This window comes from Rhinichthys klamathensis, unplaced genomic scaffold (assembly GCF_029890125.1).
Source record: "Rhinichthys klamathensis goyatoka isolate OS25496 unplaced genomic scaffold, OSU_Roscu_1.1 h1tg000001l_1, whole genome shotgun sequence".
NCBI classification, from domain to species: domain Eukaryota; kingdom Metazoa; phylum Chordata; class Actinopteri; order Cypriniformes; family Leuciscidae; genus Rhinichthys; species Rhinichthys klamathensis.
This window is the reverse complement of record NW_026606555.1, coordinates 5,614,676-5,758,854: the sequence shown is the minus strand read 5'-3', so window position 1 is coordinate 5,758,854 and position 144,179 is coordinate 5,614,676. Positions and strand designations below refer to the sequence as shown.

The 144,179-nt window shown below is 38.5% G+C and overlaps 3 protein-coding genes and 1 pseudogene across 3 annotated transcripts; 1 reads left to right on the top strand and 3 right to left on the bottom strand.

Annotated features, from left to right (window-relative positions):
* Positions 1-26,363: 26,363 nt before the first annotated feature.
* traf3ip2a (TRAF3 interacting protein 2a) lies at positions 26,364-48,862 on the bottom strand. Its single transcript, XM_056256566.1, has 10 exons — positions 48,701-48,862; positions 48,365-48,416; positions 43,921-44,469; positions 37,666-37,771; positions 35,565-35,731; positions 35,401-35,489; positions 35,222-35,290; positions 34,604-34,708; positions 26,996-27,070; positions 26,364-26,872 (listed from the first exon to the last, which is right to left on the bottom strand). The coding sequence occupies exons 2-10, from the start codon at positions 48,378-48,380 to the stop codon at positions 26,726-26,728; spliced, it is 1,323 nt and encodes a 440-aa protein (XP_056112541.1). The 5' UTR covers positions 48,381-48,416; positions 48,701-48,862; the 3' UTR covers positions 26,364-26,725.
* A 14,615-nt stretch (positions 48,863-63,477) lies between these two features.
* Positions 63,478-134,010, top strand: rev3l (REV3 like, DNA directed polymerase zeta catalytic subunit). The gene is made up of 32 exons (XM_056253119.1): positions 63,478-64,018; positions 85,261-85,450; positions 87,587-87,661; positions 90,788-90,948; positions 96,518-96,641; positions 96,730-96,824; positions 101,077-101,181; positions 101,278-101,362; positions 101,573-101,697; positions 107,131-107,259; positions 107,736-107,961; positions 108,208-108,350; positions 108,449-112,310; positions 112,427-113,280; positions 116,064-116,152; positions 116,281-116,406; positions 116,590-116,782; positions 117,992-118,103; positions 119,836-119,951; positions 121,116-121,234; positions 121,328-121,446; positions 123,045-123,186; positions 124,077-124,321; positions 124,448-124,556; positions 125,135-125,341; positions 125,937-126,046; positions 127,013-127,127; positions 127,241-127,378; positions 129,230-129,420; positions 131,502-131,748; positions 132,217-132,435; positions 133,527-134,010. Exons 1-32 carry the CDS (start codon positions 63,880-63,882, stop codon positions 133,665-133,667), a joined length of 9,051 nt encoding a protein of 3,016 aa, XP_056109094.1. The 5' UTR covers positions 63,478-63,879; the 3' UTR covers positions 133,668-134,010.
* Positions 134,011-134,046: 36 nt separating this feature from the next.
* Positions 134,047-139,293, bottom strand: mfsd4b (major facilitator superfamily domain containing 4B). Its single transcript, XM_056253017.1, has 4 exons — positions 138,814-139,293; positions 138,068-138,236; positions 137,342-137,458; positions 134,047-136,612 (listed from the first exon to the last, which is right to left on the bottom strand). Exons 1-4 carry the CDS (start codon positions 139,087-139,089, stop codon positions 135,327-135,329), a joined length of 1,848 nt encoding a protein of 615 aa, XP_056108992.1. The 5' UTR covers positions 139,090-139,293; the 3' UTR covers positions 134,047-135,326.
* A 3,795-nt stretch (positions 139,294-143,088) lies between these two features.
* LOC130089202 (uncharacterized) overlaps positions 143,089-144,179 on the bottom strand; it is a 4,038-nt pseudogene continuing 2,947 nt past the window's right edge.

Genomic DNA, 144,179 nt, shown 5'->3' with positions numbered 1-144,179 from the left:
GAGCCCACGGTTTGTCACACCCTGGACGGAAAGCTTCACAGAAACTGGTCTCTTCAAAGTTTGTGTGGCATGGATTGAAGAAGGACATCCGAAACTGGGTCTCGGCTTGTGTAGCATGTCAGCGAGCTAAAGTACAAAGACACATCAAGGCACCACTGGAAATTTTCGAGGTACCAGAGCGACGTTTTGACCACGTCAACGTCGACCTGGTGGGACCACTGCCACCATCCCGGGGGTTTACTCATCTTCTGACAATGGTGGATCGAACCAGCAGGTGGCCGGAGGTGGTACCTTTGACCTCAACGACAACAGCGGATGTAGCACGGGCCTTCATTGACACTTGGGTTGCACGTTTCGGCACACCATCAGACATCTCTTCAGACCGCGGCCCCCAATTTACATCTGATTTGTGGACAGAGGTGGCTCGGATTCTGGGAGTGCAGCTGCACCGTACTACAGCATTCCATCCACAGGCAAATGGCCTCTGCGAACGCTTTCATCGCTCTCTGAAAGCTGCGCTAAGGGCCAGTTTGACAGATGACAGATGGACAGAGCGGCTACCCTGGGTTCTGCTGGGCCTGCGAACGGCTCCCAAGGAGGATCTACAAACTTCTTCAGCAGAATTGGTATACGGTCAGTGTCTGCGGGTCCCGGGAGATTTCATTCTAGACAGCACAAAGCCCTGGAGTCCATCTTCTGAACGCACTGCCCTCTTAGACAGGATCAAGGCTTTCAAACCTCTACCTACATCTCAACATGGACTGGCTGTGGCTTGGGTTCCCAAAGACCTTTCTGAGGCTAAGTTTGTATTCATTCGTCATGATGCTCATCGGAATTCTCTGCGACCCCCCTACGATGGACCGTTTCGGGTTCTGGACGCTGGAGCCAAAACCTTTCTAGTCGATATTGGAGGACGCCCAGAGCGCGTGACTGTTGATCGACTCAAAGCAGCTCATGGGGAGCCAGGTCAACCGATGGTTCCGGCGCAGGCTCCAAGGAGGGGTCGTCCAGCCACCAACAAGGAAGCAGCCTCCAAAGCGGAATCTCAGACTGCGCGAGAGGTTCAAGATGCTGCCGATTCGCGGCATTTCACGCGTTCAGGGAGACAAATTCGAGCTCCTAGCAAGCTGCTGTTGCCGGTGTTGGTGAATTCTGGGGGACCTGTGTAGAGGCAGATACAAGCTCACACATCATGGATCTGCTGACATAATTCACTCATCACCGACACACATGTATATTGGACATGTCCCCTTTAAGAAGACGTTCATGAGAGTTTGGGGGTGGTTTAATGCGCGTTTTCTCTGACGCATGAGTTCATTAAAAAACACAACTGTTGTTGTTCTGACACCGCAATCCTGCCTCCGTGTATTTTTGATAGCACAAAAGCTACAATATCATCTTACTTTATAGGATTTCAGGAAACGCAATTCTCTGGCCAGAAGAATTGGTTTTCCCGCCCTATAAACACATACTCTTTAAGGTATATTTAATTTTAGTAAGCTTGTAGCATATGATCTTTGGCACTTAAGGGACTTGAAACTGAGCAAAGAGACAGTACATCAATCAAATGAATATATATTTAATTTAATGACTACTTATGTATTTACTACGGTTACACGGGATATATATGTATTTACAAACACATAGACATCAATGAACAATACAATAAGACATCAATGAACGAGAAATGCGTAAAGTTTGGACAATGGATAACTTACACGCGTGAGCGAGTAAGAGAGAGAGAGGGGGAGGGGGAGAGAGAACATTGGCAGAATTTTGGCAGAAAGACATTCACCTCTCCGATTACAACACGAAACATCATCTTAAAGCTTCTTAGAAGCTCTATAAAGAGATTATACTTGCACAAGTTATGTTATGGTCTCTCTGTGTCGAGGCATTCCTGTACGGCCCTGTCTGGCCGCGTGAGCTGAGTCCTTTGTGTGTGAGGAAGCGTCACGTGGCTGCTTGGCGCGCGTGTTGAACGGAGGTTCAAAGTCTTTGGGGTAACATTTCCAAAGGGAAATAGTTCGGCTAAGTTCGTTTCACTTCGTGGAAGTGAACTGAGTCGACTACGGAAAACAAAACTTTGACTAACAAAAAATAAATAAAGATCTCTACGGGGAAATCACGCGGAGTTAACGTTACATCTTTGCATGGCTGGTGAAGAAGCGCGTGCGTCGCTCGGTCCGGCGCGTCACGCGGTCACGTGCACGTGTTTCTCCTTCAGAGCGAGCGCGCGCTCGTTTAAAGGTCCCTTGTAGATGGACTTGCTGGAGAGATATGTCACGGGGTTTTCTTTTCAATCGTCGATTGGAATTAAACACAGAGACTTATCTAAAACTGAAAAACATAAACTAAACTAGAAACAAATAAAAGAAAGGCGAAGAGCTCGCCCGGAGGCGAGACGTTACATTATGACACGAGGACAGGAAGGGAAGAGAGCGAGCGGAGGGGGGAAGCGTCATTTATCACTTTTGGAGAAATCCAGCCTCTTCCTGTTGGCTTGGCCAATTAGAGGGTTGGAAGTTTACAGGCGGAACTTTGGGTTTTATTTCTCTTTGTCTTGTCAGACTGCTTGTCTAATTAAATTATGACCTGTGTTAGGAATGGTCATTTCTACTGCAGAGATGTGTTATGCACATAATCATACCTTTTACGGTGTGTTCATACATATATCTGGCTGAGTCAAGTCCAGGGCATTTTTACGATATCAAACACAACTGTTATAGGTAAACATTTACATTAAAATACATCTAGGGTATTTATAATTCACTTTTAAGTTACGGAAAAATGATAGTCATTACAATGTGACATGGGCAAATGGACACACATAAAAACACATCGAATATATCGGGTTAAATGCCTTTTAAAGAAAAGAAGTTTCTTTCTCTTTGGAATCACATTCAAGTCAGCCATAAAAATGTCTCGTAACTGGATACCACGCTCTGTCCTGAGCGTGGTCTTCACTGGTGGGGGAATGCGTGTGTGTGTAAATTTACATTCCAGGCTTTTTGGGTATTTAACAGGATGTATTTAGTTATTCAGATTCACCCTCGCCCAGTCCTTACAGTCCCCCTTTTTGTCTGATGAAGTCCCTGTGTGGACTTAATCGGACAACAATCATCACAATGGACGGATGACAGGTGAATCATGATGATCGGGTAGCAGGTGCTCTCAGGGTGAGGCTGAGGGCTCAGCTTGATTAAGGTTCAGCGCGGCCTCTGGCGTGGTACTCTCTTCCTGAGGGTCCCGTGGGCTTGGCTGTAGATGTTCGCACCTCGTTGAGCCTCCTGTGCAGGATGCCTGTCGAGCGTCAGGGTGTGGTTGATAGAGGTACCCAGCGTAGGGTCGGCCGCAGTCCAGGATTGGACAGCAGGTGAGGCAGTTAAAGCGGGCAGTTGAGACAAAGCTTGGAGGGCTGTGTCGATAGGATAAATGTCAATTCGCTGGGACCCCCCCCCTTTCGCAAACCACAACTCCCGTTCTGGAGTTAGGGTGAAAGTGTGGTTCCTGGAGAAGGATGGGATTTCCAGTTTTAATTTGTACTCTTTGCATGGAAGATGGTACCATGCCAGGTCGTCAAGGTGAAGGATGGCACTTTTCGGTGTTTGGATTCACAGGCTCTAGTGGAGCGAGGTGACACAGGTGTCAGTGTCATTCTGGTCGTAAGTGGGTGCAGCTGTGCGCACAGGAGTCTTAGCGAGCCGCCTGTCACTTACACTCTCTGCTTGGGTCTTGATGCCTTGAGTGCGCGGCTTGGCTTCGGCAGGGCAGCGGGTGTCGCTGATCTGCAGCCCGCAGATTCCGTCAGTGTTGTCTCTGAGGAAAGGTTTGTTAGGGCAGAGATAGTGAATTTCTTTGGTCAATGTGCACACGTACGGGTTCGGAGCTTAGGACGGCTTTGTGTTGCTGTCGTTGCAGTCAACCCCGTCCGGCGTGTGGATCTTGATGTGAATGTTACTTTTCAAAATCTGACCTTGACAATGTTCTTGAGCCGGTAGATTCGGCTTGACTCTATGATGGGCAAGTTCAGGAGAAAGCCCCCCCCTTCTCTGCTTGTAGTCGACGCAGAGTGGGATGGCACTACCCAGAGAGTAGGCAAGGTGTATTTGTAAAGAGTCAGTTGGCGTGGTGATGGCGGACGCCAGCACGGTTTTCACGAGGCTTAAGGGTATCAGGTGCGGTGGAATTCTACCCATTAAGGCTGTCGATGGAGGAGTTCACCCCCTGCAGCAGGTTTGTCATCAGGGCTGTTACCAGCTGAGTTTGAGCAAAGTCATTCTGGAAGACAGTAAGCAGCTGTTTCCTGGAGTGAGTGTTGGAGTGCATGGGGTTCAACGCTGTGAGTGTTGAAAGTTACCACAGTTCCCTTCAGTGTCTTGTCGATGGTCTGCAGGGATGCACTCTGTTGTGAGTGCTCTTTTATCTGTGGAATCTCAGTCTGAATTTTGGCTACATGCCGTCCCACGTTGGTGAGGTTTGCTGCATTCATGCTGGACATACAAGTGTTAAACAGAGTTCTGACGGCAGTGCGGCGGTGGTTGTGGCCACCTGGCTCCGCTAGCGTGACAGTCATTTTCTCAAGTTGCTTGAGCATGTGTTCAACCTCGGCCTCAGCGTGAGTGCGGGAGTCCTTTGTCCATCGGCACCTACCCAGCTGTATTGTGTTGTTACACTGGGGTAGTATGTTCTGTAGGCGTTGTGAGGATCAGGTGGCACATTCACTTTCTGAGTGCGGGTCCGGCAGAAAAGGAGTCCTGGTGCCAGACCTGGTGAGATGTCCGATTGCGGTTGCCCTCTGGTTGGCTGGAGGTACAGCAGCATCCTGGTAAAAGTAAAAGGGAGAGAGAAAGAGAGAAAGGGAGGAAAAATTTCAGCGAGTCTCGTCCTTGGTTGGCTAGGACAGTCTTTTCGCTATGAGAACGCCGTTATGCCACTTGCTTCGGTGTCTTGCAAGTGTCTCTGGTGCTGCGGCGTGCAGCACGATGCATCATGGGCCTAGGGCATACATTGGCATTACCCCCCTTTTGCACTGTGGCATCACAAGCTGTGGCGCGGTGATGGCCTCAGGTGCAGAACGCTGAATGTTGTTTAGTGCACGCAGCATGTGCTTGTTGACGTAGGTTGTCTGGGGCACCGGTTGTCGGTGTGTGCAGACGGCGTCCGTGGGTGGTTGGAGGGGTATGAGAGGTGGTTTCTCATAATGTCCATTGGGTTGTTATAGACTTTGGTAAGCTGGAAGGTTAAGGTCAGGTTAAGGTCAGGTTAAACAGAGGCTCTGTGACATTTTGTCACACTTGTGGGGAGAGACTAATGCATGAGTCATGACCCTAAAAGTTCAGAACCACGGTTTAACGGGTTCACTAGGTATGTAGCATAAAGCTAGGTGTTTCATGTGTGGCTAGCTAGTGAAGTGTGTCTTGTATCCTTATCTTAGCTGTGGATGTTAGGAGGCCAAGACTTTATGTGGTTCCGAGAGTATGTCCTGAAAAGGGCATAGTCATGGTTCACTACGGCTTGACGAAGTGAATGATAGGGGGAAAAAGGACAGCTTTCCTATTCAAATTATGCTTATTATCAATCCTCTGGACTATAGTTGTGCCCTAGTAAATTGTTGAAATTACTTGTGTTGCAGGGTCACAAAAATGAGTGCACTGGATGAAACTAAGCCTAAATAACAAAAACGGGTGTCCCTGTTTCCTTTCTGGGCCCTATGGGAAATGGAACCACATTTGAACAAGAGAGGAAATTAAATTAAATCATATAGATGACCGAATAGCCAAGGGAATAGCTGAGTGCTATTATTATCAAAGTCAAAGAAATTAAAGAATTAACGAAGAGCAAAAAAAAATTAAAATTAAAAGCGAAAAGAAATAAAGTGATCAAAACAACGGGAATGATCTTAAGGCGAGAATAATCAAGTGACTAAACTTTGGATTTGCCTGGGTCAACCCTTCATAGTGGGTTACGGCGATTGCGTGTTCCAGACCACACCGTGTGTGTCCCATCAAAGGGTTAGTCACCTGCCGATTAAAATCCCTATTGCTATATGAATTCTTCTCTAGCTACACAGTTTACATGTAGTTAAACTTAAGTTTAATTAACAGGTCATCTGCGAAGTTATCCTCCGACGGTTAGTAAGGACTATGCGTGAACTAGGGAAGGTAAACTTTAGCTAAGAGGAATTGCAAACACGGAAAGTGAATAATTAGAAACCCTAACTGGTGTTAAGGAAAGTATTCTAGAATACTTTGCATTGTGTGAACACAAGCGGTGATTAAGGGTTCAAGTAAATGATGCTAACTGCTAACTGTAGAAATTATTATTTAGCTTAGCGTAAGCTGGATGGACGCTAGGTTAGGTTAGCTTAGCTTCCTAGGCTGGTTTGTTTACAAAGTGACATCACAAGTTAGCACTTCCTGTGACAGGTTGTTGTCATGGGAACCAGAGCATGTCAGACGATTCAACAGTCCCTGAAAAATGTCTGTACATTTTACATGAATTATGCATGTTTAAACGGGTTAACGGGCACTTATATTTTAAGACCTTCCAGAACTTGGTGTTACATTAAGTAAAATGCAGATGTGTTTTGGCATTTGCTAATTCTACTCGTGGAACTGTTCTCTTTATTTTACGCAACTTAATCTATTTGTTTACAGAGTAAGGAAATAGATTTGCTGGAAGTCAAAGCTTGCCCTTGTGAAAAAAAAGTGCACTTTAGTGTACTTTTATAAAGTGTACTTATTACACAAATAATATACTTTAAAGGTATACACTTAAGTGTGAATTAAATGCAATTTTTTGGCCACACTGAATGCACATTAAGTGTAATTGATTTCAAATATATCACATATTAAGTTCAAATAAAATACAATAAGTTGTCATTAAGAGTGATTTTTTGGTACCACTTAAGTGGGACTTTAATACAACTTTATATTTACTTTCATAATTGCTTCTAGTCCATTTAAAATGTTTTTAAAGTGCACTACACAATGCACTGACAAGCAATTAATGTAAACTAAAATGTACTTTAATGTCAGTTAACAATACACTTAAATGTGAATTAAGTGTAATGTTTTCGACACACTTATTGCATATTATATGTAATTGATTTCAAATGTATCACAGATTAAGCTCAAATTAAATGCTATTAGTTGATATTAAGAGTGATTTTTTGGAACAAATTAAGTGGGATTTTAATACATTTGTATATGAACTTTGAAATATGGTAAAAGTGTACTTCCAAATATACTGACAAGCAATTAATGTGAACTAAAATATACTTTAATGTAATATACATGTACACTATTATATAATTAAATACATTTGTAATAAAAAAAAAATAGTTGCAAATATTTTCAAATTTGGACAAAAAAAAGTCTTAACCTAGCTACAATCAACACAAATTCAATTTAAAACCCTCTACATTTACTGACAAAACAATCTCTAAAATAAATACATAAAACCTTTCTGTTGGTGCACAAGAAAAAACCCAAGAAAACACTATACATAAATAGTTACAACACTTTAAAGGGATAGTTCACTTTGACACATATGACACATTCTGTCATTATATACTCACCCTCAAGTTGTTTCAAACCTGTATGAATTTTTCTTCTGCTGAACACAACGAAGATATTTTGAAGAATGTCAGTAACCAAATAGTTAACTGGTCCCATTGACTTCCATGGTATTATGTTTCCTACTATTGAAGTCAATGGGACCAGTTAACTGTTTGGTTACTGACATTCTTCAAAATATCTTCCTTTGTGTTCAGCAGAAGAAAGAAAGGTAACACTTTATAATAACTGCACACTATTAATCATTAGTTAAGCATGAGTTAACAGTTAATTCATCATTTATAAAGCATTAATATACATTAATAAGAAGTTTATAAATACAGCTATAAATGCTTTTTCTTGATTTATAAGCATATCTATAATGTGTTTAATAATTATATTTTCATACTTTGTTAATGATCAATTAATAATTTCTAAATTAAGTATGGCATTTTTTACAAACCAGTTATTTAAGAGTTGTCAGTGATTCATAAGATCACTTAAGTGTAAGTTGAGGGTGAGTATATGATGACAGAATTATCATTTTAAAGTGAACTATCCCTTTAACTCTAATTTAGAAAGAGTCTGGAGGGCAATGATGCTTATATGCACAATCATGTTCTCCCTCATACAAAGGTACCTAAACCTAAACCTATCATCACAGAAAACATTTTTGTGTTTTTACATTTTCAGAAAACATCATTCTGTATGATTTATAAGATTGTTTCCATGTAATTTACTGGTATTACTATACTTTTGGGGTAATTTGGTCCCCATAACCCAGGGATCACCAGTACAAACATCATTTTAGAAGCAAACACACAGTACATCAAACACACAACCCATGAATTAATACAAACAAAATGTGATGTGACGTTCTACTGCAAAATGTGAACACTAAGATTCAAACGGGTAATGCTTTACAAAAGGTATTATTAGTTAACTCCTTCAGTTAACATGAACTAAGAATGAATAATACTTTAAACATTTATTAGTCTTAGTTAATGTTAATTTAAACATTTAATAATGCATTATTATATTCAAAAGTTGTGTATTAAAATTATAATGCACTGTGAACTCGCATGAACAATGACAATAAATTGTATTAACTAACTTTAACAAACTATATTTTAATTAACTAATATTAACAAAGATTCATAAATACTGTAAAAATATGCACATTTTTAGATCATGTTGGCTAATACATAAACTAATATTAACAAATGAGACCTAATTAAAGTGTTACCGAACCTTGTTAATTTTAGCTCTTAAACCTTTTCAAGTTTGTCTAAAAACAAAAAAACAAAAACTGAAGAAATCTAAAGGCACAAAAACAAGAAAACCAAAATCATTTGTCACCAAATGTTTTGAAGTAGTTGGAAAGTGCTGTTTATGTCAATGTCCCGGTGCTCTCCAAAGTAAATGTGAATGGATTTGTTCCAAAGAGGCAGGAAAGTCAGAAAAAATACCTTGAGGGAAAAAAAAGTGAAGGAAAACATTTGTTTATAAAACATATCCAGTCCATTATTATATTTGGCTCAAATGAATGACAGTGATAGATATTTTCCCGTTAAAGTTTATATACACCTTGCAGTATTTTAGTCTTTATTTTAGCAATAAGAGGGAACACAAAAATGTATATGTTGTCTTTTTATTTAGTACTACCCTGATGAAGCAGTTTATTCTGCAAGGTGTACGTAAACTTTTGACTGCTAACTGTTGATGAATGTGTGATGTGATGAATTACCTCATCAGGGTCACACCGTAGTAGAAAGCTGGGCAAGGTTCCTCCATTTCCCACAAACAACATGATTGCACTGACCACGCCATCTTCACTGACACTGGGCTTAAAGTCATTAAAAATAGAGAACATTTATTTTGCTACTTTAAAAGGAATTAAACATAACTTTATCAATTACACAAATATAGGTTAATGACCCATGCAAACCCAAGACCCATGCAAATTGAGAAAGGTAATCTTGAATTTTAAGCTTGCATCTTACTATCTTCATGAAGGATGTTCCTGTATTTACCACGGTTGACACAGTAATGCAGCAGCCTTCTTCATTTGGTTTATTACCTGTAAAATATATGATGATTATAGGGGCATATGTAAATGCACAGGTGGGAATGTATTACTTGCAAATGGAAAAGATTCAAAGCATTAAAAGCTATAGGGATAGTTAGGGACTTGATAGCAGTGTTTTAGCTTGATAGAGGTGTGCTGGCTGGGCAAAAATTCATAATAAATCTTGTAACATCACCTCATCAATACAGGTCTGTGATTCCACACCGCTTGCCCTGTATCTCCAATAACAAATATGAACTGATCCTGCAAAATGAACGTTTAATCCAGATAAGCACAAAAATATTACATATTCCAAAACAAATAGTAACTGAACAACTCACTCTTCAAATGCAAAACGAAATTAAATACATTAACGTTACAAGCATTATTTCTAGAGGTGGGTGATATATTAAATAGGCTATGTATGGTGGTTAAGATTGATTAATATATTATGTCTTCGAGAGTTACAATATTGGATCAGCATTCAGCATGCAAATTTAACTTAAATTTAGGCTTGTTTGAGATGAGCAAAATCTGCGCAGAACCGATCACCGGTGATCAGCGCGAGATGCATGCCGGTAAGAAATGTGTCCGAGTGCGGTCCGCCTTGCTCTGATGTCATGCTGACGTGTGTCAAAAAACTCTCGCGACCACAAGGCGCACGTGTCGGATTCTGCAGTCGCGCGCAGTTGCTCTCCACCGACTGCGCTGATCAAAAGCATGATGGGAAACGACTTGCTGACGACACAGCTTAATGCTCATTGGTTTAAACAACCGTGATGTATATTGTTCTCTTTTAAAATGTTTGCTTTTAAAACTCTGATATCATGTTTTATGTGTATAAATTATGTGTGGATATCCCCAAACTCTCTGACAGTGCGATCTATGTGATGTAAAAAAAAATAATTTTAAATAAAAACACCTATCTGTTTTAAAGAAAAAATGATTCATAAACATGTAAGCCTATTTAAAATGGAATTAAATAAGTAGGCTACTTTGGGTGTCTTGTTCATTATATTTATTTTCATATAAAAGCAACAAAACTTAAATTACATCCAGTTTATTAGCAACACCGTGCACGAGCGTGAATCCCGCGATATCCCCCTTTGATCTCACAGGTGTCAGATCCACTGCGAGAAGAGCGATCTGTCCGGCTTGCCTGCGCTTTTTTCACTCCTCCTCTCACTGCAGCCGCCTACTCTCGACTACATTTCAGGCGAGGCAAGGCGCATCTCAAACAAGCCTACTTACTTGACTGATTATTTGCAGTATAACATCTCATCTGCAAACAGCCAAACGTGGCGCTCCTTTTGTTCTCTTCTTGTTTGGGAAGCTTCAGTTTCCTCATGCACCGCCATTACAGACACATAACAGCGCATTTTTCAAACTCTAGTGAAGTAGTGCGTCATCATGACGTAGTATTTCTGGCGCATGCGCATTAAACACCATGTTCGTATCGAGTATATTTTTATTTCAGCTTTTCTGTTTAAGTTGAATTTGTTCTAACTCATTGTGTTGTTAGACTCTGTACGTTCACAAAACTTTACTCTTTCACCTAACTAAAAGTCAATATTTTTGTTCAATATTAATGCACACAGTATATATTATAGACTAAACACATTTAAAATACATGAACAAATTATTTTTGGACAACACACTTGAGTTGAAATTAAAGTGAATTACTTTCCATGTTTTCCATTAAAATTATTATTTTATTTAGTATATTAGTCAATACATCAAAATAAATTTCATTTAATAACTTGTAACTTTAATAAATTTAAAACACTATAAAATCATAATTATTTAAAATTTATGTTTAAGTAAAACTTAAGTAGACACAATTAAAAAGTGATTGTTTTAAAACATGCACTTAAGTGTGTTTAGAAATATTGTGATGAAAGTGTAAGTTAAGCTTAATTAGATATTATTACACAGTGCATTTGTAAAAAGTGCACTTAAGTGTGAATATGATCATGAAAGTGTACTTTCTTTAAGTAAAACTTAATTAGTAACCCTTCATTGTCATGGAAACTAATGTTTAGCAGTGTCATTTCAACCAGCATGTCGCAAATGTTTGTTTTTAAAAGAGTCGTGCATAGTCTTTTGGCAGGTGAGGCTTACACGTCTATTCGAGATTTTCTTTAAATCAGTAAAGTTCTAATTTTTCCTATTGCAGAGTCTTGTGTCTCTTTGAGCACACATTTTCGTCTATTCTTAAAAGTTCTCTGTCCTTATGCTGATCAGGGACCCTTTTAGAAGAGTCTTGCACTGTGTTTGTGCAGTGTCTTCTGGTTTTGCAGTTCAAAGTCAGTGGGGTTTTAGGAATTCTTTGTGAGGAGGCCTTCTGCATTAGGTCACGCATCGTTGAGTGGGCATTGCGTGGTCTTTGGCGAGCTGGAAGGTGCAGGGTCGCGAACTTGAACCTTGACTTGGTGCTGAGGCTGTGTATTCCTGGATGGCTGCTGGAGTTCCTGGGAACTCTGTGACCTTGGAGTCTGGCTTTGGTGACCTGTGTGACTGGAGGGGCGGGGTTCTTGAACTTGGGCCCAGACGGTCAGGTGTTTGAAGTCTAATCAAAGCTCAGAGCATTCTAGCAGGTCTTTGCCCATCAGAAAGGGGTACATGTCCATTTGTGAGATGTGCACCGGGTGGGTAGGCCTCAACAGACCAATTGTCAGGTAAGTGGGAGCTCTCTGTTCGAGCCGGAGGTCGTTCTGGCTGTACGACTGCACATTCAGCTCACATAGTTGGGGTATAAGGGTTCGATCTTTGCCCTTAGCTTTAGCACTGAGTCTTTCAAAGAGTTGAGCTGACATTAGAGTGAGGTCTGAGCCGGTGTCTGCCAGGGTTTCAAGGCTCACCTCATTGTCTAGAGTGATGGGTAGGTAGAGTTTCCGGGCCCACCCCCTTTTGATCAGGTCTTTTGGGGTTTCGGACCCAGCTGTGCTGTCTCGCTCAGGCTGTGCAGCTGTCAGCTGTGGTGGCTGTGTGCTGCTGTAGGTATTACGCTCAGACATAGGATGTAAGGCTCGTACCTCTTGAATTTTTTGAAAGTCTTTTGTGAAGAAGCTTTTCAGCGACTTCAGGGTCTCGGCTGTCTCAGACGTGGCGGCACTGTTTTTATCTGGTGTGTGCTCAGACTTGTGCTTATCAGTGGCATGTCGAGAGGGGTTCCGCTCTGGGCTGTCTGGGCTTGATGGTCTGGTCGCTGGGGCTCGGCTCTTTCTGGGCCATTGGTCGGTTTCCCCTGTGGCTCCACCTTTTGGCTGGTCAGGTGGTTGTTGCAGGTCCCGGAATCTGTCAAAGCGCTCGCTCTGGTGTCTTGGATGAGCACCATCGCAGTAGTGCTGCCCTCTGTTGGCCTGGAACGGTCTTGACTCTCTGTACACAGGGCTATGGTGTTGTGGGGTGCCCTCTAGAGGCAGATCTGAGTATTGTTCAGAGACAGAGTAGATTGTGGGGTTATTCAAAGTCTTTTAGGACATAGTCTTTTGCTTGGTGTAAGCTTCTTTTAGCTTGTTAAGTCTTTTGGGAGCCATGCCGTGGTTAGTGGCAGGCCTCTCCTGGAAAGGCTTTTGAGTCTCTTTAAGTTCAGTCTCTGCTCTTTGCAAGGGGCTTCACTTTTGTCGGAGTTTCTCGTCGAGTTCCTCTCTGGTTCTTTTCTCTGACTGCTCTCTTCGGTCTATTGTGCAGATGAAGATCAGACAGGGCAGTTTGAAGTCTTTCCACTTCCTTCTTGTAGCTAGGGGTCGTTGTCATCCTCGGCTTGCATCCTTAGTGTTGCAACTTCGTGCTCCAGGGCGATGCGGCTCCTTTCGTGGAGACGTTCTTGTGTGATGAGCTGGCAAGTGAGGTTGATGTGTCTGACCGGTCTTTGTCGTGGGAGCTTTGGCTTGGTTTGTGCGCCGTCAGCTTGTCCACGTCTGCGATGCTCTTGGCTCGAGGCTCTGAGTCACTAGCGTCCTCGGGCAGGAAGTTAGCCGTCATGGCCGTCGGCCATGTGTCGAGGTTGTCCCAGCGGGTTGTGGGACTGTAGGACCGGAACATACTGGCTTCACTGTGGGCGAGAGGAACACAACACACGCAGAGAGACCAATGCAATTTCGTTCTACGTTTAACGAGCTATAATACGGGCTATGCCGTGTATGAAAATTTTGGTTAACTGATGCAGACAGTTAAATCATTCGGTGGGACAATTTAGGTAGGTCAGCATGGGCCTGAATAAAATTTAACAGGGCGGTAGCTTAGGGGTCACCTGTTGATGCTAACGGCTTGGTTTGTCAAACTATTATTCAGCGTTTCTTGTTGTCTCAGATAGGTTCTATCTTCTAGGTGAACTGAAAGGAACAGAGCACAACAGAAAAGAGCAATGGCAAGATAGCAAAGTTTGAAGTAACATGCAACCATCAAAGATGGAAAGGTCTGTAATGAAATGGCGTCAATAGTACACAGGAAGTGTTACAAGGGAAGAGGAGGCCTAAGCCTGCGGTTTGTGGCTCGGAGAGGAGAAGGGAGCCAAACGCTTCAATGACCGGGGGAATTCATAGATTTTGTGGCCAATACTAAGTGGATGGGTTCAATACCTTTTTCTAGTTTGCCTGGGGTGAAATGAGGTCATTCGGGTTGGAGTCAGCATCGTGGTTGGTCTTTCTGTCGTCCCCAAACACTTGACAGCAGTGTCCCGGGCCCCTCCGTATATCTGTACCGATGTGCGCCCTCTCACGCAACCGGCAGTGCCAAATTGGTGGTGTTGTGTTGCGGGCCGCACCAACGGAGAGACACGGGAAAGTCCGAGACCCGTGCTCAGTCAGCGCTGGTGACGCAGGTCAGGTGAACCAGCATGCTGGACTCCAAGCAGAGATGACTGTCAAATCACCACAGCTCTTTAGTGGATTCTACTTATAAATACAGAACAGTGTGAACAAGTGGCTTAACAGTGACTGACAGCTTTCTTGTTTAAACTGAATTGAGTAATTATGTATGTAGAAAATAGAAGCAAAGGTTTTACTAAATAATGGTAAAAAGGGAATTATGAAAATGATGTTAATTATCAAAATAACTTAACAAAAAAAAGAAATTTTTTTTTTCAGTAGTGGGGTGTTTGGGCCACTTCCTCTTAGTGGTCCACCTGTCTGACAGAGAACTTGGTTTAAATTGCATTCCAACTGGTTTAAATACAATTCAAATCGAGCGTATGCGTAGATGTTAAGTAATTTCTAGAATAGTTGTCATAACATATCAAATCAAATTTATTAAAAATAATTTGAAAAAGGAAATATAGAAATAAAGCCATAAAACCATTCCCGACAGGAACGGAGACTTAATTCAAATTAATCTTGAAATTTGTTTGTTTCAAACCAAATTTGAATAAGTGTAGGAAATTGAAGGTTGGCATTATATTTGATGATGATCACGACTATGGTGAGGTATCGATGATAATAACCAAAATAAAGCCAGCTGGGAGAAAGCCACTTCGGAACAGAATGATGTTAGGAACTAAGTGATGAGCTGACTTAGAGGGGGAGTGGCCACAAAGGGGGCGCTAGAAACTGCTAATACTTACTTTTAAATTTTAAGTTCAAATGTGGTTGGAACCAAATTCAAAATAAGTGTACACAGTCAGGAGTGAAATCATGTTATTAAAACTGGAACTTGCACATGCATTGAAAGTTAGAAACACAATTTCAGGAATTCACTGGAACAATCTGAAATGGTGCTGAGAGAAAATTATTTAGGAAAGGATGACCTTGTTACCATTGTCCACACGATGGCGACACTTCGTTCATGGAGGGTAAAGTCAGGACGTGGAGGCAGTCTGATACTGGAAAGCTCAAGGGCGCGCCCTAGCGTTTGGCAGTAGCATTGCAACCCGCCTGCTTTCACATGTGACTGTCTCAGAGGACGTGCAAAGAATTACACGCCTCAATTGCTGCATAAATCACAAATAGTGCGGAATTTAAATCTCGACGGATTTCTTTCCGGTTCTATATTTCACAAAACGGCGTGGCAGGATTTTTCCTACACACACACATAGGGACAACAGGAATTACACGTCTGTCGTTCGGGTCCAAATACATTTATCAAATAGCATTTTATGATTAAAATGTTTTTAGGTTTTGGATTTTTCGATGCTATATTTCACACAACGGCGTGGCAGGATTTATTTTTCTCTACACACACGCATAGGGACAACAGGAATTACACGTCTGTCGTTCGGATCCAAATACATTTATCAAATAGCATTTTATGATTAAAATGTTTTTAGGTTTTGGAATTTTCGATGCTATATTTCACACAACGGCGTGGCAGGATTTTTTTCTCTACACACACACATAGGGACAACAGGAATTACACGTCTGTCGTTCGGATCCAAATACATTTATCAAATAGCATTTTATGATTAAAATGTTTTAGGTTTTGGATTTTTCGGTGCTATATTTCTCACGGGTTCACGAGGCAGGATTATTTCGCTGCATTTACGTGTAACTATACCAACAGGAATTTACGTCTGTGGTTTAACTCCCAATGCATTTATCATTTAGCACTTTAATGATTGAAATGTTCTGGTTTAACATTTGGTTAGCTACATCAAAGTTGAAACCAGGAGTTTTCGTTAGTCTAATGACTATAATATCAGGCCTTTTAGGTTGAATACAGGAGCATCGCTGTATTCAGATCCTCTCTCGCTCTGCTCAAAAGATTCTCGTTTTGAAAACAGGCTGATCAAAAGAAAATATATTAACATGTAAACGTCTTTACAGAGGTAATATCTCTTTTGTTACGAACTACAGTTTACATTCAATACTTTAACCGTGAATATCAGTATTACGAACTGCAATTCATTTTAGCAATTACAACGACTAAAACGTTTAGGCGAATTTAGCAGTTTGTAATGTGCTCCGCTGACATGGACAGTCAGCCGGTGAGTTCGCATTGCGTTCACTCACCCGAGGCGCGCGTACAATATAAAAATCACAATATAGACATAGATTGAAAACTGATTTTTGCTCAAAAACAAGTTTAAAGTGTGCCTAGCATTTTCTCCACCAATTTGTAAAGACTTAAGGGCGGATCTAATCCGTGGGGAATTTGCATATCATAATTAATAATTGGTAATTAATAATTATTCATGCATGTTTGGATTAGATCAGTCTTACATGTTAATAAATCTCCCGATAAGGGAGGATCTGTCATTTTACCTGCATGCATGCATGTGAATCCCTGAAATTAACCACAAGTTAATTGCAATTAATTACACGGACCACGTTTCACAAACAGGTAAAATGAATTAGCTCAATTGTCAGGATAATATATGTGGGATCCACAATATCATATTACTTTATAGGATTTCAGGAAACGCAATTCTCTGGCCAGAAGAATTGGTTTTCCCGCCCTATAAACACATACTCTTTAAGGTATATTTAATTTTAGTAAGCTTGTAGCATAAGATCTTTGGCACTTAAGGGACTTGAAACTGAGCAAAGAGACAGTACATCAATCAAATAAATATTTATTTAATTTAATAGAGGCAAGACTACTTATGTATTTACTACGGTTACACGGGATATATATGTATTTACAAACACATAGACATCAATGAACATTTCCAAGTATCCCTGGTTTTCCTGGTTCCCTGTTTTCTCTCTGTGTGCTTTTCTGTTTAATAAAGTTACTGCGAATGGATCCGCACGATTTTGCCTCTTCGTTACAACATGGACATGTTTTCAATTTCATGTCATTTTCAATTTTCTCTGCACAGTCCAACATCGGTGGCCAAAAGAAATCAAAGTGGCTTGACACTTTTTCCACTATTGTTCCACCAATAAGTGCCTGTGCCGTTGTACTTTGAAGATCAGGAGCAAATTAATGCAATCCGTGTATATAGCGAGAATAGCGTGTTTCTCGAGGGAAAAGTTTTCGACTCAAGAATGCCACTGGCCTGCGATCTCCATCCACTTCCTGCAGTAACACCGCCCCCAGTCCGACTCCAGAGGCATTCGTCTGCAGGATGAATGGTTTCTGGAAATCTGGGCTAAGCAGAACAGAGTCTCCACATACTGCTTCTTGTAAGTCCCGGAAAGCTCGCTCACCCTGCTCCGTCCAGACCACCTTGTTGGGCGCTGTGGATCTAGTGAGATCTGTAAGCACAGAGGCCCTGGCCGAAAAGTTAGGTATAAACCTGCGATACCATCCTGCACAGCTTTGGAGGTCGAAGTCAAAGATGGCCAAGTAAGTCTAAGGGGTGAGGGTGGTCATGGCCAAGGTAAAGTGGGTTTTGTTAGAAAACAAGGGGATAAAACCAACAAGCAGGAAGTTAGATGTTACTCTTGTGGGGAGGTAGGACATACAAAGCCCTGTTGTCCATCCATTCTGCTTTCTGTTATGTTCCCCGCCCCTACCTGCCCCAAACTTCAGCCCATGAGTCTGGACAGACACGCCCCACAGACATATTGACGCCGGTACTTGTGAATGGTCAGTCGGCTAAGGCCTTAGTGGATACGGGTAGCACTCAGACATTAGTGCATGACAGCTTGGTTTCTGAAGATGAATACATTACCCAAGAATCCATTAAAGTTTGCTGTGTGCATGGAGAAGTTAGGGAGTATCCGATTGCAGAGATTTACCTAACAGTGTAGGGGCAGACTTTTTTGTTGCAGGTGGCCGTTGCGTCCCAGTTACCGCATGAAGTAGTACTAGGGCAAGATCTTCATTCTTTGTGATTTGGTGCCCAAAGTTCAGCTTTGTTATGCGGTAACTCGAGCCCAGAGTGCTATAGCGACTTCAAGGAGATGCCTTTTGCTGGTGTTGACTTTGAGGTAGCCGTGGAGAAAAGACGTACATCTAAAAAGGAAAGGCGGAAACGGAAGTTTTAGGGTAGTGTGAAAGAGCAGGTTGAGGAGCTACCTTTGCCAGAATGCCCTCTTGATATGACAATCCCTGAGGACATAGCTGAAGTACAGAGAAATGATCCTACTTTGCAAGACTGGTTCCAGAAGGTGTCTGTAGTAGAGGGTGTTGGAAAAAAGGTTGGATCGTGTTTGGTGGATGAAGAGTATATTGTGAAAAAAGTTATACTCTATCAGGTGAAAGGGGAGGTTGAAGCATTGGTAGTTCCGGAATCAATGCTTCAGACGGTTATGTCTTTGGGGCACTCTGTTCCGTGGTCAGGACACTTAGGCAAGCAGAAGACGTTAGCAAGGGTTTCAAGTCGGTTCAGTTGGCCCAAAATATATACGGATATAACAGAGTTTATTCGTACTTATACAGAGTGTCAAATGACATCAGGAAGGAGAGTTGCACCTGCACATTTGTTACCATTGCCGGTTATTGACACACCCTTTAGTCGTCTGGGAATGGATATAGTGGGGCCCCTGGAAAGAAGTAAGAATGGAAATCGTTATATTCTAGTAATCTGTGATTATTCCACCAAATACCCAGAAGCTTTTCCCCTTAGAAACATCAAAGCTAGACAAGTAGCGAACTGTCTTGTGCAGCTGTTTTCCAGAGTGGGGATTCCTTGCGAAATCTTAACAGATCAGGGTACTAATTTTATGTCCTTGCTGTTGAAACAGGTGTATCAACTGTTGGGAATAAGGGCCATTAAGACCACACCATACCACCCCCAGACTGATGGCTTAGTTGAACGGTTCAACCAAACCCTCAAAAGCATGCTGCGCAAGTTTGTTTCCAAGTCAGGGTCGGACTGGGACCAATGGTTACCTTATCTGTTGTTTGCTTACAGAGAGGTGCCACAAGCGTCCACGGGTTTCTCCCCATTTGAACTGTTATACGGCCGGCAGGTGAGAGGACCGTTGGACCTGCTCAAAGAGCAGTGGGAGGGACCCAAGGATGGTATGTGCAGTGTGGTCCAGTACGTGGTCCAAATGAGGGAGCGTCTGGAAGAAATGACATCATTGGCCCAGGAGAACATAAGAAGAGCTCAGCAAACCCAGAAAGTTTGGTATGATAAGAGGGCAAGGGAGAGATCGTTTGAGCCTGGCCAAAAAGTGCTGCTGCTGCTACCCACCAGTGAGAACAAGTTGCTAGCTAAGTGGCATGGACCCTACGAGGTTTTGCGGAAAACGGGTAGAGTCACCTACGAGATCTCAATGCCAGAGCGGGGTAAGAAAAAGCAAAACTTCCATATTAATTTGTTGAAAGAATTCCACCACAGGCAGGAGACCGGGGCTGTGCAACTTTTCGTTCGTGTGGTTGGGGAGGAAGAGGAACCAACAGAGCAGTACTTTCCAACCAGCTCCACCCAACAAGCTGTGGATATAGCCCATCTAGAGCAACCTCAAAGAGACTAGGTAAAGCAGCTGGTGGATCCCAGGCTGTTTCAGGAGAAGCCTGGGTGTACTAACCTGGTACTACATGATGTCATCATTAAGGAGGCAACTCCCGCCCGTCAGAAGAGTTATCGGATCCCTGAACGCCTGGTGACAGTCCTTAAGGATGAACTAGATATTATGCTCTCCATGGGTGTGATTGAACCATCCCTTAGTGAGTGGTGTAGCCCCATTGTTCTAGTCCCCAAAAAGGATGGAACCCTTAGATTTTGCATTGACTTCAGACAGTTGAACAGCCTGTCCAAGGTAGACCCTTATCCAATGCCAAGAATTGATGAGTTGGTGGAAAGACTGGGCAGAGCCAAATACCTATCCACTGTGGACTTATGCAAGGGGTACTGGCAGGTCCCTTTAACTGCCAGAGCCAAGGAACTGACAGCTTTTAAAACCCCATTTGGGTTATTCCATTTCAGGGTTATGCCATTTAGCCTGCAGGGGGCGCCAGTGACTTTCCAATGTTTAATGGACCAGATCCTGCAAGGTACCAGGGAGTTTGCTGCAGCATATCTGGATGATGTGGTCATCTTCAGTGAAACCTGGGAAGAACACTGTCAACATCTGCGGCAAGTCCTGGGGAGGATTAAGGCAGCCGGGCTTACCATTAACCCTAAGAAGTGTATAATAGCCAAGAGAGAGATCAGCTACTTGGGATTTGTGATTGGAGGAGGAGTCATTCGGCCGCAGCAGGAGAAGATAGAGGCTATCCAAAGGTACCAACCCCCCACAACTAAGAAACAGGTGAGATCTTTCCTGGGCTTGTTGGGATGGTATCGCAGGTTTATACCTAACTTTTCGGCCAGGGCCTCTGTGCTTACAGATCTCACTAGATCCACAGCGCCCAACAAGGTGGTCTGGACGGAGCAGGGTGAGCGAGCTTTCCGGGACTTACGAGAAGCAGTATGTGGAGACTCTGTTCTGCTTAGCCCAGATTTCCAGAAACCATTCATCCTGCAGACGGATGCCTCTGGAGTCGGACTGGGGGCGGTGTTACTGCAGGAAGTGGATGGAGATCGCAGGCCAGTGGCATTCTTGAGTCGAAAACTTTTCCCTCGAGAAACACGCTATTCGACAGTGGAACAGGAGTGCTTGGCCATTAAATGGGCCACGGATTCACTTCGATACTACCTGTTGGGGAGACCCTTTGTGTTAGAAACCGACCATCGAGCTCTGCAATGGTTGGAGCGCATGAAAGACTCTAATGCCCGGATTACGAGATGGTCTCTTTCTCTCCAGCCCTACCAGTTCACTGTGAAATACTGTCCGGGAGCTAGGAACAAGGTGGCTGACTTTTTGTCTCGAATCCCAGAGGAGGTAAATGCTAAAGTGGGTTCTTCGACCCTGGTTCTTGGAGGGGCAGAGCTTTGACACTTGGGACGACAGGGGTCGTCTGCAGAAGGAGGGAGAAGTGTCACAGAGCTACCCTCAGTTCTTTGTGACCCCTTGTTAGCCCTTCCACAAAACACATGAACACATACTTGGTTTTTATTTACCTTAGTGTACCAGCGACATGAGAGATGGATTAACCACACAAATATATCTACAACTAACCCAGAGGACATTTAAAGTTTGCTACAGACTGTTGATTGTCACCTGGATCAGCATACATGGTGGTGGCCATCTTGATTTGGGTAAAAGACTGGAATGAACTTTCCTCATGCTTTTTTTTACCTGTGCTGTGTTGCATCATGGGAAGTGGGAGATACCAAGTATGGTGGGAAAGGAAGGGGAATTGCTTGATGTTAATGTGTACTTCCTCTAATTATTGCTGAAGTTTACTTATTGAAGTTTGTACTGTTATTTAAATTTGTGTGGTGAAGGAAATGGAGTTACTCGATCACATAATATTTTTACTTGATATTTATTACATGTTCATGGTCTTTATTACTTCCCCATGTGATTATTGGTGAGAAATGGTTGTACCCAGGGGTATAAATTCTCACATAATGAAGTGATCAGGAGAGCTAAGACTGGTGGTAGTGAATGCTGTATCAACTGAGTACTCTGATTGAAATATTAGACCTGATGCAAGGTTATTGTTTTTGGTATATTGAAGTTTTTTTTCTTTTTTTTTTTCTTTTGTTAATTTTTCATGCTGTGGCACCTGTGAGCACCTTGCACTTTACTGGCTTGGGAGAACGTAAATAAATATAAAAATGGCATTCAACGTCCTCCATGTGTTATTTTGAAGAACTCTGGATGTCTCTGTGACAGTACTGTATGTCTAATGGGCTAAATTTGGTTAATATCTAAATGTAACTTTATATAAATTTACAACAACATATTTCACTCAGTCTCCTGTATATAAAAACCTACGGTGAATTGGCCTTTAACTGCAGTAGGTCATATTTGGTCATACTTGTCATAACAGTTGATCCAACTATGTGTAATTTTAATTTTTCAATTCACAAAAACAAAGTCTTCTGTAGGCTGAGTGAAGAGAGCGAAGCCCAACTGAATATCTACAGATATTTTAATCCGTGCAGATCTACACTGTAACCTTTATATTTAATTGTCAAAATTGTATATTCCCCTACTGGACGCATCAGGAACAACAGGGGCGTAAAACTGCCAGGGGCGTATATCTACCGGCTCCAGGTCTGCAGCCTCCCCATATAGGTTGATCTGAATATCTTTGGATTGTCACCATTGTTAAGATTCATATGCTGATCCTTGATGTCTGTGTGAGTCGACATTTTCCTGTCAAAACATTTTCTGCATAATGACTTCATAAAATTTTTCGGAGTATCACAGCATAGGACTTTCTACAGTAGTATTGGCATGTGAAATTAACAACTAATATTAAACAATTCAAATCAGAGATTAGACTGGTATCAGTGAATCAGGCCACTAAATGATGACCAACACCTGATCAGGGTTTCTCTTGAATGTTCTGCCATAGCAAACGTGTGTCAGAGACACACAGCTACTGAAGCTAGAGAAAAAATTATGTTAAAGCTACAGTCCGTAGCTTTTTCCTCTTTGTCGCCATCTCTGTTCGAAATCTGTAACTGCAGTGATTCGCGGAATTATCAACTTTACGTGAGTTGTACATTGGCATGAAACAGCGCAGATGAACACATTGTTTTGAGGAGAGTGCGCGTCTGTCAATCACCGCTCCGGTGTGGATACTGTGACTGGCATTCAGAATCACAGATTCTACATTTTGGAAGTATGACCAGCATAAGAATTTTCACATGAAAATGTCATCTGAACAAGTAAGTAACAAGTAAGAAAGCCGTCTCTGCATGCGTTTTGAACCCCTTCAAGTCACGGAGTTCACGCCACCTTTCAAAAGCCCTGCCGATGTTTATTCTTGTTTTCGCGAGGGCACGGTTGCAGTCTCTTTTTTTCTCTACCCACTCAGAAGTCCAAATTCTTTTTGGTTTTACAACTGTTGAATCTACAGTTGTCACTGGTGATTGTCGATTCCTTTCTAGATCCGCCATAATTTTAATTATTGTGCTGTGAGAAAAGGCTAAAAATGTCCACCTCCAACATGATCACACGCAATATAGCCTGCTTGCCGGGGCTCCTTCTTCATGTGTATAGATGTGACGTAATGACGTAATGACGCAAAGACATGCTCGATTTTCCCGCGGAAACCCACCAGTACCACTGGAATTAAAAGCATTATTACAAGCTAACCGTTTTGAATCGAGAAAAGGTAAGCAGATATTTTTGAACACTGGATGATTATGTTTTTTATGATTATTATTATTTTGGATATTTTTAACTCAAAAAAGTTACGGACTGCAGCTTTAAAGAGTCAAGGGTCCAGAGACCAACTAAATCAGAACACTGATCACCATAATGGTGACATTAACCAATATTTTTTTCAATAAAACATCAACATATAAACATTGATGTTATGCTGAATGTTGCTTCATTTAAGAGGCTGTAACTGTAATTGCTGATGCAGTGACTATAGTTGCATTAATTTGTGCATGTAGTTAACTGCAAGAGATTTGCATTTTACAGTGAATCTGTTTGTTAGTAATAATTTAGGAAATACCTGTAAAAATAGTGTTTATTTGTAAAAAGTTTATTTAAAATTTAAGTAAAAGTTTTTTGCACTTTATTTAAATTAGGATATTTTACGGTATTTTTTGGTAGCTGTAGCTGACAGTCATTGATGTGTCTCTTAGTGTAGTTGGGGAAATTATTAAAAAATGACATTAAAATACACGGTAAAAAACAACAACTGTGAAATGCATGGCAGCACATGGTGCCCAACAATTATTGAAATAACGGAAGCATCTGCCAGAAGCATCTGCCAAACAAAAACAAAAATTAAGGTAAAATATTATATATTTTTTTTAACAATGTTTTACAAGATAGAAAAAATAGAAAAGAACCACCGCTCATCCGTCAAAAAAAGTCTTGTAGAGAGGTGCTGCTACATTAAATCATCATGGAAAATTGTAAAAATACAGCAGCCGCCCACTCAAACACTGTGCAAGATAAATTTATTAGCAAGCTTTCGGTCTTGCGACCTTATGCCTGAAGCCTTATGCGACCTTGTGCGGCTGCTGTATTTTTACAATTTTCCTTAACAATGTTTTACAAAAAAACAGTTACTTTACAAGAATTTCCTGGATTAATTTTGTGAAACACTCTGTAAAACTATGTACCTATCACTGCATCAGAAACTAAAAAGTTAATGCCTTTAAATAAAGCAACATGCAGCAATATCATCAGTGTTTCTTAGTCTTTTCCTAGACTGAAGCACAGGCTCTACTCTTCAGCACAATGTAATCTCAAACAAAAATGGTGCTAAATAGCACTTAAAGTGGGTCATTGGTTTGTAATCCTAGGGGAACCACTTTAAGTGCTATATATAGCACCTATCTTTAAAGGTGTCATACAGCATCTTTGTCAAATGGTGCTATGTAGAACCATAAGAGTCTCGTGTGGGCCCTGGAATATTTCCTTATAGGGGCGCCTTGGGGGCAAAAAGGTGTGTAGGCAGGTCAGTTATACAGCACACCGGTTTAAAATTTGTAATTAAGAGATGGTGGAAACCGTGTCTATCTTTCATTTCCAATGTGTATATCATAATGTATTCTCTTGAAAATTATTTATTGTCAAATGTGTGTTGAATGTAAACTCTCAGGAATTACACCATTCAATGTGAATTTATCTGAGAATATTCTTAAATTAAGAAATCTATTTAGTGATTGGTCCATGCCTATGTCATCATCCAAAATCCTGTTTGTGGCACAGCAAAGTGTTGTGAATCATCACTAAGATTGACACAAGATTTTGTCCTACACTTCACTTAAATTACGACTGAGATGCTTGATAACTAACTTTTAAGCGCAGCTTTGAGAATTACTCACAAAAACACTGCTAAGAATTGACTAAAGAGTAAAAAAATTCTTGCCTCAGAGGCTTGATAAATACAGGCACTGTTTCTCTTTCCTTCAGTGATTCTGCTTGTTAACAGCAGGTGTTCATCACTAATGCTTAATCATCCCTTAATTATCTCATTAACTTTAACACTGATAATGTAGCTTTAATGACTATTTACCAAATAAGGTTAGTGGAAAACAGACCAATTAGAACACAATTATGAGGTTTAAATAGGTCAAATATTTTCCTGCTGAAAAAGAACAGCCTGAAAAAACAACAATCTTAAGCCCCGTTCACACCCCCAGTCACTGTCACTGTATGTCGCTAGTCTCTGTACTGTGAAGATGCTTGTGGGCGTTCCTATTGCTGTCGCTCTAATGTTATTAGTTGACTCCACGTCTGGCCATATCTTAAAAAAATGCAATCACAAATGATACATATTTCTGGTAAAACTAAGATATAATTCTAATTTGATTCTAATTGTAATTAAAGTAGCATTCTGTTGTTGGAGAGTGTGTGATATAAACTACAGCAGTGCTCAGTGCATTAAATCATTAACCAACAAATTAAATCATACACAGCAAAATCCCCAGAGTTAAATGAACTCTGCTCAGAGTACATATGGTCACACTCTACAGAGTGTTAAAGTAAATTTGAATAAAGATGTTCTGTCCAAATCGTCTAAAAAAAAAAAACGGGCAAGTTTAATAGTCACCAGACATCACAGATTGGCATGTTTTAATTCAATTAGTAGATGCTTTAATCCAAACAATGTTTTACAAATGAGAATTCAATGATCTCGCTTATGCAGCTACTTGACATAAAAGTAAATAATAAAACACAATTCAGTTACGCTGTCTGTTGTGTCCAGTATAGACAGCCTTGCGTCCGGTGTAGACACTATGATTTTAAAGACAAGAAAATATGACAAGGTATTCTCAAGGTATTCAAGGTAATCTCACCAACAGATTACCAGTACCACAGTCTTATGTGTGCCAAACAAGACAAACAAGAGCCACTTACAAGCAAAACAAGCCACTTATAAGAGACTTCACATCACAAACACAAAGAGAAGCCCATTGAAGTTGATTAGTTGTAGTAGTACTGTATTAATTACAATGTTTCAAAGAAATCCTATAGGATTTTTGCACGTAAGGTCATGTCTGAGAGTGTTTTAATGCACGTGTTTATGAAAAAGTTTAGAAACCACTGTAATCCAGTAAAATTACACTGCGGTAATAAGAATTACTATTACTATAGAATTACTTTTTTTTTTGTTTGGTCTTTTTTGTAATTTGACAATGTCCTTAATTCTCATGAAAATGATGGTCCTAAAATAGGCTTTCCTATTTTTTCTTTTGATTTTGAGGTGAAACATGCTGTAATGAGATAAACTCTTATAGGGGTTTGATAGTGAGCGTCAGCTCTTTGCCCAGCGGAGGGACAATGTATTTCTCTTCTCTGAGTAAACGCAGTAACAGGTCTTTAGCATCTTCAGGCCACCGGTACAGACGAGTGCTCTGCAGCCACAGTGGAACATGACTCTGCAGAGAAAGCAACAGATTGTAAACTTACGGCTATCTTCATATATATAAATATATATTTCCTTTCAAATATGTATTTCGTCTCATGCCCTTAGCACATACATTTTGTTTTTGGAGACTTACTTGATTAGCATTGGGAAACAGCACTGGTACCAATCTGAAGTTCAAACATCTCTGCAGAATAAATTCATTCTGGATCTGAAAAAACGGAAACAATCAAAAACATGCACAGCTAACCCAGAGGGGAAGTGAATTTATTAGATACCAAAACTATAAGAGTATAAAACATCTTACATATACTGTATGCGTCCAAAACGCAGCCGCTAGAGTGCTTACTAGAACCGGGTAGTATGACCATATTAGCCCGGTTCTGTCAACACTGCATTGGCTCCCTATTAAACATCGTATACATTTTAAAATATTGCTGATTACTTACAAAGCACTAAATGGTTTAGCTCCTCAGTACTTGAGCGAGCTCTTAACGCATTATAGTCCTTCACGATCTCAAAATTCTGGCCAGTTGATAATACCTAGAATATCAAAATCAACTGCTGGCGGTAGATCCTTTTCCTATTTAGCACCAAAACTCTGGAACAGTCTCCCTAACATTGTCCGGGAAGCAGACACTCTGTCAGTTTAAATCCAGACTAAAAACACATCTCTTTGACCTAGCTTATACAGGAATTAATCAATCAAAACTAACTTTAGCTGGACAATAACTTTATTCTAGAGCTGCTGATTTACTCATCTTCAAGTCGTTCCAAGACTGTATGGCATTGGAATATAGCTGTGATCCACACTCAAAATTCAAAATCACTTTAAAAATAGTCACTTTATTTAATTTATTTTTAATACAACAGACGTTTAGGCTTGCAGGCCTTCTTTAGTGTGTTGAATGCTCTAATCCTTTCAACCACTATTTAAACTATTAATTAATTACATTGACGTCATCAAAACTGACCAGTGTTAAAAATCACTCAATTAAATGTGTTCAATTATCCATATATTATGATCTTGTTTAACACATCCACCAACAAACCTCATGAATCACAAGACATAAATTTACACCAAGCACAATAACAGAGGATCCCACAATCAAAAAAAATAACCAATTGGACAAATTACCAATCCTTATGCATTATGTCATGATTCTGCCATCTAGTCCTTGTCTTTCTTTAAGTCTTGGGGCAGGATCATGACAGACTCATGTTTTGTGTACAAGCACATGGCCTTTTGTCTGGGCCATGTGCTTGTGTTGTCTCCTTACGTAACCCCGCCCCCTTGTTATCCTCGTCTTGTCATTATTGTCTAGTCAGCTTCACCTGTTCTTGTCATTAGTGTCTCCCTATATCATCCCCTTGTGTTTGCTGTCCTGTGTTGGTTCATTGTAATTCTTACCTGCGTGTTACCTTACTTTGTTAAGCCTTGTGAGTATCCTGTCAAGAGTATTGTCTAGAGAGAGTTCTGATTCTATATTCGCTGTTTGTTTATCGTCTAAATAAAATATCGTCTGTATCGCGCATACACGTTGCTTCTCTCATCTAAGCAGCAGTTTTCATTTTTGCAAATCATACATTATTACGATAGATAGATAGATAGATAGATAGATAGACAATTTATTATAAAAGCATACATGTAGCTTACACATTTACCCAAATTATCATACGCCTGTTTAACAGAAGTTAATTTGGGTGGGTTTCTTCATCCCCAATGTCACTTCTCTGTGTTTTACGGCCCTGACGAGAACGTTGCTCTCCTCGGCTGTGAACCGCTCCTGGCGCGCGCCTGGCAAATCCGCCGTTATAATAGGAATCCGCTTTAGAACAAGCGCACCTGCTCTTAAAGGGAATGTGAGATGACGCTCTCATTGGTTTATTTCACGTTACGCCCAAACCACACCTATGAATAATGAAGCTACTTCAGACCAACCCCTTTTAGATTTGCGCCAGGCGCAAGAGGCATTTATCCCGCCGGGAAAATAGCAACAGCGCCGGGATCCGCCCACAAAGTTACTTGCGCTTTGACACTTGCGTTTCAGATCGTTAAAATAGGGCCCATAGTCTAGTTCTGTCACTCCTCACCCTGTCCATGTTTTGCCCCCTCGTGGGTTTTGTTTTACCTGTTTTTTTTTGTCCATTAATAAACTGTGTCAAGCATCCTGTCTGCGCTTGGGTTCATCCGCAAGATCATAACACATTAACCCTCTGGGGTCTGAGGTGTTTTCGGGGTCCTTGAGATGTTTTGGTATGCTCTGACATTTCTGCTTTTTTCAGTTGCTTATAAACATATTAATGGCACAGGTGAAATTACACTCTATATAGCACACACAGGGCTACCATAATATGTGAGCAACATGTATGTACATGTTTGTATTTTTGAGAGAATATTGTTTATGCGTGGTTATTGAAAAAACTAAAAACTAAAGTTTCTAATATAAGGCCACAAATAACATACTAAATATTTGTCCACAAGACTTTTGACTAGTGGATGTTGTCGCCTAGAGTTTTTGCTTCAAATTGATCTGAAAATCATTCTGCCTAATCATTCACATAAAACAATAGATTGTTTTAAATTGTGAAAAACATTTTTTTGTTTGCAAAGGCAATATGCGGATGGGCGGAACGGCCCAACCCCCTCATGAATAATTAGGCAGTTCTCACCTGAGCAGACTGCATACTAATGAGCCTTTCATTCAGGGGTGTCACACAAGAAAGAATGCAAGGACAATATATATATATAAATAAATAAATATTTATACACACACACACACACACACACACATATATATATATATATATACAAACAAACAAACAATCAAAATATAAATGAAAGCCAAAAGCACATTTTTAGTCACACCTTTTAGCCATCCACATACCATTTTTAGCCATCCACCGCGGTAAAAATAAACCAGTCGCATTTCAAAGTCGTTCGCGAAACGACCGCCAGGTGGCGCAAAGGGACATTTAGCAAAACGTAAGTGGGGCTAATGTCTATTAACAGTAGCCTAAGGATGAAATACTACAAGTTATGGTAATTTCCAAATAAGCCTACAACAAACATTTATAGCCTACTCCGTAATTGTTGGTCATACAGATAAGATATAATCTTTTAAAACTTTAAAAGGCTAAAGTATAGGCCTACACTCACAGGCTAAAGACAAAAAGTTTTCTCGCTCATGTGAGAAACAGACGTTTGGTTATTTTTCAGTGAGAAAATTCATAACCGAGCGGTAGAACTTACGGTTCATCATCAAGATGACACGGGTTCAAATCCCGCACAAACATGGTCTGCTGTAAATTTTATATTTATTTAGATTTGTCTAGCTCTAAAACTCTGTTACACCATACAGTTTTTTTTGCTTATATTTATAAAATACAAATATCATGCATTTCCATTTTACACTAAGGAACAGAACGGCCAACGGTATCCAACAGAACGACTTTGCATCTGTATAATAATAGGCTACCAATCGTAATTTCAAAAGCAGTTCTGTAAAAAAATTAATTATATATAGCCTATATATATATATATATTTTTTTTTTCAGGGCTGCCAACTCTCACGCATTGAGCGTGAGAGTACTCACGCAATTGACCCGAATCTCACGCTCTCACGCCACACCCCCGATTTCTCACGCTGAAGTGTCAACCCGGTCGGTCAAATTCCTAAAAGATATAGTTTATCTATAGATCTACCTGTTGAGCCACTCGTGATCGACTAGTTATACCGCAAATTAGTTAAAATATCCCGTAATCTATCTAGAGCGAGCGTGCATGCGAGACAGATATTGTGCTCCAAACCATGCGCGCGCATGGCAGAGATGTCTGTTCCCTACAACCTAGAGTTTTTAAAAACATGGTTTTAAGTAAAGTGTGATTTGCCAGGGGGACTGGGATTTCCTTCTGGTCTAAACATTCCTGCTTCTGCTGAATTATTTTAATCCCCCCCCCCGTAATTTTTTGGTCATACAGATAAGAGTATAGTAGCTTACATCATTCAAAACTGTAAACTTGTATATAGGCTAACGACAAAAACAGTATATCTGTCGTCTCTGTCTCCGGGAACTGCGCGTCACAAAAATGAACCGAAAGCCACTTCAGCTCAGTCACGATAAGAAATCGGCTATGTCTAAAGCCTTTAAATGTCTAAATATTTAGGCTAATAAATGTTATCTGATTGTGTAGGCTAATCCAAACGAGAGGTACAGAGGATCTACTCAAACATGTAATGTAAGCGCTTCCCAATGAGAAAATGACAAGACAAGGGTGAAAATCTCGCTCTAATTAAATGTAGGCTAAATCACCCTGAATTAAAATGTAAAAACAGATCAAATAATGTATTTGTCGAAATGTTGCGATATTGTTTCATTTAAGTTCATAATTATTCTATAAATGTTATTGAATTTAGCAGCATTACCACGAAGCACCGTGTTTCGATATTTATTTGAATAATACAAAATAAAATAAAAACTTAATTCACAAATTGCATGCCTGGTTGTAAGCATCCAAAGATCCCAGACTTTAATATTAAGTTGAATATTTTGTTCATGACAACAAATTAACATGCGTTTTTTCAGATTATATTTAGTTTTGCTTGGAAAAAGCAGGCCCAAACCAGTTTTATTTCATCAATTATTGAAATAATGAAATATTTAGTAATTAACTTTCTTATGACAGAAATATCACTAGGCTACATGTAACTTAAATCATTTAATTCCTTCATTATCAACACTGTCTAGAATAGTGATTTAAGTGTGAATTGCGACTTCTCTTTGTGTTAAGTCAGCCTCAGACTCCGATAGCCTGTGGGGGGTTGGAGGGACAGTTGCTGGACAAAGGTGTTAATGTTCCTCTTTCATATGGAGAGTGTCGGATAGCCAGCCTGATGAGCAGGCAAAATTATTGTAAGGATAAATCTGTGTCCAAATGTACGCCCCATATCTTATTAAATTATAAATATTGTAGTTTATTTATTGTAGCCTATTTAAAGTTTTTTTCACACAAAATTTCAATTGAAGTTATTGTAAGGTGAATTCAACAAGGCATGCTGTGTCTTTGAAGCAACAATTAAAGGCTAAATAATTTTTTCGTGATTTGTAGGCGTTGGCTGACACGTAGCGACATATACTGTATTATCAGCTGTATGATGTGTTTTTACCCTGAAATGTTTAATTTCGAGAGATACCCAGCGCGCGCAGCGAGGGAGACTAAATAAACTTGTTAAAAAGAGATCCAGCGCGAGAGAGGCAAAGAGAAACGCATGTTTTTAATTTAATTATGTTTCTTTGGACAATTTTCGTTTTGTACTGTTTTAATTGTTTAATTTAGCTGTAATTTCTTTGGCAATACAAATTTAAAATGTCGCAAGAATAAGATTAGCCTAGTGTTTCTTATTTTGCATCGCAAAAGAAATAAACTCTAAACCCGATGCAACCCTGTTTTAAATTAAAAAATTTAAACCTTGAAATGTTCGAACTTGGTTTCAAACTTAAGTAATTTTAGTGTTCTTTTATATTACACAATAATTTAGCAGACTAAAGACGAGCTTCTTCATTTTCATTTTCTGATGCAATCGGCTGACAATCTTCCTTCATCAGTTTTTGTCGTTTGTGCAGCGGCTGCGGTTCTACAGGAATGTAGCAAATTTATGTTGTAATGATAATCAAACAAAACTCTTGACTTTAAATAAGTAAACAGATATAAACAGTCACCTATTTAAGCATCAAGGTGGGAAAATATAAACGCTGTGGGACAACATCGGTTAACAACATGTAGGCCTATGCTACATTGAGATTCGATCTCGGGTCTATTGAAGCTCCTCGAAGCTCGTGTTGTTGCGTTGATCATTGAGCTACCGTCTGTAGGCTACGCTGTTAAAGTTGTAAAGCCTCATTGATGTAGCCTAAATGTTTTTATTGCAATGTTTTATGTTGAAATGTTTTCATTATTTATTCAATTACATTTCAGTAGCCTAATTTCAGTATTGTGATTATGAATTATTTTAACTACGTTTCACTTGTTGAATACATCTGCTACCAGCTTTCAATCGCTCTGAATCAGCCGCGGTGCGGCAGCAGATTACGCATTAGAGAGAATAAACCGGAATAAACGAACACTTTTCAGAGTCTATGATTGTAGCGCCTCTTAGCGGTAAACGGCAGCAAATACACCACACATTTTACCGCCGCGGTGGAACGGCTGATGTGGGCATTGTCATGGCTTGCCTCGACATTTGCGTTTGAATAGCGCGCGTCCTCCGTGGGCGTGTCAGATTAACGCGTAATGAAGTATAATGAGCTGGGAAAAAAAATACTGACAGCACTCTCTTTTCATACAGATTGCATAAACTGAGAATATTTGTTTTTTTATTTAAATTACTTCATTTAAAAGAAGAAAATTCAAGCTTCATAAAGAAAAATCTCTCGTGCCTGTGTGACAAGTAATCGCGGAGTTACAGTTAATCTTAGGACGCGTTTCAGAATGGACTTCACTGACAGAGAGAACGCAGAACTCGCATCATGTTTGTTTTTCTTTATTTGGTGAAAAGCACAACACTTTGTTTTTATTGTGAGTATCCACAAAAAAAATAGAAACTTAACAGGATCTAATGATGTATAACACTTAAATGTAAGATCAAAATCAACCGAGTATTTTGAGTCTCTTTTGCACTGATAAGAAAAAAAGCGAGCAGATCACGCCGGCGTGATTGCCGACCCCAGAGAGTTAATCCAGGTAACCACATCAAATTCAAAGCAGTGAAAGATCTAATGACTGAAGTCATCAGAAATACATCGGCATTAATCAACACTGATCTTCACACTAAGAATATTAATTTATAGGCTATATGACATTTGTAAAAATCATGTAGTAATCTATCTTTACATCAGAAAACAGAAAAATCTAATATTATGCAATTAGGAGCCAGTGATTTTAATTTATAAATCCAAAATGCTCTCGTTTCAATAATTCTTATTTATATCACCTTTACGTGATATGTCCCATATCGTTGAAATGTCTAACTGATCCTCCAAAGCAGCTTTCACTGGCCAAAGATCACCCAAGAGGCCGTCTGACTGACATGTAAAGCAACCAATCACGGTTCGTTTTGTTCAGCATCAAGTTTAGGTGCGTGAAAATGTAAAGTTGATGTCTCTACAGACTGGCATGTAAAACTCTTGGACAGTGCTCAACAATAGCTATACAATTTAGTAACTTTCAATAGAGCTGATTCTGTGCGGTCTTTAGTCCTGAATCCTGATTGAAAAGTATCCATATTTTTATTTTCTTTTAAAAAAATGTAACCAGTTGAATATGAACCACCTTCTACAAAATTTTATTTCTAAACTGTAAATTAAAATAGGTATAAAATTATTAAAGTCCTGAATGTCCTGACACATTTAAAAAGGGTGTGATTAAACCCCACTGGAAAAATGCCTTGTGATAAACTACTATTTATAATAAATTAGATAAGACAAATAGTGTCCACAGCCTCTTTAAAGTGCCACAACATCACAGGTAGAAGTTTTAGAAGTAATATGACATATTTATATACTCATATACTCTAACAAGTGCGCTAGAGATATCTCAAAGTATTTAAAACAATGCAAAGTAGTTATAACTACAACATTACCTGATAGTTAAATGCTAGATCTTACAAGATCGACCTTATATAAGAAGCTTTCACACAGGTCTATATAGAAGGTTTTGAAAAGACAGCTGTCAACCAACTCTCACCTGAGTGTGTATGTATTTGGTGTGTAGTCCATGCTGATCAGATCCATCTCCTTCAACATCCATCTTATACTTTGGACTGATCACTACAACGATTAGCACTGACTTCTGCATAAAAAAATAAATAAAAAAAATTCTGATTCCAGCAGAAAGCAGTGAATATAAAAAAACTGGCAAATTTTGCCTGAAATTGCTCATTATTAATTCCTTGTTTATAGAATGCGTACTGTGATCATTTTCATAACAGCACTCCTGCACAGGTGATATTGCTCAATTTAACTATAGCCCAAGATTGATTACAATACTACATTCAGTGTTGTTCAAGAAATCAATTTCAAACTTTGTTTTTTTCTTGTTAAACTTAAAGGCGCAGTACCAGGGTTAGAGAGTATTAAAACTTTTCATTCGTAAAATGATGTTTAAACAAAAAGAGAAAAGTTTTAATAGTATCAAAAGTCACAGTATTTACACTTTTTGGAAGAAACAATCTATGAATGCTTACAGTATTTACATGTATTTATATATTAAGCTGTTTTTCTTTTTATATTAAACACATCACTTTTCAAAAACACTTCAGCTCCTTTCCTGCCACTGTAATAATAATAATACATAAATTCTTACATTTTTCAAAAAACTGTCCATCCATTTGTTGATGTCCAATTCTCTAACTCTGTCTTCAAATATATCAATCTAAAAAAAAGAAAATGTTATTAGTTATTTATTATATCTATTCACATGTGACAAACAATAAATGTTTAAATAATAGACACTGTAAATAAGCAAAAAGTAGGCAATCTTACAGCCGGTCTGAATCCTTGATTATTCAAAAAACTCACGAAGGGGATCAACTCTGCTGCAGTGTCCACAGAGTATGTTATGAAAACATCTCCTGAAAATCATAAAAGTTATATAGGTTGTCAGAGTTCAAGGTGATCTGAAAATCTGTCTTTGAAGCATGACTCACTGCAGTCATCGGGAAGACTGATGCGCTTCAGTGTTTGAAGCTGGCCGACAGCAGCTGGTTGGGACGGCTGGACAGACACTTCTGACATGAGCTCTCTCACAGGAGCTGTGCTCTGATGAGATGTGACCTGAGGAGGCCTCACAACAGCCGCTTGTCTGAAGATGGGCCTCCAAAGGGAAGCAAAACATTGAGATATGTACAGGGCAAGTCAGTTCAGTGTGTCATAACTTAAATTAAACGTGATGATTATTTCAAACTTTATATTATTCCTTTTGAGTTTATAAAACGGACACATTTTAACTAACCAGAATTGTATTACTGCTTTGAGTTAAATAAACCTGTCCCTGTAAATTTATATTAACTTAAAACATTTTTGGTTTATTTTTGTGATGATGACGATCACAGGTGATGACGATCACATTTTTGTGATGATGACGACCTCAAATGCTGTATTTGGGACATTTGAGGAAGCAGTCCATATTAACCTACAGCTGGCATCCTGTAGTGCTTGACCAGTTACCCAGTGAAGCCAAGCATGGTCAGTACCTGAATGGGTGACCTTCTGGGAAAGTTAAACTCAAGTTTTAAATTAGTACAACTTTATATTCACAAACACGATGATTGCACTTAAAATATTGACTCATACAATAATAAAAAAAAAAAAAGAAGGTTTTTGGGGCAGGGCTTTAGCTTCCTCAATTAAATGGACAATGATATTTTTTATTTTACTGCCTTATTGCTATGTTATTGCAATACTCTGGTTGTCTCTGAGTTATAGCATGTATACTTAGAAAGCATTTGTAACTGCTGGGTTGTTTCAACTCATATTTGGGTCAAATATAGACAAAACCATTACAAATTTAAAAAACCCAACCATTGATTTAAACTTTTATTTGACCCAAACTTGGGTTGAGACAACCCAGCATTTTTTAGAGTGTGTAAAAACTTTGTAGCAGACTTAATTGCACTCGAACCACCATGACGGTGACAGTCGGTCACAAAGTTGTGCAATTAACATGCGTATGTACAAAATCAAAATATGAAATTCTACTAACTTAATATTGGAGTTTATAAAAAGAAAAGAAAAAAAGATTAAACTGATTACCTCCTTTAAAAAAAGGTATTTTTCGAACTAATTACGCCTGTTTCACAATAAGTAAAAGCAGACGGAGGCAGCACAGAAGCTGAACCACGGCTTGTGTACTGCAAATACAGCCGAGTATTGACCAATGTGCCTCTTCTTACAGTGTTTACGCTGGACAGCATACTCGGTTGCGATGCCACCTACTGTCCCACACATATGCATAACATGCTGTATATATGTAGTTTACATGAGAAAAGTAATCATAAAGTTAAGATATCCCGTAATCATTTAAATAACCTCCTTTGAAGTTTGGGCAAAAACTCCTGGCAATAATGTGTTTTATGTTTTTTTTTTTTTCACAGCACTGAATGTCATGGTTACTGTGAAACACGGAACACCTCACTTATATGATTTTATTGTGTTAATTCAGGTGTATTTTGACCAAAAACAATGCACTGTGGCACTGAAGCGATGCCGTAATATATTAGCCTCAATATGTATAGTGGCAATGCTGCTTCTGCTCTGTTCCTGCCGTGCGCCTCTTTGTGTAGTGTGAATGAATCCTCTAATTTGTTAACATGTGTTCATCTCCAGTATGAAACAGGCCTTGTTTACCCTCAACAGTCAAGTTACATTATATTGCGCTTTATATAATACAGACTGTTTCAAAGCAGCTTCACAGTAATAAACAGGAAAATAATAGTTTTAATGTTGCAAAATTAAATTTTTTATATATATATTAATTATATTATTATATTAATTGTCTTTTTAAACACCAACTGAGCAAGCTAAAGACAACAGTGGCATCGATGTATCCAATCCATCTGTCTGACTTCTCAACTCCAAAAGTTGTTTTTGCATCAAGCTTTTTGAAGTTAAAAAAGCAAGGCAAATTAGTTTTGGCAAGATATGACTACTTTAATTTTTGTTATTTAAAACTAGAATTGATTGTTAGTTGGTACATTATTGTAAAAAAAAAAAAAAAAAAAAAAAAAAAAAAAAGATTTATGAAGTTACCTGTTCTGAGCATAATATCTTGCATGCTCAGGTAGGGGCTGATGCAGCGGATAGTTGGGACGTGGATCATTTGCAGGCTGCTTATGCCAGTGATGGGCATACTCACCTATAAAGACGAGACACAGAATTAAATTTCTATACAGTTAAGTTATGGGTACATGATCTGCAGAGGCTACTCATTCAGGCCCACCTGGAATCTTTGTGCACAGAGCTCTGCAGATTTCCACAGAATTGGAACACCAGTCATTCTAAAAGTTCTACACCTCCCCTGCCCCATTTAGTCTTTGTTAAATATTTTGGCTAACCGAACAAAAGAATACAGGCTTTCAAAATAGTCTCTCTGTGGTGATCCACCAAAATGAAAAATCTTGATGAATCACAAACACTTTTTCTTCTAAATTAAAATAATAATAATAATAAAATAATATATATATACACATATGATGAAGGCCAGAGGGCCGATACGCGTTGGTGTTTTTTAATGGTTTAGCCCTCGCTTTAATAATAATAAAGGCTTTTTTACTTTTGTAACCCACTGAGTGCCTGGACTTGGATTTTTCTTCCGAACTTTACGAACATTCAACCCTTCCAAGAGCACCAGAGGATACAAGGGATACCCGCAGCGCTCCAGCTTCCTTTTGTTCAAAAGAATACAGGCTTTCAAAATAGTCTCTCTGTGGTGATCCACCAAAATGAAAAATCTTGATGAATCACAAACACTTTTTCTTCTAAATTAAAATAATAATAATAATAAAATAATATATATACACATATATTATATATAGTATATATATATATATATATATATATATATATATGTTCTACTGGACATTTTTCTTTATTTCACTCTTCATTGTTAGCCAACTATGGTTTCAGTATTTGCTAAATATTTGGCTCATCAGCCAAGCTAAATCTAAAATATAAAAGGTATTCGGGTATTAAAATATGAAAATACTTTGTAGGGGCCATAAGGTTGAGTCTTTTATCAGTAAACTTGTAATTATGAATATGAAATATTCAGTGAAGCAAAAAAAAAAAAAAAAAAAAAATCCCATAAAAGTGAGAGAAAGTGAGAGCACTGAAATTTTCATTGATAAATTTCTCCATCTCTTCCCACAATACAAGTCAATATAGAACATGATTACACCAAGTACTACATGTTCCTGGATCAACATCTTTGTTGATACTGGAACAACATTCCAATCAACCAATCAGATTCAAGGGACAAGTTCATAGTGTTATGTCAAGTTTAGGCTTATATAGGTATGATTATGTTGATCCAGGAACATGTGTTACTTGGCAAAACCACGGTGACTGTATCAATTTAAAAAATAATGTAAATTTATTTGCTGGATAAAATCTGTGTATGTTTAAAGGACATTTGGTAACAATTTCTATGAAGTCCATGTTTATAATGAATTATAGCTCCATTTATACTTATTTATTAGTAATTATTACTTGTCAGGAAAACAGACTCAGCAGAAACGGTAAGTAATGCAATAGATGCAGTGAGATGGGAATGCAGATGATCATAAAACAACAACCAGAGTGAGGATGAATATATTAGTCCAAATGGATGATGAGTTGCACCACACACACCTTAGATCGCTGATGAATGGAAGGATGATATTGTTCTCTTATCTTAAAGGTGTAATCAGGAGGAACCGGAGAATAACAGAGCCAGGAGATGGAGATCGCAGGAGTGGAAGATAAAAGGTAGACATGGAGGTAAGTATCCACAGATAAATAGCACAGGCGTCTTATGACATAGACCAGACAATGGAGGTGTGTGTGGTGCAGGCTTTTATGCAGCGTTGTGAATGAGATGATTGATTACAAACCAGGTGGGAGATGAAGTGAAGGTGGAGCTTGGCGATTCTGTGACATTACTATTCTATAAATATATTTATAAAGACTCATTAAGACTTATACTGCATTATAAGGAAAATGTATAGTTACATTTATAATATTTTTACTTATAAGTCATACATTTGCTTTTTCAATGTGCATGCTGATAATCCATTATACACTGATTTGTAAATATTAATTAGTCAGTCGTATGGTTCCATGAATTTATTTATGAAGATACAACCTGCAATGCTATAATGTTTTAATGTTATAGTTACATTGACTTTTTTAGTAATTCAGATTTATTTCTGCCAAATTAGTGAATATATTGTTATTAATAGCTGTTTTGTGTTCTTATAAATACTTTTAATTTAATAAAAATGTAATTGTGTGATAATACAGTTACTAAGCTCAATAAATGCATAACTGATGGCTTTCAGTAATAGTAGTAGTGAAAACATTGGATGCAATTTTCCTAAAGCAAATGTTAAGAAATCATGAAGATGTGCTCATTATACATTTTAAGTTTCTGCTTTGCAATATATTTTAAAACTGCTATAAGCAATATGGCTGAGGAGATTTTAACAAATCAAAATTACCATTCATGACCTCTAATGCAAACATTATTTGCCCTCAAAGACATAATTGATAACTTTGGTACAGCAAAAAGTGTATTTTATATTTGATCATTTATAAATCAGTGTATAATGCATTATGAACATCAGAACATGCACATTGCAAAAGCAAATGCATGAATTATAAGTAATAACAAATAACATAAATGTAACTATAAATGTTCTTATAATGCAGTATTAGTCTTAATATGTCTTAATAAATATATTTATAGAATAGCAATACTTAATATAAATGGGGCTATAATTCATTATAAGCCTGGACTTCATAGAAAGTGTTATCAGAGATTTCTTTTACCTTATTTCTAATATAAAACCTCTGGAATAATAACTTAAAGGTATTCAAAACAAACCCCTTCAAAATAAAAGTTTGGTTTAACTTGAAGAAATTGTCAGAAACATATTACTATTGCACAGTAATGTACTTCTCAAAGAGATGATAATAATAATAATTATATTTTTTCCTCCATGAATTAATTTTAACAGTAGCCTAAACCTTTTATCCAGCACTGGTTGTTATGTTATGCCATAAAAGGAATTGTTCAAATTTAATTTTAATACATTTTAGAAGACTTTAACCTAATTGTTAAAGTTTTATGTTTTTATTTGATAAATCCAGAAAAAACAACAACAACAACAACAACAGACAACAGAATTTCTGGAAAAAGAAATCATAGGGGCCCATAGGCGTAATTCTATGGGGGGACAGGGGGACACGTCCCCCCCAATATTCAACGAAGGGCAATTTGTCCCCCCCAATATTTGATCATATTTGGGGCGCGTTTCCATTACAGATTTGCGCAAAACTTTTGCGATATTTTCTAAATGTCGATAAAAAACTATTGCGAAATGACGGCGTTCCATTAACCGATGTTATGCGACTAAAACGTCTTTTTTTCCTCTCGCAATAAGTCATTCCAAAAATCATGGCAACGGACGTTGGTAGGTTTATAGCCTATTTCACAGCCACCGCATAGACATTATTATTATTATTGGAAGGAGACGTGGCGTGTTATCCAAGCGTTAATGGCAGGGAAAGACACGGAGTTCCTGGGTGTTTCTCCCTAATTTCTGCTCCGATGTCTTGATTTTGGCATTTCTTTGAGGTTTAGACACTGATCAATATAGAATGACTTTATTAATGTCATATAGATCAGTGGGCTTAGAGTCCAGTAGACTATTCCTGTAATTATTGTTTCTTTTATGAATTCAATAAAGAACTCTGTCTCGTATTATGTCCAAACGGTCAGTGTACTTGCATTCATGTTTCTTATTTAACCCGTAATTGCAAAACGAAAAATGAACGGTTGTTGTATTTTTAAAACTCAAAGGTGAACACCAACATTTTAGTTTGACCTGTAGGCCTACACCAAATGCTGCACAAAAAAATAAATTATATATATATATATATATATATATGAGAGAGAGAGAGAGAGAGAGAGAGAGAGAGAGAGAGAGAGAGAGAGAGAGAGAGAGAGAGAGAGAGAGAGACGAATTTTCAGATATTTGTTTATGACTTTTTGCCCCTTTATTAAACATTTAAAATATTCACAAATTAATATGGAGGAAAAAAAAAATGTAGATTTTACTGGTTTTCTAAGGCCAAATTAGAACCTGGAAATTATATTTTTCCCGCAGTGCTGAATGAGAAGAGCCATGACCACAGCCTACAGAAAGGGGATGTATAGGTGAGTTAGGCTATAATAAATGTGTCTGAAAAAATAACGAGGCATTTTAATTGTTTATTATTAAACTATTGTTTTCCTAAATCAGTGTCGGCTAAAAACATATCTCCATCTCCGGATGCACCTTTAGAGAGAAATGCACCTTTCATACGGATTACATAATCAGAAGGTATTAGCTTTCGATTCAAATTTGTTCCTTTTAAAGTGGACATTTAAAGCTTCAGTCTACAAAGGCTATATAGCCTATCAGTTCTCGCGCTTCAGTTCACGGAGATCATGAAAGCGGGCCTGATTGTTTTATTTTATTTTACAAAAGCACATCGTTTTCTTGTTATTGTGAGATTACGCAAATAAAAGTAGTTGCGAATAATGTATTATTATATTCTGTATGACCAGAAATGATAGAGTATTTTAAGTTGTTTCGACTGTTGATAGGAAAATGCAAGTGTTCGCGCCCGCGCCACCGTGCCATCCAGTGCGCGCTCCACACCCAGTCCGCACACACACTTGGATATGCGTCAAAATCTTGTGTTTATTTGTGATAATCTTAGCCCTATTATTGTCCAAACTGTATTATGAATGAAATGTGACGAATTGCTTTGTTCCTTTTTTGGATAAAAGCGTCTTCTACATATAATAAATGTTATAATAATGATGATAATTATTATTATTATTTGCGGACACGGACCCAAAACACACCGCGTATTCTAAGTCAGGTGACTGTAAATGCGCAAAACCCGTTCGCAAAACCAGTTTTGCGAAATATTCCTTTTTCAAATTGCCTGAAAAACCTCCTCATGCGAGCGTAAAAACTTTATTGGGATAAACGGGAGTTTTTGCGAAATGGAGTGTTTCCATTGTGCGCATTTTCATTACGCAATTTCAATTTGCGCAATTTGAAGGGTAATGGAAACGCGGCTTGTATGATTGTGCGGGCAGGGCCGAAAATTCTTCTCAGCTCCGAAAATATAAAATCCCGGCCGGTCCATTTCCCAAATCCATTCGACTTGCCTTACACTATACTTTTAGCAAAACCTATTTCTCCTGAAATCCATGTCATGTTTTCCTATCCCTTTAGTAGCTTGTGCATCGTCAGTGAGTTAGGAAAAACCAAACAGAAGAAGAGTTAGGAGGAGCGCGGAAATTGACAGACATTTGGCACATAGGCTATCTATGAATGGTAAATATCCTGTTATCCTGTAACAGTAATTTAATCAAAATGTTTATAGTCACTATATGTTTATAGAAGACTATAAAAGAGAGAGATCACTGACCGCTTTGTTGTCAATTCAGGCCTGTAATTGATGCCGATGCTGTAATCATTGTGAGTAGGCTATACGTTGGTTTGACGATCAGATGTAATAAAATTCCTTGTTGTGTTATACAATTACAAACATTCGGACTCTGACTTTTATTTTATTTTGATTAAAAAAATGTGTGCATGCGCCAACACAAAAAGTTCCACAGCTGTCCCCCCCAATGTGTGATTGACAATTTCGCCCTTGTAGGGGCCTATTATTTTAAACATTTTAATAAATTATTGAGTTTTTAAAGTTGTTTGAATTCAATTCACGAGGCATGCCTTTTGATTAGTTTAATTAAACCATTAAAAAACAATCTAGACAAAAAATAAGGGGAAATAATTTAGGGGGCAAAACATATTTCATAAGGCATGTCTTTAGAATACATTTTATTTAACCATTAAAACGGAATTTGGGCGATGGATGATATCTGATGAAAACAAGATGCTTATGATCTTCAAACAGACGTGTGTTAAAGGGGTCATGACATACCCTTTTTATTTAAATATGTTCCTTTAAGTTCACTTATAAAGTTAGTCAAGTTTATTAATCTTTGCAAAACATAAATATTCCCCACCCCACCTCATGGCTAGATGCAAATGTCTACCACAGTGTGGAAGAATCACGTGGGGAAAGTATAAAATAAGTTATTTTAGCAGCTTGGTTTCTCTTGCTCTTTTGGAATGAGGAGGAATTTTAGAGGTCTGAAACCTACAGTATTTTTTATAGCAAAATGACCACTTGTATGTCAAAAGATTAAAGAAAATTTGATTCATCATACCCCTTAAATCATACAAATAACAGACATACCATAAAATCCTGTCTGTTTTGGTGGAGAATATCTGCAGAAATTCTCCCCCAGGTCAGAGCGAAGAGAACTAGGCTTTTCGAGACTCTCCTCATCCTCGCTCACAGGGTTTCGGGCGTGTGAATATAGGACAGGGGAATTGCAGCGGTTTTGAATGTTGATGCCTGAGAAATCTTCACTCAGATCTTCTATGTGGTCTCTACAGTCTCTCTGAAGGTGTCTTCCCGAACTTTGAGGCAAGTAGAGACTGGGCAGGCCTGCAGGACTCGCTGTGCGTTGTGAATCACTTATGGAGAGTTTGGTGAAGGGACTAACCCTTAAGACTTTAGGAGTAAGCCCACAGTAACCATCTAGGTAATCCAGCCTGCTTACATTGCAGACACACATCTCAGGGCCGAATCTCCCACGTTTGCCTGCCTCATTAGAGTTGTGTGACTGGCACTGCTGGCAAGTTGGCCAGGCCAGATTGAGGGAAGACGAGGTCATAGACTCATCCGTCTCTACAGGCATACTAAGATGTGGACAGTGATCTGTGAAAACAAAACAAGAAAAAAAAAGAGAGGTTTATGTATGTTGCATGAATGGAGTAAGCAATAATGTTCTCTATACCTCTGGTTGATTCAGACAAATAAGTTTTAGAGGCATTGACTTGTTTAATTATTTTAATTAATAAGGACTGTTATCAACTGGTGGCTATGTGAATTTTGCTTTCCAAAGTTTAAGTTTGGTGAAATTCATATCACATGAAAATGTGTGACCAATATAGATTGATACGTCAAGTCACCTCTATTTATATAGTGCTATAAAAACAAACATTCACTAAAAATATACATATAAGAGATCATATAATAATGACATTCCATTATTTAAACATATCTGAAGAGATCCCGTTCAGGCAATTCATAAAAAAGCACTGGTTTACTTCCAATTTAGTATTAAATGTTTCTACTCTTCGTGATGAAGAGTAGAAACATTTAATACTAAATTGGAAGTAAACCAGTGCTTTTTTATGAATTGCCTGAACGGGATCTCTTCAGATATGTTTAAATAATGGAATGTCATTAATGGTAACCCCAAAAACTCAGACATACCAGAAAACCTCTTAAATTCCAAAATAATAGAGCATTAAACACTAACAATTCTCCCCCTATATTAATATTGAGCAAAACACATCAAATAACACTATACATTTCTATAAACTTGTGTCAATAAATGTTAACATTTGCTCTCCTTTAACAGTCAGAAAACAAAGCATGCTGGGAACTAAAAATCTGCTGTAACTCATTCAGTGTGTGTATATATATAAGTGCACTTACATTCACCTTTATATGGGAACATCTATGTGCAATATATGTACACAATAAAGGAAAAAACCTGATGAATATAACATGTATTGCTATTTTTGTCTCCATTTATGAATATTTTATATGTATTAATATATAGCCATACATGGTCAATGCATATATTGCAGTATATTGAAAAATATAAGCACTGGTCTCCCATATGGAAATGTATTATGTAATATATTGCATAATATTTTGCAGTATATCCCATATATTTTTGTTCCGTAAGGGTAGTTATGGGGATGGCCAATTCTTTGGGCAAGTCTTGAAGAAAATTGAACCCCACCATCGCAAACTCTGTTTTTTGGGGTCAAGAAGGAGGATTGGTTTTTAGCGGTGTTCATCGCTATGGTAATTTATGCTACATGGCTAATCTGCTCTGGAGAAGCTTTCATTCTATTTCTTTATTTCTGAACCTATTTCTTTTGATTCACCTTATGCATTGATTTGGTCAGATATTTTCTTTCAGCTGCCTTCTCAAAGCAGCGTTTATTCCAACCTTTTAAACGCTTTAAATTGCAATTTTCAAAATGATCTCTAAATCTCTTTAGAAGAGAAGTGAATTGTGCCGTCTCTCTTGTGAGAAGTGAATCAAACAATGCTCTCTATGTTCCACGTTTGGTTTGCTGCACGTGTCACACTTTCAGGTGCACACTCTTCAGAGTTAATCGCAAACTCTGGATCAAACCTGAGGTGACAGAGAACGTTTATATCAAGCTTTGTGAGACCACTGAACCTGATCTAAACCAGGGTGGATTTATCTGGATTTGTCAATACTCTGAAACTCAAGAGTTTGTTCAGCTAGCTTCGTGCAACAGGCCACTGATCCACATCACATTGATACTCTGGGCCAAAACAATACTGTCAAACTAATTCAATCCAAACAAATTATAGCACAAATGAAACACAATTACATCACATACTGGGAAGCTCAAACACAACAACAAAGTAAATTGTAATGTTATCTGGCCCTAAAAAGACTATGGCAGATCTGCTATCAGTACACAGTGACAGATAAAACCCTGAGAGCCACCTTGAACTTTCTGGCAGGATGAACAAAATATGCAACAATTCAGGAAAAGTTCTACCACTAAAATAAACACACAATCTATATATGAAAACATTAGCAGTATTTTATCAAAACTATAGGGGGCTCCAACATCCCAAAAATACACAAAACAGCATATTGCTTCAAGCAAAATTGCCTAATGTACTTATTTTACAGATATGGATGACATATGTTCTTGTTTATTCATCATACATATTATTCATGTTTAATAAATTAAAATTGTATCATCTTCCCCTTAACTGTATTGTGATCATTTAGAAATAGAAATGCATAAAAACAAACCTATAGATTATTTAATAAAATTGAGGTAACAATTTGCACTCAATTTGTTTGGGCAGATTTCACCCCATGTGTTGAATAAACAACCTAATCTAACTGTAACCGCTATAACTCACTGAAATAAAGGTTACTGAAATAACCTTTAATAAATAAGGTTAAATTGCAATTATTTAGGCCTATGGGTAGTGAGTAATATAAAACCTTAATTGTCATCTCCTCTCCCCCCGTACATGTAATAACTCCTCGGGTCAGAATGACCTGAAATCCTAAAATTATACTTTTTTTTTTTTTTTTGGTCCAGAAAGCTTTTACCCTTTTATTTTGATAATATGTTTCTATTTTTTAAATAATCTTTTTTTGGAGATATATATTTGGATATATATATTTCTTTTTTTTTCTTTACCTCTAAATTACAAGATTTGATCAGTATTTTTTAAATAAATAAGCACATTCTTTACATTGTTTCACTTAAAAGCAAAACAAATCTCTATTCCATGCATAACCCTCTTAAAACAGCTGAAAATATCTCACATTGGGTGTTATTGATGACCTCTTGTGGAAAGAAAATAATATAATATGATATTTCATGACTTTTGCCACTAGAAGGACATTAATGCTCTAAAAGTGTATTGTCATTTGCACAGGTATGTTACAGTACAGGTATTCTGCATTGTAAATGTGTTCAAATCGAACCACTTCATATGTGTGCAATCTGCATTGTGACTGATTGATTTTTATTTGAAAACATTTTCATCAAACACCAAAACCAAAACATTGCTCCTGATATATGAACTCTCCAAGGTGTGTGTGGATTGGGAAGGAGTTGTTACTGTTTTTATTACAACCACAAAAACTCAAGTGCAACAAAGGTCCTAAGGTCTTATGATGACCACTCTGATGAACACTCCAACGCTTCTTTATGTTTAGAGGGGGTATATTCACTTATGCTGTGTACTGTATCCCTAAATAAGTCTTATTGCCTATAAGCATGATTTACAGTGTATTAACAAACGACTTGTATTTTTTAAATTTCTTGCACAATAAAGAATAAGCAATTGCGAATGATCGAATAAGCATTGATCCAATGTGCTTGATTTGTTTAGTGTGCTCCTGTGCTTTTAGTGTTGCGGTAATTGATATTTGAAGGGAGGAATCTTATTATATATGGCCTTATGGGTCTTAAGTCACTAAATGTCACTGACGATTAGCGACAGTCCTGTTTGGTACTGTTATACATTCCATCCAGTGTAAAATATAGCATAAATATATTCAAAATCAGTTGAAAAAAACTACAGTAGGTATAGGTCTGATTTCACCCCAAATCTTAAATGTTTTTCATAAAGAAAATTAAGCCTACTAGCTAAAGTTTTTTTTTTTTGGCACTGCTTTTACACAAGGATCAAGATTCAAGAATATTTTGCCACAAAATTCTCAACAAATAATAAATAAATAAACATTGTGTTTCAATGTTTTATTTTGAATGTTTAACATTTGTTTGTAGCTCCGATTATGCTCAGTTTTGTTTCACAGAATTTGTAAAACAAACAAATTTTCCTGTAGGTTTTCTTTTATCGGAAATATTTTATTGTTATTTTGGGGTGAAATATGACCCGTACATGTTCTGGAAGGCTTGGTGATGTCATGTGATACAGTGTAATACAGGCTTGGTGACAATGACGTGATACAGTATGCTGCTGCAATGAATAGTGTAAAAGCTTTTCAAAACAGATTTACCTTGAAAGGATTCCATTGCTTTTCCCGTATTCTTGAATTCAGACTGTGATTTCTGATGGGGTAAATAACACAACCACACAACACCGTTCAGAAAATTAGAGATGAATCATTTTTAAGTGAAAAAGTAGCCTACAACTTAGCCTAGTTCGTGAGGGCTCCTGTGAGTCCAGAGTGGAAAACTCTGACCTCTCTTTATGAAACAATACCAATCGAGAAAGCACATACAATACTCTAAAGTTCAATGCAACTTTTTATTTTAAATAGATCAAAAGTTTTATGATCAAATATATGCACGAATAGACTCGTTTAATGATTACAGGTTTGTCGGTTTCTTACCTGTTCAGAGCCTATACGTGTCTCTTCCTGGAGAGCGTCACACCTGCTTTCGGTTCGTTCAGGAAACGTGCACCTATATGCAAATTAGGGGAATTCTACATTCTCTTTATGCAAATATTGCGCAGCGAAAAGTCTGAGCCATCCAATCAAGTTAGAGAACAACGGGACGATCTGAAATCCAACGCTCAACTAGGCAGGGTTTCACATTTCACCAGAGAAATATATTTCAATACATTGCAATATATTATGAGCCAACAACTCATAAAATATTGAATGGTTAATGGTCAAATGGAGAGAGAGAGTGAGAGAGAAATATATTTTTTTTAGGTTGTAACATATGACAGCTTAAAATGTTATATGATCTAATTAAGAAAATACACAAGACAAACTAATAGTCTGTCAATACCTATATTTATATATATTTCATATAAAAATTGTCTTTTTAATAATTAAAAATTAGCCTACTAACTTTTGAGTTTGACGAACAAAAACAAGATGACGAAACACTATGACGAAAAACGCATAACTGCACACAGCTCGCAAGAAGAGATGACAAAGACGAGCCAGAACTATTTCTTGAAATAATAATTTCTGAACATTGACTCATCAACATTGAACATCAATTCTTTATTTTATTTACATCTTTCTCGTGGTTTCTCAATAAAATTCTCAAAAGTAATAAACGTGAATTATTGTTGCTTATGCTTACGTCATTTAACAGCATTTTAATAGCGGACAGTAGCCTAGGGCCTAGGCTAACGCAGTGTTACTAGCCTACATGCCCCACCTGTGCAACTGGGATTTAAATCTGGCTAGTGTTCTGCTTGTTAGAAGCATTAAAGAGGTATCTAAACTGCTAAATAACAGATTGAATAAACTATTTTTAAATAAATGTTCAGCGATATCTTTCAAAGATTTTGAATTTTGGCTCAAGTTTTTTCTCTAGGCCTATATAGCCTAGTGTTGATATGTCTAGTAAATACACATCATGTCTGCATGGGTGGAAATGTTTTAACCTTCATTCTTCCCTCGGGTCATTTTGAAATCTAAAAAAAGAATTGTTCACCGCAATGGTCCAAGACCTAGGACTTTTGTCTCACTTGAACCACGAATACTTTTTTCCACAAGAGGTCGACAGAGACACCCAAATGTTAGAGACTTTGAGATGATTTGAGCTGGTTGTTGCATGTAAGCTATTGGAGTTATTTTGAATTTAATTTGTAAGAGTGTGAATGTCACAAGTAGGCGGTGGGCCGGTGTGGTGAATAATCGGGTTACTCGGTGTGAATAGTCCGGGCGTAGGACCCCATTAGTATGCCAGTAGTATGCCTGATCTGAATCTGTTCTCGCGATAACTTGTAGCTAACGTGAGCTGTTTTAGTGTTATTATGTGGTAGCTTTATGTATAATGCTAACTCCCGTTGCTATATGCAAGGTAAGATTAAATTAAATTGCATATTGTATATGTAAATTGTGTATATTCTATATCTAATATTTAAAATCTCAAGTTGCGTCAATAGCAGAGGAGAAACACCGCGAAATTTAAAAATACTACTGTTATTGTGTATGAAATGTAGTTTTAAGAGTTTTTCAGTCGACAATGAAGTTGTTTTCAATCTCAAATATGTTGTTTGTTTATACAGATAGCGCCTATTTAAAATTATGATCTGACGTTTTCGGAGATCTAAGGGATCAGCGCTGAAGTACACCGCCTGGACCAGCCCACCTCGGCTAGTCCAACCATTCCTTCTTTCCTAGGAGACTCTTGAAGATAAAAACATATTGCAGCATCAAGCAATATCTAATTAATCATATCACAGTTCAATTTTCCAAGTTTTGATTTTAGATTGGGAGAAAAATCTGATTAATCATCTGTCCACTGTAGTGGACCTCATGCATCAATGCCATGGCTATATTTCAGCTACAGTTCATACTTATACTGTGAATATTGTTTTTGAAAATACTTAATCTGCAGTGACATTTATGTAAGTATTATATTATGTAAATAAATGTATTTGTATTATTAGAATGTAACGTTGGAACAGAGAACATTACTCACTGCTCCTAACTAAAGAACTTTTGTAGCTTTAAAAAGGATTCATTTATATCTAATTTATACATTATGCAGTGCAGAGTGTTGTACGCTTTATTCAATTTCTTTTTATTTCCCATATTTATCAAGACATCAGTAGCCTTATTAGTATCAGTGATACTGGCCTTCAAAAAATATGTCATTAAACAAGTAGTTAAAATATATTGTCTCTATATAAAATAAATATATTTAGTTATTTTATGTTTTTCTACATTAATCTGGAGATTAAATGTGAAGTGATTAAATGATAAAATATAGTAAAAATGTATAGAGACTTGGGTAACACTTAATAATAATGTTCAGTTATAGGCCATTAATAAGTGGTTAGTTAATGATGAACTAATCATTTACAAAACATGCATAAATGATTAACAAGTGATATACTAACATTTTATGTATGTTTTTTGCAATTTCCATTACACGTGATTAGTAAATGATTACCTAACAAAAAGCTGCAAAAGGGCCAAATTTCATCCCAAAATTTCACGAGTATGCGAGTCTCTATTTGCCCCAATGGAATAAATGCTTTGTGGGATCTCCATATCTCAGCTCTGGAAGGCATAGACATGCATTCATGTCTCGGCACCTTCTAACAGAATACAAGATTTCGAGAATATCCAAGAAACTTTTTTTTTAGACCCAAAATATCTATAACGTACGTACACCTTATAGTTTTTTTGGGTAGAAAAATAAAGTTTCTTGGATATTCTCGAAACCGTGGATTCAAACCTCCTATTTGTACTTCTTATATTATTCAACAAAATTTTTATTGATATCTACTATTTCTTTTAGATTCTTGACACAAGGATTGCACAGCTCTGTAAAGCACATGGTGGAACTGGTTTACAGGTGCACACGTTCGTTCTCTGGTGGCGATCCTTCACTATCAAGAAACATGTGGATGACAGTCACATTTCTTGTCTGAAGGTAAATTAAAATCTATCAAATACATTTCAGGGGCAGGGGACACATTTACTTACTTATTTACTTAAAAATATTTTAAAGGACCTTGATGAGAATGAGACGGTCCTTATTCCAAGAATTGTTGGTGGACAGAGCCCCAAAAAGGGAAACCACTTCATTTTGTGGGTATGTATGGATAAAAAAACAATTACATTTTTGCTCAACAGTTGTTACTCTGGTTACAGCGGTTTCTGTTTATGTTGTAAAGGTCTTGGATGGTTTGCTGAATCGTATTCGCGTTTACAACCCCACTGGCAACTACAAGTCAATTTCTGCGATGGACCTGGCTATACTATGGTATTATGTGCTTTGTAAATGTCAAAATTGTTATCTTTATTTAGTGAAGCAGTGTGTCACATCATCGTACCACCCTCAGTCAAATGGGCAGGATGAGAGGACTAATCAGACTATAAAGAGGTCATTGTCAAAGTACTGCAATGACATGCAGAATGACTGGGACGAAAAACTTGAGGATGTGGTGCATGCCATCAACACCTCAAAGCAGGTGATTGGAACTGCTTAAAAAAGAAATGATTATATGCAATTGATTATTTAAATGTAATTTGTTGAAACACTTTTTTTTAGGGCTCTACAAAGTATACACCATACTTTTTGATGTTTCATCGGCACCCAAAAACGCCAGAGGTTCTAAACACAAAGGTAGTATCTGAGACAGATTGCTTTGTACCTGAGGATCCGGAGGTTGTAATGCCCACACGGATAGTAGAGGTGACAGCAGTACAGACAAAGGTAATTGTCTGTAGTATGAACTATAATTAAGTAATAACTCACATTATTTAAGGTATTCTATTAACTCTGTTTATTATACAATATTTTAATAAGGCACGGGATTACATCGAAAAAGCACAGGGGAAGCAAAAGGCGGAGTACGAGTCCCGGAAAAGAAAAAATGTGAAATCATTTCACATCCACGAAGGAGAGGAGGTACTCAAAGCAAACAAAAGAAAAGAGGGGCGCAAAGGTGGATGTTTAGAGGGGAACTGGACCGGCCCTTTTCTAGTCGAAGACATTACCGGAAAAGGGGTTGCTACACTTGCAGACAAATCAGGCAACATTCTCCGCCAGAAAACCAATGTGTCCCAACTCAAACCATTCCTGCGGCGTAACATTAACCTGAATGGTGAGAAAGGCAGTGCATTACAATAGATGGTCCACTTTTTGAAGTAGATGTTTATGGCAAATTTAAAATATTACATATACAACCTTTTCAGTGAATATTCATGATGACCATGATTCTTACTGCCTGAAGACAGACATGGCAGGAGGTGATGCATCACGCACAGGTATGCTTTATTTGATTTGCTTTAAAAAAAGTACAATAAGTAACTAATTTTTGACTGATCCAAATGTGTTTACAGAAATTGAAAAAAAAAGTCAGTTTTCAGTGGATCGCTTTCACATCTTGGAGCTAGAAGAGGTAAGATGTCAAATAAATGGAAGTCTGTTATATATTATATAATATTATATATATAAGACAATTACAAAGTATTTTTTTTCTAGGAAATGTATATGAGAATTTTGAGTGAGGAAAGCGACAGAAAGCGGCCACTCTTTCAGTTTCCGAGATGCCAGGCCACAGTTGAAGATTTCGAGACACTGTGTCCACAGGAAAAAAGTTTCCCATGGCTGAATGACGACGTTAGAATTTTAATTTGATAACATTTTTGAGACATATTTGTAATAGCTCTGATTAGTCCTGGTTTCCAGAAAACGTTCAAACAAAAAGCTGCAAAAGGGCCAAATTTCATCCCAAAATTTCAGTCTCTATTTGCCCCAATGGAATAAATGTTGTGGGATCTCCATATCTCAGCTCTGGAAGGCTCTAGAGCCTCCAATCATGCATTCATGTCTATGTCTCGGCACCCTCTAACAGAATACAAGATTTCGAGAATATCCAAGAAACTTTTTTTTTAGACCCAAAATATCTATAAGGGATACACGTACACCTTATAGTTTTTTTGGGTCGAAAAATTAAGTTTCTTGGATATTCTCGAAACCGTGGATTCTGTTAGAGGGTGCTGAGACATAGACATGAATGCATGATTGGAGAAATTTTGGGACTCAGGCGAGCCCTCCATATCCGTCCAATGGCAGCTTATTTGTATGGTCGTTTGTACACGAACCTCCTATAATGTACTTCTTATATTATTCAACGAAATTTTTATTGATATCTACTATTTCTTTTAGATTCTTGACACAAGGATTGCACAGCTCTGTAAAGCACATGGTGGAACTGCTTTACAGGTGCACACGTTCGTTCTCTGGTGGCGATCCTTCACTATCAAGAAACATGTGGATGACAGTCACATTTCTTGTCTGAAGGTAAATGAAAATCTATCAAATAAATTTCAGGGGCAGGGGACACATTTACTTACTTATGTATTTAGAATTGTGAAAGGCTCACTGAAACCTACGTGGAACAAATGGTGGCAAACGAAGACTGGGAAAATGTCACAACCAAAGAGCTTTCATCCAGCCTTGTCAGCACATGTTGAGGAACTTCTAGGACACATTGACAACATTGTGTTTAAGCAAAAGAAGGAAAAAAAGCTTGAACATATCGACCTTGTAATGTGTGAACTGATTCCTGAGGTACGCAATTTAAGGTATCATTTTGGTACAAATATATACTATATAGTATATATTTTAATTAAGAAATTTAATCTTCTGTTGTTCAGATCAGCCTTATAATACTGAGACGAATGGAAGGTTTCAGTCAATTTTGGGCTGAGATATCTTATCTTGTGGAGTGTGTCATTAAAATGGCCTTGTAATGTCACAACATCCTAACAGTGAGTGATGTTACACAGCACAACAGACTTTGCGTGTACAAATGCACGTGTTGCAGCATGTGTGTGTGTTTTGCAGAGTTCCCTCAAGCCAGTCCATCCATGACACCCAGGTTCAACGAGCCAACTACGTTCTGCTGCGTTGCACCTTTGGGCTTGCATAGCCAAGTAAAAACAGTGAGTGATGTTCCATAGCACAACAGACTGTGCATATGTACAGTTGCACATGACGTGTTGCAGCATGTGTGTGTGTTTTTGCAGGTCACGACCCAATCATGCCAAGGGGAAATGACGACAAGGTTCAGCGAGCTCACTACGCCTGCTGCGTTGTGCCTTCCAGTGTGCCCATCCAAGTAAAAACACTGAGTGATGTTCCATAGCACTAAAGACTTTGCATATGTACAGTTGCACATGACGTGTTGCAGCATGTGTGTGTGTTTTTGCAGAGTTCCCTCAAGCCAGTCCATCCATGACACCCAGGTTCAACGAGCCAACTACATTCTGCTGCGTTGCACCTTTGGGCTTGCATAGCCAAGTAAAAACAGTGAGTGATGTTCCATAGCACAACAGACTGTGCATATGTACAGTTGCACATGACGTGTTGCAGCATGTGTGTGTGTTTTGCAGGTCACGACCCAATCATGCCAAGGGGAAATGACGACAAGGTTCAGCGAGCTCACTACGCCTGCTGCGTTGTGCCTTCCAGTGTGCCCATCTAAGTAAAAACAGTGAGTGATGTTCCATAGCACTAAAGACTGTGCAAATGTACAGTTGCACATGACGTGTTGCAGCATGTGTGTGTGTTTTGCAGGTCACGACCCAATCATGCCAAGGGGAAATGACGACAAGGTTCAGCGAGCTCACTACGCCTGCTGCGTTGTGCCTTCCAGTGTGCCCATCCAAGTAAAAACAGTGAGTGATGTTCCATAGCACTAAAGACTGTGCATATGTACAGTTGCACATGACGTGTTGCAGCATGTGTGTGTGTTTTTGCAGAGTTCCCTCAAGCCAGTCCATGACACCTCCTCGCCTACCAGGTCACGACCCCACCACTAAATTGATGGACTGCATCATGTAGGCCTTAGGATGGTTCCACAAAGAATTGACTGCATATACAACATGAATATACTTCAAACTAAAGATTTGACTTTTCATACAGCAAAAGACACTGCATCTATTTGTGTCTCATTAGTTCTCAAACTTTAACCTTACAGTTCATTAAATATTTAAACACAGCTAACTCGACATTAATTGTTTTTAAATCTTCACAATGTATAGCCAGAGAACTATCACAAAAGTATTTAGGAAAGTAAAGACATACAAAAGTATTTCTGTTTAAAGCTGCTTTGTATTGTTGTGTATTTTTAAAAGCTCTATAAATGTCCTAAAACGATGTGCATTTTGCTTGTAGTTTTGTGTTAATAAAAATGTAATATATTACATCTCATAATTCAGTTGAATTCATTATGTATTGTGAAATTTAATTAAATTTTTATACAAGTTTTGGTTCACTAATTTTATTACATTAAATGTTATTGTATTGTATGATGTTCTGTATTAAGATTAAATTATGCCATACATCATAATGCATTAGTACACAAATGACATGCTTGTAATAAAAAAAACATATTATACCCTATTGCTTAATAACAAATAACTTTGTCACAAAACACACTTAAAATTGGTATTTCTTTAAAATAAAAGATTATTATATAAATTAAGGGGTTTGATTACATTAAGATTTGTGATTCCATAATGTTATTATACTGTCTTTAGTCAAGGCTTGACAACCAATTAAATATTTATACCCACAAAACATAGCTAACATTCTGTAATTATTTTAAATGTCTAAACTGTTAATAAGAAAATAGTAATACACACAAATAAATATTATGTTATGGCTCTTTTAAAAAATAAACATATTGTGTAACATATTGTGCCGATTATTGCGATAAAAAATAATGACATAATTATAATTGCACTACTAACTGCTGTGAATACGGTAAGGCAGTATCAGTGCAGTGGTATAAGCTCAGGTAAAGCTCATAGCACGATCATCGGATAACGTTAGCTGTATGCTATGCTACTATCTAAGCTAACTAAAAAACACACTAACAACGAGAAATGTTTAATTTCACAATCTATAGCTTCGGTTAAATACTAGTATATGAAACGTATAATTTAAAATACATTAAATACATTAATGACTCGTTATACCGTAGTACAAACGTCTTCTATAATAAAGTGATTTTGTATGATTTGTAACCAGGCACCAAAGCGATTACCTATAAAACGTGCTTTGAACCAATCGGATTGCTTGGGTCCTACGCCCGGACTATTCACACCGAGTGACCGGATTATTCACCACACCGGACCTCGAAATTACGAATTTAATACTTACCTCACAGCTGTGTAAGTCTTTTTTTGCTGAGGTCATGTAATAAAATCGTATAAGTACTACAGACATTGTTTCCAACTTTGTTGTATGCACATTTGACGCAAAATGTCCTTACAAACTCTAACCTTTTTAAACCGGCAAATAAGCAGGAGTACTAATCATAACGTTAGAAAACCTCCCGTTTCCTTGACAACCAATGTAAACAATGAACCATATGAACACAGATTCTAGAGTGGAGGCAAAGTGATCTTTGTCAGTGACCAGGAAGCTGCGTTCTTGAAATTACAATTTTGCTTTAATCATAAAAAATTTAATTTTAGTGTGTTGTAGTTCAGTAATACTGAGGTAAAAATGAGGTGTTTTATCCATTTAGCCTCAAATGTAAAAAGCCATGTAACCCCCTTTTCCCAGACAAGTTGGGCAAAGTTTGTTCAATGTACACATTTATGGGTGAACCTGCAAACTCAAAAAGCCGTATTGGCATTTAACTTAAATTCCGAAGACGTCCAAGATGTGCTGGCTAATGTTGGATTTCACAGAGAATGTTACATGCTCTTCTTATGTGTTCTTTGTTGGTGAAGAGCATGTAACATTCTTTGTGAAATCCAACATTAGCCGGCACATCTTGGACCGAAGAAAGAAAAGGCAGCTAACAACAGTGAAGGTTTGTATCAAATGTATAATGTCATTGCATCTCATGCATCATGTCAAATAGAGCAAGTAGTGCTTCATTGTCTCAGAAACACAGCATTACAGCAAAGGGGAGCAGTTATTCATTAACATTGCAGACAGCATGTATACTGTATTATAGTAGGGATGGGCATTTAAAGCAAAAATATTCAAAGATCGCTGGATATAGGCCTAGGCTATTATTCGAAAATCGCACCCGTGTGACGCTTAAATATACGTTAAAAAACTTAAACATACGTTTAATTTATATACGTTTAACCCCTTACTAGTCTGCCCCAATTTTGGCAAGTGATGCATACATGACATACCCAAAATAAAAAGGTTGCTGCTCAGAAGTCATTCTGAATAGACACATAACCAACATATATTTAGAAAGCCAACCCTTGAGAGTTTACATTTCAAGACTCAAAATTAACCAGACTGTTATTAATATTGAGATATATAAGCTCAAACATAGAAACAAAAACAACAAATATTAAGAATATATTTATTAAATGTATAAAAATATTATGTGAATTTAGGATTGCAACTTATAACCACAACTAAAACATGGGGATTTTTTAAAGACAATCATCCCGCACATCCTATTCAATATTCTATAATAAAATCATCGAATATTCGAAAATCGTGACTCATCCCTAATTAATAAAGTATTTCAGTGCAAGTGGATAACATGACAAGTAGCAAAAGGCAGTGCAATATGTGTGTAAGTGGGGTCAAATGTTGATAGCAAATTTAAAAATAAAACAAATAAACCAATGTAGCAGCATCATACTATAAACTACCAGTGTATTTGTGCAAGAGTCAATCAGCTGCCCTTAGGTTATTGGAGGGTGGAGGTGGAAGGAAGAGGCTCTCTATGATTCCCCTATAGAAAGATAAGAGGATGCATTTTTGGGAGATGAGCCTTCCTCAACTGTGGGAGGAAGTGCAGAGCATTTTGGACTTTCTTGGCCAGGTTCTGTTGGTGGTGTCGATAGATCAAGATGGGTCATCTGTGATGTGGATACTAGCAACTCCATGATCTTGACCTGCTCCATCATGGTGCTGTTGATGTGATGGTTGTCAACGTCACCTCTGTAGTCATTTGGGTGTGGAGAGATATGATGTTGTCCTGTCCGTGTCTGTGTGTTAGATAAACAACTGAATTATTCAGATAAATAAACAAAACATTTTAAATCACATTTTTCATCTTGACATTTGTATTAAGATGCTAACCATCTTAAACGAGCTTGACAAGACTACTGCAGTTCTGACCACAAATGATTTTGTTCAATAGCTCAAAAACAGCCATCTTTAACTAAAATATTTTTAAATCCTTTCTTTGTTTTGCTTTGCACTCTTTTTAGCTGATAATTAGTCTAGCTTACTTGTAGCCCAGGTAGCTTGCTGTAAACCAACCTGGACATACCTGTCAAATTATTTCCTGCTGTCTTCCCGTTTAAATATTTTCCAGTAATTAACCCCTTTTGAATACTCTTTGCTTAGTTCATTGTGTATGTACCGAATGATTATTTTGGATTAGCCTAAGCAACATACCCTTGGACCTAGCTTTACTGCTCCACTACCAACATTCTTTCGTGGCTACTGTTCTCATCAACAACAACGCATATTCACGACGAAGTATAGCTTGCAGTCTTAAATACAACTTATATGCAAAGCATTAAGATATAGGGGTGTATAATCATTGTAAAACAAATCTTACCTTGACGTTGTCTTGCCGAGACACACCGGTCTCTCCAGTTTGGATTGTAGATTTGACTTCAGACTGACGCGAGTCACGCGACGCCGGTTCAACGAATAACGTGATTGGCCAAATCAATTCAACAAGGTAACAACACAAGCGTTGATTGGATCTCAGTCCGGCCAACGTTTGTAATCAGCTAGCGAAATTAAATCAATTTTTATACTTTAATGTGCAACAATTGGCGTTGGAAACAATCGGTAATCTTTTTGTGAATTATTCATACAGACAAATTAAAAAAATGAGCCACACAGCTGCTGGGTAACTATCAAATCAAAAACTAAACGAGATAGACGGACTTGGCCCACTGCCTAAAGGTGACAAATCTAGCGGAACTAATTTCCGCTAGGAGTGTGTTTCCCCCCGGGACGATTTCACCGGCACACCGTGCTGGTTTGCTGTTGTCAGTTGCCATGACAGCGGCAGCTGATTAGCTAAGCGGGACCAGGTGCGGGTGTTTGGTGTGGGGATCTGTGATTGGGAAACACGGCCCAGAGAGGCAGTTAAAAGGAAAAGGAAAAGGCATTCGAGTGTGGTACTCCCCCGGGAGAGATCGATTTCTTTGGCAGTGGCCTGGGTTTGCGGGGATCTTTGGAGCGGCTGTGAGGATCTGACTGGAAAGGGGTGCAACGGTGATTGAGGGAGTGCAAGTTGGGATGTGAAGTGAGTGAATTGTGGAGATTGAGTCAAGATTGGAGAATACCATCACTCGAGGGAGAAAGATAAGTAATGAAACACCGGATCCGTGTGAATGCATGTCTTGCACTGAATTGGATAAGGAATTGTGAAGTGTATTGACCAAATATAATTACCACTAAGAGTGTGAACTGATTCATCTTTGAAAACCCTGATATCTTCTTCTGAGTGTGAAAGAGTGTTGAAGACGCTGTGTTCCATGCGGTGCGAAATCTTCTGCATCTCATCAGCTTCTGAGTGTTGAATCAGCGCAACAGTGGAGGGATTGAACATTGGGTGAGTGCTGGCCTTATTGCACTAAGATTTGAGAGTGGATTGCGGTGCCTGAATTGAAGTCTCACACAGTATTGGACTTGACGTGAAGTTGCAGTGTGTGGATGTACATGTTTATTTAACCGCCAGTGTTCTCCAGTTCACATTCTCGCCAGTGTTTGCGGAACGAAGCCCTCAGGTTGGATGTGTAGGTTCCACTTCGGCCACCAGGTCCTGTGATATGGGAGAGGAGTGTGATTGTCCTGTTTAACTTGTCCTGTCTATTTAAATAGAACGTTCCTCTGCCACCGCCTTCTTGTGTGCTGCCTGTTCAGAGGAGACACACACCCCAGCAGCAGCGCTGCTTGTCCCGAACCACCCGCTCCAGCCGTAAGTCCTCACTTCACCGAAATAGAATTGAACCTGCACACTTGTCTCTGTCTTGGATTATACAGGTACCCTTGTCTCTGGCTGGAGCCGTCAAGGGCGGAAAGGCAATCGGGGGACCTCACACCTGCTGCTCAGTGACGCCACGGGGGAGAGCACCCTACACTGAGGAGACTTGCCTACCCGACTAGCTACTTGATCGGCAGCGAGTCCCCCTTCTGGACTCCATCCCGTGTGCCGATCATCTGCCGAATAGCTGACGCTTGGAAGAAACTTACCTGCTACCCACCTGTCCTGTGGAGAGAGTCCGCCTGTATTACGCCGAAAAGAGCCTCCTTACCACGTTACTTACCTGCACGCCAGACGGGCGTTCGGCTCCCTCCTCCTCTGTGGCTGCCAGTAACCCGGGCCCCCGCAGTGAACCCCTCGGCCTCCCTCCTCCCTGGAAAGAGAGATGAAGCCCGTATTAAGACTTTTAATTCTTGCTTTTATTCAAATAAAGATTGTTACTTTTAGAAATTCTTCTTGTCTGTCTGGTCTCTGGTACGCTCCTTGAGGTGGTCCTGGGTTTGAGGGGTGGGCGCAGTCTGGCTTGGCCCCCCTGACCTGTGACATGAACAATGTGGTTAAATTCTATTATTTATCAATAAAATATAGTAATTTAAAGGTAAAAAAAAAAATCTCCCAAATTACATGAAGAAATATTATAAAAATGATATAATCTTCGCCTGGCCCCCCTTTTGTAGATTAATATATTTCCAAGCCCCCTACCAACATGCACCCACATGAAGACAGTCTCAGACATGATCTTGCTTGCAAAATCCTATATGATTTATTTGAAACGTAAATACAGTACACTGTAAACCCTAATGTTGTCTTTACTTAAACAATCAAGTGTACTTGACTAAACATTACTTTAAATTTAGCATTTTGGCCATGTCACTCAAATAAGTTCAAAACTTATTTACCTTCAAAATACAAGAACTTAAGATTTCAAGTGATTAAAATCATGATTAACCCTTACAAAAGGTCATTTTCACAAATGTTGTTTTCTTGACTGTGAAATGAATACATTCATACATGCTTTCTTCAAGTGCAAGGTGTCATTCTTATTTTACCAGAAAACAAATGGCTTTCATTATATTACAATTATTGATCGTAATGAAAATAAACTGATTTTTTTTTAAACCTGATACTTTAAACTTGATAAATAAACTTGAATACTTATATACAAGTGTTTTTGTAATACACAGCAAAATCCCCAGTGTTAAATTTACACTGCTCAGTGTTTATGAGTCCACACTCAAGAGTGTTATATAAGTAACATTGAAGTAGTGTTAAAGTTAATGAGATAATTAAGTGATTAATTGAGTGATGATTGAGCATCATTTGTACAAGTTCCGAAAGTTAACAATGCACCCAGTTTTTTTTTTTTTGCTCGATGGTTTCCCCTCGGATCAGTTTAGTAAATCCCACTTATTCGTATTACATATATTTTTAATCGCAGGTAGGAAGATAACCACTGGGAACTGGGTAAAGGTGCATGAACCTGACAGAATGGACACAAAGACTGAAACAGATACTGTATATTTGAGAAAATCAGACTTTTTTCGACAGAAGTGGGCACTTATTGAAACATATTTGCTTGAATGAAAAAACTGTAATTTATATTAATGTTTGAACCATGTAGATATAATGTACTGGTATGTGGTGTATTTACTAAAGTGCTGTCAGGGATTTGTTTATTTATTTTAACCTTGTATATATATTTTTTTCTTCATTGTTTTTTATTTACTTTTCATTATTAATATTGTATGTAAATGTTATGTAACAGTGGTTTGTTTAAAAAAAAGTTCAATAATTAGTTATATAAATATAGACATATATTGAAACAATATTTCCATTTTGGGGTAAACTATCCCATTTATAGTCTGTTTTTGATCTGATTAACCATGCTTTCCCTAAACAAAACAGGCCATACATTTTAATAAAATAACATATATTATAAAGCCACTTTAATGGCATTAGATTTTTTTATTTGTTATTTACATTTGATAAACTACACTTTCAACAAAACATTCGCAGGTCTGTAAATGGTGTTTTAATGCATGTTTTGCTGTGGTTTCGGATGAGTTTGCGCTGCAGTTACACCGTTTTGACCAGCAGGCGTCACCAGCGCGTCGCGTTTCGAGCGCTTCATTACAGTGAATCATTTCGAAAAGCTTTTTTCTCTCATTACCACTGTTAGTATCACTTAATCCTCTTTAAACTTTCGCCTAACACACGACCGTCCGCTGACTGCAGCCGAGCACCCTACGCGTTTATTGTCGACGCACTCGCCATTGTACTGTTTTCCGAAAAGACAAGGGCAGATTAGAGAAAAAAATCACCTAACGTTACACCAAAAGTAGTAACAGTAAGTATGCTTCTCAAATCGCATCAGCATAACGTTACCTGAGTAACGTTAGGTAATTAAACGTTACTCGTTTAATAACGATTAAACGATCGTCTGGTGTGATCCGTCGTTTATTTTATAGCTCATGTCGTCGGTGTCTGTTCGACTATTTTACGAATACATTTATATTTATATTTAATCTGAGGCTTTTAACGAATTGTAACATCTCTGTTACTTCCGCTTAACACGAGCCAATCAGCGCGCTTATCTTCTTTGTAAGCCAATCAGAAGGCGCTTTGTCTTTGGTTCTGACCAATTAGGGCAGAGCCAGCGTGGAGCTTCCTTTCTCAGCAGCAGCAGAAGTGAAGTGAGCTGAACTGGCTGACCCAGCTGCTGGCTGCAAGGAATGCTGCAGTGCACTATATGTGGATATGGGCTGGATGGGAATGATTAGGGTTGCCCAACAGTGTCGTGATCGTATTACAGAGGAGGGGGAGTGAACATTAGGTTTTCTTTTCAATCGGAATACATGTTGTATTTGAAGAGTTTGGGTAACGTTTGGAATTAAAGCTGTGATCTTTGGGAATCATTTGCATCATATGATTACCGAATGTTTGTGCTCCATATTTCTGCAAATCACGCTCTGCTCAAAGCCGCCTGTTTCACGCAGCTGGAACAACTAGGCTCGGCTGCTGCCTTTATCTTTATTTGTCAATAGCACCTCATGTTCGGGTCGGTTCTGCAGGGCAACCATGTTTTCATTGAGGATCGTCACGGCGGATTATTACATGAGCAGCCCGATCCGAGAGCTGGACGCCTGTTACTCTGAGTTCAGAGAGAGTGATGTCAAGAAAGTGCCCGTGGTGCGGATCTTTGGGGCAACACCAGCAGGTATGCATGCATACATTTGTGTGTTCATGTTGCGTGAAAACATCTCATAACTTTTGCAAACGTTATCGCACGAGTTTATGCAGTTTCTGTGCCTGTGGTCTTTGTGCATTAAATAAGTGGGGAAGGAACATATTTCTTGGTGTTCTGGAGGTTTTGCGCCATGTTGTCAACATGGTCTGACCGCCGCCATGTGGACGTGTTTACTCCGGCCGTATATCTTAAACCTAAACGCTATCTGTTGACTATCCCTATGCTATATTTGGTTACAAATCATATCTAAAGATAGCAATAAATCTGTGATGTCTGATTTCATAATCACGTGAGACTGTCTTCGCTGTGTGATTTAAGGTTGCAGGGAGAAAGACAGACGGGGTCATTGTTCTGGGGTGGTGATATTAGTGTTTCTACAACATGCATGCACATTTCTTTTCTCAATACCGAGAGTTACTCATGTTGTAACGCTATGTTTCTTAAAGTCACCATAAAATCAAAATGTTCAATTCTTATTTTTTTGAAGGAATTATGCAGTGTTTATTTATAAGTGAGTATCATCAATGCATTATCCGTGGACATCTTTAAAAAAAAAAGAAAGATTTATTTTAAATTAATTTGCCCTCGTAATCTTAATTTAAATTACTTTCTCTTGCAACGACTTTTCCGATGATGTGTTCACCGACTCGAGGGCGGGTCAACCTGTCACTCACATGATATTGCAGAACCAATCAATTCCCGATGGACAAAATAAAGTCCCGCGACCCCTCCCTACATGTTTTTTTTCTTGATCAAGAAGCCCCTTAAAGCCATTATTTTCACGTGACGTCACACCAGCCATTTAACAGGTTTGTGTTAAGTATAATGTAGTAAGACAAGACAGTGATATTAAAAGACCAAATTCAGTATCTCCTAATGATGCATACTATACAGGCAAGGAGATGAACCCAGAATCTAAACATAACGTACAGTTTTTCATTAAAGGGATGATGATGAGGACCCTATGATTTACTCACCCTATGATTTAGCCTACTCACCCTCAAGCCATCCTAGGTGTAAATTCTTCTTTCAGACGAATACAATCAAAGTTATATATAAAAAATGTCCTGGCTAATCCAGGCTTTATAATGGCAGTGAATGGGAGCCCAAAATTTGAAGCCCAAAAAAGTGCATTCATCCATTATAAAAGTATTCCACAAGACTCCCGGGGGGTTATAAAGGCCTTCTGAAGCGAAGCAATGCGTTTGTGTAAGAAAATAAATAAATCCATATGGATTGACATTAAAACTATATTTCACGATGTATGATGTAGAAGTAACGTAAGCTTAAACGCCTCTCACGGTTTAAACAAATAGGGCTGTGCAACAAACTCCTCTACTCTTATATTGAAATCCTCTGACATTTCTATTTAAAATTTCTTGTTTTAGACTTCTAATTCGCTACCGGTGTGTTTTTTCTTCTCTATCCTCTGCGCTTCCACGTTCGTCATGCGTCGGGTCAGGGGTTTACTCTTTCGCTGTGTACAACTGTCTGCCGGAAGCTAGTTATTATAGCTAATAAAGTTTTAAATATTTCTTACATAAACCCATCGCTTTGCTTCAGAAGGCCTTTATTAACCCCCTGGAGCAGTATGGATTATTTTTTATGATGGATGGATGCATTTTTTGGGCTTCAAAATCTCGCCAAAACCCCCCCATTCTCACACCATTCTTATGAGTGCTTATGTCCTTTCGATTTCTTACAGGTTGAGTTGTTGTTGCCCATAACACGCTAGCATTTTGCTTAGGGCTGGGCGATATATCGCACGATATTGTTATGCGCATCTCGTCAGTAAAGCCGGTTCCTTGATTAGTAGTAAATCGCCTTCACCTGCTTTCAGATGGAGCGGCATTTACTACAAAGAGCCGTAGTTAACTGACAAGCTGAGCCATATCGCGGACATATCGCCAGCGATAATTGATGCGATATGGCTCAGCTTGTCAGTTAACTACGGCTCTTTGTACACAGCAAAAACTCCAGTGTTAAATAAACACTCCTGGGAGTGTATATGAGTCCACACTCAAGATTGTTAAAGTTAATGAGATAATTACGTGATTAATTGAGTGATGATTGAGCATTATTGAAGACACCTAAAGCAGAATCACTGAAGGAGAAAATCTAAAATTGTAAGCCACCGTTATGGCGATCATTGTTTGCTTTAGTTGGGCTCTTGACCTTTAGATTAATAACTTTAGATTTTGTTTGGCTGTTGTATCTGAGTTGTAACTGCCAGATCAACAAAGAAAAAAAATGATCTAATTATGTCAGTTATATTATGACAATCATCATTTGATCTTTATGTTTGTGATTCATGCTGTTGATTACAGCATAACTGTGATTCTGCATAAATATCCAGCATTTTAGATATAATGTAAAGGATTTCTTAAGAGTTGTTTAAAAAAAAATCTTTCTTTTAGGCACACACAGACGTCAAGATTCAGTCAATGCATCTCAACAATGGTGACGAGCAGAATATTCAATTAGGAAAAGTAAATTACATAGACAATTCAGATCATAATTTATTCATACCGCAATGCATGATGGGAGCCATTAATGAGTTGTGATTGGTGGCAGCCACTGCAACATTCATTATTAGTGTCACCATTGTTGAGATTCACAGGCTGATTATTGATGTCTGTGTTTTATAAATAAATTCATTTGAAACTATTTTTAATCAGAACAATGTTTATTAAATATTTTGGTTTATAAGAAAAATACTGATAATAATATGCTGTAGAATCACAAAGCTGTTACTAATGATTTAAACCAAACTATCTCAATAAGTTTCATTTTTCAGATCACAGCATGATTACGCCTAAACATAACCAACACTATCAGATCACACTTTTCTGTGTTCATTTGACTGTTATAAATCAATAACAGCAGACAAACAAAATTTAAAGATGAAAGTATCAGAGTCCAACTAAAGCAAACACTGATCGCCATAACGGTGGCTTACAATTTGTGATTTTCTCCTTCAGTGATTCTGCTTGTTATCATCAGGTGTCTTCAATAATGCTCAATCATCACTAAATTAATCACTTAATTATCTCATTAACTTTAACACTCTTGAGTGTTAATTTAACACTCATATCTGCATCATATCTTCCATCTGAAAGCAGGTGAAGGTGATTTACTACTAATCAAGGAACCGGCTTTACTGAAGAGATGCGCATAACATATCGTGCGATATATCGCCCAGCCCTAATTTTGCTAATGGACGCTGATTGGTCAGTGAAGGACTGATTACGACCAGAGACACCGCTTGATGGCATCGTGGCATATACTATATGGTACAACTACAATGCAGTGCAAATAGTAAATATAAGATACAGTGAGTAATAGTAAATAGTTTAGTCAATAAAATAAACAAACAGTATACAGCAAATAAAATAGTAATGAAAAGGCTATATAAAAATATAGGCTATATAAAATAAAATGACACAACCCTGTCTATTTTTGTTAAATTTCAGTTTTATTGATCAGTAAGAGACATTATAACAGTATAAGTAGCTTAAAAGGTATAATAAGTTATACAAGACAATAAATAAACCATTCAGACACAGCAGGATACAACGTTAAAATAGCCAAAATATAAAGTTATGAAACTTCACTTTGCCCTCAGCCAAAACGATTTGCCAGGGAACAAATTATACGATTAATGATACCAAAGATCGCCCGTTAGATATACACAAGACGAATTATATCTCATGTTTAACCACTACTAGAGACATCAGAGCCGGCGGCGAACGTCACAAGCACTAGCCGAGGAAAGGCTGTTCCAGGCGGGGTGCAGAGCGCTGAGACCCGGTGAAAGACTGGTTCTCACAACTCCGAAAACGTCAGATCAAACTTTTAAATAGGCGCTATCTTTATAAATAAACCACAGATTTGAGCTTTAAACAACTACATTGTCGACTGAAAAACTATTAAAACTACATTTCGTGACACAATAACAGTAGTATTTTTAAATTTCGCGGCTTCTCTCGTCTGTCTATGCGCGAAAGCACCAGTGAATGAAGGATTGCCGTAAAGCAGGTTTCTGGTCGTACGATGTGTATGACGTCATTGACATTTTAAAAGACTTTTTAAAGCAAATAAGTGACTCTAAAAAATCTAACACCCAGTAATGAGTAATTTTGTTGCATCTTCTTTCGAATACAACATTCAAATTACTAGACAAAAAATTATATCCTGAGAAAAGTGGATTTTTAGGGGTATTGCTCCATAGACCTCCATTCATTCTGCACTCCGCCTGTGAGCGCCCTCATATGGACCTAGAGTGGAACTGCAACCAGTTCAGAACCCGGAAGTTTAATGTGAGTGGGAGTTCTCCCAATATTAGACATTCTCTGATAGCACTCACGCAGAGATGGCTCGCACTCACGGCCGGATCCCCTCCCCCTGTACACCGGTACCTGTTCAGTAGGATGGAAGCTGTAAGGAGTTGAAATAAGGTGTGGCCCCTTTAAGAGCTGCGCGCGCCCTGTTTAACTGTCGGCAGTCTGTATTGTATGTGCGCCTCAAACACCACATGTATACGGCGCCGGGTTATTTCTGTTTGATGCTTATTTTATCAGATCTTTTTTGCCATAAAGCAATTCGTTACATCGCAAGACCTGATATCACGCGACACTTCCTGATGCTGCGGCCGGCGGGTCGCCGGCTCAAAGTTGCAAGTGTGTTTTTTCCGCTCACATGCGATAGGGGGGTGCGAAACGACCACCAGTCAACCTGAAAAGAGTAATATAACCATTCCAATGACTCCGAAGCTGTTCGGTTGAGGTAAAAAAACCTGCATAGTTCACCTTTAAAGGGATACTCCACTTTTTTTGGAAATAGGCTTATTTTACAACTCCCCCAGAGTTAAACTGTTGAGTTTTACCGTTTTTGAATCCATTCAGCCGATCTCCGGTTCTGGTGGTACCACTTTTAGCATAGCTTAGCATAGATCATTGAAGTGGACAAGACCATTAGCATTTCTCAAAAAAAAATGACCAAAGAGTTTTGATATTTTTCCTATTTAAAACTTGACTCTTCTGTAGTTACATCGTGCACTAAGACCAACGGAAAATGCAAAGTTGTGATTTTCTAGGCTGATATGGCTAGGAACTATACTCTCATTCCTGCGTAGTAATCAAGAAACTTTACTGCCGTACCATGAGTGCAGCAGGCGTAATGATATGACGCAGCGCCTGAAAATAGTCCCCAGCTCGGTAACTTCCAACGTGACCGGGACTAAGTGCCTGCGCCTGCTGCACTCATGGTACGGCAGTAAAGTTTCTTGATTACTACGCAGGAATGAGAGTATAGTTCCTAGCCATATCAGCCTAGAAAATCGCAACTTTACATGTTCCGTCGGTCTTAGTGCACGATGTAACTACAGAAGAGTCAAGTTTTAAATAGGAAAAATATCGAAACTCTTTGGTCATTTTTTTTTTAGAAATGCTAATGGTCTTGTCCACTTCAATGATGTATGCTAAGCTATGCTAAAAGTGGTACCGCCAGAACCGGAGATCGGCTGAATGGATTCAAAAACGGTAAAACTCAACAGTTTACCTCTGGGGGAGTTGTAAAATAAGCCTATTTCCAAAAAAAGTGGAGTATCCCTTTAAATTGAGTGCAGGCCTTTAAAATAATTTTTTGAAGTGAGAAAAGCGCCATCCAGTGGCGTTAAAAAATATAAATGTGTGTAGTGTCGTGTAACCGCCTGTAGGCTATACTATAGCTCCCTATATAAATACATAGAGGCATTTTGATTCCCATTGTTTTTTTAAGACATGATTTCTCCGTTTTATTCGTTTTTTTTATTTAGATAGATATTTAGACATTCTAAAAGACTACTTTTTTGATATTTTTAGATATTTTTGTTAGATAAGTATAAGGTTTTGCAATATTATCACAATCAAACAATGACATTTGGTTAGAAAGGGAACACAATGCAAGCATTTTTGTTACTCAGTATTTGATAATTAAAAAATCTAATAAAATAAGGGATGGATAGGGATGATTCAAAACATTTTATACAGACATTTTGCAACTAATTGGTATTTTTTGCAACTAATTGGTATAAACTTCAGAAGGGAACAGCAATTATGATCTAACAGCAAAAACATGAGGGAGAAAACACATAAAAAAGAGGAATAAAAATGTAATAATAATAAATATTATTTTAACTATATACATGGGTCTACAAACTAATTATTTTATGTATTGTTGCATGCAACAGATATCAGGAACACCTATTAGGCTAAAATAAGAGCAAACACAAGAATTATTTGTGTGTGTGTGCGGCGCGCGTGTGTGCATTTGATCGAGAGTCTCTTTAGTATTTTCTTCATTTATTGATTTTATTTTGCATTTTCTCAAAATTTGCTGTTGCAGTCTTACCAGTTCATTTCTCTCTGTGTGTGTTTGTGTGTGTGGGGGGGTGGGTGTCTTATTTGTACTGTTGAAATTTTAGTGTCACTCCTTCATTGCTGTGCACTTTTCTTTCTGCACAGTGGCTGATTTGTAGTTTGTACCACCAAAAGTTTCTCTGAGTTTTCGTATTTTTTCATATTTCCCATTCATTTCCTATGACGGTCATTTTTGACCGCGAAGGAGCCAAGTGCGACTATTTTTTTTTACAACCCTTTAACATATCCGAATCATGTTTTTTTGTTCACATAGCTAATGCAACAAAAGTCACCAAGTGTCATCCCATTCCGATAAAGCAAAAAAATTCAATAATTCAAAACGTAAAAGTTTTCGGTCTATTTTCTTTGGTCTGTCCTTGGTATAATACAAGTAGAATGCTCTTTTATGAAGTTATTTCACTTTAAAGGAGCACGCCACCGTTTTTTGAAATAGGGGTTATTCAACGTCTCCCCTACATTTAGATAGGTGGGCAGATGCATTTTTGTACCAGTGAATGCATTGTCTTAGTTTGGTAGCGCCGCCGCTAGCTTAGCTTAGCTTAGCTTAGCATAATGAATGGAATCTTTTGTTGCCGGATAGCATGTCGTGAGTAAAAGTGATCCAAAAAAACAACCTAATTACTACTTGTGGCCTGCGTATTCACAACGAGTACAAATAGCAATGCAGATTAAGGCCTTGTCCACACGGACACGGGTATTTTTATAACCGGAGTTTTTCCTCCTGCGATTTAAAAAAAATCCCGTCCACATGAAAACGCAAAAACACGCTATCAATGGCTGTCAAGAGCATGCCACACCAGCAGGCGGCGATATAACCCTAACTGTAAAGCCACGTTGGCCAATCAGAAGCCAGAAGTCTGCGCAGTGCTGCATGAAGTCGAACAAGCCTAAAAACTATTGAGAAAATGTTTGGACTTGCCTTAACATGTCCTCCTTCAGTATTAGTCTGTGACTGTGACGACTAGGGGTCGACCGATATATGATTTTCAGGGCCGATGCCGATACCGATTATTCTAATTCTAATCTGAAAAATGAAGCCTACCCGGAAGTGCGAAAAACTGCAATACATCGAAAATCCGCTAGAGGGAGGTCCCAAAAGGGAGCAAATATCCATAGACCCCATGTTAAAATGTCCATTTTCACAGCATAAATTCATGTTTTTACAGGTTGGTCCCATGGACTTTTATTGTATTTTTCTATAGGTTCCGAGTGCTTGACAACTGTGGGGGTGGGGTGGGGTGGGGTGGGGGGGGGGGGGGTGAATTTTTTTCGAACTCGTTAGTTTAGATCGTATTTAGATATAAAATGTATGACCGAGTGGAATTCCTGAAATTTGACGTCTCGGCCATGATCTGACACAACACATCACACCACCTCTGTATCCTTTCTGAACATTTGTATTGAAATATCGTACATAACATGGGTTGCTCTGCTATAAACTGCACTAACCGACACTGTAGGACTAGGAGTACTTCGCTCCTTTTTTTCCGGTAAGTGACATTCCACTACTATTTAGCATCAATGTTTGTGGGCAGTGGCACTGCAACAGTTAGCATTAAATCGCCTCAGATAAGTTAGCGTCTGAGGTACTTTACCTATGGTTATAACTGACGTTTGAAACACTGTAAATGCGTCTGCCAAATAAATAAATGTAACATAAGAATAGACTGATGGCTAGTTGGTCGCACGTCAGAGGTGCCCGCGCCATTGGATGTGCAGTTGCCGCAGCACAGCCTATGAGCGAGCTATGCAGCTGCAAATGCGTTTTACAGGCTTCAGTAAATCGAGGAAAAGGAGTTTCAACATAAGAATGATACTGGCTGTAAAAAGTGGCCTAGTCTGCCAGTCGATCTTGTAACGTTACAGATAGCTGAGGCTGCTTGGCTGAAGAGGCGCGTCCACTGGCCGGCTCAGTCTCAAAGCCCGCCCTTTTACCCATATAGGGATTGGCCAGAAGGTGGGCGGGGTTAGGATTTCCCAAGATTTTCAAAAGATGGCGCCACCCATACCCCCCATAAATGGCCTCAAAACCGTTCTTCAGAAAGTCTATGGGTGACGTCACAGACGCTTTGTCCATATTTTTTACAGTCTATGATCAGGGCCTTAATTGAGTGTCTGTCAGTTCACGTTCAAAGGAATCTCCTGGATTCATTTCTAGGGGGCAAATGTAACTTTGCTTTCCATTTACTACTTAAAGCACACTTCAAGTACTTCAATACAATAGCAAAACCTTCAAAAATGATTTAAGACAAGTGAACAGTCAGTAAAAAGTAAGAACAAACACATCATTTACAAGCATAGATAAATACAATATAACAAAATTAAAAATAAAGTAAGGTCTAACAGTAGTATTCAGGTAAAGAAATGTACCGGTAATTAAATTAAAAATAACACTAGTGTTCACTGTATGAATTAAATATAGCTGTGTTTTGTTGTTTGATTAACATTGAGATAAACAGCAGCAGGTAGCCTATTTATAAGCACGGATCCGATTTCTTTCTCAACTGTTTACTTTCACTTAAGACATAAACAACTGTTTATGAGAATACTTGCCAAGACTGGTATTTTGATATCATTTTGTGTATATGTTCATTCAAGCGCAAGGAGACACAAAAGAGGAATACATTCGTTTTTTGCGCAATATCTGAAACGTTCCTCTATTGTGTGCGTGGGAACGGGTGTGTGTGGCCATAGATAACAGCACGCAACTACCGAATTGAGTTCTCTCTGGGCTCTTCTTGCGCTGGAATAAATCAAAATCACTTGAATGTGTAAATTGGCAAGACAAAACATATGCAAATTATAAACTTTCACACTGTTCAAATTTAGCAATTCATCCGAGTCGCATGGGGGTGGTAATTGTTACTGTACTAAATAATTACTAAATAAACTGCAAAATGTTGAATTTGTCATGCACAGATTGCTCCTGACAGGGAGCGCTGCACGAGCTTGCGGCGTCAGCTTTGGGACACCATTTGCATAGCCAGGGTTCAAAGCGCCACATGCGAGTTAAAATCAGTTTTAAAATGGTGTTACTCTCCAGTAGCTTGGTAACGTTTTATGAATTTTGTTAATGCATGGTTGTGAGAATTGATATGGCATAAAATCGCTGTTGTAATTAATTTATAGCCTATTGTCTGACGCTCTGCACGTTTCAGGAGCTTTTATTCAGTGGAGCATTCGTTCAGTTTCAGTAAATTTTAGGGCTGGATATCGATACAGAATGTCGATTCAATGAATTCAGTTATTACATTTTCACCAGCCTCACCACAAAAAAGAAATAAATTAATAAAAAGTTTGTTTTTGACCCATGTATCCTTGTATTTTAATAAATAAGGTTGACACAAATTTTAGATACCAGCGAAATTGAACAATTCTCGAATACAATTTCGAATTTCGATACCACAGCTAAAACTACTAGCTAGGCCTAACTAATTTAAGTTTCAAAGATTATTGAAGACGAGTAAATGGTCATTAATATATATTTTTTTAAATTAAAGGCAATAGCACAAATAAATAAATACAATAGAACAAAGATACAAATGAAATAATCCATGCTTTTCAGGTAGATCTAACAGTAGTTTTCATGTACAGAAGTTGAATAAAGTAGCCAAATCAAATGTAAAACAACACTGCATATAATCTTCACTGTACAAATTAAAGGTTAATCTTTATTAAATTTACAAAAAAGTTATTCATTGAAGAGCAGTGAGTGATTTCTTTGTCTTTTGTAGTTTGATTAACATTAAAAACAGGCAGCAGAATGAATATTAGGCTGCTGTCACTTTAGCCCCTTTCACACAGAGATTCCGGAAAATACACGGATAAAGTGACCCGGGATTTGAACCGGGTTCGTTTGATTTTGCTTCAATCACACTGCCAGTGATTTGCCGGAATCAGAGAGCGCGTTCACACAACCCGTGTATGTTTCGGAAAGACGCGGGACGTTGGATGTGACGGGTCTCTACTTCAGTCCAGTTTGCAGACATTTTTTCGTTCTTTCTTGTATCGATGACGAACACAAACTTTAACCGCAGCACCTGAGACGCGCCGTGGTGAGGAGCAGAGAGTTCGTTCAGAGTTTGGGTACGGTACGTCTCAGGTGCTGCGGTTATCACTCCGCCCAAGTAGCAGTGCTTTGCCTTCAGAGAATATAGTTCCCAGTATTTATACGGTTAAAATATGTCTATGTCTCATGTGACTTTGTTTTTTGTACACTCTGTGACTATACAAAGCACAACATGTAAATAGGAAAATGTTTGCGTTATTTTGTCACTTATTTGGATTAGTATGCTAGCTGCAACCATTTACATCCAGTCTTTGTGCTAAGCTAGGCTAGCGGTGGGTGCGTCAAACAGACTTACAGCACGCACGGAGATGAAAAAGGTATGTACGGACTTATCTAACTCTGGGGGATATGGTGAATAGGCTAAAGTCCCAAAAAGTCGGAGTGTTCCTTTAAGCCATAACCGGCTGTGTTTACCTGGATACTAACCAAGGCAGACATTTTGAGATAAATCCGAGTGAATTTGTCCGTTTAAGCACAAGGAGAATGTGAAAGAGAATTTATTTTATGATTTGTACGCTTTTTTGCGCACACAAAACTTCTCACACAACGTGCCCAAGTTCTCTTCTTGTGCATGAATGCTTAAATTGGCAAGGTTCAAAACGCGTGCAAATGCTGAATTTTCGTGATCATGCAGGACTGGCCCGATCGGGACAGTGACTGTTCCTTCAACTGTAACTTTAAGGCGCTCCTGCATTCGCCATGTTAAGCACTGAATGAATGACCGTGGCTGCATCCGAAATCGCATACTTCTCTACTATATAGGCCTAGTAGGTGAAAAACAGTATGTGGCAAAAGTCTGAATTCACAGTACTCACAAAAGAGCAAAAATTACCCGGATGACCTACTTCCGGCGAGATTCTCAAGTGTGCCCCAACTCACCATTGTTTGGCTGAGAGAGCGTTCGCTTTCTCCCTATGCATTTGTGAGAGAAAAAGAGGGAGAAAGTGGGTCTTGCGTACTACGTAGAATTGATATGCCATATGTAAACTATATTATTTCTTGTTTCTTTTGAGTTTGTTTGGAACTATTCTGCCTTTAAGTCTAAGCTGAATCTGAGAGAGCCACTGCTCGAGAGGACAGAGCTTTAGGTGAGAGACTGCTTCACTGAGCCACACACACACACACACACACACACACACACGACTGGATCCAGAGGGTAGCACATACTCACTCAGACGCATCCCAGCAATGTGTGAGCAACTGTAGTTGCTAGGCAACCAGCCCCGTTCATAGCACTGTTCTAACATAGTGTAAGCAAGTGATTCTTCCATCCCTTGGTGTGACTGCAGTGAAAAATGGAGGAAGACAGAGGCATGTTAAAATAGCGAAAGAGATCCAGAAAAAGCTTATGAAAACATGATTTATACAATCATTGGGCAACTCACATTCCCTGTGTGTGAATCGGCGCTAATGTTGAGGCTTGAATGCCTCTGTTTCCAACCCCTAGAATGTGGAATGAACTTTTACCTTCTGATCAGACCCATTGTAGACCCATTATAGATTCCTTTGACGCTGCAGTCTCTCCTGAATAGTGTTTAAACAACACCCTAGAACTTATGTCCAAGTCCTTGAATAGAATACAAGCAATCTCCATGAAACATGGAAAAACTAAAATTTATTGAAATACAATTTGGGCATTAAAACTAGGAAGCTCAACAAAAGGAGCACAAATTCTCTTTTCTTGTGAAAACCTCCCTCTAATTCTTCAATTCAAATATCTTGTCCTATACGTGGGCACAAACTAGGAACAATGACTCAACAATTTGTTTTCTTTATTTTGAAGACAAAAGATTGCCCAAATTCATCAGAGTTGTAAATATTTTGAAGAACCAAGACAATTATTGTGTCCATGTTGAACAACTTTCTTCGCAATTTCTGCTTCCAAATCCTTCCTTTCCTTCTGCTTATCTTTCAACCAAACGGTTGATTTCAACCACAGTGCGTTTGGTTTGCTAATGAGCTGTGCCATTTGACTTCCGGACTCGCTTTCTGCCGCTTCAGCACAGAAGTCAGCATCCTTTTCCAGAGATGCACAAACATAGCCTATATATTTTTCAGTTGCTGAATGTTTTCCTCAGCTGCCTTCCTCTTTTGACTGCAGTTCATTGGCTTTTCTCTTGCTCTCCTCATCCAGGTGGAGTCTGTATCTTGATCTTGCTGATTTAGCTGCATTCAGTAACTCTTTTGATTTAAAGGCACATAATCACAGATCAGCCTCTGCGCAACCTCTGTATCTTCCTGCATGTTGCATGTTTCTCTGCTTACAGAAAACCCCCTTTCAACCATTGCCTGTCCATGAGACAAAAGGAGGCGCTTTTGCATGCTGATCCGTGGTGCCTGGTCCATGCGATTCACGGATCAACCGCGATCTGTTACACCCCTATTGCATTCTGTTCAATGAATGTTGAGCAATCTACTCTAATCTAAAAATGATGCCTTCTCTTCAATTTAAAAAGAAATGCAAGAAGCATTTATCAATCCCTCCCACAATTTAATGCCGTGACCATATAAATTTAAGACTTTCCACCTTGCCTTCTCTTATTCTGTCATTTGGGAAAGACAATTGCTGCTGCCACCCCGTTTAAAGGAGTGTTGTTTAAAGGAGTGTTGTTTAAAGGAGTGTTGTTTAAAGGAGTGTTGTTTAAAGGAGTGTTGTTTAAAGGAGTGTTGTTTAAAGGAGTGTTGTTTAAAGGAGTGTTGTTTAAAGGAGTGTTGTTTAAAGGAGTGTTGTTTAAAGGAGTGTTGTTTAAAGGAGTGTTGTTTAAAGGAGTGTTGTTTAAAGGAGTGTTGTTTAAAGGAGTGTTTTGCTTAGTGATGGAGATTGCATGTGCAGTGGAGAAATTTGAGAAAATCACTTGTGTGTGAATGTTAAGAAGTGAATGGATTTACACTGGTATGTCAGTTCTACTGAAATTTGCAGTTCAGTTACAACAAAATGCATATTTGTACTGGGGATTTTTAATTTGATTATTTTATATACAATTGTTGATATTTGTGTTTTGAAAATATTTTTGATTGATTGTTTTGACTCCTATCCAATTTTCTACATTTTTTTTTTTTTAAATTCGGGCTTGTTAAATACATTTCGGGCTACCAAAATCTGAAGAGTGCCTGCCTGAAGGGCCACCAGGGATTTTGAAATTTTGTCCTTTGAAATTGTTTGTCCTTTGTGTAGGATTGCCCTCGACTAAAGATTTTTCTAGTCGACTAGTAGTCGTTTTTAAGCGATTAGTAGGTGTCCCCGACTAAGGATTTTCATAGTCGAATCAGAATCGTCAAGTCCTGTCTATAGTCGACTAATAGTCGAATCATGTGTGTGGTGTTGGGCAGGGGGCGGGGCTTTAACATTTTAAAGCCACGATGTACAGAACATCACAAAAAGATATAGAAGAAAATGTATAAAAACATTTTGGATCAATAAAACAAAGAAATAATATAAATAACTGCAGAAAGGCCACACTGCAGATAGAATTTGCATTTCACATGCAAATCAATTAAATCGGCTGAATTGCCTGTACAAGCACGCTCTAAGCCTACAGCGCAACATCGATGCACTGAAAAATAATCAACAATTAAGAACATAATATACATTTATAATAAATAAAAATACAAAACGAAATAAGTCAGAATCAAGTCACAAGATGCAGAACAAATGTGTGCAAAATGCCTAAAGTGCAGGGGAACAAAAAACACAAGTCACAAATAGTTAAATTAGATCACCCTAAGTTAATAAAATATGAACTAACTATTAATAAAATATTTTATTAATTAATAAAATAAAAATAAAGAAATTATTAAAATAACGAAAATATGGCCAGGATTGTCAACTTTGTCTTTTTAACTGCAGAAACAACAATAAAAGCTAAACTGGAGCGGCAGTCTTTTTAGCTAAACATGTTCACAGCATCCAAAAATCAAATTAGAACCGGCTGAAATGTTTTGAAATCACTTGTACCCATACCTGATCGAGAAAAAAATCCAGTCTTTCACTCAGTCTGTGTCCATTTGAGTCTTTTCAAATTGTGTGCGCGCGAAAAAATACATTCTAAAACGCTTAACTTGAAAAACGTTTAACGGCTTAAAGCTGCAGTCCGTAGCTTTTTTTGGGTTAAAAATTATCTAAAATACATTTTTGAAAAAATACATAACCAGCCAGTGATCAAAACTATCTGCTTGCCGTAGCTCGATTCAAAACGGTAAGCTTGTAATAATGTTTTTAACTCCAGTGGTACTGGTGGATTTCCGCGGGAGATTCGAGCATGTCTTTGCGTCATTACGTCACATCTGTACACATAAAGAAGGAGTCTCGGCTAGTAGGCTATATTGCGTGTGAGGATGTTGGAGGTGGAGATTTATAGCCTTTTCTCACAGCGCTTGATATAATTAAACGTATCAATTTGATGGCGGATCCAGAAAGGTTCAAACGACAATCACCAGTGACACCTAGAGATTCACCCGCTGTAAAATGCAAAAGACTTCGTTTGGACTTCGGAGTGAAAAAAAGAGACTGCAACCGGACCCATGCGAAAACAAGGATACATATCGGAAGGTCGAAATGTAGTCACGCAATGCTGATGTTGAACATTAACAAGTCGAGAACAAAGTATAATTTAATTTATTATATAAACAAAGTTGATAATTCCACGAATAAATGCATAGCTTGCGTTTATTGTCGATGAGACTCGCACACCAGTGCAGAACGCGGAGAGAAACCAGCACACGTCACTGACTCCTACGCAAGCATATTGATCAATGAGTTTGAAACGCGACTCAATACACGGTTTACATTCATTTCTCATAATTTCGTATGCATAACAGGTGACAATTCAAATGCTTAAAACACAACCCATATTTCATAGATGCTGCTCTTAGATACTGATTAATCACAAGTCATCAATTTGTAATTATTCTTAAATCAAACAAAAGGGGCTCATGTAAACACAGCTAGTGAGCCACGCATCTCACCCCATGCAGTGGAGGACAGAAGCATCATCATGCCCATTCAAACAGCACCTGTCGTGCCCATGGTCGTGGTGATATTTCCCCCTATAAATTGATTTTATATCTACCCAAACCTTATTAAATAGGTAGGCTATACATCATCATATATGTCAAGTTCTTAATATTAATCGATAAACTACTCAGTTATAATTATAATAAGGCACTATGGCTGTTATCAGTAAAATAAAATGAACAAAAGTCATTAAGTCATTTAACAGTATCACGTGGTGTTCCCCCCCATTTTTAACATTAATCTCATAACGACGTTTATGCAATTGTAATTGCAGTGTAGAAGCATTCTCCTCTGTATTAAGATTTTGACTTTATATACATAAATGAATGTGGAAATAAATAAATAAAAGTGGAAATAAATAAATGAATAAATGTATAAAAAAAATAATAAAAAAAATGTGTGAAAAATACAATTATACATAAATAAGGAAATAAAAGTATAAATACTCATTTATTTGTACTTTTTTACATTTCTTTGTATATTTATTTATGTATTTATTTATGTATATTTGCTTTTTTACATTTCTTCGTATATTTATTTATGTATTTATTTATTTCTAATTAAGTCAGCTTTGGCATTCCATAGGCAAAAGTGCGATCATGGTTTTCCTGATGCTAAATCCAGCCTTGGAGAATCCACTGTCGGGCCAAAAGCGAGCGTGCTAGTGCGTGCCAGGGCCAGTCGCGTTTCCACTGTCACTTCCGGGGCTTGATCGGGCCTCGTTGGGACTTCCTCGGGGCCAACTGTTTATTGGTCCGCCGAATACCTTGGTCCAAAGCGGGCCAACTCGGGCTTGAGGAGTGGTTACGAACAGGGGCAGAGTTGATCTGAGTCTGGAGACAGCGGCGCTGGATGACTTCATATACCAGCTTACATCAGCATTAAAGACAATTTAATTCATTTTTAGCTCAAAACTCACTTTCATGTTTGAATACCTTCTGTTTGTGATCCGATGTGGATTCTGATTACCGTATAAGGCAGACATATTTACATGCAATGCAAAAGACTATGCGCGCTAACCATTACCATAGTATGCTAAATATGACCGCTTGAAGAAATCAGACAAATCATATAGGCTATCACCATCATGTTTTTTTTTCATTTTATCTGTCACTATTCGTCTCGTCTCTTTATACCGGACTGTATAACTCTGGTTTTCCGGGAGCTTCCTCTGTTTCTCTGACTGAATATATAACTGTATTGGGACTGTGCTGAAGCTCCTCAGGTTATATTTTTGGTGGAAAACTGTAGAAATGATATGTCTTTCTAAATGACGACGGAAACGTGGCGTGGTTTTGGGCTCAGTGCTAGAGGTCCGAGGCACGGCCCATTTAAAGCCCTGGCTCGCACTGGCCCGACAGTGGAAACGCGGCTATTGTGCCATGAATGAACAAGTCATATAGTCCACAAATCACCAACATTCACTGAGATACAGGTGAACATAATAGGTAACCGTAGAAACAAATGACATAATCAGAAACCAAGGAAATGGAAACTAAACTGAGCTGAGAAACAGGAACTAATGACACCAGAACAGAATGTCAAAACAAGACAACATAAGTGAACATGACCATTACAAATATGAAGTGTTGTATTTTTACATTTATTCAACTTGTAGTATTTCTTACTACATAAACCTACTGAAAAACATAGTTTATAATATAATTTGTATTTTTGTTCTAAAAAAATAAAATAACAAAAATAACTGTATTGTGATATCATCGTGAAATAAGATTTTGGTCATATTGCCCATTCATAGTAACGAACATTAAATTTGTGCTGCAAATTATTTCATTAGTTAAATTATTTACTGCAGTGCTTTGCTAAATTTTAGATATTAAAACTTTGTTTAATGATTGTTTTTCATGATTTTTAATCAGACGTTTGTTTTTATGAAGAACTTGTTGCATTGAAAGAACAATAATAATAAACTTTATTTTAAAAAGTGTTGTACACAAAATAAGCAATGGATAGCTCAAGAAATAAAAGTAACATCAACCAACAAATGCTAGTTTAAAAAAATGTCTTAAAGGTAGGGTATGGGATTTGCAAAATGACCGGCAGATTTTGAAAATACACAACTCAAAAGGTCCTACCTTCCTTCCTCCTACGCTGGCCCTGACTCCACCCAACATGGACGCGCAATCATGCATCTGCAAAACTCAGATGCGCGAGATTGCACTCACTCTCTCTCTCTCTGTACCGGGGCGTCTTGCACTTACTGTGACTGGGTCACGAGCTTTGAGTATGCGCACGAAGGGGACACGCGCGAGGGGGATGGGGGGTATGGTACGACCGTTTGATTGACGCACTTACAGTCTAGGTGGTCTTGGAAATGATTGGCTGGAGTTTTTCGAGTCCTGCCCGTTCCACAGATGATTAAATTGATTAATTTTCATTTCAGTGCTTCTAACTCAGTGGCTGTAAGTGGGTTAGGAATAGGATTTCAAGTGATTTTGAAAAAAATGGTCAAAAAAGAAAATCACATACCCCACCTTTTAAGTCTACCTTTAAAAATGTCATAGTTCTGAGCTTCCCTAAGGTCAATAGGCAGAGAATTCCACAGGGCAGGAGCATATGAAGAGAAAGCCCTGTCACCCATAGACCGTAAGTGTGTATGAGGAACAACCAACAAGTTGGATTGTGAAGATCGCAATCTACGATTTGGGGTATAGGAATGTAAAAATTCAGATAAATAATGTGGAGCCCAAGCCTTACAATGTTTTATACGGTTCCTTTATCCGAGGTTCTTTGCTTTGAGTCTCGAAGACAGAGCCATAAATAGTCAAAGCAAAGACCGAGAACCATGATGATGGTAACCAATGAGCATGACTTCAGTTTTACCACTGTTCAGACACAAGAAATGTTTACTTGTTCATGTTTTCATTTCAGAAATAAAGCCGGAGAGAAAACCAACACCAGGGTGTTCACCAGATTTTGAGTGTATATAAATATGCGTATCATCAGCATAAAAGTGATAATGGAGGCCAAGCAATTCCAACAAGTGACCAAGTGGTGACAGATAAATATTAAATAGCAGAAAGCCCTAGACTGAGCCCTGGGGAACACCAGTGAGAACGGAGCTAATCTCAGACTTGAAACCACCCAAACAAATGAACTGAGAACGGTCCGTGAAATGGGATTTAATCTACTTCAAAGCTGTCACCCCGCCACACCTAAAACTTGTTCAAAAGCTGCTCTTAAATCAAGAAGGATGAGAATGGAAATTGCACGAGTCAGAAGCCATCAAGAAATCCATTGGTGACTTTGACCAAAGCTGAAAGAAGTATTAGATATAAAGTTAACTTGATGTGCTAGTCTGAATGTTAGTGGAAGAGCAGGGCATGTTACAGCGTGCTAAAACAGAGGCAACTAAGCAAAGTATTTACAACATTCTAATTAGGGCTGCAACTAACGGTTATTTTGATAATCGATTAGTTGGCCGATTATTTCTTAGGAAATTGAGCTTTTTATCCGATGAATCAATTTTATTTTATTGACAAAACATACTATTCCACATCCTCCCAATGCTGTCCTTCAAACAAACGTGCCAACAGAGTGCTATGAAAACATGTATCTATATCTATCTTATATGGAAAAGAGCTATGTGGAAAAGAGCTATAAAGTAAAAGGACAGTTTAAATCCCTAAATTAAACATGAATATAATAATAAAGAAAAAGAAAAATACAAACTCAGTGTTAACAGATAAGTGGAATGTTCTCCAGGAACACACACATTCACTATGGACACGGTTACTGTGTCCAAAGTGAATGTGTGTGTTCATGCAGAACATTCCAAGAAAATTTCTTTATCCTAAGAGGCACACTTATCTGTTAAAGCCCCTGACAGGGAAGTCGCATTCAACATTGCGCTAACACATTAGCTTGAAACTTAAAATAAATAATTCTCATGTTTTGGGCAGTTTGGATCATTGCGCCTATCAGCTCACTCATGCATTTTGTTCATAGAAATGCGTTATTCAGTGCTGTGATTTGACGCGACTGGCTGTATTTTTCCGTGCACCGTGGGTTTAATAAAGATAATGACATTCGTTGTTGATTTTTATTATCGATTTAATCGATTAGTTGTTGCAGCCCAAATTCTAATTCAATAGCGTTCTTATTATCATCTTATGTATATGACAGATCTTACACTTAAATGTATTTTCATTATTAAAGTAATCATTACAGACATCACTGTGTGTTGTCAAAGCCACTTTAGGACTGGATGCTGTCCAGACTGGATAACTAAAATGACACTAACCAATTATATCTCCATGTAACGCCCAAAATGGAACCATAACCAATCATAAAAAAAAAAAAACTGCACGTAAGTCTGCACGATTAATCCCAATTTACAGGAAATCGCACTTAAACCGATTTGGCTCAAAATCGAAAAGGCTGCAATTTTTTTTTTGCGCAGCTTGTCATTGATACGGCTCTGTAAACGCTGCTCCATCTGAAAGCACTGTGAGTTTGTCACTTATAACGTGCATTTGAAAAAGCAACATGCGTCAAGCATCTTTCCAAACATGAGAAGCATTTATGAACCTCTTTGTCCAGTAAAAGACAACATTTAATAACATGCTTTTACTCCAAACTCACTTCATAACGACAGTTGAGATCATCCTTCTGTGAGAGGATGTGGCTTCTTACACAGAATAAGGCAGTTGTGTGTTTATTAGTCATGTTTAATCAATCAAAGCGTTTCGATCTTCTGTTTATTCAGCCACAGTGATAGTATGATGCCTGATAGGAATTTCCTGGAATGATGTGCTTTATCGTACTTCTGCGGCGGGGCATATTTGGCATGTCTGCGTGAGACGCCCTCTGGTGTTCAGATGGAGCAGCGTTTTCTACCGATCAGCCGTGCACTGACAAGCTGCACATACAACAATCGCAGCCTTTGCCAAATCGCATGCTTTTTCATTGCGATTAATTGTGCAGCCCTATTTTAAAGTCATATGATTATCGTTTTCACAATTGATCTTTGCGGTCCCTTTTCTCTTGAGTACTGCTGATTGACCGGCCCCTGCACACTGCTCCCTATTCCCTGAGCACGGGATATGTAGAAGTTCCCTTTACCAGTACTTGCCAACAGTATGTTTTAATTCAAATCAAATCATTTTCATAATGTGCATTAGGGGTGTGCAATATATATTGCCTACAATAATATCGTAATTGTTTTTTTTAATGATGTGGAATCTGACATTATGTCCCTCACTTTGCAAAAACCAAACAAAACATGTGCATAATGACAAAAAATGTCAAAAACAATACCTTATATGGTTGTATTGTTCTTGTATGCAAATTGCTTTACTTGTTGGTTTTAATGTTTTGGTAAAACTACCGATACTTCTGTGGTCGATACTGAGATTTTAAAAACTTAGCGATAACAGACTTTCTGTACCGGTAGTTCATTGTGCCTAACAACACTCCATAACTGTATTGTCACTGCAATGCTTGGCCTCGTGTGGCTTATTGCTTTCAAATTCATTGTACAATGCAGGATATTTATCAAACAATGATGATACAGACTCAAGTCTATTGTAGTGTCGTGCTGTTGAACAGACTGCAGAAGTAGAATTTACATTATTTGAGAAGAGAAGTGCACAAAATCTCTCAAGCACCTTGATTTCAAGAACTTTTTTCATTTTTTCACTCGTATAAGATGATGCTGATGCTTTTTCTTTTTCTCTTTTGTTTCTAGGCCAGAAGACATGTCTTCATCTCCATGGCTTGTTCCCATACATCTACGTGCCGTATGACGGATTTGGACAGGAAGCAGATCGGTACCTTCGACAGGTGGCCTACAGTATTGACAGAGCCCTGAATGTCAGCATGGGAAACCCCTCGTCTAATGTGCAGCACATCTTTAAAGTGGTTCTGGTGTCTGGCATGTACGTGTAAAAGGCACGCAAGTGCACACTAGGGTTTGCTTGGATGGCTACTAGGAGTTGGTGATATGGAAAAAATATCATATCACAATTTTTTTCATGCTATGTCACGGACCATGATCTTATCACGATTCTTTTTCATGTTGGTTTATAAGACAATTTTGCAAGTTTTTTTTGTGTGCAAGTTTTGCTTTTGCTATTTGATTAACATTAAGGACACAGACAGCAGCAGGTATTAGATGGGTATTAGGACCTAATGCACGGATCCAGTACTGACACGCTTCGGAATCCGATTTTCTCTTAACCCTTTACATTCACAAAAAAAAAAAAAACGATTCGGTTTACATAAATACTTGCCAAGACAGACATTTTGACACACATTTGTGTGTGTTTGACCCTTTAAGCTTGCACTAGATGTCCAAAGTATACTTTGGCTTTATTAACAACATTAACAACAGGCAAAATACATTTACAAAGTCTGTTTTCAAATGGAGAACATAAAACGACAGGGGAGTCTATCAACTCCCCATAAATGTAAGTATTCGTTATTTCGTTTTAAACTACAGTTTGTAGTTGTTTGATGGGGTAAAGAGTGAAGCGAATGGAACACGCAGGAATATTCGCTTCAATCCGCACACATTACACATCCATTCGCTGGAATACGCAAACATTGTCAGGAATAGAAACTGTTTTTATCTATGCATTTACACAGAACTTCTCTCGTGGAGATAATTAATTTTCACAAAGCTGTAGTTATTTAGATGTTTATTAGCGAAAAAAAGGTTATATAGATGTTAATATAATTTAGGAAGTTTTAAATAAGTGGATCGTGTTAAAGCTGCATACGGTGGCCATGCCCCACTAGTCCTTTGCTTTGGACAAGCTTCATGTGCTTGTTGTCTCCTAATTAGGAACCTAAATAGATAAATATCAAGTATGCTTTTTAAAACAAATAACTTAGAAGCAGGAAACTGTATATTCATGCAGTGTGCACATGTCAAAAGATTAATTCCACATAAATGCGCACATCAACTCAATAATTTTATCAATTGAAGAAATCAATTGTGAAGCTCTGTAATTGGATTAGTTTAGTAAATCTAATGCAGTTAGATTTAGTACAAATGCAATTACAATGATTAATTTAAGGAGCATTAAAAGCTAAAAATAACCATAATATATTGCATGCAGTCGTGCTCTTAAGTGCTTTTTGAAGGCAAAACACTCTGGGTTAACCTTTTCACTTCTGTGTAATTAAAAAAATATTTGGCCATTATACAAATACTGTACTTACTATACAAAACGAATCTCATGCAACAACACTGGGGCACTATTTGTGGACAGGAATTGTTTCTTCTTCTGTCACCATAGAACATACAGTAATATTATAGAAGAAGAGCAACCTGAAGTCATATGATCCATGGCTAGTTAAAAACGTTGATTGGTGCCAGAAATAATAAACCAGTTGTGCAATCACTAGGTGAAAGTAGTGTTGTCTCGATATTGAAATGTCTAACTTCAATATGACACCTTGAAAAATATAGATATTCGATACCATTTTCAATACCATGGGGAAAACTGCCATAAATATATTTTTTATTATCTCATAATTTTTTTTGATGATTAGAGTAATTGTTGCAATAGCTTACACACAGCAGAGGGGGGTGTTATTTGAAACTTTGAATTAAATTGGCAAAAAAAAAGACAAGTAAACAGCCTAATAAAATAAGATCAAATAAACAAATTTCAAACAATAGCACAAATAAATACAATAGAATAAAGAGACAAATGAAATGAACATGGGTTTAAGTTTTTCAGGTGAGTCTAACAGTAGTATTACATTTTACAGAAATTAAATAAAGTAATTCAATGTAAAATAACACTCATCATTGTAAAATTAAATGCAGATTAATGCTTACAATTAAAGTTATTACATGAACATGACAGCAGCAGGTATATTAGGCTGCTGTTACTTTAAGAGCTTATGCACAGATCCAGTATACTGTTACTCAATAACACTCAATAACACTTGTTTTCTTTCTCAACTATTTACATTCTAAATATGGCTGTATTTACTTGAATATTCATTGTTTACCTATTGAAACATCTGGACAACGATCTGACCGTCTTATCTCTCCACAGGCCTTTCTATGGATACCATATGAAGGAAAAAACCTTTATGAAGATTTACCTATACAACCCACAGATGGTCAAAAGGTGAGTCCTAGTATGTGTGTGGGTGTGTAAAAGGATATCAAAAAGTACTGACACTTCTGTACCAAGTTAGAAAAAAAGTGCAGCAGTATCATTAATGTCGGGTACAACTCAATTCTGATTGACAAGCATTTGCTTTTAAATTCACTTGAGTGAATGTGGAACATTGATTCATCTGTTTCTGGGGGATTTCCGTTGAAAATAAAATAAATCCACGGCTCTCTTGTCTCCTCTGAGGCTGGGACTCTAAATGGTGTTCAGTGCTCGTCTGTGCAGCAACGACAGAACAGTTTGCATGCTTTGCTCGAACATTTGCCATGGCGTTAGGACTGGTTACACTGTTGTCGCTTGCGAAAACCAAATGGCGGCGCCGTGGGTGGAAACGTGCAGATTAAGGGGCGGTAATATTACAATAACATTTCCTTCCTACGTCAGAAGGGGAGCAAAATCTGATCGGCTTATTTTTTGACATGCTTGCGGGAGAAAGGCTTACCAAACAAAGTTACTCGGTTGTCACTTTTCACATGTTCTGGGTTGTTAATGCACCAGGGACCCAATTATAGCACTTAAAAGCGGAAAAAGTCAGATTTTCATAATATGTCACCTTTTTAATATAACTCCGATTCGTCTGAGAGAAGAAAGTCATATACACCTAGGATGGCTTGAGGGTGTGTACATTTTCATTTTAAAGTGACCTACTCCTTCCACAGGTGCATATACAATAGTTGTTTATGGTTCATTGAACATGCATGAAAGACTGATTGTTTAATAAAAATCTCTAGAACGTAGTTTACTAAATTATCTTTCTATGAGTAGAATTTCTATGAAATAGCACCTACAGGGAAGTGACAGAAATTAACTTTCCCATTAAGGACAACTGCATAATACTTTTAATAATGAAATTAAAACTGCCAATAATGAGTCATAGAAGCATTCATTCAACTGATTTGTTCAAAACGTCTGATTCATTCTGGAGCAAAACAAGTGACTGGGTCACTGAATTCCTGAACCGATTCGTTCAAAACCCTGGATTCGTTTAGAAACACCACTGTGTGTTTTTCTCACCTTGGAAACACGCATCTCTTTTGCTGTGGCTTGTTGTCATATTTTTTTATTTTTTTTTATAAAAACAACTGGCCATTTTTGTTAATTTGATCTTATTTTATTATCTGTTTGCTTGTCTTGATTTGTAACTTTTGCTGTGGCTTGTTTGAGATAAATAACAATGTATACAATGTAACAAAATATATAACAATGGCCATTTTTGCCACCAAATCTTAAATTTTGGGTGCATTTTATTAATTTGGGCATTTTCCCCCAACCCCCTGAGAATGTCTGACCCTGCTTCAAGAGAAGCCTCTCTAATTAATAAAATGAACGTGAAAATTAATTTTAATAATGGAATAATATAGACTTTTTTTAGAAATCACAATTTCGAAGTGCATAAGCTTTCATGCATTAATATTAGGCTACTATAGCAACATTTTAGTTGAGAACAGTCTAGTCTCAGCCTCAGACGTCACGCCCACGAGTGTTGGCTGAGCGTCTGATGCCTATGGCACACAAAATTGGAAACACTTCAGGAATTCTACAGGATTTCCAGGAGATTTGTGTGTTGCGTTCTTTAACGGTCCAGCTGGAAACTGGTCCATCAGCTTCATCTCATCCTCATGGACTGCACCAGATTTACTATTTCTTGCTGTGAGCAGTCTGAAGGTTTAGCTACGCAAGACTAAGTCTGTTTCGCAGTCACATTTTGACTTGCACATTTGACACATTAACCTATGAACTTCCCGCGCCATGAAGTAGCTCTACAGAGTAGGCTAAAGGTTTTTTTCCATGTTTTAGAGGGCTAGATAATAAGTCGTAGTTAGTTGAGTTCACTAAATTGTTATAGTTTGTCACCGGTTGCACTTCAGGGTGTTCTAATCATAAAAGGGTGTTCTTATCATAAAATTATGCATCTGTTAAAAGGGTCACAACGTGCGTTGCGTGTTAGTGAAGCTGTCACAATGATTGTGTGTTTTGCAGTAAAGCAGATACAACCAATTACTTTTGGTGATGGTGGTATCCTGCTAACTTGTGTGTATTTTTGGTAAAGCCACTGAAATTATGTATCCAAGATGCATTTATATCTGGTGGTCTAAAACGTTTTTATTTATTTTTATGAATAGATGAGTTAAAATTTCAAATACATGTTGGCCTAGGCAATTTTCCTTTTAATTTTATGTAGTAATATATATTATTCAATGCAGCCATGGAAGCCAGCGAACAAACTGGGTCAGAGATCGTAGATTCTACACGACCTAAAAAGCCTCCGCACCCTGCTAAAAATCTCTATGAACGGGAGCATATTAAAACTCATATCAACTCATCATAAATCAATAAATCAACTCATTAAATTATTGTGTAAGTATCTTCGCATTCCATTGTCAATTGCACTCGTTCCTGTTGCGTGTCCTCAATCTGGCAACCAGCGTGAGCGTCGAGTCTGAGCAGGCGGGGGAAACAACTCTCTCCAATATTTTGAATTTGGACTGCAGTGCCTATTTCAACCGCTAGCTGTAAGTCTCACATACTGCACCTTTAATTGAGAAAAGCTTTGTTATATGGCATTGTTTTCAAGTAATTAATATTGTTTAAAAATTAAATAGCAATGGTTTTGCTGTTCTGTTTTTGTGCTGTACTGAAATGGATATCGAGATTCATTTTACAAGAATTTTTCTTGTATTGGCATCTACTACTGAAAATTCGGTACCAAAGTAACCTTTAGTGATGTGGTGTGTTCTAGTATACTATGTAGGGGTGTGTGGGCTGGTAAACCCTACGTTATGGGGACAAAATGGCCCCACAAAGATGGCAAGTTCTAAAATCCTGGTCCTTGTGGGGACATTTTTTGGTCCCATAAGGAAAACAACTTATGAATCATAGTTTTTTTTTTTAAATGTGAAAAAAAGAAATCTGTGATTGGTAGGTTTAGGGTTAGTGGATAGAATATAGAGTTTTTACTGTATAAAAATCATAGTCTCTGAAAAGTCCTCAAAGAACATGGAAAGCCTGTGTGTGTGTGTTTGGTGTGTATATCATGTGTTTGGTGTTACTGATTGAATGCATGTTTTCTCTTTGTAGGGTGAGTGAACTCCTGCAGGGTGGAGCTGTAATGAATAAGAGTTTTCAGCCCCATGAAGCTCATATTCCCTTCCTGCTCCAGCTCTTTATCGATTACAACCTCTACGGCATGAACATGATCAGTCTTGCTGCTGTTAAGTTTCGAAAAAGCAGTGCAACAGGTAAAGCATACAGACATTCATACACACAAGAAGTAGTCTTGCTTTGCCAGACTTTTGATTATCAAAAGTCTGATTCACATTGCCCACAGTGCCGCCCGCTTAGAAAGAGATTATTTGACCAACATGAAAAACAGCAGGATGGTCAACTAGTCCAAAATCCAACTATAGTTTATTAGTTGAAGAGTTTGATTTAATGAGTTTATATAGAGTTTTTCCTTCTGTCTTTTTAGCTTTAATGTTTTTAGCAGTGATACTTTGCAGTGATGACTTGAAAGTGCCCTGGAGAGTTTATACATTTGTCACATTGAACGCTCTAGCTGCAGTGTTTGAGAACACACTTCGGCATTGCTGTGTTAAGTCTAGTGGATGTCTACTGAGAAAGTCCTCTTGATTTTTAGTATAACCCTTCCTGCCCTGGTCTCCTTCAGGACAAAGTTTGCTCTTTTTCTGCATAGTGCTGCTTTCCTTTCTTTCAGCATTGGGGCATAAATAATAGTGATGCTCAAGAACACTTTCTTCCCCAGTCTTGGTTTTTGCATAGATAGCTGGGTTTGCAGAATGAATGGTCCTCGTGGACTTCTAGGCACCGTTTACAAGCCTTCTTGTCTGCTAGCTTTAGTGATTGGAACTGTCTGCAGAAGTAGAGCTTCCTTTTTTGCTTAACGTCACCAGAGACTACACACTGATTGATCGTTGCTTGATTAAGTAGACTTTGTTCTTGCCCATCTTGGCTCGGTTCTTAACTCCTTTCAGTTTGGTTCCTCATCCCTTAATGGTACAAGCTGCTCGTAAATGCTCTCCTGCTCTTTGAGGAATTCAAAAAGTTTGTCAAACCGGTTGTCTGGTGTGACAGAGCTCTGCTGGTCAGAGATGTGGACAAGCCATTCTTTCTTGAAAGACTCAGGAAGTTTTCCTTCAATTGACTTCAACACTAGTGGATTTTTAATTGTGCCAGTATCACTCACTCAGTCACTCCGTCTCTAAGGCCCCGTCCACACTACTGCGTTTTCGTTTAAAAACGGAGACCTTTAGCTACGTTTGCACCTCCCGTCCAGACTAAAACGGAAAAAACGAAGACCTAAAACGGAGAAGTTTAGAAACGCTGCAGCTCCGTTTTGTGTTTTGAATCTCCGGAGGGCGTTTTAGTGAAGACGGGACAAAACGGAGGACTTTAGAAACGCTGACGCAGAGGCTCACGCTCGGCTCTAATGATTGGGTGTCATGACGTATCCTTCCCTGATTCGTCAGCCACCGTTTACACCGACACGCGCATGCCCAGTGTTGGTGAATGGTCACGTGATCCGCGTTTTCAGGCGACGGAGATCAATTCTAATACGCAGATAAAACGTTGGTGTGGACGGAGATCGTATTCGTTTTAATTCTCCGTTTTTAAACGAAAACGCAGGAGTGTGGACTAAGTGCCTTTTCTACTGCTTGAATTAATTAAACTATTTTCCGTGGCTGGTGATTTCTGATAGCAGGGTTTTTTTGGAAGTCCTCTAATATTTCAATTGCTATAGGTGTCACGTTTCCATAGCAGTTTTCCAAGACACAGAAAATGTCATCAGCTGTATTATAAGTGGTGAGGCTGAGATTTCGTACAATCCTTTTATCCAGACTGTCTAGCACCTGAATCTATTTTACCTCCTTTTTTACCTTCTGAAGCGCTTCCCAGTCTCTCTTCCTCTTGTGAAAGTCACATTTATTACCAGTGAACTTTGGAAGGGATGTGGGCTTTAACTTAATTGTTGCCACGGGGTAGTTGGAGATCATTAGTGGAGGTGTTGTTCTCTCTGCCTCCTTGTCTCGCCCAAATGAATTCCGCTTTTCTCCAAAATAACTTCTGCCTTACCAGATTAGTTTAATCACCTGGTGGGATGCATCGCTGCCACCGGCTGTACAGGTCTTTTGCAGTCTTTGTTAAATTTCGAATTCCTATGCTTTGTGATTGCCATCTGGAACTACTTCTGGGACACGTTCACTTACAGTTTCGGCAACTGTGAACGGTTCAATATCAACATACTTGGCCCAGAGAGTCTCTTGAAGTAGACCGTTAACTACTTTTAGTTTTAACTCCCACTCGCTCGCAGTTTTTCAAGGTCTGCTTTTTGCTTTTCTGCTAACACAGCTGACTTCCAGGTTTTTCACTGTCCAGCTTATTTTTTGCGTGCACAATTTCCCCGCTTGAAAGGGAGGGACACATCATCGATGGAGGCTTTAACTGGATTCCACTCTTCTTTTGATAGCATCAATTATGACGAAAGTTCAAAATAGCCAGACAGAAGTTGAAAAACCTTTAACAGAAACAAAAATACAAAATATGTAAATGAATTGCAAATAAATCTTATTAATAATAATACTACGTTTTATTTATATAGCGCCTTTCCAGGGCTCAAGGACGCTTTACAATGAACAAGCAACAATAATGGCAATGGACAATGATAACAAACAAAACAACAGTAGGTAGATGAGAGTAAAAGTACAGTAAAGGATAATTATGTAGATGGGGCAGCATACAGCATACAATCAGACACAATGAAATGTAGTACAACTTAAGAATGGTGACATTCAGAAAATAAGTGAGTTTTGAGCATAGTTTTAAATTCAGAAATGGTGTTGACACAACAGAGTGATCGGGGGAGAGAGTTCCATAGTTTTGGTGCAACAACACTGAATGATCTGCACCCCATTGAAGCTAGGCAATGCCGAGGGACAACGAGAAGGCTAGAGTCGGAGGATCGTAGAGAGCGAGTGGGGGTGTAGGGGTGGAGCAGGTTACAGAGATAGGGGGGAGCCAAGCTGTGCAGAGATTTAAAAGTGAGCAGGACGATTTTGAATTTAATACGGTAAGCCACTGGAAGCCAGTGAAGATCATATAAAATTGGAGTGATATGGGCAGAACGTTTGGTGTGAGTAAGTAATCTAGCAGCAGAGTTTTGAATGTATTGCAATTTGGAAGTGGAGCTAGCAGATAGGCCAATAAAAAGGGCATTACAGTAATCAAGACGTGATGTGACAAATGCATGGATGACAGTTTCAGCGTCATTGACACTGATGAAGGGACGGAGCTGGGCAAGGCGAAGTAGATGAAAGAATGCTGATTTAGTGATAGAATTATCATGAGCCTGGAAAGAGAGTGGGGAGTCAAAGATTATACCAAGATTTTTAACAGTACTAGATGGTTTGATGTGGGAGCCTGCAATCTCACAGGTGAAGTTGGTAGGAATGTTGCTAGTGAGTGACGGAGGTCCAGTAAAAATAATCTCAGTTTTGTCCATGTTAAATTTTAGAAAATTTGAATGAAGCCAATCTTTTATTTCATGCACACAAGCAGAGATTTTGTCGGTTGTGACAGATAGAGCAGGTGTACAGATAGTGTATAATTGGATGTCGTCAGCGTAAAAATGATAATTAAAACCATGACGGTGGAAGATCTGACCAAGAGGTATTATGTAGATTATGAATAATAATGGGCCGAGAACGGATCCCTGGGGGACACCTTGCTTCAGGGGGACAGTAGGTGAGTGAAAATCTTGAACTGAAATGTAGAATTGTCTGTCAGAGAGATAGGAAGAAAACCTCTTATTAAACATCTGTTGTCATCATCATTGAGTTTGAATATCTCAAATGATATTATTAACAAGCTTTATATACTTAACTACAGTCTGCAACATACACAATTCAGAAGATTAACTTGAACGATTAGAAATACAATATATGTACTGTATATAGAATCAGATAAAATACGTTATTTTAACGATCTGCTTAATCACGCGTGAACTTCAGAAATAATTAATATTTTATTATCACTCTCCCGTGATTGAATCGAAATACAAACAAAGATATACAAATCAATACACAAGTAACTTAACATTGATATTTGCTACTCAGAACTACATTTAGCTTGAAATAGTCATGTAATGAGCAGTTAAAGAAAGTAGGGAATCTTTCCGTACCGTCATTCACAAACTGATTCGGCATCTACCGCTACACCAGCATCATTCTCTTCCATTTACAGAAGCAAAATGAATTATTAAAGATCACAGCGGCTGCCACTCCGGGAATTGATGATGTTTATAATTTCTGTGCACTTTTCACGTGTTCTCGTCTCGTGAGTTTGGACAGAGCTCACGTTAGCCTCGTCTCATCACAGCACTGACTTTCTTCCTCTCCGTTTCCTATTTTCGCCCCTCGCTCCGATTGGTTGAGAGACTACTAAACAGTAGGTAGTAGTTTTTTATTAATTTATATTTTATTCATGTTATTTATTCGTTTATATTCCATTTGTAATTTATATTTCCTCTAGTTTGACTTGACACACAAACGCAGTCGGTTATGTATCTGTTAATGTATTAACAGAGAAGACTATCCAGTATTTTTACATTTGATTACTTAGTTCAATTTCTGTAGTACTTCTGTACCTGCATACTACTGTTAGACCTACCAAACTCAAGTGCACTGAGATCTAAACATTATTGGCTCTGTAAAAAAATATGGACGTAGTGTCCGTGACGTCACCTGTAGGTTTCTGAAGAGCGTTTTTGAAGCCTAAAGTGGGCGGAGCCGGCCGTCACTATCTTGGCAGCGTGTCACCGCACGTCACTCCCGGATAATTGAAAATGGGCAAAGAGGCGGGACGTGGGTGAGGCTGAGGTGCTGGTTGCTGAAACCACGCTCCCTAGCTCGACGTGATCGAGTTTGCTCAGGCTAAGAAGCTAATGCTATATGATACTGGCCTCGTGCTAAAGTGACAGCTGACTTGAACTTTAAATATTGGATTTACTTCATGTTTTTGCCCTTTGAAATACTATAATAGTTAAAAGACATAACTAAAAGTGAGACTATGTGTATCGTGATGCATTATTCTGCTAGTTGTAACTGGATAATATTGTGAATGTTCTGATCTAATTTGACTTCTGACCTGTAATATTGCCTGAATCATAATCATACACTGTTCGTTCATTGGCCAGAGGAGAACTGGCCCCCGACTGAGCCTGGTTACTCCCAAGGTTTTTTTTCTCCATTCTGTCACTGATGGAGTTTTGGTTCCTTGCCACTGTTGCCTTGGCTTTTGGCTTGCTTAGTTGGGGACATTTAATATACAACAATATTTTTGATCTGCCTGCGTTGACACCATTGTATGAGAACTGAACTGAGCAGGACAATGACATCACTGTTTTCCCCAGAGAGGCTGTATAGATAAATTATCTAAATAACTTTTTAACTCCGTGTTCAGTGTTACCTCTACTAACTTTAGAGGTATGAAGTTAAAGAGAATATAAAGACAGTTTAGAGATCGGTTTCTCCGGCTGTATTCATATTTTCATTCATATATGCACATACATAATGGAAAAACAAAAACGTTTCCTCACAAAAATAAATTTTCAAATGAATGAACCATTTGACCCGGAATCATTTGACATCAGTCTGGCCAGTTCACAAATCAGACTGAATCAAACTCAGAATTCAGGAATAAGACAACTCGCTTCATTATATCAAACTTATAATAAGAGTTCTCACCTCAATACATGTACTTTTTTACACTTTGCACCTCTATTACTACTTGTAGGAGAGCAGATGTTGAATATAGGGGGCAGCACCAGCCCATGGAAGAATCCCTGTGTGTCCAAACTCAGTGACAGCGAGCTGAGGGATACAATGTGTACTCGCTGGGAGGAGGACAACATACCAAGGTGTGTTTGTGTTGCTATATGTCAATACATACCAGCATTGTCATACCAGATATGTAATTTTTACCTTTATTTCATGTGTGTTTTGCAGTTCTCTGGTTTTAGAGGAGGTGGAACGGATGAGTGTGTGCGAGCTGGAGGTCGATGCCGTGGCTGCTGATGTTCTCAACCGTTTAGAGATTGAGAGTAAGGATTTTTTTTTTTTTTTTTTTTTTTTTGTGAGCATGAGCGAGTCCCTGCCTACACCGGGTTATAACATCTGTGATTGCATACATCACTAATCAGTAATCGTTGTGGTTGCAACGATTCAAATTACTCACTGTTTGGTTTGTATCACGGTTTTAGGGTCACTGTTTCAGTACGATTCGGTATGTGCTATGTTCAGGGGGAAAAAGGACTACTTTCAAATTAAAATTAAGAACAAATAATCTAAATACAAGCAAAGATTCAAATAAGATAAAAAGTGTTTTTCAAGTAGGTCTAACATTAGAAATCAAATGGTAAAATAACATTGTGTATTTGACTGCATAAATTGAAGAATCCTTATTAAAGTTACTAAAGCTATTCAGTCTAGAGCAGTGAGTGTTGTCCTTGTCTTTTGTTGTTTGATTAACATTAAAATATGCCAGCAGCCATATCACCCTGTAGCCCAAGACTGGTTGCCCACTGAAGCTAAGCAGGGCTGAGCCTGGTTAGTACCTGGATGGGAGACCTTCTAAGACAACCAGGTTGCTGTTGGAAGAGGTGTTAGTGAGGCCAGCAGGGGGCGCTCACCCTGTGGTCTGTGTGGGTCCTAACGCCCCAGTATAGTAATGGGGACACTATACTGTCAAAGAGCACCGTCCTTCGGATGAGACGTTAAACCGAGGCCCTGACTCTCTGTGGTCACAAAAAATCCCAGGATGTCTTTCGAAAGAGTAGGGGTGTAACCCCGGGCATCCTGGCCAAATTTGCCCAGTGGCCTCTGTCCATCATGGCCTCCTAATCATCCCCATATATATATACCAATTGGCTTCATCACTATGTCTCCTCTCCACCAGTAAGCTGGTGTGTGGTTGGCGTTCTGGCTGCCGTCGCATCATCCAGGTGGATGCTGCACATTGGTGGTGGTTGAGGAGATCCCCCCCTTCTATGTAAAGCGCTTTGAGTGCCAAGAAAAGCGCTATATAAATGTAATGAATTATTATTATTATTGTTATTATTATTAAAAAGACCGACAGCAGGAATATTAGCCTGCTGTCACTTTAAGATATAATGCACGGATCCAGTTCCAGTACACCCTGATACTGATACACATGTCTCGACTGTTTCATTCACTTAAGATGTAACCGACTGTCTGCTAGGATACTCACCAAGACGGGTCGTTGACATAATTTATGTGTGAATTTGTCCGTTGAAGCACAAGATTGAAAGCTGAAAGCAGACTCCATATTTGCACGCTGTCTGAGATGCAGTTTTGTGCGCTTCAGATGAGTGCACACACAATCTTCTCACAGCGCGCGAGTTCTCATTCGCTTCTTCTGGCTCTCAAATGTTTAAATTGACAACGCTTAAATTAGTTTTGTTTAAACAGATAGCAACGTGTGCTATTCAGGCCTCGCTTGCGCGCTATCAACACTCAGGTGATGACTGTGTAAATGACTGGTCATTTTCGAGCATACGGCACTTCCATTGACGGTTTTAGGGTCACTGTTTCAGTACGATTCGGTATGTGCTATGTTCAGGGGGAAAAAGGACTACTTTCAAATTAAAATTAAGAACAAATAATCTAAATACAAGCAAAGATTCAAATAAGATAAAAAGTGTTTTTCAAGTAGGTCTAACATTAGAAATCAAATGGTAAAATAACATTGTGTATTTGACTGCATAAATTGAAGAATCCTTATTAAAGTTACTAAAGCTATTCAGTCTAGAGCAGTGAGTGTTGTCCTTGTCTTTTGTTGTTTGATTAACATTAAAATATGCCAGCAGCCATATCACCCTGTAGCCCAAGACTGGTTGCCCACTGAAGCTAAGCAGGGCTGAGCCTGGTTAGTACCTGGATGGGAGACCTTCTAAGAAAACCAGGTTGCTGTTGGAAGAGGTGTTAGTGAGGCCAGCAGGGGGCGCTCACCCTGTGGTCTGTGTGGGTCCTAACGCCCCAATATAGTAATGGGGACACTATACTGTCAAAGAGTTTTTGTCCGTTGAAGCACAAGATTGAAAGCTGAAAGCAGACTCCATATTTGCACGCTGTCTGAGATGCAGTTTTGTGCGCTTCAGATGAGTGCACACACAATCTTCTCACAGCGCGCGAGTTCTCATTCGCTTCTTCTGGCTCTCAAATGTTTAAATTGACAACGCTTAAATTAGTTTTGTTTAAACAGATAGCAACGTGTGCTATTCAGGCCTCGCTTGCGCGCTATCAACACTCAGGTGATGACTGTGTAAATGACTGGTCATTTTCGAGCATACGGCACTTCCATTGAACAAAGTTTACAAAGAGTGACAGAGAATGTGACAAACTTTGTCTGTCTGTTAATTTTCATCAAACCATATTATAGAAGCGTCGTCAGATTTAAAAGAACCGCAGTGCAAGTGCGTACCGATCCGTGGGTGGAGAATGTTTTTTTTTTTTTTTTACAGAGAACCATTACACCCCTAATGTACGCAAGGGGCCGCGTTATGTAAATATCACACTGCATGAAAAGGGTCGTATCTGGTAATATCAGACCATGGTAAATTGTGTAATTTCGGGTTTGCTGGATGTACATGAAAATACCTGGGCCGATTTATACAGTTTACACAATTTAGATTTCCAGAAATACCCAGATACTTGGCCTACATGGACATATACAGGAATCCATGAAATGTTATGGACATTCACAGCTGAAACACTGATGGCTGTCAGGTGTGAAGACCTTTCATATATTAATGACCTTGCAGTTAAAGGAATAGTTTACTTAAAAATTTCTTTCTTCTGCTGAACACAAGCATTTTCCTACTATGGAAGTCAGTGGGGTCCATCAACTGTTTGGTTTACCGACATTCTTATAAATATCTTTCTTTGTGTTTTATTTACTATTTTTCCCTAATAAAGACAGACAATCAATTATTGGCTAAACAATTTTTTATATCTGCCCACCTGCCCAATCAAATCACTCAGCTGTAAGAGTTTTGGGTGGGATACATTTTAAATATAACCAATAAAGTCACTTTGCATGGTTTTGGGTGGGTTAAAGTTGACCAATGAAATGACTTTTGTGGAAAGTCTGTGTGCTCAGTGGCCCAATAGCTGTCTGGTTAAATGTCCCCTGACAAAATCCTTAATGGGATTACTTGCCATGGCAACAGATGGCTGTAGCACGGTAGAATGCCTCAGCAACATGCATCCGAATTGGTACCATTACGGAAGTATCTGACCTCGTGAAATTTTATGTATACGGTCAGGATACTTGTGGATACTTCCAGAAATCATGTATGCAGGAGTTTACTAGTCCGGAAACACCTCTTTTCATGCAGTGAGAATAGAATGCGCATACAATACGCACTCCGCCCGGTTTTTGTAACAAATGGTTAAAGGGATTGATAAAATGATACATGATTACGAATGAATAAATGAAATCAGTTCTCAAATTAGACCAGTCACACATGCGCATTGGATCTGTTTTGCACTAACCAGTTGTCTACAAGGTGCCAACACTGGCACGGGCCAATGTTTCGAAGTAGAAAATAAAAACTAAAGAGACGGAACAACAACAACAACAAATTATCAGAGACTACAACAACATACACCCACACTGACAAGCACTTATGTGAGGGGGTTATGAGATAGTCGCAACTTTAGTTTAAAAAAGCCGAAAGTAAATTACGCATACAAGACCATTGCTGCAACAAAATTATATTTTAAATATTTACCAAATTAGAAATCATTAATTTGAAAATATATCAATAAAATAATTTGAACTTAAAAATATGTAAAATAAACCGATTTATACTTTAGATATGAACTTTTTGATTCTGTAATGTTATTATAGTTGTTTTCATATTCATATTTTTTCATTTTTCTTTTCATAGTTTCTAAAAAAAAGGCAAGATAGCAGTTATGTTACATACAGTACACAGTGAATAAGACATAGCGGCCAACTGGAATAGTTTGTCACGCAGAATACACACGTTTTTTAGCAGGCTACAAATGTACAATTTAACAGGTCTAAAAGCTGGATTTGCCAAAGTTGCAAGATTTGTGGAATTAAATGTCCAGACCATCTTTACACCTGTGTATAGCAGTGACCACTTTCACCCAATGGTTGTTGTGCTATCATGTATTTTTTGCTTGTTGTGAAAAGCAACGTGGCAAAATCAGACTCTGTTGGATTCGACTGTAAGCCTTATTTGAGTCTTTCTGGAGTCGTGCTATTTGTGTGGTGAACTCATGCTTTTTTTATGTTGTTTCCAGATCAGATTGGTAGAAACCCTGGTCTCCAGGCCATCTGGGATGATGAGAAACAGCGACGACGGGAGAACAGTGAAAGCTCTCATATTGAAATGCCTGAATCGCAAGGTGAGAAAAGCTCTTGAGAGCATTATTTTTGTGCAGCACCACTATTAATATTATTTACCATCCTGCCCAACTCTGTTTCGATGGTTACTGTTTCAGATCGAGGCTTTGTAGAGTTTGCAGAGAGTGAAAGAATCTTCATGAAGAGGTTTAAGGAAATTCTCAGGGAAAATGCATTTGACGTGTGAGTGAAGTTTATCATAACTTTTAAATAAATGTTTTTCTTCCGAGTCTCGAGGGACAAAAGAGATTTCAGTGAGATGTTTTAATCACTACCCAGTCTCCTGACAGGTGTGTAGAAATCCTTCAGAAGACTGGGGGAGAGGATGCTGGAAGAATTGAATTGCGTCAGAGTGCGTAGGTAGAGTTGATGTTGATTTTACTTGTTTTGTAGGACTCAGACTGGGTCTGAAGTCGATTCTTTTCCTGAGCTCTCACTCCATCCTGCTGTGCTTAGCCCAGATGACTTGCCTTTCATACCTGCCAGCCAAGTGGATGTGCATCAAGATGCTGTCAAAGGTGAGATGCACAGTCTTGAGAAAGCTAACATACAGATTTTGTGTTCAAACTTATTAGTGGTGCTTCCGAAGCAAAACATCACTATTATTATCTCACATGCTTATTAGCGTGCATCACTATTATATCAAATGCTTAATATTAGCGGCGCTTGGGAAGCAAAGCTTTTAAAGAAGTGTTCTAAGATGGTTGTAATAATAAAATAAAAAACTCTTACTCTTATGAATATTATAAATGTGTGTAAGGGTCAATTATTGATTTTTCTAGATGTTAATATGTTGTCATGAGATGCCTTATTTTATTATGTTGGCTTTAAAAAGGATGTCAATCTCCTTTAGAAATATAATTTAATATGAAATCAATTTGAAGCATTATAACTGAAATCGGCTAAATAAGAAATGTTTTTCATTGAAACCTCCCTGAAACACTCGCACACATAAAAATTCATCCTTTCATGAAGGCAAAAGTCTAACTCTGATTGGTTGACTTCAGTAGGTTCTCCGGGATTGTATATTCTGTCGCAATATCGAGTTCTTCTAAGCTATCTGGGATGCTTAGATGATGAAACTGATCAGGAAGATTATTAATAAAGCAATCTTTAGTGGCAGAAGTGATAGGTCTAACATATTTTTAACACTGAGTCGGATTTGCAGCCTTGGCTAAATTAAGTTTACACGAAACTATATAATGACCTGAGATGTCATCGCTCTGCTGCAGAATTTCAACAGCATCAACATTGATTCCATGCGATAATATCAGATCTAGAGTATGATTACGACAATGAGTAGGTCCTGACACGTGTTGTCTAACTCCAATAGAGTTCAGAATGTCTCTAAATGCCAATCCCAATGCATCTTTTTCATTATCTACATGTATATTAAAATCACCAACAATTAGGACTTTATCTGCAGCGAGTACTAACTCTGATAGAAAGTCAGCAAATTCTTTGATAACATCTGAATTGTGCCCTGGTGGCCTGTATAAAGTAGCCAGCACAACCTTTGCCTTTCAGACGAGGTTCATGTTTATAACAGTAATCTTACGGGTTGGACTCATTTAAAGTAATGTAATCGTTTGGTTTTAGCCAGGTTTCTGTCAAACACAGCACATCTAGGTTATAGTCTGTAATCATATCATTAACAATAAGTGCTTTTGAAATAAGGGATTGAATATTCAGCAACCCAAGCTTTATCATTTGTTCATTTGTATTAAATCTGTTTTTTATTTGTTGAACATCAATTCAATTTTTAACCTTAGATGGGTTTGGAAGTTTTTTGTATTTCCTAATTCGGGGAACAGACACATGATATCTAGGTGAAAGAGGCTCTATGTTTAAAATTCGCACGTCAGCGATATTTGATCTAATATCTCTGGTTTATAACAAAGATCTCTAAATTTGAATGCTTCTTACTTGATCTCACAGCAATGTTATTAATTCTGTGGCAAATTCAATGGCTTTCTTCACTGGATCTCCCAGCACTGTGTAGTAACGGTGTCACGTGATCGAGATCGGCCCGCTGGAGTAGCTCGCAGCTTTTTGGTCCGAACTAATAAACGGTCCGTGGAAACCTGGCAATAGATTATAATGGGTTCTATTTGGTCTATCTGGGTTTTATTTTAAATCGAGTTGTTGCACCACTTAATTTTAAACATAGATTAACAAATCTGGCATTAGAATTCAAACCTGTGATTAACCTCCATTTACACTGAATTTTCTTTGCCATGATGGATTCGCCATTAAACAACATTCCATTTCCTCCTTTATTGACCACCAGAAAAACTCTTTCTGACAAAGTAGCTCTTCCAGATAAAGAAAATTAACTGTCTTTTATAAACTGCTATGTAGAGAGACCGTACTGATCAAGCGGGCGATGAAAACATTGCGGCAGCGTGTGCAGATTTCATAAGCCTGGAAATATATTTAGAGTATAAATTAATGGAGTAATATGGCATGAGAAACGAGAGGCGATCAGTGGCGCTCACCTCATCATTACAGCTGCCGTTAAATGCTAAATATATTTCTTTCTTCTTTTTTTGTGCTACACCGAGACGAGTGACGGATCCGCATCCCGGACTCGATAGCAGGTGGTAGCTTACGGGCCGCCACGACCCTCGCACTCTGCTCTCTGTGAGCTTTTTTTAAATGTGTAATAAACACCTTTATGAGACCTGATGACACACCCACTGTTTCTGTCTTTATTCAATCAGCCACATATTTTAATTGTAGGTGCACTTTATTTTATTTAATCCTCCTCCCCATAGGCGACGATTTATGTTTCTGCCGGTGGGTGCCCAGTTCCCACACTCCATACTACACCCCCCCCCCCCCCCCGCCCCCCCCCCCAAAAAACTGGTGGGGAAAGTATCGACCCTCGCAAAAAGGGGTTGGGACATGTCCCTCGATATTATGCCTGTTACCAACCAACCAAAAGCACATTCTTTCCATCAGTGTTGTCACGAGTCGCGCCCATAGTTGCTGATTAGTAGCGGTTCAGTAAATAAAATAATTAAATAAATACCTATTTACAATAAGCACTTAACGCAAACTATTAAATAATAAAATAACTTGAGAACTGGCTGACTAAAATCAGCTTGAAAATGTTATCTCATGAAATAAATGCAAATTTCTTTATGATTTATAGGTACACGGTGTTATTTCGTCAGTCAATCGTGAAAGTCTAGTGGTTGAAAGCTTTTGGCAACATAAACTCTCTACTTGCTCTTTCTCTAGAAGGGTCTTCTCTCCTGGATTTAGAGTACACGTAATATCTGAGCGAGAGCAGACAAGAAACATGAGACTATATTTGAGAACCTGCGTCCAGTTTTGTGCGAGAGTGAAATAAATCCGCCTGCGAGTTGAGAGATTTGTGCTCGTGCATTACTTGGAAGCGCTCTCGACATTTGTCATTAAAAAACACCATAGAAACGGCCTCAAATAAACTATAAAAAAGGTGAAGATAATCGTGTCTGAAAGCTGCAATCGATTTTTATATTGGTTTAAATCAAAAGAGAATATCTCGTATCTCATACGGGATCGGCGCCTATGCTCCTCACATGTAACTTTATAGTGCCCCTTTTATGCTATTTTAAAGATTCCTACAACAGGTTTACATGCATCAAAGGGTCAAAGAACGCTTTAATTTTCTCATAATATTCAACGCACATCACATTTTTCAATGATTCTCAAACGACTCGATGGATGAATCAGTCTCTCTAAATCCCTCCTTTCCACGAGCCTACTCTGCTCTGATTGGCCAGACAGCCCAGTCTGTTGTGATTGGTCTACCGCTTACAGCGCCAAACGAAACGCCACATTACCATGACTAAATTTCAGCTCCGGAGACTTCCTAAAGCTCAGCGATTATACAAACTGTAAAGACTGTAACGATGGCATCATTTTTACCATATCAATCTGAGTCTGATGATGTAACATTGGAAAGATCTAGTTATTCAACGAGAACCTCCATCGCAAGGACGACTTGAGAAGGACGTCTCTCAGTGATACACTACTCAGTTTGACGTACATTGAGATCTTGCAACTGTAATTCCTCACCATCATCACTAACAAGTGTATGTCCATCAACAAAGAAAAGTGTGTATTTCTAATTTATTGCAGTGCACATATGGGAACTGCATCATTAACTGTATCAATAACAGCGGAAACGTTAACGTGAATGACTGATGTAACATTAAAGTTTGCAAAACAAATCTTGCTCCATTCTTTATCATTACTCATAGTAAGAACAACAGACAATCTGCATTAATAGACCCAGTTTTAGGTAATAGTGGCCCACAGCTGCTTAGCAGAAGTATTTCAGTAAGACAGTAATAACGTGAGTTAGCCAGTTAGCCGGAGACTTGCACAATATAAAATGGATCTTTAATGGATAAGAGTTTTGTAAATCCTTACAGATTTGAGAAGCAATCATACTGCTGTTGTATCGCTGTGGTCGTTTTAAACATTGACTCTTCACATCCTCGAACAAAGAGAATTTGCTTTTGCAAGAGCAGAAAACGGCATATTCTCAACTTGTACTCAACACAGCGTTTGAGGGCGGGTCAAAGTAGACGTTGTTCGCGGGCAATCAATGAAGACCATAGGCAGGCATTATGCAGATGTGTCTGTCGCCTCTGGCTTGCTTAGTTGGGGACACTTAAAACAATATTATTGAAATGCCTGCATTGACACCATTGGATGAGAACTGAACTGAGGTGGACCATGACATCACTGTTTTCTCCATATAGATAAATTAACTAAATTAATAACTTTTTTTACAACAGAAATTAATCCACAATGAACTTACTTAAACTGGACTAGGACACTATTTTCCTCTAGAGCTGCTGTAAAGCCAAAACAAACTTTGTTGCATTAGTTTCCTGTTATCACTATAAAGCTGCTTTGAAACAATCTGTATTGTAAAAAGCAATATATAAATAAAGGTGACTTGACATTTTACTTAGTGACATGTAGCCATAACATAGAGGGATTTGAATTACTGACGACTCGTTTAGGCGATTCAGAGTCGATTCTTTCTTTTGAGAAACAATAACTTTATTTATTGTGTACTTTCGGCTTCACAACTTTGCAGATCGTTTACATTCACATTTACATTCACAGAGCTATGTTACACATAGCATGAAAGGTAATATTCGAAAAAGCATAATGGGGCACTTTAAAGTTAATCTCTAATTGAGATTTTATATCTAAGTTATGGAGAAGCAGGATTAAAGTTTATCTATCTTAAATATAAATATATCCAGGATAAAAATGATGGTTTAACTGTCAACCTGCTTACTTTTAAACAAGGTTTAAAGTTTGGGGCATCAGTATTATTAGATAAACCTTGATTTCATCTAGATTTAAGATGAATTCTTATTGGTACAACCCACCCATAATAACCTGTGGTTTACGAAGCATGTGAGTAATGTGGGCCGATTTAAAGTGAAGATCTTGTCTGGCTGATTCAGTGTATGATTGAGAGGATAAATCATGTGATTGATTGCCCATTCCTTTTGACTGATTTATTTAAATGATTCATGAGTTGAACTGCAAGCTGCACTATTATGATTTTGGTTTCTTTTATGGTTTTTGCGTGCAATGAATCAGCAAAGCTTATGCCATCGCAAGACAACAGAGCTCTGATGATTCAGCAGCAGTGCTTAATAGCAGTGCAGGAAACACTGGCACACTGGTTTATGAGAAATTATAATGTAACACTAGATGCATGAAAATTGCTTCAAATTAAACCCTTTTACCCTTTCATTGTCACAAGAAAGAGTGACAAGCAGCTTCATGCTGAGGAAAGAAAACTGCAAAAACAAAGAGACTGTACATGAAAATTTAAAATTAGTGGTGTGGGAAGCTTTCTCTCTGACTGTTTCACTTTTTGACAATGTATGATGAAATGTCTAATTTTTTTCCTTTTCACCATATAGATACAAAAAGGCATGGTGGGAAAGATGCTGAAGTGGCAGTTGTTGATGAAGAGGCCATTTTAAGTTTGTTGGAAAACAGTCAGACCTTCCTCCCTCTCTCTCAGAGAACCAACCAATCAGCAATACTTGGTACCGAGACTATCATAACAAATATAATATCTGATTCCACAAGCAGTGTTGTCGCACTGCAACTTTTTTTCTTAATCAGTATTTTAAATAAATCAATACATAAATACATCAAAATATATTTAAAATATCGTTTGTAATTGTGTAAGATAATACAATTGGTGTATTCACAGATCATTTTAATCTTTTATTTTTGTTTAAAGTTTGTATATCTTATCCCATTTTCTTTTGTTTTATGCATAAAACAATAGATTGGCATTTCAATGGATTTATTTTATTTTATAGATATTATATTGGAAAACAACAAAAAATCCTGATTAAGAAAATAATTCTTTCAAATCTTTATTTGCATCTCTTTATATTCACATTCATTTCAGTTTTGCATGTGTGTACATATGCATAATGCATCTTCTCTTATACATGTTCTTATAATATTTTTTTAATTTATATTTACATATTCAACAATGTTTTTTTAACAGACAGCAATCAAGACCAGGCCATGGTTGATCTGCTAGAAGCATTGGCAGATGATGGGTTTAGAGCCGACAGGTCCAGAGCAGTGTCCCAGCAGCTGTCTGCTAGCTGTGGCTATAACAGTGATGATGAGGAAGCTGGGCCTGAACTGGAGAAAAATGAGTCAGAGCTCAGTAAAATCATGTCACAAAGATGGGACAGTGACATGCCAGAACCCTCTGCCAGGAAAAGGTCACAAAATTTCACTTATGGATTTTTGTAATTGTCTGCTTTTAATTCTTGTTTACATTTAAATGATTAGGCAGAATCATTTGATCAGGAAACTCAATTTATTGAGCCCTTTTTAACAGGTATTTAGAATAAAAAACTAGCTGGTCCACAGCAGACATTATATAGTGCGTGTGTGAGTTATGACTGTGCATTATTTAATTTGGTGGCATGTTGTTTAATCATAATCTGTGTTGCCTCCCTGCACAGATTATGCATGAAAGAAGCAAATGAAAGCTCCAGCGAAGAACAGCAAGCCTCATCAGATGAAGAGGTGTATTGGAGTGGAAACAGTGCTCTCCTTACTGGCTTGTCCATTCCACAGTTGGATGGAGCTGCAGATGAGAATAGTGGTAAGCTCAATTTTAATTAAGTATTTTAATGAACTACAATGACAAGTATGATTGCTTTTGGTGCAGTGGTGTATCCATAGTTGTCTTGTTTCCTGTAGATTCATCACTAACAGACAAAGGATCAAGGACACATTCATCTCTAATAGCAACAGAAAAGATCCTTGGTAGAAGAAATGTTTTTCCAAATGAAGCTGTCCGTATGGAGCCACCGTCCTCTGCTAAAATTGTTCTTGAGTACAAATGTGCTGAACAGAGACTCAATCAAGAGGATTTAGCAGATAAGCATTTAAAAAGTCAAGAGGCAAACGAATGTTCAACTGGATTAAGAGTTAACAAAGAGGTGCCATATATTCAACCAGTTAAACACCCAGTCCCTTCCAATACAGCAAATATATCTAAAATTGGTGCTGAAAAAATTGGTATGCACCCTTTGTACACTGGTGAAAACCAAGCCACTGGTCTTAATCAGCCAGATCCTGATGATTCAGTGTTTGGAAACTCTAAGCTTCCCCTGAGCATAAAAAAATATACCAGTATTAAAAATTTGGAAAAGAACCATTTATCTATCCTGGAGAATCACAGGAGCTTCTCTGTATGTTATTCTGAGCTGATGAACTGCCCCACCAAGACTGAAATGGAACTCAGTCCAAATGATTGCAGAAGTACTGTGATAAGTTTTGACCAGACACAAAGCCCTGTGGAAGAGAGTCAAGCTTTGGTCCCTCAAGAAGCTGAGACAGGACAGGGAGGAAAAGAGGAAGATGTTGGTGAACTGAAAATAAGATACGAGGACTACCAAGAGAATAAAACTGAGAGGACCATTGTGGCACAGCAGGAGGCACACTACAAATTTTTTCCAAGCGTAATTCTGTCTAATTGCCTGTCCAGACCCATCAAAAAACAGGCCTGGAACAAGACTGGGGATGGTTGCTGTATCTTAGACAATCCTGAACAGCGAAGGTCAAGGTTAAAGTTGACCAAAAAGAGAACTACATTAGGTCAAAAACGGGTAAGTCCTGTAAGGACTCCATCTCCAATGAAAGAGGAAGTCACAGTGCTTCCTTCCATCACTCCAGACTTTCTCCCAGAAATGTATAAGGAGGTTGACACGAAAACTTCAGATCCACCAACTATTAAAGGTTTACTTGAGAGCTCAATAGATGAAAAACTTGCAGATATTCCCATCAAAGTCTCTTGCACAAAGGTGTCCAGTTTGCCAGGTAGCAAATATACCTTGCGGACAAAAAGAAAAAGGAGTTGCGACAGTGAAAAGGGGGATCATGAAAGTTCTGGTTCTTTCAAACAAGCTTTGGTGCAACATGAAGGCTTTAAAGGCAAAGATCATGTCTTCAGCCAAAAAAAGAGGAAACTGGCTAAAAAAGAGCCACCAATCATCATCAAATATATAATCATTAACAGATTCAAAGGTCAGAAGAACATGCTAGTGAAGATTTCTAAAATTAAGGCTGAGGAAACGCACACAGTTTTAACACCAGAAAAGCTTGCCGAATACAAAAAGCTCGCTCCTCTCAAAGAATTCTGGCCCAAAGTGCCAGAGTCTACGGCAGTGAAGTACCCGCTACTTGAGCCAAAAGTAAAGAAATGTCCTAAACGAAAAACCAAGGTCAACCCAATATCAAAGAGGGCCAGCACCTCCCCAAGATCTAGATGTCCACGAGCAAATCAGACTAGGAGGGCAAAGCGGCCCAAAGCATTGTTAAATTTGCCAAAATTACCCCCTCCATGGCCTTGTTATAATGATTTCACTGATGACTGCTGTACAGAGTATTCTGATGTGATGGTGGAGTTGGGTTATTTGTCAGAAAGAGCCCCCAGTCCTACTGATTCAACCCCACCAAGATGTTGGTCTCCTACGGAGCCTTTACTGGAATCAAATTCAAATGATCATCTTATAAACCCCCATAATGATCCATGTCTAGGTTCACCCTATCAAGCACTGGCTTCAAAACCATGCCGAAGAGGTCTGTGGGATAGAAGCAGCACACCCAGGCCTAAAAAGTCTTCTGCTACCAGCCCAAAAAGACGAATTAATACCTCAACAAAGTCAGGGAACAAAGATTCTGTGAAAACTGAGGAGTCACAAAGGAGAAGTATTCCAGCAGCTTCAAGGAGGCAAAAAAAACAGTGTGAAGGTATTGAAGGGACTGTTCTCGGAGATGGCACATCAACTTCTCAGAAAGGCGGGATGCTGAATAAGAAGCAATCCCTGAGAAAAAAGCAGGTCAAAGGTAAGAAGAGTAATAATTCACAGGCTTCACATTCAGTTGACACTGCACCTATTACTTCCTCATCTGATGACATGACTCCTTTCCAATGTCCCAGTTTTCAAAAAAGCAGTCAAGAGGATCTTACTGTCAGTTGTTCAGACTTCAAAACAGAGGTCACCAGCATAGGAAAAAGGTCAAATCAAGATGTTTTTCTCATCAATGCCATTTCCTCAAATGACTCGCAAAAAGATTCACAGATTACACCCAATACCTGTATTGAAAAACCTCTGAACAGTATTCTTTCCCCAGCCACAAAGTCTGTTGGTTATCCATGTTCTGTCATCACATACAGCAGTTCCAATTCAAAATCACAAAATACTAGTCAAGATGGGACCATTACAAAAAATCCCTATGAATTCAATTCAGATGCCTCTGGCCATGAAGAAAGCCCCAGTATCGTACAGCATTCACAATCAAACAGAAAAGCCACTGTAAAGTCAAGAAGACCGCAAACAAAAAAGAAAGATACCGTAACAACTTTATTGGAGTCTGTTGATTGTAGATCCTCCCTTATGTCCTCTGTTAAGAGTGCAATTACAGATGGATCTCACACAGGTCTCACATTGCCGTCAGACCCTAAAAATAGGGAAATGTTTGTTCCTGAGATCCCTTCTGGACTGGCTGTCTTGAAAGAGCTTCTCCAGAAGAGGCAACTCAAGGCAGGAAAGGAACCACATAAAAGTGATCAAATGACTGAGATTGTGTTTTCTACCAGTCAATCAACTGATATTTCCAAACCAGCCAAATCTAGAAGAGCTCTTTCATCAACATCAAGAAAAGCAAGGGGTGCAAGAACTAAAGTGCCAAAAGAGTTAAAGTCCAAAATCAGAAGTAAGAAAAGAAAACCTGATGATTTGAGAGTTGACTATTTTTCATCAGATGACAGTCCTGTGTTTTTGTCTGATCCTGGCTTTGACAGCTGTTGCTCTATTGAGGATAGCTTGTCCCCGGAGCTCCCAGACAATTACAGTTTTGATATCAATGCCATTGGCCAAACCGAGTTCTCCAGTCTGTATTCAAGTAACCAGTTTGTGTTAACTGACAAGCACTTGCCTCAGAAGTTCCTCAGTGATGTCAGTCAGGAGGCAATCAATGCCCTGGTTGGGTTGGGGGACAGATCTCAAAAGATGTTTGACGTTGATGAGAACAGCAAGCATGAACAGGACTGGAACAAGTCTGGGGCTCTTAGTCCAGAACTCTTTGATAAGACATCTTGTGAAAATGGCAGAGTTTATACCAGTAAGGTATCTCTGTCTCTGCTTGATTCAGAAAAGATCTTTAGCAAAGATTGGGTGGGCTCTTTAGGTAAAATCCATGGCCTCAGCCACTTTCAGGACTTTCACTGTGAAAAGAGAGATGTGTTGCTTGACCCAGAGCCCTTTTCCCCCCTTACTTCTGCTAATTTTGCTTATAGTGGTGTTTCCCCAAATAGTGATCCCCTAGATGGCAGTTCAGCAACACCAAGCAGTTCCCCACGGTCCATCAACTCACTGTCCCAGCTGAAAAATGCTGGTCAGAGTTCAAAGAGCGGAGGAACTCACATTCTCAAACCTCTCATGTCTCCGCCTACTCGAGAAGAAATCTTAGCTACTTTGATTGATCTGGACCTCTCAGAAGCCACCTACCAGGAACCATTCTGCAGTGACCCATCAGATGCACCATTGAAGCCAAGGTAAGAACACACAACATTTATAATGGATGAGTGAGTGCATGAGTTTTGTGTTTGTATATTCAAATTTTTAAGTTCGATTATGAAATCATCCATAACCATTCATACTGTTTTTTCAGGGAGGTTGGTGGTCGGAAGTTGATTTTGGAAACCAGGCTGGCGAATGAACTAGTTGAATTTCATGGAGACTTATCTCAAGACGGCTTACATTTTTGGAAAGTTGCATTTTGTGCCATGACAAATCAAGCCTCTGCACCAACCTATGGGTTTAAATCATCTATATTTATCAAGGACCAAAACCCATCTTCTGGCAGTGATCACAAAGTGATCATGCTTCCCTGCAAGTGTGCTCCAAGCCCAGAAGAGGTGCAGCTCTGGCTGCAGGCCAAAAAACAGTATGAGTGCCTTCAGAGGGACAAGAAACAAATGTGTGGCCAGGCAGTTGCAGAGCTGATGCAGAGTACATATGACAAGATTTCATCTCAGAAAAAGGACTTGAATTCGCCTTCCTCAGAGCATCATGATAAAACGCTTGAAAAAGCTTCAGAGTTGCAGAGTATCAGTAGGAATGGCTTAAGTTTACCCCACCTTTTCTCACCAGTTATGGCAGCTTCATCTGACACTAGCCCTAAGAGTGTGAAATGTACCTTGGACATGGAAACAAACAAAAGTTATCAGATTATCACTTCTCCAAACTCTCCTGAGATTTCTACATGGCAGCAAGGCCTAGCTGAGATTAAACAAGATGAGGACAAGGAGGATTTTACTGATGGATTGCAATTCCCTGACATGGATCAGTCTCAAAATCTCAATGGTACTGAAAATGTACTGCCAAAGGACCACTTGAGTCCATCACTTTTTCCCATTAAAGACCCAGATGTCAAATGCTCTTACCTGCTCCATAGCACACCTGTCCACAGGAGAAGCTGCATTGACGACGATGGGTCAAGCTGTAGTCCAATAAGAAATGAGGGTATGTTTTTATGGTTTTCATTGGAGTTTAAATCTTTTAGCTAAAAGTTGTTCAGTTCTGTTATCAATAATGAATGGTGGCTGAGAAGTGCAAAACAAATCACAATACTGAAAACAAAATAAATCAAAAAACAAAACTACAAATTATTCAGAAAACAACAAATTTGAAAACAAAATAAAAAGTCAAAACACAACAAGAAGTCATACAAAACTGAAAAGGTAGATATATTTTGCAAATGGAATATATACAGCTGATTGGACAAGAAATCTACATCTATCCCACAGGATAAGCTGAAAATGCTGCAGGCAGTTGAAGGTCGATTCGTGTGTGCATGTTTTAAATATTACAGCTGTATCTACGATAATTGTTTTAATGATGCGAGCTGACGTTGACATTGCCAAGTATGTCACTCACCTTGCAAAAAAACACAACAGACAAAAGCATGCCTTGTTTGTGTACAATTAAAATGCCCCTATTATTCAAGATTCAGTTTTTTTGGTATTTTTTTATCATATGATCTAGTTTAGCACATCACACGATCAAGAGTGCTGTTTTTTCCTGAATAGCACAATTGCAAATGTGATATTGATTTTTATAAAATTAAATAAACAAGAAGTTATTATTGTGAATTTCATTTTAGACACAATATTGTCAATATTGATTATTTTTTCGAACAACGAAAATCGATCCAAGCAAAGCCACTGCACAACTGTTGTGCATCTCCAAGCTACTCAGCTGTGTTTTGATACAGAATGAATCTGTTTTTTTTTAAATAAATTGGATGAGTCAATGATTCAGTGACCCATTCATAAAGACTGTAGTTACTGAATGAATCAGCCGTTTGAACGAATCGTTGAATTGACTGAATGACTCAAGACTTGGTGTTTGAGTTTTATATTTAATGTATAATTATTATTATTTTTTCATATTTCAGTATTTAAAAATAACTTTAATCTCGTAGCATTATGTGTGCTATTGTAACAGCAGCATAAATGCATTCATGGGAAGAAAAAAGGAATTCAATGCAATTTCTTTTTGGAAACTTTTCTTAGGTTGTTGGCAGAGGCTATTAGCACCAAGTGCAAATAGTTTTAAGCAAATAGTTTTTTGGGTCGCTACCAAAAGTAATCTATCAATAGCTGGTTACATCTGCAGACCTCATGCCTCGCTGCAGCAAACCTATGGCAGACACACTTGTAATCGTTCTTCTGTTGTTTTCAGAGGCCATAGAAATGTCTTATGTTACATAAGTTACATAGTAATAAATAGTCTGTTTAAATGGTTTTTGCAATGGTATTTAAAGTAGTACAGAGAATTTTAAAGTTTACTGGTAGTAGTACCGACTACTAACATTTTGGTATCGTATCAAACATGTTTTGATATCCTCCAACTAGATGAATTCATAGTCTAAAGCTAAAAATTCGGAGTCTCTGCCTATCATACACGCAATAGGCACAGTAGGACAGTAGTGTATGACAGTCTGTGCCTATCATACACTACGCAATTTTCTGTGAAATCTGTTAACTCCGACTGCCCAAAATCTAAAGACCGGCACAACCATTGTCAACTCATCTAGGGCGCAAATCTGGACAAAAATCTAAGCAAAAGTCATGTAGTGTATTCCAGCCTTAAGCCACTCTTTCGTGGTCTTGGCTGTGGTCTTAGGGTCATTTTCTTGTTGGAAGGTGAACTTTGTTTCTCGTAGTCTGAGACAGCAAAACTCTAAAACTTACCTAAACACATAATTCACTGCAGTTTCCATCTGAAAGTAACACTAGAGGCAGTATATGGTTTTACCAAAGTGCATGGCTTGTAAACTAATACTTTTTGACATTTACATCACATAACCAGCATCATATGTAAGACTTTTCTGACGTAGTAATCTTGCTCAGATAAAGATGTTGCCAGATCCACATTCATCTGTTTTGGATAAAACTGAACACACTTTAGCACCACTCACTAGACATTTCACTTTGAAAAGTGTAATATGTGTAGTGTAACATTATGATCTTTGGAACTTCCCTTGAGTGACCATCGGGTTCCTGGTCACCTCTCTTACCAAAGAGCCACCTCTACCAACCACCTCTCTTTTGCTTTGTCATTATGGGGTGTGTAGTGTAGATTGATGTAATAAAAAAAAAAAGTAAGACTGCACCATACGAACATATGAAAAAATAAAGGGGTCTGACTCTGAATACTTCCTGAATGTTCTTTACAGTTAAAGAGAGAATATATTTTTTCATTCTTTCTGGCACAAAGTAACCTATTGGCTGTATTTCAGTAATGATGTGTGCAGTCACAAGTTCATTCAGCGAAGGATTCATCAAATTGTTTCAAATTGATAACTCCTGATTTTGTGAATCTTTTTGTCCATAATGGCATTTCTTTGTGAATCGGGCCACACAGGCTGTATGCTTGTTTTTGCGTACAGCCCATGAAAAGTTGTGATGTGTGACACGTTTGTAATGCGTCATGTCAGAAATATGTAGATACAAATTATGCTTATCAACTTAACTTGATTGCTTATATTTCTGACATGGCATAAATGGGTCACCATTCCCAAACTTGCACAACTAATTCATTTCCACTCTGCGACCCACAGTTTAAAAACCATTACATTTTATGAATGATTCAGATGACATAACCAGCGTTTCAAGCTCAGTATAACTATGAATTAGTCATGATTTCTTTATCAATTTTATTTTTGTTCCAAGACAGCCAATGTCTAAACACGGCCTTTTAGCCACTCATTGCAAAACTCTTTTGTATCTGTTCTTGTGCAGACATGGAGCCCAGATCACAGCGGCTACATCGGAAGAGTAACAAAAAAAAAGATGCTTTACGGAGAGTATTGCTTACCACACAAATTAAGGTCAGATCAAAGTTTGTGAGTTTATGAATCTCCCGAAGATACAATGTTATGTGTATTATATAGTAATAATAGTATATTGTATTATATTAATTGCAGTTTTTATAGCACATTCATTTTATCCCATTCAGAATCAGCTTACCAATGTGAATGTTCCAAAGAGAGAGAACTCCCAGATTGAGGGACCGTCAATCTGTAATTCATATGGCTTTAAAGTCAGTATGCAGAACTTGCAGGAGGCCAAAGCATTGCATGAGGTGGGAATTGATTTTTGTCTTGTAGTAAGAATAGCTTTCTCTAAACTGGGTGATTGATCAAGCTTGCATAAAAATGTAAAGTGGAGAAAGCTTTATTGTCTTGATTTCATCTCACATGTTTAGAAATTCAAGTCCATTTTCATTTCACTATTCTCATTTCAAGTTTGAATCCCCCTACTGCAGGTACAGCACCTCACACTGATAAGCATGGAGCTTCATGCAAGGACTCGACGTGACCTTGAGCCTGACCCTGAATTTGACCCAATTTGTGCTTTATTCTACTGCCTCAGTTCTGATGTCCCTCTCCCCAAATCTAACACTATCCAGATGACGGGGGCCATTGTCATTGATAAAGATTCTTGTGGTTCATCTGAAGGTGAGATCGGTGTTGATTTACTTACTATTACTGATGTGTACTAGTCGTGACATGGAAAAGCAACAAACTAGAAGTCTCCATGTTGATGCGGCATGTGGCAACCATTTAGGCGATAAGTGAACCCTACTTGTTAGTTTCAGGGGTCATGAGGAATCAAACTTTCTTTGATCTTCTGACATATAGGTCATTATACTTTAAGTCTGTATACTGAAATTCTGTAGATTTCAGACATAAAATCTTTGCATTTGTTGAAACCAAGGTGTCAAAACTATTAATTTTTCTAATTCACAATGGCTATGTTTACATGCAAACAAATAATCCATTAGTAATCGGATTGACAACTCAATCAGAGTTTTATCAGATTGAAACCGAAACTGGAAAGGACTGCGCATGTGCAATGACGTGGAAATGACGTAATGACGTGCGGAACGAGCTGCAGTCGTAAATGACTCGTGTTATTCTAAAATTTTCCTACCACTCATTTTCTGTGAAGTGGAGCAGAACAACGTCCCATCAGTCCTCACGTCATACTCTCATCCACAGACACTTTTTGTAGGCGTGGGAATGGGCATTTCTACTGTTTGATAAATACTAAATGAGCAGGGCATAACGGTTCATGTGCTCGACGGCTAATCAGGACCCGAAATAGAAAAATATTAAGTCTGCTCTTTAAAACAAAGAAAATAAGCAATGTAGGAGAGTAGTATCCACACACAGCGGGAAACTCTGTGTATTTGTGCAGTGTGTACATGTCAGAAAATCAATTCTGATACACAGCAACATCCCAAGAGTTACAATAACTCTGAATCAGTGTTTAAAGTTAATAAGATACTTAAGTGATGATTGAGCATTAGTGATGAACACCTGCTGGCAACAAGCAGAATCACTGAAGGAAAGAGAAACAACAAGAACAGAAAAAAGTGAAACACAAGAACTACAACTGACTTTCAGCCACAGCCTTAGATGAAATCAACTGAAGAGAAAAGAAGACATGCATGCTGGGAGCCGCAATAGTATAAAGCTCATGGCTCCCAGGATGCATTGTGGCTTGAAACATGTCACCATTGTTGAGATTCATATGCTGATTCTTGATGTTCCTGTTTGTCTTAAAAAAAAAACCCTCAGTGTATTTAAAAGTCATGTTTTATATACTGTACTATTCAATGTCTCTTTGTTGCTAAATTATTGTTTGTTGTCTTCTTACTGTAGCCTCCAGGAGCACAGCACCCTTTCTTTTTAGATCTGGTGTGACAGGACTGCAGGTGACCTATGCCAGTGATGAGAAGGAGCTGTTTGAAGAGATCTCCAACATTGTTAGAAAGTAGGTTAACCGTGTATCTGTTGGATTTTCATTATGTTATGTACAGCCGCATTTTTATGATTATTTCTACAATTCATTGGATACATTTTTTAAAAATCTATGTATAAAGTAAAATACAGAATTATTATTATTATTTAATCCAGTCAATGTGCTTGGGAAATAATGTCTCTGTCTCAAAGCCTCTGACAGGGCATGTCACATTACAACTTTATGCTTACAAGTTTGTTTGAAGTTCTTGATATAAAGGACTCTCATGTTTTGGACAACTTGGGTCGTACACTTTTCACACAGTAGCTCACTCTGTGACCTCTATTTGTATCCATAAAAAGGCTTTTCTTTCACAGTACACATGCCTGACTAATCTTATAATAAAACATGTTTATTTTCATTATCACTTTTATAGATTTCTTTTTGCAATCCTACTCACATGTACTGACATTGACAACATTTTAAATATTTAAATGGTAAAGGAACGGTTCACCCAAAAATTTTTAATTGCCATTTATTCTGGTGGTTCCAAACTTTTTTTTTTCTGCTGAACTCAGAAGGAAATGTTTTAGGTTGCTATTTTCCATTCAGTAATGTTTCATAGTGACCATACTATAATGCTCCAAACAGGACAAAAAAAACCTAAACTAAACCGTGTCAAAAAGTAGTCCTACAACTTGTGCTTTATATTCCAGATGGTCTGAAATAATGCAATTGTAACATTCCACTAAAGGCGAGTTGAACTGAACACATGTGCAGTTTATTGATACTGTGAACAGATACAAATGACTTGACAAAGTGTGACTTGACTTGACTTGAAATAACATAAACCTGGACGTGACTTAACTCACCAAACAGCGGGTTACACGAATAATGCTAAACAAGATACAATGGGAATATGAGGGCTATATATACTTACATGGACTAAACAAGGAACACCTGAACACAATGATAAAGACAATAAACCAATGACACCATAGGGCACATGACAAAATCAGGAACATGCCAACTTCAAAATAAAGGACATGAAACCTGAACATGAAACAAAACTCAAAACCAAACGTGACACATTCCCCCTTCAAAAAAGGTGGCACCTGACGCCTTAAATGAACATCCTCCCCAAAACCAAATCAGCAGAATGTCCTGGAGGGTGGAGGAGCGGAGGCGGTCCGGGGGGAGGGATGGAGGGCCAGCCCCGTGAAGGGGAACTGGACCCGAAGCATGGCCTAGCAGTGGCAGGCCTGGGCTGTGGAGCATGGGACATAGGACACATGACAACAAAGGACACATGAAAAGGGGAGCACATGACAAAACCAGGAACATGACGATGGAAAAACTTCAAAATAAAGGGCATGAAACATGAACATGAAACAAAACTCACAACCAAACGTGACAGCAATGGCTTTATGAGATGAACAGGACAAAATTTACTTCATTCACTGAATATATTTTCCTATACTGCCATTCAGGAGTTCTAATGACTTAAATTGCTGTTTTTGCTTCAGTTCACACAAAGCAATCTTATGACTTCATAAGTTCACACATAAGGGGAGCTTCTTTTTTGTCATATGGAAAGACATTGCTCCGTACTCTCCTTTACTGTTCAGCAGAAAAAAAAAAAAAACATACTGGTTTGAAATACATGAGGATGAGCACTTTTTTCTTACATGATCTGAAAGGAGGATAATAATGAGCTCTAGACCCTGTACAGCAAAAACACTCATAACACACCACCTTCCCGCAGGTTTGACCCAGACATTCTGGTTGGCTATGAGGTCCAGATGCACTCTTGGGGTTACCTCCTGCAGCGCGCTTCAACCCTCGGTGTGGACCTGTGCCAGCAGCTCTCTCGTGTGCCAGGTACGGTTCGCTCAGTTAGCGGTCCGCAACCTGTTTAGGTCCCTGTGCCATCTGATGTGTTTTAATGAAGTATTGCTTTTGCTATAGAGTATACTATATTTGTTATAATAGTCTCTAAACTCACATGAGTAGTTATGATGAAATACTATACTGACATATAAGAGATTTAGGATTAGCGTTTTAAGATGTCGAACAGTTGGGCTTGGTGTGTGCATCACTTTCTTGCTTGCTGCATTTTTTTTATTTTATTTTTTTATATACTGTATTTTTTATATAATTTTTTTTACTTTTTTGACATTAATTAACATGTAGTAATACCCTGACGTAGTGAGTGTTGTAAATAGGGGCAATCTAGACTCAAGTGGATGCATGTTCTACAAAATACTACCAGGTGTTAAATGCACTCTAATGTTGCTGTCCATGTATACACACCGATATCACTGAAAAGGGCTCTAACATCAAAGACACTATACTAGTTTTGCTACAAAAGCAAGAGTGTTTACTTTACAAACTAGTAAGATCGAGTAGTGCAAGCTCAAAACCAAAAAAGAAAAGAAAGTCGTCTCATCAGGCTGAGTGTGAACACGTCTAACTTCAAGAGATAAAAAATAAAGATGGGCCGTGCCAGAACGAAGTCTTCCAGTGCTCTCTGTCTAGCCTAGTGTATTTTTACCATAAACTAAAGAAAAGAAAAATGCATTGTCCATGCAACTGTTTACATTTTATCACAAGGGGTTCTGGCTTGTCTGTGGAGACCAAGTATAAGCAAAAGCACATTATTCGTAGTACTTTTAAAATTGATTTGGCTTCACCTTTGTTATAATTGCCATTTCCTCCTGACAACTTCTGCGTTGACACACACACACACACACACACACACACACACACACACACACACACACACACACACACACACACACACACACACACACACACACACACACACACACACAACTAACTAACTCCTGAGCACTTTTGATCAGAACTGCCCAGATGTATGTTAAAACCAAGTGTGAAAAGGGCCAGTGAAAACACTTAATATTTAAAAGCCGAGGTCATGTTTTCACTTTAAGAGTTGTGGCAGGCCAGGTGTTCTGCCAAATCTGTGCCTTTTCCCCGTATCCCATTTCTCAAATGTTGTATTTGATGTCATTACTATTACAGGAGATTCAAAGGAGAATCGGTTCATGGCAGAAAAAGATGAATATGGTGCAGACACTATGACGGAAATCCATATTATTGGACGCATTGTCCTCAACTTGTGGAGAGTTATGAAGACTGAGGTTTACTTCACATTCATTCCCCCAGAATGCCTGAGCTAACACTGTTTATCTGAGTGTTCTCCTTTTAATCAAGTGCTTCCTGTATGTTTGCAGGCTGCGTTGAATAACTACACTTTTGAGAATGTGGCCTTCCACCTCCTGCATCAGCGCTTTCCTCTTTACAGCCCTCGCACACTCTCTGACTGGTTTGACCACAACACACACCTGCACAGGTGAGAATGGATCTCGCATCCGTCTGATGCCAATAACTGGTCTTATTGCAGAGTTGTTCCTTGGAACATAATTTATCCATTCATCTTTTAACTAAAGCTAACTTCAGAATGGCATACTGGTTAATTTCTTTAAAGCACAAAACAAATACACACGGGACCGTTTGAATGCAGCCGCCTTTCGGCGTGCAATAGAATCAATAGTATTTTAAAGTCACCATGATGGTGGTTAGCGTTTGCTTTAGTTGGACTCTTGACCCTTAAATTTTTAGTATAAAGTTTTCTCTGGCTTCTATAATTGTGTTTATAAAGAGAGAAAATGAGATTAGGTGATGTTGGCTGTTTATTAATATCATCATGTAATTGCCTGAATCCCTGTTCTTATTCAGTGTCTAATGTTTTGATTATACAGGACTTGTGTTTTTAATGTTGTTTTATAATTAAAGCCATTTAATTTTACAGCATGAGAGCAATGTTGTTTATCAAATAATATAAAGGATTGTAAAAACATTTATTGCATTAAACTTTTTCCTCCACATTATTACTTAGCCATCAAGAATCAGTGTATGACTCTCAACAATGGTGACAATCAATGAAATGCTTCATGCTGCAGTGCATGCTGGGTACCACCAATCAAAACTCACCCATATCTCCCAGCATGCATTGCGGCATTAATAAATTATGCAGCTGGATTTTTTTGTAGCTTGTTTTACGCTCAGTTGATCTGATTATCAGGATATTTTGTTTGATTGCCACCATTGTTGAGATTCATATGCTGTTTCTTGATGTCTGTGTGCGTCTAAGTAATGCCATAGATGAAAGGTTTTTGTGCACAAAATAGTCTTTAAAAACCAAGTATATTATTTGATAAATCACACTGCTAGATATGCTGTAGAATCAAATGACTTCTATTATGAATAAAACAATATTAAAACCACAAGTCCTACATAATCAAAGCATCAGACACTGAATAAGATCAGGGATTCAGGCAATTACATGATGATATCATCATCATCATCAATAAACAGCCAACATCACCGGATCTCATTTTCTCATGGCTTTTTTAGCTACAACAATTGTGCTTTATTAAACACACAATTATAGCTGCCAGAGAAAATTTTATATTAAAGAGTCAAGGGTCAAGAGCACAACTAAAGCAAACGCTAACCACCATCATGATGACTTTAAAATACAAAATATGATTTCATTAAAATGGAAATTACATAAAGTAAATATGGTTAGTTTTAAGTGAAGCTGGTAATAAGTGTACGCCTGTACGGCCATGCATTTCACCTTTTTGTTTGGTTTATTCCAACCAAAATTCGACGACTGCCCAACGTTAGAGCTTGACGTCAAACAAACATTGGATTTAGACATCAACCCGACTTTTATTTTCAACCAAAATCCAACGTATGAGCGACATTGTAGTCTATATCCTGTGCCTGCTGGGTAAGGTCAAGTTGGGCACATTGCTTTATGGGATACAATATTTTTAGTGTGCACGTGACATTTAATAATGTTTACTGGTCATACAAACAAAATAACGTGGTTTTTTTGCCCTCCATACTCTGATATCTATCTGTTGATTTCATTTGGGCCAGGTGGAAAGTGGTGGATCATTATGTGAGCCGTGTGTGTGGTACAGTCCAGTTACTCCAGCAGCAGGACATTATTGGCAGGACAAGTGAGCTGGCACGCGTGTTTGGAATTCAGTTCTACCATGTGCTAACCAGGGGCTCACAGGTAATCATCAGTTCTAAAATCAGTTGCTCCCAGTCTCTGGAATGCTCTCCCTGTCCATCTAAGGGCCCCACAGACTGTGGACTCTTTTAAAAAAGGCCTCAAAACCCATCTTTTTAGAAAAGCCTTTTGTGGCTAAAAGTATAATTTTAATGTTTCTGTTTTTATTCTGTTTTTTTCATTGTAGCACTTTGAGGTCATTGAATTGATGTAAAGTGCGTTATAAATTAAATTTATTATTAATATTATTATTATTATTATTATTATCATCATCCATCTAAAACCTGTCATAGCACACAGATGCCTTTTCATACTTAATGCTGACAACAATAGAAACAACTTGACAGAGAACTGTCAGGAGACTTGTTTCCTTTCACAAAAGAGAACAATGGAATAGGAGGATTACCAAATCATTGTTTTAGGTATGAACAGTCATTGTCTTTACTGTAACTTTTGATCCATTTAATGCATAATTGATGAGTAAAAAGGTATTATTTTCTTTAAAAAAAAACATTAAAGTTGTAAAATGTATTCCAGCCTTAAGACTGCAGTTGTCATGCTGTATACTAGTTGCTTGCAAGCAGTGTAGACATAGCAATAGAAAGATGTGTCTGTCTTTCTTTCTTTCTTTCTTTCTTTCTTTTCTTCTTTTTTTTGCGCCATCCAGTCTTAAGTTATTCTCTTGGTTCTTGATTCCCAATCATAATTAATTTTCTGTGTGGAAAGTTATTGATTAAGTTGTATATATAAAAAAAAAAAAAACAGTATTCCTTTGATTCTTGAAAAAGAGAGATTCACAGATTTATATTATATTAAAGTATTTGATTATTAGATCCATAAATGCTTTTTTGCAGTTTCGGGGTTGGTAGTTAATCTTTTTCCTCCTCTTGCAGTACCGTGTGGAATCAATGATGTTAAGGATTGCGAAGCCATTGAATTACATCCCAGTGACACCGAGCACACAGCAGCGCGCCCAGCAAAGGGCCCCGCAGTGCATCCCACTGGTCATGGAGCCAGAGTCGCGTTTCTATAGCAACTCGGTCATTGTGTTAGATTTCCAGTCACTGTATCCATCCATCATCATTGCCTACAATTACTGTTACTCCACCTGCCTTGGCCATGTCGAGAACCTCGGAACGTAAGCATGCTTTTGGATTTAGAGTAAAACTACATTAGACCTAGTGTGTATTAATGCAGCATTTCCATATATCTGCAGTATCTGTTGTGTGGTTCATAAATGTTGATCTCTTCCACTGTCTCTCAGGTGCGATGAGTTCAGGTTTGGTTGTACATCCCTCAGAGTCCCTCCTGACCTCCTATACCAGCTCAGAAATGACATCACCATTTCTCCCAATGGTGTCGCATTTGTTAAGGTAGTTCTGAGATTACACCACCGTTAAACCTTTTCTTTTAAATACTGAATGATCCTCACGAGATGAGCCATTTAAATTGAGTAGTTGAAAGGGAATACTAGCTTGCTACTTTCTGTATGATTTGTACTGTATACTGTACTGCTTATTATCTTTGAATAATAGTATGTGAAACAGGATTTCCAAAATTGCCACTGGATTGGCTTTTCAGAAACTGTCACTGGTTGATGGATACGAGAGCGCAATGCACAAAGTTAACCAACATTTTCTAATGGCTTATTGCTGTTATAAAACAGTAGCGACTAAAATATGATAAAAGATACCAGGGTGTAAGGAATAATTAGAATATTGTGAATAATAATCACTATATACAATTCTGCTTTTGGTTACCATGCATCATAAAGGTCATTCTATGAGCAGAGATTGATATAATATACAACAGATGTGCAGTCACAGCCGCATCATTTCATCCAGCCCGATTTTAGAGCAAGAACTGTCGATTTTCTAGTAACATTTATTTGTAATATTTCTTACAATGCCAGTGTCAAAGTCGGTTGTGCTCACGGTTTGTGTGTGCTCAGTCATCAGTGCGGAGGGGTGTACTTCCACGGATGCTGGAGGAGATTTTGAAGACCAGGATCATGGTGAAGCAGTCCATGAAGGCGTACAAGAACGACAAAGCTCTGTTGCGCCTGCTGGATGCCAGGCAGCTCGGCCTCAAACTCATTGCTAATGTCACTTTCGGTTACACTGCTGCCAACTTCTCGGGACGAATGCCCAGCGTTGAGGTACATGCTGTAACCTGGCATTTAAAATCAGTGGTTCTCCACCCAAAAATGAGTTACATGTCTAATGTGATTACAGATCAGATAGGAAAAACAATGCTAGATGCAAAGAATGAATTGCAGCTAACCAAATAGTCCTTAAGCCTATTTATTTTGCTATCGAAATGATTATCACCTTTTAAAAGGATTTTTTGATTAAAAGTTGGTTTTGTGCAGTAAAATTTTGGTTGCTGAAACCATCGGAATTCAAGAGTATATTACAGACTGAACACTCAAACTGAATTCTCTTAGCAGCCGTTGTCTTAAATTAGCATATTTTTAGGCCTATGTGGTTAATATTATTACACAATGTTTGATTTGGTTTTAAACCAATTTTGGTACTGTATTAACTTGATGTCTAATATAAAATCTGGCTCCTGAAGTAAAGCCACCGATTTAAATAACATTTTAGATTGTATTAAAATTGTGCATGCAACATTGCTCCATAACAAATAAAAAAGACTGAAAAGGCCACATGCCCAAAATTAAACAGGATGTGTTTTGAGATTACTATTTTGCCAAAGAAACCAGAGAAAATGTCTTTCTCCTCGTACTCCAGGTAGGCGACAGCATTGTGCACAAGGCCCGAGAGACTCTGGAGAGAGCCATAAAGATGGTCAATGACACCAAGAAGTGGGGAGCGCGTGTGGTCTATGGAGATACAGACAGGTAGAGAAATAAAACTGGATGCATTAGTTCATTTCGATGAAGATGTGACCTCACCTACAATGTTGCTGACCAAGTGGTGGTGTTATTTTTTGTAATTAGTCCATTGCCTCCAATTTGACTCATTCAGTCTGATGTGCAGACCGTTTTCATACACTCTTGGGCAAAAAATAAATAAATAGGGCCTAGCCAAAAATGGCAAATTTTTTTGTTGTATTTTAATGGTTCATGAGTATATAAAAAAAAGCCTGATGGACTTGTTCTCAAGCCACTACTTGATTGTCTTTGCAGTTTGGGCAGAGCATTGTCTTGTTGAAAAATAACATCTGATCATTCCTCTTTAGATAACCTTTCATTTGTGGGAAGCAAGCCATTCTGCAATATATTCTCCTGTGCTTCAAAGCATTAAATGACTGTATCACAGGGAAGCATCTCACCAACACCAGCAGCTCAAAGGGCTCCGCACACATGACACTCTTCCTCCAGCCTCACTGTGCTAGAGATGCATTTAGTAGTATACTTCTCAAGACAATTAAAACCTTAGTGTTTAGCCATTTTAGGCTTGGCCCATTTTTATTTAATTATTTATTCTTTTTTTTTTTTGCCCAAAAGTGTACATGATATCATATTACCAGGTTAACTGGCCAATCATAGTGCTGTGGAGGCACTGCCTCCCTCTAAAACTTTATCAATTGTCGGATGCTGCTCTCTGATTGATTGATAAACTCCCTGCCCTGCCTGATTCGTGAGAGTGTTGTTTGTGTTAAAACTAAAGTAAAAATAACTCATAAAATTGCATACAATATTAACATCAGCATCAAAATGTTCTCATTGACTGTTCCATTGTGCAGTAGTTCTTCAGTGTCATTCAGTGTGAACAGGCAAATTGCTTGTCTGTGGACATTAGTTTTGTGCTTGCTTGGTAAACCGTTGTATGCTGTCTCTGATACAAGTCTCTTTCTCTTTTAGTATGTTTGTGTTGTTGAAAGGAGCAACTAAGGAACAGGCATTTAAGATTGGTAATGAAATTGCCGAGGCTGTCACTGCCACCAACCCTAAACCCATCAAATTGAAATTTGAGAAGGTTTGTGAAGTGCTTTATTATTGGTCTGTCTAAAAGTATACTCTGTGAGAGTCACATGATTGTTTATTGTGCTTTTTAATTTTGTCTGTCTGCATTCCTGTGTGTTTGTGCAGGTGTACCTCCCATGCGTTTTACAGACGAAGAAGCGTTACGTTGGATACATGTATGAGAGTTTGGATCAGAAAAACCCAGTGTTTGATGCCAAAGGCATTGAAACTGTGCGTCGTGATGGCTGCCCCGCTGTTGCCAAGGTAACTAGCATTCCTCAATTTTTCTTTTCTTTTTGCCTACTCGCTGGATAATGTCACTGCTCCACCTGTCAGTCACACTGCAGTTGTAATGGGAAGCTGAGTTTGGTAAAAAAAAAGTTAAATTCTGAGAAAATGGAAAAATATCTATATTATTCGCTATTCAGTAATATTATTATTATTATTATGAAAAATAACCTTACACACAATTGTTATTTAATAAAACAATACATCAAAACATGTAGACCAGGCAGCACTGAGTAGTCACACAGAATGTATTTTTGCATTTTAAAACATTATACAGCGCACAACTGAATATGAGGGTGATATATTTAAACGTCCACTATGAAGGATTTTCCCAAACAAATAAAGTGTTGACTCGTATAAAAATGATCCATCTCAATCAATACTCATGATCCACTAGCCGTGTGTGGTGATGTTTGTGTCTGCAGAGACATTGCTTTTATTTTTCTATTGCTGTGCTCGGGACGTTTGTGGTTCTGCAGCCTTTGTCCAGTGAGTGTCAGCTGTGTCTGTGTCTGAAGCTCCGCTGAGTGGCTGTGTCTCGACAAAAACAATCCGCTAATGTTGCTTTTGCCTTAATGACTGTACTTTATTTGTACACTACTTTATGCCTTAATGACTTAATAAAACGTTTTTGGGATGACATCATGACACGTAATAATTTTTATTAGTGATCTAGACTGAAGATGGCTAAACTCGCTCGCAAATTACAGCCAGTCTTCATTTGCACACACAAATATGTACATTTATGCATGACAAACATAATATTAAAAATTACATTTATGCATGACAAACATAATATTAAAATAAATATTTGCAGAACACCTCATCCCTCCTCTTTCCCCGGGCAGTGCTCTTGAGTTTTTGTTATGTGTCTGCAGGTTGGACTGTGCTGATTTGAATGTGATTTGAGTGTTGTTGTTTTTTTTATCACTACTTTTTACGTTTTTATGTGAAAATTATTGACAAAAAATTAAAAAAGCCTTGCCCAAACATTTGTCAGTAAACATTTTTTGAATGGATTAACACTGGGTCACACATTTTCTCAATTATGATAAAACAATAATCCAAAATCTTAAATATTTATTGTTTTGTCACAATACATTTTCTTTATCCTAAAATGTTTTTTTTTTGTGTTATATATTATTTAAATTTAGATATTTATATACATTAATAAAATAAAAATAAAAATAATATATATATATATATATTATGTGTGTGTGTGTGTGTGTGTGTGTGTGTGTGTATGTTTTATTCCTCCATGTTCTGGAATTCTCCTTGTGTTTGTCTATAAAACCTTCAATTTTTTTTTAGGACACAATATACCTTTTTTTTCTAGAAAAAACATCTTTCAGGGACATAATCTTGCTGGAGCTGGACTGAAAAATCAATTCCTACCTTGAACACGCTGTCCTATGATATTATTATTGTTTACATGCACTTGAAAAACTTGATTTGAGATGGACTAAAGCAATAATACGTCATGAAAACATTTTTCCAACAAAAATCTAATCATTTGTTTTTTTCTGTGAAATCTTTTATCCACATGTACAGTATACACATTAATCGCACTACAAATGGACTTTGTGTTGTGTGAAAACAGAGATGACATGCAGCGAACACAACACAGCTATTCACACAGTCTGTATCAGTTTTAGATTACGCATTTACGCATCGTGACATGCCTGTATATTCACTCCACAAAAACCTCTTGATGCTAGATTGTAACTGCACATGTACATGTACTTATTGCCTGGTTGCTTCAGATGCATTGGCCGTGGGATTCTCGAGTGTCAGTTGAAGGGGTTTCATTAAGTTTTGTTTTGTTAGATCCTGGAGCGATCTCTGAAGCTGCTTTTTGAGTCGCGTGACATCAGCCAGGTGAAGCAGTACGTGCAGCGGCAGTGTGTGAAGGTGCTGGAGGCCAAAGCCAGCATGCAGGACCTCATCTTTGCCAAAGAATACCGCGGCAGCGGGTCGTACCGGCCAGGGGCCTGTGTCCCTGCTCTGGAACTGACCAGGTGAGCGAGTGTAGATCTGTGTGTGGAAATGGACATGGTCACTGCCAAATACGGATGACTGAGATGTCAACAGATGTTTACTGGTCACTGAAAACAATGATAGCACTACTGTTTATTATTAAAGGAATAGTGGTTATTTTTTCCATATTTATCCTTTTAGCCATTTTGTACTTAAGGGTTAATAACCAAAGCTTGGGAAATTTCCCAAAATATGAGGTACATGTGAACCTTTACATCTTTAGTGGTTTTACTCACTGACTGTGTTGCAATTGTTATATTATAGGCGATAAAATAAGGCAGTTTGCATTTTGGATCATAACTTTGGAACCACTAAGGGCTGGAAACAAAATTATTCCCCCCGCAAGCTCATTTAATTTCAATTTTTACAATTCTTTTGCCAATTTTGTTTTTTTTACCTACTTTTTTTAACTGATCTTAATGAACAGAATGAACATCACACTGTATGATCTGTGTAGTATTTCTGCATTCCAGTATTACACTTCTAATTTCTACCAAAATATGACATGATTTATTTATTGGTTTTAGTTTGTTCTACAAAACATTTCACATTAGAGTTTAAATACACCAAATGCATGGTTTAAAAGGTTAGAGTGCTACAAGCATTTTAGAAATAAATGACAAAAAAAAATGAAGAGGGCCTTAAGATAAATGATATTCACATTCATTTGAAAATGTCCTGTGACTTCCTTTGACGTGATTCATCTAAATATAAATGTTAAATATGAGTCCACATATACACTCATTATGATTGAACCTTAACCTTCAGTGAAGATTTAAAATGACTCCTGTAAAAACTACATCATAAAACCGCTAATCATCCACATGTGCCATTGGTGCTTGGACCTTGACGATTGCCGCTAAAGTGTAATTTTAAAGTTTTAATTTAAAATATAATTTTTACTTCACAATTGTAAAATTACAATATGTAATATTTAAGGTCTAGGTAATTCATGGGAAATGCCGACTCTTGAAAACGGGCACATTACAATTCATATACATTTAATAATTATATATTTAAAATTAACCGGCATAATCATGCCAATAATTCACAGTTTAGTGGACGTGATGTCACGCTTTGAGGGCTAGTGTGGAAAATAGTGATAAAAGTGGTGGAAATTGATTCATCCCAGTGACTTTTGAATGAGTTCACAAAAAAAAATATTGTTCAGATTGCGCTGATTTGAACCAAAATTCAACAAGCCTTATTCTTTATTAGAAGTTGCATGTCTACAAGTCTAAACTAAGAATTTCTCACAAATCTAATAAAAAAGTAAATCTCAACAGAAAAATAATCTATACAAAAAAGACGATAATGGTTTAAAAAACATTTCAGTAACATCTGTCATTGTAATGTATTGTCAGTGTCATTGTCACTTTGACACATTTATAATTCATCTATTCTGTCCTTGTTGTGAAAAAGATTGACTCGTGGACATTTCCTTTACGTAGAGTCAGTCAGCAGATCCACATTCATGAAACTTGTTTTTGTTTTTCTGTTATGAACTAATAAATACTGACAAGTCCAGTGAAGGGGCATACTTGTTCTGCTCACGAGTGCTGTTGGGACTTTGGCTATAGTTGGTCTTTAAATGCAAGACAAATCTACGCAGGCTTCACCCACAAAACAGATTCACATGTGCATGAAAGGTACATACTTGGCAAATATTGGTGCTATCAATAGCAAATATTGGTTTAGCTGTGGTGATCATGCTAATGAGCTCTCTAATGCTGCACCTTCCCGTTTACGGCACACTTTAGTTTCGTTGGACTGATGACATTACCCTACACTACTCACTACCACTACATGCAGACCTCTCAGGACTCGCTTTATTTTCTGCATGCGTGCTGCAAGACTATTATTGTGCTAGACTAAGGCTGTCGCTTAGCAACACATCCATTAACAGATGTTGAAATTAGATTTGAGGTATGGTTTAGGGGAATTTTATCTTTGTTGAAAATGCCGCTCCTTGTTCTGAATCCAGGCTGAATCGAAATGCATTAAAATGCCCCACATGTTGCTGTATAAACCTTTTTTGTGTGCTCTTTTCTGTCTGTCTTAGGCGTATGATGGCACATGATCGGCGGTTGGAGCCGCGTGTGGGTCAGCGTGTGCCGTATGTCATTGTGTACGGGACGCCGGGAGTGCCGCTCATACAGCTGGTTCGGCGTCCTGTAGAGGTACTGCAGGACCCCAGCCTGCGCCTCAACGCCACCTACTACATCACCAAGCAGATCTTGCCACCACTTGCACGAATTTTTAACCTGATTGGAGTAGATGTGTTCATCTGGTACCACGAGTTGCCGAGGGTTAGTTACGTCATTTTGTCTTTTAGCAAATGCAGAATATAAATGATCAAGCTTGAGACTGAAACATTGTTCAGCTTTAATGGGTGTATCTACTAGTTCTTGTACTTTTCGGTTGCTCTTTGTCTGTTCTGTAGCTATTTGAGATCTAAATGATACTGACTTATACTAGCTGTTATTGATATAAAGGCACCATCTGGTGGTGGGATAGAAGACGTTAGATTTTTTTTACATATTAAAATACTTTCACCTATCCCAGTTTCATATGCAGAGACAACTGTAAGTTGAGTGACACACTGAGTGTCTGGTTCTCAAACATTGTTCTGTTTAAGTATCCAGACCAGCTCGACAAAGCAACATCAGTTAAAACACATTTATTGAGTTTTAACATCAAAAAATTGCATGCTTCACCTTTTAAGAAAAAGACATTTCCAAAAAAAACCGTCATTTGTTGGTGTTTTCATTGCACAGGTACAGAAGGCCTGGAGCTCTGCGGGGGGTGGAGGAGGAGATGAGGGCACAAGAAAGGGCACCATCTCTCAGTACTTTACAACACTGCATTGCCCAGTTTGTGATGAGCTGACACAGCTGGGAGTGTGTGAGCGATGCCGAGCCGAACCGCAGCGCGTTGCGGTTCACCTACACCAAGACCTGCGGCTTTGGGAAAGCCAGCAAGACCAGCTCCTAAAGGTCAGAGGTCATGCTGGTTTGTCTTAGAATGCCATAGTTTGTTCACTGACCTGTTCTGATCTGATTATCTGGCTTTACACAGCTTCCGGGAGTGAGCTACTGTATGGGTCTGTGTCTTAAGGCCTGCTTGAAAACCCGTTTCAGATTGATAAAATGAATACATTTTTGATTTTGAACTAATCACTAAGAACTTTTACACAAACTATATATATAAGCAGATGTTCTGCTATGTTGTCCATGTTATGTTAGTGTACTAATCTATATTTAGTACTTTTTGATTAAGAAAATTTGACCACCAAGACTTTTTAGATATTTTTTTTATACCACAGTATCTGCATGTAAGCTAAATATTTGTTTTTCGGGCACGTAAAAACAAAGTTAATGTTACTAATTAATGTACAGGTCATTAAGGTCTACATCTCTTTTTGCAATCAGTTTCTCTTAATTATAAAAAGCAAATGCCGGTCAAAAGATCAAAATAGTAGCGATTAATGTAATGTTCGGTTTTTCTGACTAATGGATAGTCAGTTCGCTTTTAAGCTAAGAAAAAAGAAGAGTTGGGTTTGTGAAATGATTTGTTTGGTGTGTCACTTACACAAACACATTCCGTATTCTTCAAAATGAATAAAAACGCACAGGGTAATACAAACACAGAATACTATTTAAACCTGCAAAATTTTACTAAAGTACTTTAATAATTTACTCTCACTTTATTTACCAGTGTCTGCTGACCTTCAGTGATCAAATGTAACCATGCAAATGACTTTAATTGTTTTCTGATTGGTGAATTGGCAGAGCTGAATGGTCTTGTCCTTTTGTTGCGAGACCTGGAATGGCGGTGCAGAGTGGAGAAAGGTGTTTGTGTTGTACTCTCTGTACAGGCATGCCATTTCCTTCAGTCTGACTTATTTTCTTTAGCTTTTGGTGTGGAAGACCACTTTTTGCAACACATTTGATGTATGAAAGGACCTTAAGCTGCAATGAGGACCAAATTTGGTCAAAAGTGTCTAGCTATGTGAGACTACGGTCACATGCTTCATGTTTGTCATATATCAATCTTTTGTTGTTTTCTGTTGTGATTTGATTGACAGGTATGTAGAAGTTGCAGTGGCAGTGCAGAGCGTCAGGTGCCATGTGTCTCATTGGACTGCCCTGTACTCTACAAGCTGTCTCGTGTCAGTCGACATCTTTCCCGAGGACCATACCTTCGCCAGCTGCTGGAGCAGTTCTGAGAGTCCTCTTTCATTTTACTCTGGTGCTATTAACACTGTGCCATTCAGCACAATTTCTATGTGTCATTGTTTGAAAAGGTGCTTTTTTCCCCTACGTGACCTTTGAGAGATTCCATCTAATACTGTTTGACTGCATTGTAGGGGGACTGAAGAGGCCTTAAATACAGAAAAGAGGAAGATGATTTTGATGCACTGTGTTTGAATTTGCTTCATGGTTGTTGTCAGAGTGTTAAATAATTTGGTACATTTCTGCAGATTGACAGGCCAAACATTTACAGCATAATCCTCTCTAAACTGAACCTCGTACTGTAGCAGTTTGTAAATCAAGGAGATTCAGTACTGGCTGTAACTTGACTGCAATTATTCCCCCCCCCCCCCCCCCCCCTGTAAAGTGTCTTGTAAATAAGTCTGGCATATGATGATCCAAAATTCTGTCTGTAAGCACTGATGAAAAAAAAGAAAGAAACTAAAATATTGGAGGGTTTTTTATGCCCTGCTTATGCCTGTCCATTCTCTACAGAGGCAAGTCTGAGGAAAAGCAAGTCAGTATCAGCCTTAACTTGGACTTCGGCAATATGGTTAATAATTTATATTGTCTGTGTGCACAATTGTATTCTTTTTTTTTTGTCCTTTTAAAAAACTTTTCTAATGCTTTCTCTATTCTGAACCAGACATTGTTACCTACCTATGTAAAAACTCAAGAGCTTTCAGAGCTCTGTATCCTGTTTTTGTAAACTTGTAAAAACTTAAGGTGCTTTGTTTTTAAAGAACATTTGTGGGTGGAGATTTAATATTGATATAATAAAAGTTGATGTATTTAACAAATGCTTGTTTCTATTTAAATGGGTCCTTTGGTTTTTACATCACTACTGTAATTCACAAATATTTATGCGGTGTAGGATTTCTACCACATATTGGTTATTAACAGAGCAATAAAAATGTAATACAGATCGATTCATTTCTATGAAATAAAAATGTTAGATTTGTTTTGATGAAAAATTGTGAAATTGCATCAACATGTCCAACCCAGAAGTGACTTGTCTGTCTACACTGAAAGCAAAACTAAATTAAATTCACACAATTTAAGCCATAATGTGCTAAATAATTAGTAATTACCAAGCAATCCATATGATTGAATAGAAATTGTTTGTTAACATAAAAGGAGGACTTTCAAGAAAGACTTCAGCATCAAAATATTACTATTAATGAAACTTTATACATCCAATCTAACCATACAATACAAAAACAAGTCTTAATCTTTTCACAGTTCTTAAGACCAGTGTATTGTGCTGGTTACAATTTACAAAACCTTCGATTCGAGGTAAATCAATCAACAACAAATGAGGAGAGATATAGAAGTCCCAATATCTTAATATACATTGGTGTCCAATAATAAGGCTGATCGTCATTGACAGGACAATTCTCAGTTAATGTCTAAAACGCCAATTAAACTGCTATCAGATAATCCTGTACAGTGGTGAGTCGGAAAAGATTTGGTGTTGCCATAAGTAACGTCAAACATGCAACTGGCATTTAGAAAGTGCAAATCAACTGGCTAGTGTGATCTTTTCACCAAAGAAAAAAATGCTTCAGGTTGACGTGGAGTGCAGGATTTAGCTTCTCGGTTCTTCTCAGAGTTCTTTGACGCAGTGCAATATATCAGTCTTTCTTCTCCCTGTTGAGGGACAATAAGAGTTTGCGTCTGGGAGAGTCTGTGGAAAAAGATGGAGTGTTAGACAGAGGTTGGGCCAGGGTTGTGGTGTCTTTTGAGGGTGCTGACAATGGAGAGGCCACTGAGTGGGCAGCAAGCGCACTGGCTGCAACATCAGGTGGCACCGAGGCTTTGGAAGGAGAGCTCAACAGGCTGGCGTCGTCCATCTCTATCACCTCAAAGTCTGCATCATTCCACTGGTCAGCTTCACTTTCATTTTCTTGCTCCTCTTCCTCCACGTTTTCCAGCAGCGCTTGGCGGTACTCACTGTCATCCGCATCCTTGGTGCGTCTCCCTGATGTTTTCCGTAAGGTGGCGTCCCCTCCTGGGGATGCTAGTTTATACAAGACCGGGAACAGGATAGAAGTGAAGGTGGATGTGCAAAGTGCCAGGTACATCAGCAACGGCTGATTCTGCACCTTCCCCAGTAAGAAGCCCAACAGAGCTGGCAAAACCATTTCTCCAAGAGCTGCGCCCACCACAAACACTGAAGCTGAGCGGCCCGTCACAGTCGTGTACTGCTCAACCCATGCAATCCCGCTGGGAAAGGTGGTAGACATGGAGATACCATAGAGGCCAGTGCAGGTCCAGAGCATTGGAACATTTTTGTTAAAAAGACACAGCAGGAGCGAGGAAACTGTGGTGCCCACTAGACTCATCAGGATCAGGGTGACTGGGCGCAGGCAAGTTGCAAAGAATATGGCCAGACCACGACCAGCTGCAAACGTTCCCCAGAACAGTGAGTTCAGTCCCGCTGCATGAGCCGATTCCATATGAACATAGTCCTTGCTATAGGTAAATATAAAGGAACCGTACGCCACCTCGCTTCCAACATAGAAGAAGAAGAACACGGACAGCAGGAATATTAGTATGTTGTGACGTTTGGAAAACAGCTGCTTCCCTGAGGGTGTCTTTGCCCTATTTGAGTTGGGGGAACTGCAGCAGTACAGGATAAAAAATAAGAATGACACAAGTAAAACAAAAGCACCAATCACGACGTAGGCCCACATGGATGATAAAGAAATGCCGATTGGCAGGGAGGATTGCACGATGGTCTTAGATGCGTGGCCAGACGCCAGAGGGGTGTTAAGCGAGTCATTGTGGGAATGGTGGCCAAACAGCAGCTTGGCTATGATCGGGGAGGCAAAGGCTCCAGCAGCGAAGCTAAAGTGCAGAGCCTGCAGATGAGGCCCAGCCTGCTCTCCCCATGTGTTCAGTATGAGAACATTACCACCTGTTGACAACCAGAAACTCAGAGTTACAGTAGAAGCTATACAGGTCTTTTCAGGGTTCGTGCAGATACTGTAAAATGAAATTCAAGGACTTTTCAAGCACTGCTTTTTTGGTTTTCAAGGACTTCAATAAGAGATCTCACTTATCAAACAATATCTTTATTATCTTTCAAATTCTAAAAAAGGTAAATATAGATGAACAAAAATAAACCAATGAAACAAAATGGTACAAATAAAGTGCAGCAGACGCGATGACTGTGGTAACTTTAACCATTGAAAGGATTACTATGACAAAGATATCGCTTTCCTTATTCAAACCGATTTTTTCTTCCATGAATATATGATTGACCAAAAAAATTAAAGCTGTATCATATTCTTGGATATTTATGAGCAATATCACACTCATAGCCATGTGAAATGGCTCTCTCTCTATATCAGATGGGCTGCAGTGTTCATTTTGTGTGAAAAGATTGCTTTATCGATAAAATTAAACACTAATTTCACATATATTGTCTTTCAATAATGCAAGCGCTTTTCAAGTGCCTTTTCATAAATATGGCTGTTTTCCAGGACTTAAATTTCTAAAAGTCTAATTCAAGTACTTTGAGCATTTTAAGCATCTTGTACGAACCCTGTTTTTTATATTGAGTGTCACCTAAAATTCACATTGTTATGTCCCTTAATGCTGGTATTATATACTATAACACGGTGTAGACCAGGAGCATGCTTACCTGTATCTAAAATTCCCATTGAAACCCCCACACCGGACATAAAAACAGTGAGCAGCCAATCTTTTTTACAGAAGGGAGTGCCAGACATCCCAAACGCCGTGATTAACATTGAGAAGCCTGCAGACAATAACCAAACGTGAGCAATGAATCACAAAGGGAATCATATCATCACATATCCACAAAAAATATAATTAAATACAAAATAAAGGGGAGAACATACTCCAGTGTACTACTGACAAATGTCCTTTAACTGCCATGAATTTTCAAAAACATTTCAGTCAAATAAATATGCAACTCTGTGGGGTCCTACCACAAAACATACACCATGAGACATGGTCCCACCAACTATCATTGAACTCATGCGTGATAGTTGGTAGCAGAGTGACAGGGAATTATTCTGGGCAATTTAGCTCGCTTTTCTGTAGCCTTTCTCTTATTTTGCCCTTTCTGTGCTTTCCCCTTTCTCTTTTTGCATAATTTTAATAAATAGTTCTGCTCTATAAATCTTTGCATCAGATCACTGAAACCTATCAAAGGTTACTCAAATCTAAACACATTAGCTTCATCAGGTGATTACCCAGAGTCCATATCTTTAACTGTTAGACCAACTCCCATAATAATTAAACACACATTTTTATAAGTAAATAATTTACTAAAGTTAAATAAATAAAAAGCTTCTTTCATTTAACACATTGTCTTTTTCTCTGTGGGGTTAATGGGCCTTACCAGAAAGCAGATAGGGATTCACACAGTCAAAAAGGATCCCTCCTATCAGGGAGCCTCCAATGTATCCTGATGCACGACTCACAAATATATAGGATAAGGAACTCATGTTCTTGTTGACATTGGTAGCCAGGTCTTCAAAGGTAGGGCCCAATACAGCGATGGCCATTCCCTATAAATATACCATATAAACAAATGCAGAAATATAAAAATATAGAAGATAATTTATGTGAAGCACATTTCAACATGTGCACATAAAATGGATTGTTATCTTACAGTAACAAGGTACAGTAATGACTTAAAATGGTAATTTTATATTCACATACCAGTATTTTCATGGTACTTCAAACAATTCCAAGATATTATTGTATTGGTAAAAATAGTAAAAAAAATAAAATGTACTTTGTGTGAATGCATACAATATGATGTTTAAAAACTATGACTGTCATGTAAACCTGTCATGTTACACCACTGCAAACTTGAAACTTGTCAAGACATTTTCCCTTATGAAAATTATCCTGTTTCATGACAATACAGTAGACGAACAGGGAATTACCATAACAATGACTTGAACATCTAATTATTCACAGTTATTTTTTTCATTCAGTTGTTTTTTTTAAACAGCCACAGAACACCTTCAGACATAAAATAACAGGAAATAGGACATTAAAATCACAGGGTGCAAAGCCCTATGTGTTCATATGATCGTTTTCTCTTTCCCACATGCAAGCTGAACATTACAGACCCACCAGTCCGAGAAACGATGCGCAAAGCGAAAGGCTGACCAGCCATCGCCAGCATGTCCCAGTATTGCTCTGGCTCCGTCCGGGTCGAATTACATCAACCTGGTCGGAGTCCGGGTTCATGACCCCTTTACCCCCCTTCAGCGCACTTCTCAGCCCCTCCTTAATGTCTTTACGCTTGTCGAAAAGCGTGTCCTCCTCCTGCTCGTCGTGGTCAATGTCCTCTTCCATCCTGGCAAACCGAACGTGTTTCTTCTTCGGCGCTGCTTCAGCAGGTGTCATGGCAGCACGAGCTCGCGCTGTGGTGTACGTGTACGTAATCGTCAACGCTGCGCTGAAGCGTTTCGTGGGTTTATGGCCGACCTAAAATGACCCACATTTGAGCTATTCGCAACTATCAACGTACTGTAATAATAGTTTTATTTTAGAAAAAAACACACCAGTAAAACTGAACACAAAATTGGCGTCGATCATTAGGTCAGCAGAAACTCCGCGTGATTATACACAGTACATTTCAGAGACCAGTTAAGGTTCAAAACTTCCGGATACAATGTGTGGACATGCGCAAAAACGCAGACCAACGCCGACGGTCACCAGATTAGTGTACGTCTCTTCTCAGACATTATAAATCCGATGCATGTTCAATTGGCGAAACCAAGCTCTGACTGGGGTAACTCTATAGCCTACACTTCGTATGTTAGTTCCTATGTAACAGAAGACATCATTTATAATTTGTGGTGCCAAGTTGGTTACATGACAAAATAAACCCAAATCATGCAGCCTACAGTAAATAAATCAAAATAAAACATTTTTTAAAATAATGTTGGCATGAAACAGAAATTGTGTTAATCTTTTCTTCCCTGTTGTTGTGACAAATATCCAAGTGAAACAGCTTCTCAGTTGAGAAGAAAATGTATTCATTTTGTCTATCAGGAATTGACTAAATCCTTGTTGTTGTTTGTTAATTGCTGAATTTCGTAATAATAAGGTACACGATAAATCATAGTAAACACTGCAATTCCGTTAAAAAATAAGAATTTAATTCATTTTGATTTAATTGATGACTTTAAATAATAAGTCCCAGAACTGACATTTCTGTAGTGACATTTTCAAAGTTGTGTCCCAAGCAGCATTGCTGGTCAGCAGCATGTTTTGCACGCTGGGACCATTGGGGTGCTGGTTACTGCAGCATGGAAAGAGTGTTAAAATAAAAGGGAGACATTAAGTACGTGTGCAAGACTGTCCCAGGTCTAAAAAAAAAAAAGCAAAACCTCAGAGCACACTAAATCCACTTCAGAATCATGTGGCCCCAAATCGTGAGATGTCGAGAAAATGTAATGTAGCCCAAGTGTTGCACATTGTATTGATGCAGAGAGTCTGCAACTGTTTGTTTTATCACTTAGCCTTTATTTATTGTTAGGCCTATATAATTGATCTATTTTCCCAATTAACATTCTGTATTGTTTCTTTTTTAATACTTAGTACCATAAATATTTAGTAAAAAATCATGCCAATAAAGCTTTGACTCATTGTCTACGCCAGTAGGTGATGATAAATGTGCATCTATTTTTGTGTTATTAGGGAGTCAAAAATCCTTAAATCAAGTTATTTGTTAGAAACACTGAATCGTATACAAATGAAACAATGGACATAAATGAAACAATGTGTTCACTTATAGGGTTATAATCATAGACTGTAAAGGGTTATAATTCATCCACAAAAAAACTGGTTCATTCTTGAATATAAAACACCACTAATTGTCCTATTAATGACTAGCCTAACAATGTTATTTAAATATAACATATATAAAACATATAAATGTTAAATTGCAGTATAGTGTTGTTGTTTCATTTAAGTCAAAGTGATGATGTTTCATTCATCCTATATAGCCTATGTTCCTTCCCCAGATTTATATGACAAATAATAAACTCATGACAAAAGGTCCCATGTTTCCTGGGTTAGGCATAGACTAACTTAAGTCAAGTCCCCTTTATTTATAGCGCTTTTTACAATACAGATCGTTCAAAGCAGCTTTACAGAGATAACAGGAACAGGACAATAAAGCAAAGGAGTTTGTTACGGCTGTACAGCAGATCTAGAAGAAAATAGCGTCACAGTCCAGCTTAAGTTCAGTGATGGTAGCGATATAATAATATTGTTGAATATTAAGTGTCCCCAACTAAGCAAGCCAAAAGCCAAAGGCCACAAAGAGTTTAGGCCACGTAGGTTTAACACGGAACATAATGAAAGACCGACATCTTCATTGCAATATTACAAATGATAGGATTCAGATGATGGGATTAAGTGTTAGATTTTATGGGTACCAGGCTCATGTATGAGTAAAATAGCGATATGGAGTTCCTCAGGGTTTGATTTTAGGTCCAATTTTGTTTTTATTGTATATTAGCCCTCTAAGTGAAATAATTTGTAATTTTAATAATGTGTCCTATCACTTTTATGCTGATGATATTCAGCTGTATTGCTCTTTCAATGAGTCAGAGTTAGGTAAATTAACCGATTTATAGAATGCCTGTCGTGCATTAAGACCTGGTTATATAATAATCATTTACAACTGAATACAAAAAAGACTGAAACGTTGATCATTGCTCCAGAACAAAAACTACCCCAAATTAAACAACACCTCTGTTCCTTGGACTCGTCCGTCCAGATGAGTCTAAGAAACCTGGGTGTTTCGTTCGACCAATCGATGTCTCTATGGTCATTCTAGACAGATGGTCAGAAATTGTTTCTTTCATTTGAGAAATATCTCTAAACTGAGATCAATACTACCTAAAGCTACCATGGAATTGATCATTCACGCTTTTATCTCTTCACGGCTAGATTATTGTAATTCTCTTTTTACTTGTTTTAACAAATTTTCTCTGAGCCGTCTCCAATTGGTGCAAAACGCAGCAGCAGCATGGACAGTCTCCCATATCGCTGACATGCTGACCTCTATTCTTCCGGCCGCACTTCGTTCTTCAGGTCAAAACGATAGGTTACTGACGTAACCCCGGTTCTCTGATAACATGAAGTGAGGTATCTCACTACGGGAACGCCTCTGGGCGTGTCCGATCGCGGAAGCACCAATTACACCACGTCTGCCAACTATGGCAGACCAATCGCTGCAGCGATCAGGGAGTCCCGGCTCCCTGTATATAAACGCAGCTACCTGCCGTTTCGTCATTCTCCGCATATCTCTTCTCCGTGCGAAAAGGCAAGGAGGGCAATGTTGTGAGATACCTCACTTCATGTTATCAGAGAACCGGGGTTACGTCAGTAACCTATCGTTCTCTTTCTAACATTCGTTCGGTATCTCACTATGGGATATAGACAACTCCCGTATTGCCGATATGCTGACGAAGCAGACTGAAGAAGAGGGGATATAATAATACTGAATCATGATCCCAGACGGAAGAAAAACAGAATGATATGGGGACAGGTGCCCCCTTATTGAAACCATCTAAACCTCCTCCTGACTACTTACTCCCAAAACTGAGTGTGCCAGAGAGGGTTCCGTAACATCCAGTCTATAAAAACGGATAAATGTGTGCGGAGAGGACCAGCTGGCCGCCGCGCAAATTTCTTGAATAGAAATACCCTTGAATAGAGCCCAGGATGTAGCCATCCCCCTAGTAGAATGCACTGGTGGCTCTATATTCATGCTTTTGTAACATAAACCAATAGCCTCCACCACCCAATGAGAAAGGCGTTGACGGGAAATAGGTTTTCCCTTGTAAGAGTCAGCCCATGAGACAAATAGCTGGTTGCTCTTACGCAATGAGTGGGTTCTCTGTACATAACTGTACAGCGTGCGAACCGGACATAAACAGTGTAACCTCTCCTCTTCTGGAGAAGAAAAAGGAGGAGGATGAAAAGCTGGCAAGTCCACTGCTCTTACGGTATCCGCGTGATCATATACTTTGGGCACGAACGCCGGGTTAGTTCTGAAATAAGCTCTTTGACCACCCGGAGCGAACTTCATACATGAAGGGTGAACTGATAACGCCTGTAGTTCACTCACTCTCTTTGCTGTTGTAAGAGCAAGTAACAGAGCCGTTTTTAAAGCGAGCAGTTTTAAGGCAATGCTATCAATGGGCTCGAACGGGGCTTTTGAGAGCGCGCTCAGGACCACAGACAAATCCCATGGCGGGACCAGCGTCTTTGATACTGGGTGTAACCTACGTGCACCTCTCATAAAACGACAGACTAGAGGGTGTTGACCCATGGTAGCCGAATCAATGCCTACATGACTTGCCGATATGGCGGACAGATAAACCTTCACCGTGGAAAAAGCTCTGCCTTTATCCAGGAGGTCTTGAAGAAAACACAGCACATCTGAAACAGAGCACAAGAACGGAACAATGTTCTTATCTGCACACCATTCCTCAAAGACTCTCCATTTTAGGTTATATAAAGAACGAGTCGAGGCCGCCCTCGCGTTCTGAATCGTCTCAATAACCCTTGGAGGTAATCCGGCTGCACACAGATTCAACCTCTCACGGGCCAGGCCCAGAGAGCTAACTTCTGAGGGGAGGGATGGAATATTTCTCCCCGTGCTTGTGAGAGGAGATCCCTGCGCGTTGGTAACTGCCAAGGCTGGTCGTAGAGCAGTTGCGCAATCTCCGCAACCCACAGTCTCCCCGGCTTGTACGGCGCGATCAGAATTAACACATGTCCGCGCTCCCGAACCCTCCATAGTGTCGGCTCGATCAAGCTTAACGGAGGGAACGCGTACAGTAACACGTCTGGCCACTCGTGGGCTAGCGCATCCACACCCAATGGTGCATCGTCGCCGACCAGAGAGAAGAACAGGGGACATTGTGCGTCTTCGCGCGATGCGTAGAGATCTACGGCAGCCTGGCCGAATCTCTGCCACAACATGAGGATCATCTGGGGGTGGAGTCGCCACTCCGCGTACAGGGGATTCCCTCTGGACAATAGATCCGCTCCCCTGTTCATTATCCCCGGGACATGCGTCGCGCGTAAAGACAGGAAGGTCCTGTTGCTCCACATAATCAGTTTCTTCGCTACCATGTGAAGCGTCTGAGAATGCACTCCTCACTGCCGATTCATGTAGGCTATCACCGTCGTATTGTCTGTCCTGACCAATACGTGATGATCCTTTAGAAAATGCACGAAATGTCTCAGAGCTAGAAACACTGTCAGTAGCTCTAGAAAATGTATGTGCTTTTCTCTTAGTGCGGGAGACCAAACTCCTCTCACTGTCCTGCCCTCGAGCACTGCGCCCCAGCCTGTGAGAGATGCATCCGTCGTCACCACTTTTCTCAGTACGATCGGACCCAGAGGGCATCCTGTCCTGAGAAAAGACAGGACTCTCCAATGACAGAGAGCGCTCGTGCATTCTGGTG

Excerpts from the sequence above, each read along its gene's own strand:
- traf3ip2a (XM_056256566.1), bottom strand. Across the intron at positions 37,772-43,920 it reads TATGTCTGTTATTTGTATGA|GTGAGTATGCCCATCACTGG; the intron begins TTTAAGGGGTAT and ends TCGTCTTTATAG. Across the intron at positions 35,490-35,564 it reads CAGTCTTCCCGATGACTGCA|GAGATGTTTTCATAACATAC; the intron begins GTGAGTCATGCT and ends TATGATTTTCAG.
- rev3l (XM_056253119.1), top strand. The coding sequence starts at position 63,880 with ATGTTTTCATTGAGGATCGTCACGGCGGATTATTACATGAGCAGCCCG. Across the intron at positions 90,949-96,517 it reads TCGAAAAAGCAGTGCAACAG|GAGAGCAGATGTTGAATATA; the intron begins GTAAAGCATACA and ends TACTACTTGTAG. Across the intron at positions 112,311-112,426 it reads GATGCACCATTGAAGCCAAG|GGAGGTTGGTGGTCGGAAGT; the intron begins GTAAGAACACAC and ends CTGTTTTTTCAG.
- mfsd4b (XM_056253017.1), bottom strand. The coding sequence starts at position 139,089 with ATGACACCTGCTGAAGCAGCGCCGAAGAAGAAACACGTTCGGTTTGCC. Across the intron at positions 138,237-138,813 it reads GCGCATCGTTTCTCGGACTG|GGAATGGCCATCGCTGTATT; the intron begins GTGGGTCTGTAA and ends GTATATTTATAG. Across the intron at positions 137,459-138,067 it reads GAATCCCTATCTGCTTTCTG|GCTTCTCAATGTTAATCACG; the intron begins GTAAGGCCCATT and ends TATTGTCTGCAG.